The sequence below is a fragment of the Saccopteryx bilineata genome, chromosome 7, assembly GCF_036850765.1.
Source record: "Saccopteryx bilineata isolate mSacBil1 chromosome 7, mSacBil1_pri_phased_curated, whole genome shotgun sequence".
NCBI lineage: Eukaryota > Metazoa > Chordata > Mammalia > Chiroptera > Emballonuridae > Saccopteryx > Saccopteryx bilineata.
In genome coordinates, this window is record NC_089496.1 from 47,058,638 (window position 1) to 47,187,854 (window position 129,217).

At 42.8% G+C, this 129,217-nt stretch overlaps 1 protein-coding gene, 3 long non-coding RNA genes and 1 other non-coding gene across 7 annotated transcripts; 2 read left to right on the forward strand and 3 right to left on the reverse strand.

Moving 5' to 3' along the window:
* Positions 1 to 3,894: 3,894 nt before the first annotated feature.
* LOC136310862 (uncharacterized) lies at positions 3,895 to 30,263 on the forward strand. Of its 3 annotated transcripts, XR_010726627.1 has the most exons (4): positions 3,895 to 4,006; positions 4,101 to 4,299; positions 22,133 to 22,182; positions 30,040 to 30,263. It is a non-coding gene; the product is annotated as an uncharacterized lncRNA (long non-coding RNA). The 3 variants fall into 3 exon arrangements; XR_010726625.1 differs by having other exon boundaries at positions 3,904 to 4,299; XR_010726626.1 differs by lacking the exons at positions 22,133 to 22,182; positions 30,040 to 30,263 and adding exons at positions 8,240 to 8,450; positions 8,560 to 10,723 and having other exon boundaries at positions 3,904 to 4,299.
* TRNAA-UGC (transfer RNA alanine (anticodon UGC)) lies at positions 18,588 to 18,663 on the reverse strand. Its single transcript has one exon. It is a non-coding gene; the product is annotated as a tRNA-Ala (tRNA).
* LOC136310861 (uncharacterized) lies at positions 24,684 to 29,536 on the reverse strand. Its single transcript, XR_010726624.1, has 3 exons — positions 28,127 to 29,536; positions 26,205 to 26,251; positions 24,684 to 25,097 (listed from the first exon to the last, which is right to left on the reverse strand). It is a non-coding gene; the product is annotated as an uncharacterized lncRNA (long non-coding RNA).
* Positions 30,264 to 32,938: 2,675 nt separating the features above from the next.
* On the reverse strand, positions 32,939 to 36,422 carry LOC136311057 (uncharacterized). The gene is made up of 2 exons (XR_010726676.1): positions 36,277 to 36,422; positions 32,939 to 35,062 (listed from the first exon to the last, which is right to left on the reverse strand). It is a non-coding gene; the product is annotated as an uncharacterized lncRNA (long non-coding RNA).
* ZNRF2 (zinc and ring finger 2) lies at positions 35,493 to 113,291 on the forward strand. Its single transcript, XM_066240211.1, is given in 6 exon segments — positions 35,493 to 36,329; positions 36,332 to 36,683; positions 80,523 to 80,618; positions 104,112 to 104,217; positions 107,836 to 107,911; positions 113,155 to 113,291. Coding segments are annotated over 5 exon segments (735 nt in total). The 5' UTR covers positions 35,493 to 36,206; the 3' UTR covers positions 107,894 to 107,911; positions 113,155 to 113,291.
* Positions 113,292 to 129,217: the final 15,926 nt, after the last annotated feature.

The window sequence follows — 129,217 nt, forward strand, 5'->3', positions numbered from 1 at the left end:
TGACCCCTGCCCCTGGCCGGGTGCTAGTCATGGTGTGTCACCACATCCGGAGCCTTGAGGACGATAATGGAGCATCTCTTTAAGAAACGCGGCAAGAGCTGCAGCTCTGATAGGACACAGGCACAGCACCCAGGGACGGTGGCAGGGAGGACACTGTGGAATGGGGCGTGACTCGGGAATGTCAAACTCTGAATGGGAGATTTTAGGAATCCTTGGACCAGTTTATTTTGTTCATTTATTTTTTGATGTGTGAATGTAAAAGTGATAGAAGAAAAATGGCTAAGTAAAAGGGTACTCTTTCAATAAATTCAAACTTTGCCCTGGCTGGGTAGCTCAGTAGGTTGGAGCATCGTCCCGAAACACAGAGGTTGCTGGTTTGAACCCCAGTCAGGGCACATACAGGAACAGATGGGTGTTTCTGTCTGTCTCTCTCTCGCTCCCTTCCTTTCTCATTAAAATCAATCAATCAATCAATAATTAAGATTATCTCTAAAAATAAATGCAAAATTTTTAAAATCTAAAAAAAAAGAAAAAGACTCGCTTTATAGCAAACACGCTTGCTATGCGATTGCATAGCAGGGAGCTCAGAGTGTAGCACAGTCCCTCTTTACAACTGTCCAAAGGGAAGTCGTCCAAGGTCACCTGACACCTTTTCCCTGTGCGCCAAGCTCCAGGCTTTCTGTGGGGAGACACTCCCGGCCAGCTCTGCCGGCAGATGTGGGGGGGGCATTTAGCTGGTTTGGGGTTTCAGTGCACAGACCCCTTCAACCTCCCCCGGGGGGGGCGTTTAGCTGGTTTGGGGTTTCAGTGCACAGACCCCTTCAACCCTCCCCCGGGGGGGGATTAGCTGGTTTGGAGTTTCAGTGCACAGACCCCTTCAGCCCTCCCCCGGGGCCACATTCTCTCATTCTCCTTTATCAGTAATAAACAATGATTCCTGTTGGGCACCATCAGCCACATAGCCTTGACTTATTTCTCAGGGACCCCAGGAGTTAGACATTATGTATCACTAGCCACACGGCAAGGTCCTCACCGCGGCACCCAGGGTCATGCGGACAGTGTCGCATCTCTTCCCAGGATACACGGGATGGTTGCTCACTGACAGGGGTCAAATCAATGGACAGTTCTGTGGTGGGGGCAGGCAGGGGGGGACATGGAGAGCCACAGAGAAGGGGAGTTTGATTTGGGCTTGGGAGGATGAGAAACCGTCAACAGAAAGGTAGAAATAAGCAGTGTAAGGCAAGTGCTGGGATTCGGGCATGTTCTGTGATCATTAGTTCAGTCCTCATCTTCCCATGGCCCGGAATGCTCATCTACAGAATGAGGACAAGAAAACTGACCCTCGCCTTGCTCACAGAGTCCCTGGCAATGTCACATGACATACCGGAGGCAGAAATGTTTGAAACCTATAAAGCGCGGTACAAATCATTACCTAACTCAGCCCCCAGCACGAACATCCCCGTCAGCAGAGAAGTTCGGAACAAATTTCTTTCCAAGTTGATGAATTCTTTTAATCTTCTATAAACTGAACTCTCCCACAGTGGTTTTTCATTAATGTCCAGGCCCACACTCGGAACAGTAAGCCTCTCTCTCTTCTCTTACAAAAATACTGATAAAAAAAACAGTCTGGCTTGCCTTCCTGGATACGTTGAAAATTATATTTTCAGAGAGAGCAGTACAAAAAAAAAAAAAGGTGTCAGTTTGACACTCCCGGGCTAGAGTATTTTCAGGCTGCTGATGTCTCTATGCAAACAATACATTTCAAAACCAAGTGGGTGCCTGATGAATTTCTTTCTTCCCTCCAATTTGTGTGGAGGAGAGGCCAGTAGGAAATGTAGTGGCAATCACATTTCAACGGTGATGAAACAGTGAGGCGTGTTCTGACGGTGGATGGGTGTTTAAATAACCATGAAAGCAGCCGCTGCCTCCTGTCTCTCCTTCGTGCAATTAGGAGCTGTTTTTCCTGCGAGGAATACTCAGAGGCACTCGCACCTGACTCCACGTTTCCAAAGTCTGTCTGAAAGACTGACTTCCCTTCCATTGCCATTTAAAAGAAACAGCACGTTTATTATTTCTCTGTCTCGGGGTGACATCACCTTGGAGGAAGGTGGCTGACTCGGAGCAGAAATCTTACTGCCTCCCCAGGGTGTAGGTGAGAGCCGTTTCTTCTCGGATTGGAGAGGATCGTGCAAGGGGGGGGGGTGTCCCCAGTACGGCCAGACGCTGTCAGCAAACAAAGGCTTTCAGCGGGAAGGGTGGGAGAAAGTGTGGATGAGGGCAAATAGCTACAGAGTTTCCATATGTGAGCAGCTCTGAGAAGAGAGAAGCTCTATAAACAATCCCCTTGCAGACAGTTTAATGCTTTGAAAAATAGGAATGGCCCATGCGCAGAAACACCTGGCCGGGCGGACTGCCGGGCTCACGGCTGGCCAAGGTTCCGGCAGCCTGAGCATCAAGAGGGAGAGGAGGAGGAGGAGGACTTGTAAATACAGCTGAGGCAGGGTTAGGAAGAAGCCAGGGAAATTCCTTGGCAAGTGGAATGGGGAAACTGAGGCAGATGGCCGGTTCACACTGGCCCCCTCCGGCACCCCGACTCACCTGCCTCCCTCTCCCTTGCTCAGTCACTCCCTCCAGCCTCAAGGCCTCGGGACAAAGTGGTTCTGACCCGCCTCCAATAATCTGAGGAACAAAGCATCTGGTCTGTTGACCAGAGTCAGCGTTTTGATCAAACTAGAGGTCATTTCTAGACCTCAGTTGTGTTTCAGCTCCAGGTTCAAAAAAGCAGCCAGACCAGACAAAGCAAGGCCATGGCTGACCTCAGGACCAGATGCAATGACTAACGACCCACCCTTACCTTGGCACCAACCAATCAGGAGCGACCATGACCTGAAAGGACACACCTGGAAAGCTGGTGAATATTCTATTGAGAGCCTCCCCTGAAGCCTCCCCTAAAACTCCCAGCGTTAGAGAACAGCTGACACCCTGGAGGGGCAGACAGACAACACACACGCGTGTGTCTAAGGAAATAATGCCGTCTATTAGAAAATGATAAGCTCTGTGGAAAAAAGAAAATCTAGGGCACGGTGAAAGGAACCAGAAGTGCTTGGAATGGGGGTTAGGGGACAGAACACACATCTGGTGGAGAAGGTGACATTCAAGGACAAACCCTGAAGGAAACGAGGGCCATAAGGGTGACTTTGCATAGGAAACAACAGTCAAGGCAGAGAGAACAAGCATCGCGTGGTGTGTTCACAGAACAGGAAGCAGGCAGCGTGGCCAGAACGGTGGAAAGCAGCAGCGTCACATGTGGGGTCTGGGTCATGGTGGGCCTCCGAGGTCGCCGTACAGACTTTGGCTTTCACTGTGAGTCAGATGGAGACAGAGCCTTGCCAGGCCCTGAGTGGGGGAACAGCCTGTTCTGACTTCTGTGTTTTAAGAACAGTGCTGGCTGGTTTTGTTTTTGAGAATGAACCAGAGAGGGGGTGAGGGTGGAGGCAGGGAGGCCAGTCAGGAGGCCACAGTGCAGCAATCCCAATAACGGATATCGAGCCTGAGATGGTGAGAAGAAGTCAGATTCCTCAGAGTTACCAAATCATTCAATCAAGCAGAACCCAGGTGAAAAGAAGGCTGTTTTTGAAAACAAGGAGAGTTTTTTGTAGGAACTTGTAAACGGTGATTTTTAAACTCTGAGAAACAATGCCAGCTTGGAGTGTACAATACTTACACTGACCCAACAGGAAGCATGGCAGTTGTAAAACTGGAACACATAATAAAGTCTTTGTTTTCATTACTTACATCATTCAATTCAATGTACTCATGCAAATCAGCAAACCTTGCTGGCAAAGCCACATCACGTATGACTGTGTCCTCGTGACTGCTGTGTACACTCCACAACCGGTCTGACAGTAGTTTAGGAACCATTGCTTCTTTGTTTTCCAAGCTGAACTTGGATTATTTTAATCCATTAGGAAATGCTAAGAAAAGGAGAAAGGGAAGCAAAAAGAACGTGTGTATTATTTGATCGTCCCTGATCCCTCTGGCTATGGACACCCTGTGATTACGAAAATTCAAGGAAAGGTGGTGTTCCTCTTTCCTTCCAGATTTCATCACCAGGATACGAAATTGGAAAGCAAAAGTGGCCAGGTGGGTCTGATGAACATCTCTAACTCACGAGAGGAGGATGAGCTGTACCTGCTGAGGAAGGCAGACAGCCTCTGTTTGGTGTTTTTCTCCTCTCGGAATATCGGAGAGGAAGTGTTTGGGTGTTAGGATGGACTGGATCACGATCTTTTATGACAGGTGAGTGTGGCAGGGGGCTGAGTGTCAGTATTTACTGACTGACTCCTGTGTGCCAGCACTCTGCTCTCTTATTCGCCCCTGTACCCAGTTTACAGCCTTTTAATTCAGCCTGCCTAACATTGTTTGTTATTGAGGGACACACCGTCTGTAATGTTCTCAGTGGAAGGACGATCTTGTTTTCCGCTCAGCTACATGCTTAACGGTCTCTTATTAAGGGGACATTATTCTCAGCGGAGCCTGCTCTAAAAAGTGGACTCGGACGGTGAACTCAGTTCTGAGCCTGACAAGTGAGCCTGTAAGATCCATGTGCTCCAGCCCGCCGGGCGGCAAATTGTGCAGCCAGTATCAGACAGCGGGTAGAAAAAGCAAAATGCAAGTCTCCCTGGAGAACAATGCTGTGGATCAGTGCCATAGCTCATTCTCTCCAAAATATGTTTTGACCCTTAAGGCATTCTTATTCATTAGGATCACTGTTTTTTGGAAGTTCTAGCCTCTAAAAGACAAGGAAATGGAATACATAAACAATACTATTGTTATTTGTGGGAATTAATTAGAAATCACAAAGTTTAGTAAGGAGCCACTGCTGCAGGTCACCTGATAGTCTTTGAGAAAGAGCTCAGAGATCACCCCTGCGGGCAGGGCCTCAGACGGCAGCTTGCTCACTAAGGCAAAAGGGACATTAACTCTCTTTTTTTTTTTTTTTTTTTTAGAGAGGAGGGGGGAGGGAGAGAGAAAGAGAGAAGGGGGAAGAGCAGGGAGAAAGAGAGAGAGAGAGAGAGAGAGAGAGAAGGGGGAGGAGCAGGAAGCATCAACTCCCACATGTGCCTTGACCAGGCAAGCCAGGGTTTTGAACTGGCAATCTCAGTGTTTCCAGGTTGACGCTTTATCCACTGCGCCACCACAGGTCAGACGGGACATTAACTCTCACACTGAACTGTGTCTGCACCCCGAGGTGACATCAGAAGAAAAGGAAATGTTTGTGAACCCCACAACTGAAAAAACAAAACAAAACATGGAGGGCTGCAAACTAAGGTTTCCTTATTTTTAACCATCTCAAAAAGAAATCAGACATTCCACACCGAGGATCATGGCTATAAGAACCTTAGATACACAGTCCAATTTCTCACATTTTTTAAATTAATTAATTAATTTATTTATTTTACAGAGACAGAGAGAGAGTCAGAGTGAGGGATAGACAGGGACAGACAGGCAGGAATGGAGGGATGAGAAGCATCAATCCTTAGTTTTTCATTGCGCATTGCGACACCTTAGTTGTTCATTGATTGCTTTCTCATATGTGCCTTGACCATGGGCCTTCAGCAGATCAAGCAACCCCTTGCTTGAGCCAGCGACCTTGGGTCCAAGCTGGTGAATTTTTGCTCAAACCAGATGAGCCCGCGCTCAAGCTGGTGAGCTCAGGGTCTTGAACCTGGGTCTTCCACATCCCAGTCCACCGCTCTATCCACTGTGCCACCACCTGGTCAGGCCAATTTCTCACATTTTTTAAATTTTATTTTTATTTATTCATTTTAGAGTGGGAAGAGAGAGAAAGAGAGAGAGAGAGAGAGAGAGAGGAGCGGAGGAGCAGGAAGCATCAACTCCCATATGTGCCTTGACCAGGCAGGCGTGGGGCTTCGAACCAGCAACCTCAGTGTTCCAGGTCAATGCCTCATCCACTGTGCCACCACGGGTCAGGAGAATTTCTCACATTTTTTTGACCCTCTGATGATTCTTCGTATCCCTCCCTCTCTTACGATAAATACATGCATACACATGTACACACAACACACACACACATACAAATTCATGATACAACCTTGACAAGAGCCTCTGAGTCTGTTCAGAGGAATGATGATGATAAGGTCCAGCCTACCCTACAGCGGGACTTGAGGAACCTCAAGGGAGAAGAAGATGGTAGCAGTACCCGAGGTTGTCGGCGGGCTGGATCTAGGGACCCAGAACTCCATGGCTTCAAAATGTATCTGAAACTCATCTCGGAGGGCACAGACAGGTCCAGCACCTGACAATGGCTGGCGAGGAGATGATAACCTGAGCTTTTGGGGGCCATCTCAAAGAGTATGAGAATAATTTGTCTTTTGGTTTTAAACTCCCTCCCTCGCAGCTTTCAGTACACGGGTCTTTGTAAGTGTGTCTGAATCTAAGAAGGTGGCTTCATGGCAACGCACACGTTTTTTCTCCTGTTGCCATGGAAACAGCACTGTGCTCGTGTGTCAGGAGCTCTCTCTCTTTCACACACACACACATACACATACACATACACACACACATGCATATTGTATATTAACATATTCCCAGGGAAATGCCTTTTATGTCTTCTCCTGATGTTCTTTATACTTCTAAGAAAGACACTCAGAGCCCAAATTTTACCATCTAATTGTTATCTACCGTCTCCTTTGTTGACATTAAAAATTCTGATTTTTGGTTTTTCTTCAACATAATCTCTCCTGGCAGTGAAATAACCTATTATTTGCCCCTTCGCCTACCCCAGCTTTTCTCCCACTCCTGAGAGGAATGTACGGTACATCTCAATCCATTTAGTATATTAATTACAAAAGAAAAACCTTCTTCAGGTGCTACTGAGTTTCTTCGATGGGTATAGTGATACATTTTATATATTTCATCGTCTTAAATATTCCGTATCTGACATATTATTTTTAACTGGCAAAAGCCACTCTTTGGAAGAATGTTGATGAATCACAAGTTCACGTGAATAGGGGACTATCGTTATCTGGTTTAGTTCTCAATCTATGTAAACTTGAAAAGATACTAAGGAAAATCTGAGGCAGAGAAGTCATTTATTTCAACAAGGATTTGGGGGCACCGACGGTCTGGCGGTGTGTGACCCGGTGCCCTCGAGGGCTGATTCTGGTTATGTGGAGGAGCTCATGACCTACCCCAGGCTGGTGGACGTATGTGTGGTACATGCAAGTCAGGAAACGGGCCTCGGAGTTCACCACCAGCTGCGGGCTTTCACTTCAACTGAGTTAGGCTGTCGAATCGTAAGCTCTAAAATGAGCCGCTTGAACCAGACTATCGCCCATCTCCAAGATGACGCTGCTGTAGTTCAGTTTCACACCCAGGCCCAGTGAGAGATGTGGTTGGTTTAGGAGCCTTAGTAAGACCCACAGTCCAGGCAGTGACTCAGTCTGCACTAGGTGAGGTCTGACACCCCACTCCTACTCAATGCCTTGGCCCACAGGGGGGGATGGAGCTCCTACCTGAGTGTCCCCTCCAGACCATACAGCTTCTTTCATTTGTGTCAAATCTGATTGTCCTTGGTCATACATGCCAAGTCATCCAGCGGCTGCATTTGTTACAGTCAAGGTCAACATCCCTGATGATCAATTCTGACTCCTAATTTTTCTGTAGTCATTGTACATAGGCTCCAAGTACTTGTAGCAATCAATTGCAGTGCCCATCAGCCTCATGTAAAGTGCTCCCAACATGCGGACATCCTTGAAGGCTTCATTTTTCATAAACTCAACACTGATATCCTTCGGTTGAATCTGAAGCATCTTCAAGGTCAGGCACAGAAAGGGAGTTGGTTTTATGTTGCCACCATAGATACCAGCTACAAACAAACCTTAGTTCTGTGGCTTTATTGACTACAAGTTCAGCTTTAACTCCAAAGCACTCCCCTTTCCAGTAGTTGGACTCTTAGATTCGAGTCTCAATGATCTTCTCCGCCAGGTCCTGAGAGTTGGGCGGTGGATGCTGTCTGCATCCTTCACCGTGAGGTTCGCCATCCTGGAATGTGTTCCCTTCGACTTCTGTGGGGTCCTTGTGAGTCATATCCAGGTTTTAAAAAAAATACAAAACAGTGAGAAATGGAGACGGGTGGAGGAGGTGCTATTTAAATAGCGCAGATGAGCATCTTGACATTGGAAATGCCGTCTCTAAGGAACTTCCTTTTGCACAGGGAGTCGCGGATAGAATCAATGATGGCTGCTACACGCTGGTGATTTTTAAAAATTGATTTGAGGGAGAAACATTGATTTGTTGTTCCGTTCATTTATGCATTCATTGATTGAGTCTTATATGTGCCCTGAGCTGAGACTGAACCCCCAACCCTGGCAGACTGGAAGAACACTCTTGGGCTACCAGGCCAGAGCCCACTGGTCCCCTCTCAGGTAAGTGGGACCAGAGGAAGGGCTGGCTGGGGACACAACGTGAACACAGCCTGGGGTGGGGTCGTGGCGTTGGCATGAAATTTTCTCTCCACTTTCTGTCCATGCCCAGTGAGGATGCCTGGCTCCAGCATGGACCCTGTGGCCTCAGGAGGAGTCCAGCTGGTGCAGGTGAGAGCAACGGCAGCTCCACGGCTCCTGAGGCGGGGCCGATGGGAAGTGGAGGGCTTGCCTCTTGCTTTGGGAAGCTTCGCTGCCAGTGAGCGGGCATCCCGCGGGCTGGAGGGCCACCTAAGCCAGAGACTGAGGAAGCTGTTCTTTGTAGACCCACTCAGTCATTGATGAATTCAGCAGATATTTACTGAGTGACTGCTCAGTGCCAGGCATCGTTCTAAGCCCATTCTGAGCATCCCTTTCCTGCTTCCTGATGACTCAAATGCAAGCTGCTTCACCAGGGGCTGCGAGTTTGCCCCCAAATTTATAAAGAACTTACACAACTCCAAAAAAAAAAAATCCAATTCAAAAATGGGCAAAGGACCTGAATAGACACTTCTCCGAAGAGAACATACAGATTGATCAATAGATGTGAAAAGATGCTCAACATCACTAATCATCAGAGAAATGCAAATTAAAACCACCATGAGATATCACCTCACACCTGTCAGAATGGCTGTCATCAGTAAATCAACACACAACAAGTGCTGGCGAGGATGCGGAGAAGAGGGAGCCCTCGGGCTCTGTTGGTGGCAATGCAGATTGGTGCAGCCACAGTGGAAAGCAGTATGGAGGTACCGAAAAAAATTAAAAATGGAACTGCCTTATGACCCAGCAATTACCGTATACTTCTGGGAATATATCTGAAGAAACCTGAAACACTTAATTCGAAAGTGTATGCACCCCTATCTTCACTGCCGTGTTATTTAGAACAGCCAAGGTCCGGAAGCAGCCCACGTGCCCATCAGTAGATGAGGGGATAAAAAAGCTGTGGCACGTCTACACAACGGAATACTACTCGGCTATAAAAAAGAAAGAAATATTGCCCTTTATAACAACATCGATGGGCCTGGAAAGCATTATGCTAAGGGAAATAAGCCAGTCAGAGAAAGACAAATACATATGGTTTTACTCGTATGTGGAATCTAATGAACAAAATGAATGGACAGGCAAAATAGAGACGGACTCACAGAGAGTAGGCTGGCAGCTGTTTGGGGGGTCGCTGAGTGAAAGGTGGAGGGATTGAGCAGAAAAGAAAAACTCGTGGCCACAGACAGCAGTGTGGTAATTGCCAGGGGGAGGGCTTGGGGGAGGTGGAGGAGGGTAATGGGGGATAGATGGTGATGGAAGGAGACTTGATTTAGGGGGGTGAGCACAGAACACAGTGTACAGATGATGTGTTATAGAGCTGTACACCTGAAGCCTACATGATTTTATTAACCAATGTCACCCCAATAAATTCAATAAAAAAAAATTTTTTTTTTTAACAGGGACAGAGAGAGAGTCAGAGAGAGGGATAGATAGGGACAGACAGACAGGAACGGAAAGAGATGAGAAGCATCAATCATCAGTTTTTCGTTGCGACACCTTAGTTGTTCATTGATTGCTTTCTCATATGTGCCTTGACTGTGGGCCTTCAGCAGACCGAGTAACCCCTTGCTCGAGCCAGTGACCTTGGGTCCAAGCTGGTGAGCTTTTTGCTCAAACCAGATGAGCCCGCGCTCAAGCTGGCAACCTCAGGGTCTTGAACCTGGGTCCTCTGCATCCCAGTCCGATGCTCTATCCATTGTGCCACCCACTGGTCAGGCCAATAAAAATTTTTAAAAGAATGCAGCTCTTCTGACATCAGTGATGCCCAAACCCCTCTCACATGTTAATGAGAGAGAGAGAGAAAGAGTAGAGAAGTATGGCAGCTATTTAGCCATTTAATTAATGCACATACTGTATAACATTTTTTAGATTTTGTGACATTAGTGATTTTATCAATTTTTAAATTTTTGTTTGTATTTTCTAGATAAATACCCATGTTTATATCTTTAAAAATCAGAGGGAAACTTTTCTTTCAATAATTGGCTCACAGAGGGCACATTTTCTTGGAAATCAAAAAGGGTGTTCATGCTGTTGTTGTCCAGAGGGCTGCAGCAGGCAGACTTCCAGCAGCCTACTTGTTCTAGCTGTCTTCCCCACAGACTGGAGAGGGGGCTGGTGGACTGCCCTCAGACCTTAGAACATCAGCTCCAGCTTTAAAATATGGCTTCTCAGTCTCTTTTCTTTTTTTATTTTATTTTATTTATTTATTTATTTTTTTCATTTTTCTGAAGCTGGAAACAGGGAGAGACAGTCAGACAGACTCCCGCATGCACCCGACCGGGATCCACCTGGCACGCCCACCAGGGGCGGTGCTCTGCCCCCCAGGGGGCGATGCTCTGCCCATCCTGGGCGTCGCCATATTGTGACCAGAGCCACTCTAGCGCCTGAGGCAGAGGCCACAAAGCCATGCCCAGCGCCCGGGCCATCTCTGCTCCAATGGAGCCTTGGCTGCGGGAGGGGAAGAGAGAGACAGAGAGGAAAGCGCGGCGGAGGGGTGGAGAAGCAAATGGGCGCTTCTCCTGTGTGCCCTGGCCGGGAATTGAACCCGGGTCCTCCGCACGCTAGGCTGACGCTCTACCGCTGAGCCAACCGGCCAGGGCTCTCTTTTCATACGCAACCCCTTTGTGGTCTTAGAGCACTGGTTGGCAAACCGCGGCTCGCGAGCCACATGCAGCTCTTTGGCCCCTTGAGTGTAGCTCTTTGGCCAGCTTAGGAGTACCCTAATTAAGTTAATAACAATGTACCTACCTATATACTTTAAGTTTAAAAATATGGCTCTCGAAAGAAATTTCAATCGTTGTCCTGTTGATATTTGGCTCTGCTGACTAATGAGTTTGCCGACCACTGTCTTAGAGTGTTCGTAGGTGGAAAGGAAAGGACGCCCGTCTCTCTCTCTGTCCTGAGGAATGTGGCACAGGCTGTTGGGATGAGTGGCTGTGGCCAGGCTGATTCGATGGAGAGATCTGACCCCAGCGCAGTGCATAGATGCAGGCTGGCCAGGCACCTCTGTGGCTGGGATCTGCGGAAGGTCTCTAGAGTAAGCCACTGAGTCGTGGAGTTCTGTGGCCTGAGTGGACAGATCTGGTGTTACTTCCACAACAGTGGCTCCCCAAAGGGCCGAGTTCAGTCAGGTCTGATCTGTATAACCAATGATGGAAATAAGGGTAAACTATCCTGTTGTGTGTCTGTGTGTGAGTGTGTGAATGTGCATGTTGTCACCAGCTGTTCTCTCCTCTGAGATAATGTCCTATTTTGGGGTGTTACGTTGGTGTTTTAATGTACATATAATGTTCTTCTCTATAAGTGTCCAGAGTCAGCTCGAAAACGCTGAGCTGAAGGACAACCCTGTTATTGTTTCCTAGGTCTTCTGTGACCTGGTTTTGTCAGTCAATGATTAACTTACATCGGCTAGGAGAGATAATGCCCAGCTTTGGAAATTTACCCCTGTTTCGTAACTGAAAGGATACTAACATTTCCTGAGATTAGACTTTGTGCCAGGACGTCCTCATATCCATTATGGCATTAAAGTCTTCTTAGTAGCTCTGCGAGGTTGGAGACATGACGCCCGTTTACGATAAGAGAAATCTAAAGCGTGGAGAAAACACGCCACTTGATCAAGCTCCTGAGCTGTGAAACAGCAAAGCCTGAATCTGAACCGAGTTTGAGGCCAAAGTCCACAGTCTTTTTTTTTTCCCTGTATTTTTCTGAAGCCGGAAACGGGGAGAGACAGTCAGACAGACTCCCGCATGCGCCCGACCGGCATCCACCCGGCACGCCCACCAGGGGGCGACGCTCTGCCCACCAGGGGGCAATCCTCTGCCCCTCTGGGGCGTCGCTCTGTTGCGACCAGAGCCACTCTAGCACCTGGGGCAGAGGCGGAGGAGCCATCCCCAGCGCCCGGGCCATCTTTGCTCCAGTGGAGCTTCGGCTGCGGGAGGGGAAGAGAGAGACAGAGAGGAAGGAGAGGGGGAGGGGTGAAGAAGCAGATGGGCGCTTCTCCTGTGTGCCCTGACCGGGAATCGAACCTGGGACTTCTGCATGCCAGGCCGACGCTCTACCACTGAGCCAACCGGCCAGGGCCAAGTCCACAGTCTTTTAATCTTACTTGCCTATTCCCAAACTAAAGCCACAGGACAACATATTTTCATCTGGGGTGTACTTTTGATGCCAGTGGAGGGCTGTTAGGAGACTGGCTTTCTAATCCCGAGAGCGGAAGAGAAATCATGAGGAGACTCGAGGCATGCAGGGACTCACTGTTCACAGAGACAATCCTGGCTTGACCAGGCCTGGTTTTAACCGTGACACCGGGGCTTCCTCCTGTCTGCAGAGTGTGTGAGAGCACCTGAAGGGGACCCGGTGAGACCAACTGCCCAAGTCACACTGTGGCCTTGAGTGTACTCCAGAGCTAGACATAAAAACATTCCGGACTACCTCTGCTTCAGTGTCATCTATCCTGAGTTCTCCCTCTGTCAGTAGAACAGTTGATGTTGACTGGATTTCCTGACATGGAAACAAACCATTCATTTGCTCCCCAAAGCCAGGAGCAGGAATTGCCCTTGTATATAATATTTAGTGATATGGGAGCCTGTGTTTATGTCTATAGCCACTACCTTATTTGATCTGTGAGTTACCTGAGTAACTTTTACTATGAAGATGACAAAGAAAAGCTCATGTTGTGCATTTTCAAGAGTTTCAGGTTAAGAAATCAGTTCAAGGGAAGTCCAGTCCCTTGGGCAGAATGACCAAAAGTCTCTAAGCCTTAGGTTGGCAAGCATTATTTAAAAATGTAGCGTCCTGACCCTCCTTCCCGATCAGTAGGGCTGGGGTGGGCGCCTGGGATCAGTGTTTTAACAGAGAAGTCAGGGGACTCAGTGAAGGCACACGACCTCAGGAACACACACTGGGAAACAGTTCTAGGATCCATTCATTCAAGGGGGATATCACTATTCACTTGCTAGATGGAGCCTTCTCCTTTATTATTTTTGTTTTCAACTGATAAAATAAAGAACAAGAGTTTTTTGTTTTGTTTTGTTTTGTTTTTTACCCTACTACAGAAAGGGAACTGCACGGGCCCCCAGATAACAACTCTTTTATTTTTTTTAAGATTTTATTTATTCATTTTAGAGAAGAGACAGAGAGAGAGAGACAGACAGACAGAGAGAAAAGGGAGGGAGGAGCAGAAAGCATCAACTCCCATATGTGCCTTGACCAGGGAAGCCCAGGATTTTGAACCAGCGACCTCAGTGTTCCAGGTCGACACTTTTACCCACTGCGTCACTGCAGATCAGGCTAACAACTCTTTTTCTGCGTATGTTTCCATATAAAAAGGGGGGGGAGGCAAAGAGAAGAATCCTTAGCTGTGGAGAATTCCAGAAGGTTGGGGGGGGGGGGGAATGACTAAGGAATGCTGAAGTTCCAAGAGAGGACGCCCTCACACACGGGCTTCGTAAGGACAAGGAATGTGCTGGGCCCGTCAGCACGAAGGCTACAAATCTGGGCTGAGCAGTCACCCTAATTCAAAAGTCCTTTGGAATTTCCAGATGGTTTTCTGTTTTTATCACGCGGACAAGTCAGCCTATCTGGCAAACGCCGCAGGAAAACGCCACGCCCTGGCTGGCCGCCACGCTTCGCCAAGGTAACGCGTGCGGTGGGCAGGGCTGTCCTCACGAGACTCGGGCGCAGGGAGCCCACCTCCTTGGTCAGCACCCGGGCTGAACCCAGTTGTGAAATAGAGTGAATGGCGTCCCTAACTATGCCAGCGCCCTTGGGCAAGCTGTGACCATGGGAGTTCACGACAAGTGACGGGCATGATGGGTTCCCTGAGGAGGGCGCCCAGGAACCCGAGATAAGGTGGCGGGAGGAAGAGCGGGGCATACGGCTAAAGATACTTAATATATTGTCCCTAACTGATTGGGCACACTAGGCCAGGGAGGACACAGTTTCTTTAGGAGCGTCAAGGCGGAAGGACAGGTAATGGCTCCCCGGAGCCCCGAGCTGAAACAGAGTCAGAGATCACAATCTCAGCAGCGGTCATCTGCCATGATTGATTACTGATACCTGTCAAGGGCTCAACAAGGGGGCGGTGTGTGTGTGTGTGTGTGTGTGTGTGTGTGTGTGTGTGCGTGTGTGTGTCTGAGAGAGAGAGAGAGAGAGAGAGAGAGAGATACTCATTAGCTCTGCTGCAGTTGACATTGAGCTACATTTTAAACTCCTTGGCCTTTGCTGATCTTTCTTTTCAAAAAACACATAACAGCTTTTTGTTTCTCCTCATGAATATACATGGCCATCTACATGCTGCTTGAATAAGAGATTTATAGTAGTTTAGGCAGAATCTCTCAGAGGTATCTGGGCTAATGAGCAGTAAATGCCACTCAGCCTATGTCTCTAAAAGCACGAACAGGGAAACCCCTACAAGTTGACTTTGCCTGCAGAGTCACTTACTCCTTTTGCAGCAGATGTCCAATGCAGCGGGTCCGCCCACGCCCCGGGACCAACTGTCACCCTCGGATCCCCTGAAGTGGATCGTGGCTGTGGTTGGATTTACAACATTTGTCCCTGGGCTTTACAAAGAACACATGGTAATTAATATGAGTTATGACTGAAATCTCCAGCACTTTCCATTGTGACTGAGCTCTCTAGAAACATTTGTACCACTCACTGGTGTTGATGTTCCCTTGCGTTCAGCTGAATAAATGGGAAATAGTACAGACTGGGCACTCACCTTGCCGGCTTACTGCTCCTCTGCCTGGCTGGCTTTTGGCCATTTTTAATAAAATCAAATTTCCTTCTATATTAAATCATCCTGTCTTCAGGGACACTCTCCTTTCTAGAAGGTGTGTTTTCATTGGAAAACACTACCAAATTTTCTAACACCGAAGAGTTTGCTTTGTAGTTTGACCTGAAAGTTTTGGGCTTTTTGCTCTTTTTGGGGGTTGGTGTACTTATGGTGCTGGGTTGTTCTAGTCAGGGTTCTCCAGATAAATAGAACAAATAGGATGCTGGGCAAATAAGTTTGTAAAATGTGATTTTTATGTTTGCTCACTCTGTTAAAAAATGGCGCTGCCCACGTGAATGATGCTGCCCAGGTGAAACTGCTAGTTATCTTCCTGTTTGGGAAGGGCCATTGTTATGCTAATGTTTGCTGGAGGAGGTGTCTTTGTGGGCCCAGGTAGTGTTTTAGAAGGAGGAAGAAGGGGAGGAAGAAGGAAGCCTCCGAGATGGCAGGGTGTTGATGGAGAAGCCAGTTTGTGCAGAAAGGAGAAGGGAGAAGTTGTGCAGATGGGGAACCAGAGGTGACTGAGACTGGTGGGGCCTTTGATTCTGGGAAAACCCGAATGAGTCAGTGGCTTTGTGAGCTCTGAATGAGTGGATTTTGGAGTCCTGTGTGTGTTTTTACTCCCCTGCCGGGTGCGAGGCTAGAATAAAGGCATGGCCCACCAGGATTTGGCTCCACAGTTTCTTTACCATCTGCTCGAATCTAATGGGAACCTGCATGTGCACAGCTGTGACGGCCACGGCTACTGGCCATACATAGGATATATTAATATATAGATATATCTTTTCTATCTCTATCTCTATATCTATATCTATCTATCTATCATCTATCTATTTATACGTGTCGAAAAGTCGCACAATCTGCTACCTGAAACTGGACAACCAGGAAAGCTAGTGGTGTCATTCAGTTTGAGTCTGAAGGCTAAAGCACTGCGGGTGATGTCCAAGGGCAGGAGAAGATGATGTCCCAGCTCACGCACAGAGGGAGTCCTCCCTTCCTCCACCTCTTTGCTCTATTCAAGCCCTCAGTGGGCTGGGTGACACTCACCTGCATTGGTGGGGCCATCTCCTTCACTCAGCCTATAGATTCAAATGCTAATCTTTTCCAGATACACACCCTCCACAGACACACCTAGAAATGTTTTACCAGCTGCCTGGGCATCCCTTAGCCCAGTCAAGTGGATACATAAAAATTAGCCATTGCATGAGTTGAGAACATAAAGCCTTAAAAATGGTTAAGATTTAGAGAAATCATGGTATTTTTTTTAGTTTTCAAAAGATTTGATTGGTAGTGCTAATTGTAGGAAAATGTCACCGGGAGATCCTGTGGGGAAACACAGAGGAAACAGCATCAGGATGGGGAGATGATAGTTTGGGGCCATGTGACCTGCTTTCCGATCAGTGAATTGTCAATTCTGCTTCTTGAGTTGTCAGTATAACTTAGAAGTTCAAGAGCCACATCTGACTTCAAACAAATCCTAACACACCACTTATTAGCAGTGTGACCTTGAGCTAATGATTTAATTTCTCTAAGCCTCAGTTTTGTCAGTTGTGAAATGGAAGAAGTAATAGTTTTATGTTTTCAAAGCGTCACCTTTTGTTTTCGTTGATTTCGCTGTTGTTGCAAAAGCATTATACATACGCCAAAATGTTCTAACTGGGCTGTTACCAAGTTACGTCTGAATACAAACCAAGGCATCAGGATTTGAGGCTGGAAAACACACTCTCAACGTAAGTGCTTAAAGCCGCCATCTCTCTGGACAAGGAAAAGCACTTCAAGTCCAGCTCTCAGGGTTGAAAGTGAGACTCGGGGGAGCTGGGGTAAATTCAGATGTTTTCCTGTAATTTTCTGATCACGTTCACACCAGACTTAAACACTACTAGGGCCTGACCTGTGGTAGCTCAGTGGATAAAGTGTCGACCTGGAAATGCTGAGGTCGCCAGTTCAAAACCCTGGGCTTGCCTGGTCAAGGCACATATGGGAGTTGATTCTTCTAGCTCCTCCCCCCTGTCTCTCTCTCCTCTCTCTCTTTCTGTCTCTCTCTCTCCCTCTCTCCTCTCTAAAATGAATAAATAAAATAAAATAAAAAAATGTTAAAAAAACAAACAAAAACAAAAAACAAAAAAACACTACTAGGAGAATGGAGCAGGGAAACCGCCTCCCCAGCCAACTGCTATCACTCTGTCTCCGGCAGCCACTGTTAACCTCTGGGAGAGAGCGGTCTACAGTTGCCTTCAGGTACTCCGTCCTGTGCCGTCTCCCACATGCCGCGAGCCTCCCGGCTTCCGCCGCCACCACTCTAAAAAGAGCAACAATGATGGATGCTCTCCTGTCAGGGATGATGTCAGGGGTCATCGTTCTCTAACCGGGTGAGAGTGCTGAGTGAGTGAACTGATGATCTTCACTCACTGAGCCTTCTCCTCCTCCGCATGTCCTCTCTCCTGGTTGCCCTCCTATCGCTCTGACTTCCTCCAACTTCCCTGGTTCCTCTTCTTCCTTTTAGCATTATTGCCTCTAATGACATCATCTACAGCTCCAATCTCCACCTGTGACTGTCCTGAGCTGTAATGGCCGGCTGGACACTTGACATCGACACCAGTTTCTAGCAAATATCTCCCGCTGGGCGTGCCTCAGGCTGTACAGACTGTTGCCCCGAACCTGCTCCTCTTGTTCTCCTTAGTCCCCCCCACTCCCCCAGCCTAGTATGCTCCGTAGACCAGCAGCTGAGTCAGTCGGTATTCTCTCTCCCTGTCTCCATATTCAACCCATTACACTTCTGACAAAAGCATTCGGAGACATCTCTCCTCTTCCTGGCTGTCTTCCTGACTGTCGGCAACCCTTTCTTTCCAATCCAGCTTGCTACTTGAGTTTTCTCCGTAACACACAGATCTGATCAGCGTCGGGCCTCAGAGGTCTCCCGAAGGGAGGTCCCTGTTAGCCCGCAACAATGCAGGTTTTTTTGTTTTGTTTTGTTTTTGTATTTTTCTGAAGCTGGAAACGGGGAGAGACAGTCAGACAGACTCCCGCATGCGCCCGACCGGGATCCACCCGGCACGCCCACCAGGGGCGACGCTCTGCCCACCAGGGGGCGATGCTCTGCCCCTCCGGGGCGTCGCTCTGCCGCGACCAGAGCCACTCTAGCGCCTGGGGCAGAGGCCAAGGAGCCATCCCCAGCGCCCGGGCCATCTTTGCTCCAATGGAGCCTTGGCTGTGGGAGGGGAAGAGAGAGACAGAGAGGAAGGAGGGGCGGGGTGGAGAAGCAAATGGGCGCTTCTCCTGTGTGCCCTGGCCGGGAATTGAACCCAGGTCCCCCGCACGCAAGGCCGACGCTCTACCACTGAGCCAACCGGCCAGGGCCAACAATGCAGTTTTATGTTGGCTGTTCCGTTATTCCATCTGGTTAGCACATCCTTTTATTCTCAAAAGCCACCTGTTTAGAGGATGGATTATGCAGTCATCCTACCACGGTTAACAAAATGAAATCCAAACCCTTTGATCTGGCTTACCTTCTTCTGGCCCCAGGCTAACTTTCTCTCTCCACCTTCTTCCCCCTGGCCACCCGCCATTCCCCAAACGTACCAAGCTGCTTCCCATCTCCTCCTCCTTGTCTGTGCTGTTCTCTCTTCCCGAACACCTTTACCCCCACCCCCCACTTCCCACTTCTCACCTCTGCCTTCACCTTCACTGCCCAGCCCAGATAGCACCTGGGCCGTGGCACAGCGGGTCCTGCCCCCTCCCCCCTCCCCCCCCCACCCCACCCCTGTCCCCAGGGCCCAGCTGTGATCCCATAGCAAATTGTTCACACCTCTGTTACAGGCCCTGCTTTGAATGTGGCACAACACCTGGCACATGGCAGGCCTTCAAAAGCATTTTGAAAGAGAGGTTTTAAAGAAGCATGAAACCGCGAGTATTTTCTCTGGCTCTGATCAGAATTAAGAGCTTTTATCCTCCATATGGGTCTTGCTTGAGAAAACCCAGCCTGTCAGAGCCAAGTGCATTTCTCCTTCCTCTGTAGAGTAATAAGGAGAATAATGACTGCTGCCCGAATCTCCGATGCGGCCTCGAGAGGGTGATAAAAAGAAGTCCTGCTGTCCAAGTAGAACATGTTGAAATGAAGAGTGAGAGGAGCCTGCCCATCTCCCGTCATCTGTCCCCATAGCCTGGGGCGTGCGGAGGATGGGGGCAGGGGAGTCTGAGATCTGGCAGGTGGTTAAATAGAGAGTGCACCTTCGGGAGGCCAGAATGAATGATCTCAATAGAAATGAAACTAATTACAAGATTAACCATTTTTTTGAACAGGCACATGGGTCATATACTGCGCTAAAATTTTTACATACCACTTCTTTCTGAAAAGCCGATCTCGTAAGATGGACGGACGTTGTGATTTCCCACTTTACATTGGAGGAAACTGAAGCTCAGAGAGGTTGCGTAATTCACCAAGGGCACAAAGCTAGTAAGTGGATGGGGGTACATAATCAGAATACTAATTATGCACACGTATGCTCCAGGGTCTCTATGAAGTAGGCTGCTTGGCCCTTACAACCACCCTATGAGTTAAGATACGGTTACCTCTCTGTTATCAGACGGAGAAGCCTTTAAGTAACCAGTCCAAGGTCACATAGCTAGTAAGAAACTGTGCTAGTCAGCTAATTCCAGAAGCCACATGGCTGGTCATTCCATTACCTTCTCTGTCTTCCAGGTCTGTTTGAGTTGGCTCTCTGAGCTCATTCTCCATAGCTAGCATCCATCAAGTATTCTTCCCTTACTCATCAAAGTGTAGTCTGTGGACCAACAGAGTCGATATCACCTAGAAGGTGTGTTAGGAAGACTCTTGAGCTCTACTCCAGCTCCAGGGAATCAGAATCTGTTTTGTAACAGACCAGGTCCTGGTCTAAACTAGGGGGTCTCAGTCTTGTCTGCAGGTTGCACTTCCCTGGGGAGCTTTAAAGATTCCTGATGTCTGGGCCGCACTGACAGAATTCTACATTAACTGTCTGAGTGCGGTCTGGCTATTGGGCTTTTAAAAGCTTCCCAGGGGATTCTGGTGCGACAGCGGTCCCGAAAACCACTGCTTGAAGCAAAGATAGCCGCTGGTTCCTTCCTTCCTTCACTCATTCCCTCCTTCTGTGCACCTGACCTCGTGGAAGTACAAGCACAGCTTGCTGGAGAGATGGACAAACAAACAATTCTAATATCGTAGAATAAGCAGCGTGAAAATCATTATCCCAAGGACCAGGGAAGATCCAGAGGCAGGCCTGACGTCCGGGTCTGCAGGAAGGACTCAAGGCAGAGTGCTCACAGAAACTCCATTAACCCCAAAGATGAGTAGAAGCTCTCTTGGATTCGTGAGAGGGATGGTGAGCTGGTGCGGGTGAGTTCTGTGTGTACTATGAAAGTGAGATGCATACAATTCTAGGCTGTAACATATGATTGAGATCATTTAATGAATCCACTGGAGTCCTGACTTCTTTGTCTTGCTCCCATTCAGAGAAACATATTTTATGTCAGCCCAGAATAGATAGAAATTTTCATGAGATGCTTACCTTCGCTACATATGATGCACTTGGACTTTTCTAGGCTCTCAATACTCTTTCTTTAGAAAAAAAGAAATCCTGGTCATATTTAACTGACCCACTAACGGATCACAACCCCCGGTTTGAAAGACCTGACTTAATCCCTTCGATGTTCACAGAGGAAACAGTAACCCAGAATAACTAAACTTGGCCTGGAAGAGGAAAGAAAAAATGTGTTCAGATTCCCAGGTGCAGGATTGGGGTTAGAGACAAAGAAAGCCTTTCTATGGTATTGGTTGTTGGATTGTTCAGAAGGATGTGCCCTTCCCGGAAGTCCTACCCACTTTCTAGGTGGCTGAGGCAGAGCTCTATAAAGAAGGCAATGTGGTGAGTTAACAACTGAGGTGTCCAAGTGCTTTCTAGACCCACTGAAATATCCTGGATGGATCAATAATATGGAGCAGGAATTTCCAGGTTAGCTAGGTTTGGGGAGGGCCTACCTGGGACGGAAACCTTTTATACTTTTTTCTAGTATACAGGACTCCCAGCCATTCTGATAGGCACCCTCCCCACTTCAAGGTCAAAATTCCAGCTGACAGTAAGCCCTATTGTTCTGATTATTGGGGGCATATCCTATCACTTCAGACAGGAAAATCAAAGGTGAGAACCACTGATCTCGCTAGCAATAGTTCCCCACCTTTGAGGTTTCGGAGACCAAGGAAAATTCAAAGTGAGTTCAGGAATCAATAGCAGGGTGCCAACATTTTATTGTCCCAAATAACAAAAATTTAAAAACCCCAAATAAACAAAAAAGCAAATCTCCCCAAATCTACTGTCAAAAGAGTAGAAAGGACCTAATCTTAAACTAAAGTCTTATAGATTGAATACATTTAAGAAAATTTTAATTCTGGTAAACATCTATAACATAAAATTTATCCTTTTAACCATTTTTAAAGTTTCAGTAGTTATCATTATATTCAAACATTGTGCAACCAATCTCCAGAACTCTTTGCACCCTGCAAAACACACCATACTCATTAACAACACCCTAGTTCCCTCTTTCCCCAGCCCCTGACAACCACCATTCTACTTCCTGTCTCCATGAATTTCACTTCTCTATGTCCCTCATACAAGTATGATACAATTGTACAGTGTTTGTCTTTTTGTGACTGGCTTATATCACGTAAACTAATGTCTTCAAGATTCATCCGTGTTGTATGTAGCATGTCAGAATTGCCTCGCTTGTAAAGTCTGATGAATATTCCATCATGTGTATAGATCACATTCTGTTTACCCCATTCATCTGTTCACAGACACAGGTTGCTTCCACGTTTTGGCTGTTGTGAATAATGCTGCTATGAACGTGAGTGTACAAATATCTGTTTAAGTCCCTGCTTTTCACTCATTTGGGGTACATACCAGAGGTGGGATTGCTGGATCATGTGGTGGTAACTGTATGCCTACTCTTTTGAGGAACCATCATACTGTTAACATTTAGCTTTCCATAGATATAAGAAAAGCATTGACTTCATTGTCCTAATTTTTCTTATTTCACTGTGAACACTTCATCACAGACTGGTGTTGGTCCATAGATCGGCGCCTGGAATTACTGTTCCAACAGGGTATACGCTTCTTCCTGGGGCTATTCACGCTTCACATGGATTCTTTAGATGTTGCCTAACAAGAAAGATAATTCTTTTAAATCACAAAATATCCATTAAGCAGTTTAGAAAGTTACACAAAAGCCATTAGCTTGATTGTCCTAAATATGAAAAACAAGACAGTTTCTGTTATTCAACTTATCAAGCCAGCGGCCATCCCAGGTTTGGCTATGGGTCACTGTCATTCTAGTATTGTGACTTGAAGGTAACAGACATGATTTCCCCTGCTTACGGAAACCCTAGGGGAGATGGCCTGGCTTCCCAGAATCTCATTTCTCTGAAGTTCCCGTGTATCAGACGAAATGGGGCGCGTTCAGGATGGTATGGCCGTAGACTCCCGTGTATCAAGCTAAGTAAATTTTCTGCTTGGTGGGGCTTAAAGTTTTTTTCTTTTAAGTTCTTTGTGAGCTCCAGAAGAAATTCTTTTGTTTTTTTTTGTTGTTGTTTTTTTGGGTTTTTTTTTTTGTATTTTTCTGAAGCTGGAAACGGGGACAGACAGTCAGACAGACTCCCGCATGCGCCCGACCGGGATCCACCCGGCACGCCCACCAGGGGCGATGCTCTGCCCACCAGGGGCGACGCTCTGCCCACCAGGGGGCGTTGCTCTGCCCCTCCGTGGTGTCGCTCTGCCACGACCAGAGCCACTCTAGCGCCTGGGGCAGAGGCCAAGGAGCCATCCCCAGCGCCCGGGCCATCTTTTGCTCCAATGGAGCCTTGGCTGCAGGAGGGGAAGAGAGAGACAGAGAGGAAGGAGGGGAGGGGGTGGAGAAGCAAATGGGCGCTTCTCCCATGTGCCCTGGCCGGGAATCGAACCCGGGTCCCCCGCACGCCAGGCCGACGCTCTACCACTGAGCCAACCGGCCAGGGCTGAAATTCTTTTGTTATTGAGACTCATGAGCTATTATCAAATAACTTTCATTCAGTAGAAAAAAAAATCCTGCTATATTAAAATGAAATTCTAATTGTAGCTGTCATACTCCTCATTAATACTGGTCTTGACAATATTTTTCACGCCTTTATCCAATTCTTGGTGGAGGTGAAGAGAGCAAACTTATTACTCGTATGCCATCTGTCAAAAGATGTACCGGAAAAACCATATAGACGTTCATCTGAACGTTTAATTGAAATGTTATGTTTTACTGAATTACAGATTTCTTCTGTTTCCTCCCTGGAATCGCCATGAATCACTATTTCAACAGATGATACATTCTAAAAAGTAACAAATTGTCATTACCAAACCTATGAATCTGCTGTTTGCACAGGCCACGTGTGAAGTTCCTTCCTATTTATCCTTTCCTTTTGTGCTCAACTCACAGACGCAACTGAATTCTGGAAATGTTTTTTTTTTTTATCTCTCTCATATTTCTGACATCAAAACCGAGGAAGACATGCCTTATGGAGTGTTTTTTTTTTTTTTCTTACCCTTTCTTAGCTGAATCTGAGTACTTTTAGGGCAGCACATTTTATTTTCCCATCTGTATGATGTGCTTGAAGCTGGGTATTTATTTACGTGTCATAAAAGAAAATGTTGTAAATGCATGGAGAAAAATGCATGGCATTGCACAATCGAATTATTTCATGCTGTCTCGGTTCTGCTGGTCTCAGTGAGAAGGCTGGCTGTAAGAGAGGTTTGGGCATTAGTGTTCTAGAATTTAATATTTAGATATCTGCTCTTCATCGGCACATTTTGCCCAGGGGATCGACATGAAAATGGATCTGCCTCCAATTATTGATACGACCTCTAGAATCTTCTTCCATTCCTACTTCTGCTGCGGGTCAGCCTCTCATTTTTTTATTTTTTATATTATTATTTTTTATTATTATTATTATTATTTTGTATTTCTCTGAAGCCGGAAACGAGGAGAGACAGTCAGACAGACTCCCGCATGCACTCGACCGGGATCCACCCCGCACGCCCACCAGGGGGCGATGCTCTGCCCCTCCGGGGCGTCGCTCTGCCGCGACCAGAGCCACTCTAGCACCTGGGGCAGAGGCCAAGGAGCCATCCCCAGCGCCCGGGTCATCTTTGCTCCAATGGAGCCTCGGCTGCGGGAGGGGAAGAGAGAGACAGAGAGGAAGAAGGGGAGGGGGTAGAGAAGCAAATGGGCGCTTCTCCTATGTGCCCTGGCCGGGAATCGAACCCGGGTCCCCCGCACGCCAGGCCAACGCTCTACCAATGAGCCAACCGGCCGGGGCCTTTATTTTATTTTTTATTGTGGTATAACATACATAACATAAAATTCACTGTTTTAAGAACTGTTACGTGTACAGCTCAGTGGCTTTAAGTACATTCGTATGTTTGCATGGTTGGGCAAACCCTTCAGCAGACAACAGCCTTCAAAGTCCAGCCTTGCTTCTAATTTTGCCCCCATTCGAGAAGGAATTAGAAATCTTCTGTCTGTCCACTTATTTGCACCATATGCAAAGGAGAAAAAAGGAAAAATGGAAGGGGCGCTCTTTGCTGTTTCTTCTGTGCTTTGGGCGTCCTGGCTGGTGAGGATGGACGCAAGTGAGGTTCTAGGGGCACAGAAGGGTGAGGGCCTGCGGCACCTGTTCCGTCCCCGGCGCAGGTCAGTCCTTGCTCAGGACACCGCAGCTACAGTGACCGCTCTGTGAACTAGAAAACATACATGTTCTTAGACTTATTTGTCATTCAAGCGTCTGGCCACCCGGAGCACAGAAAGGGTTTTAGAAGGACGATCTTTCTCTTTAAAGTGCGCATTAATCATCATTTCAAAAAATTAAGAGGCAAGCGTTTTAGATGGTTGGACTTTGCACCAGAACACACAAGCATAAAGATGCCCGACCAGCCAGCCGTGGCTGCACCCGGAACAGCTGAGGTCACCTTGGCTGCACTCCTGAGCCCCCTTGGGAGTGGTGGTTAGGGGCGTTTGGGGGGGGGGAGGGGCATCACAGAGGAGGAGCCCACTGATGCAAACTGCTTCAGGTTCCCAGCCTTTGGCAGTGCGGTTTTGTATCACTAGATGTCAGTGTGGACTTTCCCAACTGCCACCTTGTGTCCTGTGCAGGGGATGTACCAGACATCACCCCGCGGCCCTTCTGCAGGTCCTAGCATAACACGGGGCTATTTCCGGAGACATCATTTCACCAAATAGACAGTAGATATTCTGACTTTCTGGAGTTCTTTTAAAACACGGAAACCCTGAGCCAAAGACTGCTGTTTTTTGAGGATTTTTTTTTTTTATGAAGCTGGAAACGGGGAGAGACAGTCAGACAGACTCCCGCATGCGCCCGACCGGGATCCACCCCGCACGCCCACCAGGGGTGACGCTCTGCCCACCAGGGGGCGATGCTCTGCCCCTCCGGGGCGTCGCTCTGTTGCAACCAAAGCCACTCTAGCGCCTGGGGCAGAGGCCAAGGAGCCATCCCCAGTGCCCGGGCCATCTTTGCTCCAATGGAGCCTTGGCTGTGGGAGGGGAAGAAAGAGACAGAGAGGAAGGAGAGGGGGAGGGGTGGAGAAGCAGATAGGCGCTTCTCCTGTGTGCCCTGGTCGGGAATCGAACCTGGGACTTCTGCACGTCAGGCTGACGCTCTACCACTGAGCCAATCGGCCAGGGCAAGACTGCTGTTTTTAATGTGGTGACATTCTAATCCCAGAGCCTGCACTGGGGAGGCAGCATACAGGCTGTTTGGGGCAGGTCACGGGAAGTCCCAGCTGGCACTTTGGGTCTTTTAAAAGCAGTTTGTTACCTCGGCTACCTACCTGTCATGCCCGCCTTCAGGAAACCATGGTGACCTATGCGTCCATGCCTCCAGGGTGAGCCAAGAAGCCAAGAAAAAAATATGTGTATGGTTAGCAACGTGAGGATTTCATGGCCATGATTACAGTTGCTTTATTTTGTTTTGTTTCTGAGGTAGCTTGTAATCAGGGGACTTCTGCAATCTTAAAGAACAGTCAGTAAATTTGTTTCCTATTGCTGCTATAACTAATTACCACCAACTTAGTTCCTTAAAACAACATAAATTCATTCTCTTAACAGTTCTAGCAGTCAGAAATCTGGAATGGGTTTCCTTGGGCTAAAATGAAGATGTCAGCAGGGCTGTGTTCCTCTCGGAGGCTCTCAGAAATCATCTATTTCCCTGTCTTTCTAGCTTCTAGAAGCTACTGGCATTCTTTGGCTTCCTGGCTTCCTCCTATCTTCAAAGCCAACAATAGCCAATCGACTCCTTCTCGTCCTTCGTCCTTCGCTGCTCTGCCTCTGTCTCTCCTCTTCCCTCTTTCCCTTGTAAAGGAATTTGTAATTACATTGAGCCCGCTCAGATAATCCAGGACAATCTCTTTATGTCAAGACCTTTGATTTACATCTTCAAAGCCCCTCTTGCCTTGTAAGGTAACTTATTCACTCACAAGTTCCAGGCCAGATTTGATGAGGGCATGGCCAGCCTCAGGTGGGCATTTTTCTGCCTAGCACAGTCATAACCATATTTCCCCGTGTATAAGACAATCCCATGTATAAGACGCACCTTAATTTGGGGGCCTGAAATTTGAAAAAAGAGGTGTATTACATAAAGTTATTGAACTCAAGTTTTATTCATCATAAAATTCATACCACTCCTCATCCATGCAAAAAAGCGGGAAATGCAAGTAAATAATCTACAACCACTGTATAAGACGCACCCAGTTTTTAGACCCCAAATTTTTTGAAAAAAGGTGCATCTTATATGTGGAGAAATATGGTATATTTGAAAAATAATATATGATGCAATGTTTGAGGTACTGATCTTTTTAATAGGCTAATTCAGCATAGTAGAAAGCTGCTGTTTTTTTGTTTGTTTGTTTGTTTGTTTGTTTTTATTCATTTTAGAAAGGAGAGAGAGAGAGAGAAGGGGGGAGGAGCAGGAAGCATCAACTCCCATATGTGCCTTGACCAGGCAAGCCCAGGATTTCGAACCGGCGACCTCAGCATTTCCAGGTCGACGCTTTATCCACTTGCCACCACAGGTCAGGCCGAAAGCCTCTGTTTGTACAGTAGACCGTGTTGGAAAATAGCAAGGCCTGAACTTCCTTTGCGCCTGGAATGTTCACAATGAAGAAAAAGAAATGGGCCACACCCGGCATGAGCATTTGGTTGCTCTCCAATGACTGTGCACAGCACTAACGCTGCTGCCCCCTGTGTCTCCCCATTTCAAGATGTCTGTCCTAGGAACAGCACCAACGGACACACATGGAGCAGGAGACATGGTCCCAGTGCTGAGAGGCATTGTGTAGAACGGCAGCCCCTGCTCTGAGAAACCTGGCGAGGGCGACCTGTTCATCCCTCCCTGCAACTCCAACATGGCACTGGATGCGCAGAGCCAACAGGACTGAACCCCACGCCTCACCACACCTAATAGCTGGTTTCGTTCTGTGTTGTAAAGCTGAATTCATCTCCCCGCTTGTGAATCTGCTGTACCTCAGCCCCCCAAGTCTTCTGCTTCACTGTGCTTGCCTACCTCCTATCAGTAAATTCTCCCCTAATTCCTGCCTGGGATCCTTCTAGGCTGTAAATATAGTCATGCGACTTCCTGTTTATGAAAGTGGCTCCCGTCTGCCTCCTGGATTAGTTCCAACCCCGTAAGCCAGAGCACCAGGCCAGCTGGACCCCGCCACACCTGCTTTTCCAGCCTGTCTGCTCTCCTCCTCACCTCGGACCCTTCATTCCAGCTGTCATGAGCCGTGTGCGGCTCTCCTCTCCAGATGCTCAGTGCTCTCTCCTGCTTCCTGCTCCCTCCGCCTGGAATGCTGGTGGCTGCTTTGGCCAACCCTCTCAAGGCTCAGCTCAGTGTCTCTTCTGGGAATGCGTCCTTGTCTGACACCCAACCCCCATCCTTGCCCTCAGCTCCAGCATGCATTTGCTACACTGCATTTGATCATCTTGTTATTTATATCTATGTCCCTGTATAGGCTCTAAGGTTTTTGAAGGCAGGGACCCTGTTTGGTTTAACTGTATCCCCAGAGCTAAGCACAGGGCCTGGCACATTACAACTTCTTAGTCACCTTTTGTTTAAGGAATGAAAACATCTCCAGTGTGCGTCCCAAGGTGTCCTGATGGTTCCACACATTGGAGTTGACCCCGTTCAGGGCTATGTGCCAAGACCCACTGGATTTAAACCCATATTCCTAGTGTGTAGCCAGAATCCAGCTCGTTTCTGGGAAATAGGATGTGGCAACTTGAACAGTAGCTCTGATGGCTCAATCCTCTCTTGTTGAGGCAGATAGTCCTACAACCAGGGGCTAAGCATTTCTAACCTATGCTTCACCTGAGGACAGGTATCAATCAGCAGCAACTGGAAGGGAAGGGAACTGGTCCCCTAAGGGGGACCGTCCCGGCTGCAAAGTGTAGAAGATAGCAAATTTAACACCGAGACAGACTGATTGTGATAATGACAGCCTGGAGGGTCCGTAGTGACTCAGGACAGGTGTTGTCACTGCTGCCCCTCGCAATCCACAGGAGTCACTCGCTGTGTCCCTGGTGCAGATTGTCTCGGGTCTTTAGAAGCAGACACTGTAAAGAGTTAAAAGTAAAACAGAAACAGACTTTCTGTCCCTGCGAGGCTTATGCAATCAAGGCCTAAAATAAGGGCCTGGCCGTCATTGGGGCTTTCCTCCACCTCTGGGGGAAGAGGTGGTCAGGGAAAATGTTTTATAGTACCTTCTAACCGTTCATGTAGAACCACAGTGATTTAAACAAGTGACAGGAGGCAGGGAAGGAGGTGCCTATGCGCTGGAGGGTTGGAGGAGGGACCGCGTGTGTTATACAGCAGGAGCTATTGTTTTCCTCCAAGCTGTTCACTTCCGTAGGCCGAGAACATCCCCATGACACCTTTCCACTAGATTTTATGTCTTTTCAACAGTCTGGCCCTAATACAGATCCGGATTCCTTTATTCCACTGTGTGTGGGGTCTGAGAGATTTCTTCATAAAGAAGGAAAAGCAGGCCCTGGCCAGTTGGCTCAGCGGTACACCGTCGGCCTAGCGTGCGGAGGACCCGGGTTCGATTCCCGGCCAGGGCACACAGGAGAAGCACCCATTTGCTTCTCCACCCCTCCGCCGCGCTTTCCTCTCTGTCTCTCTCTTCCCCTCCCGCGGCCAGGGCTCCATTGGAGCGGAGATGGCCTGGGCGCTGGGGATGGCTTTGTGGCCTCTGCCTCAGGCGCTAGAGGGGCTCTGGTCGCAACATGGCGACGCCCAGGATGGGCAGAGCATCGCCCCCTGGTGGGCAGAGCGTCGCCCCTGGTGGGCGTGCTGGGTGGATCCCGGTCACGCGCATGCGGGAGTCTGTCTGACTGTCTCTCCCTGTTTCCAGCTTCAGAAAAATTAAAAAAAAAAAAAAAAAAAAAAAAAAAAGAAGGAAAAGCATTGGGGTTGTGGTGGTTTTTGTATTAGGGATTTAAAATGAGGGCTGTTAAAGAGATTTGTGTGTGTGTGTGTGTGTGTGTGTGTTATTAAAAATTGTAAGCCAAAGTGGATAGTGAGAATAGAGCATAATATAAATATTTAAGTTCTTATTAATATTCCATACCGTTTTGATAAGCAAGGATTGTTATTTTTGTTAGCAGGTGCTGACATTGTGTCTCGAGTTGTTTTCAGAGAGGAAAATGACGATGGAATCGATGCTTGACAGAGCTCGGGGACCTGGTCACTGATGAACATAAAACGCTCTCACAACACGTTAAATCCTATTCAGGGCCTCGAAGACTCCTTAGTGAAAGTGTAATTTAACTACCCTGTAGAATCAAGAGAAATTTTAAGAAGCTTTAATATTAGAGATTTCAAATCACTAGTCCCTGGTCTCTTAATGACAATTACACGTCATATATATGCATATATACACATATACATACATCTATCCCCTGGTAGAAACGGTAGAAAGATGTGGGTTTGTCATCATGACCTGTCATATTGATTAGTGATGTACATACTTATTAACAAACTACTGCTAAACAGTTATTAACAGTAAATCCTTAATTGTGGATAATGCATTAAATTTACACAAAATGATAAAAATCAATGTCGGTGAGTACCAGTATAGATTATATTAAGCGTCACAATTCACAAACTGCCAGAGGTTGTAATCATTATGCAAATGATTACAACCTGCTGGGGATAATAACATTGAAATGAAAATCCGTGTCTCTATTAACACATTTCAAAGTATTTTCAAACACATACTGGGTCTTTTGAGACTCAACTGCTCTGTGAGACTGGTTTTAAGGTAGTCTGCATTTTACAGAGAAAACAGGCATAGCCAGCCAGGTGAAGTGGCTTGCCCTAAACCCCTCCGCCAGTGCTGGACAGAGCCAGGCCCCACCCCTGGCCAGAGCTCCCCCATTCCATGGTGTGCGTTTCCAGTCCTGTCGTGATCGGCTCCCTCCTCTGGAAGATAGGAATGATTGATTAAAGAATCAATGAGAGTCAAGAAAAGAATTTGACTTACTCGTGACAGAAAAATAAGTGTTCCATACATTATTCAAATTATTGATGTTCTCTGAGAAGTGATCCAACACTGTGTTTTCCTGAGTATTCCTCCACATTAACTTTAGTTTCAGAATTTAAGATACAAGTGTCTGATGACCATGAAAGTCCAAACCAGTGTGTTCTGTAGGATGTATTAAGATAAGCTTTAATGTTTAGATGGTCTGTTTCTTTCTTTAAAAGGTGAACTGTAATAATAGAGAAACGGTCTATTTGAAGATAGGTAATTATACATATAGTCCTATAGTTTAGAAAAGAGACCAGGTAACGTATAGCACTTGACAATAAAATAAAATAAAATAAAATAAAATAAAATAAAATAAAATAAAATAAAATAAAATAAAATAAAAGGCAAAGCCATAGCCATCTTTTAGAGGAAAATTGGGATGGCAGAGACTTTAGAGAAGAGGACAGGGCTGGGCTGGGACGAGGACAGGGCTGGGACAGGCTGTCGGAGGGCTCTGGGTCCGACTGGATGGGAACCGGAGGTCTTCTGCCCCTGCGTGCATCTGCTGTCCCACACATCCAAGGTCTGATCTAGAATAGCTTTTTTTTTTTTCTTCCATTTTTTTTTCTGAAGCTGGAAACAGGGAGAGACAGTCAGACAGACTCCTGCCTGCGCCCGACCAGGATCCACCCCGCACACCCACCAGGGGCGACACTCTGCCCACCAGAGGGCGATGCTCTGCCCATCCTGGGCATCGCCATGTTGCGACCAGAGCCACTCTAGCACCTGAGGCAGAGGCCACAGAGCCATCCCCAGCGCCCGGGCCATCTTTGCTCCAATGGAGCCTTGGCTGCGGGAGGGGAAGAGAGAGACAGAGAGGAAAGCGCAGCGGAGGGGTGGAGAAGCAAATGGGCGCTTCTCCTGTGTGCCCTGGCCGGTAATCGAACCCGGGTCCTCCGCACGCTAGGCGGACGCTCTACCGCTGAGCCAACCTGCCAGGGCCTAGAATAGCTTTTAAAAGAATGGCCAAGAGAGGAAAGAGAAGCACAAAAAAGAATAAATGCCAAAGGGAAGAGACTCACGTCAACTGAAATTCAAACCTGACAATAGCAAACCAATCAGTCAGCTGTTTTTACTGATAAGCCCACAACTAGTTTATCTGTTCCAGTGTGGGTTTTGTCAACATGAAGAGCTTTAACGATATGATCTAATTTTGAACCTCAAAAGTTATTTGTCAAAATATCCTCACTGGACCACGTAAGGAGGAAGAAAAATAAATCATATGAAAAAGCTTCAAATAGGAATTTTAAAGAGCTGGGGCTCTAGTCTCTCGAAGAGTTACTGAGATATCAAAATAGCAGTTCTGATTATGTCCAGGAAAGTGTCTTTCAGACCAGTGTTACTCTTAAGTGTGGCCTGAGGTCTGGAGGCATTGGGTTGCTTGTTAGAATGCAAATTCCCAAGACCCAACACTGATCTCCTGAATGAGAATCATTGAGATGGGGCCCAGCAGTTTGTTTTACAAGGTTTCCATATGATTCTTCTGTGCACTAAAGTTTGCAAAGCACAGAATTGAACCGTCACACTGCAAAAATCAATTCAATAGGCGGTGACCAGCATTTCACTAAAGTGAAATGGAATGGAAGAGGGTGTGCATCCTATGAAGCATGGCCATGATTCATAAAACCTGTTTCAGCGCTCTATGTGTTTAGGGGAGGCAGCACTTTTTTGAAGAACTGATATGGTATATAATAAAGAAGCTACAAATTTTCAATGAAGTCAGAACTGCTTGGTTGGCAATAAAACATATTGACAGCTTAATGTGGATTCCCGTCTGGAGAGAGATTGAGGAGAGAGGAAAAAAGGCCAAAGAAAGAACCTTGCAGGCCAAAATTTTATAACTCCAGAATCCTTGTGGGGAAAAAAAACCCCAAAAGGCCTACCCAGAGAGAAAATGGAAGGGACATCTACCACAGGGGAGATGTCAAGGAGGATAAGGACAAGATCAAGAAACAATTATTTAAGTAGAAATAGTCTTTCACTCACAGATTATTTATTGTACTGTCACAGGTGCCTGTGGTAGCTGCTGGGGTACAGACGTGAGGTCTATCACGGACTAGATTGTTTAGTGACAAGCAAGATCAATAACAACATAATAACATGATCAGTGCAGTAAAGGAAAACATTATTATTAACACAGCACTGACCAGAACACTGAAGCCAGTCTGTGATAACAGGTTGGGAGTGGGATGACAGGACATTGATATGAAAAGGGCATTTAATCGAAGTGATGACCACATCTTAACATGGCACTGTATTTCAAAACCAATCAGTGATTACCTAGACCAGTGGTTCCCAAACATTAGCATGCATCAGAATCTCTTTGAGAGCTTGTCCAAGCACTGCTGACTCAGTGGCTGTGGGATGGAGCCAGAAGATCGGCCTTCTTGACAATTCCTTGGCAAGGCAGATACTGATGATTTCAGGACCATACTTTGAAGATCACTGATCTAAATTTCTGAATTAGGAGTTGTGCTAGATGGTGTTTCTAAAAACATACTTTAAAGCAAATAGAATCTAGCCAATCTACAGCATGTGCACACACACATCAATTATTACATTTTGCTAGCTTAATGACTCACTATACATTTTTCTAACAATTTTTATTGTAAACTGTTTAAGACTTAATACTTAGCTTACGCATTTGACAGACAACAGTTCAAGTGTGTGGCAAAGACATGCTTGGTATGTGCTTGCCAAAACTATTTCCTTTTCTTCCTGGGCACACTGATAAAACCTATTTCCTGTCCCCTTTGCAGTTAAGTTAGATCATGTGACTGATTTCTGTCAACATGAATTTTGGGCAGGAGAGATGCAAACCCTTCCAGGCTTGGCCACATCTTCTTTCAATTATCTGCCTTATTTCTTCGGCAGTCAGGTGTGCATCTACTGTGGTAGATGCTGGGGTACAGATGGGAGACCTATCATGGACCGAATTGTTTAGTGACAAGATCAATAACAATAACATGATCAGTGCGGTAAAGGAATACATCATTATTATTAACACCGCACTGAGCGGGAATACTGAAGCCAGTCTGTGATAATGGCTTGGGAGTATTTGTTCAAATCAGCATTTGTAATTTTTTCTATTAGCAGTAGGTTCTTAGGGTATTGGTAACAGTTTCCTGCTGGGCGAAAGTTTTACATTGAAGGCCTCATTCAATAAAAGGTAAATCAAATCAAATCAAATCAAATCACTAAATCAAGTTCTTAAATGGGAACTCGTCATGCTGGTAACCATGCTGGCCTTTCAAACCTTTCTCTGCTGATTTCATGAAGTTCATACACAGGATGCAAGAATTTTAGATTTGCAATGAATACTTTGTTTCCATTCTCAGATTATATATGTCCCTAGAGTACCTCATATTTATATAATATATACAGACATATAGCAAACCAGAGTTTTTCTTATATTAGTTATTTTCCATACAAACAACTGTAAACCTACACTTGTATATCTATATCTATTTGTATATTCTCCTTGTTTAAAAAATTGATTCTCATATTTCAAAGTGATCATAATCATTACAAATATAAAAAAAAGACAAAGTATTTATTTTGGTAGTTTATACAAAGAAAACACCAGTTGCTATTATTTGCATATACAGAACACTTCAGGCATTTTCAAAACGGGAGGGTGAGACCAGCCTGGCCACTGGACATACAGATCATGCTCTGCTTCAAGACATTACATCACAGGACTGGCCCGAAAGTTTTAATAAATTCCATTTTAAAGAAATTGTTCGGTCTTAAGGCTGCAGGTGCCCTAGGGATTTACTACAAACGTCCCAGGAAGAAACTAAAGTCAAAAAAGGTAAATAATTTGACTACAGTAATTTAGTTTTGGTCCGAGACCTATACCCCAGGTCTCCTCTGTAAATTGGGCGCAGCTTTCTCTGCATCGCAGTTCTTCCCCTGCAACTGAAGGTCAGACTGGATTATCCTGAGGTCTTCCAATTCTGCTCTTCCTCCTGGACAGAGGGATGTTTTGATGGAATTCAAAACATCAGAGGGCTAATTCGGATCAAATTGGTTTCTGCTGCCTTCTTGGTTCTTTTGTTTTCAATATTCTGTCTTTTATCACCAGCACTGTTGAGGTTCTGTTTCAAATAAAAGATACACTCATTTAATAACATTAACAAGGAATTTAACACCCAAACAAACTGATTGGCTCGGGATACAGTACACAGCCATTTCCAGTCTGGAAAAGGTGAAGGAGACACACCGCGTCGGGTGCCCACGTGCAGGAGGTGGAGCGGCCTTCTGGTTGGTGCCAGGAGGGGCTAGTTCCTCCAATCGGCGTGGGGCCCACGAAGGAGGGCGGGGCCAGGGACCTGTCGATCACCGAGTCCGCGGGAGGCAGCACCTACCGTGCTGCGGTACCCCGTCTTGGCAGCACTGGGGAGGGAAGGCCGCGGCTGAGGGAGGCGGGGCCAGGCCTGCGGGAGCCAATCTACCCGGCGGCACGAGGGCGGGGGCGGGGTCACCGCGCGCGACCCAAACACACAGGCCCCTGCTCACCCTCACGCCGCGCTGCTCCCCGCCTTCCGGTGCAAAGGCCGGGCAACCTCCACCCCCACCTCCGAGGGCCCGGCCGCCCCCCGCTGCTCGTCCGCGGGCGCAGCGCGGCGGCGGTTGCGGGAAGCGCGCGCCGCTCTTCCCTCCCCTTGTCTGTGCACTCGTCACGCGCCACCCGTTTTTCCTCTTTCTCCGTTAATAACAGCTGGGCGGCTGGGGGAGGAGGGAAGGTGGCCCCGGCGGAGTCTGGGCGGGCGCCTCCCACTCAGCCGCCGGCCGCCGTGGGAGCTGGAGGATGGCGGCGGTAGCAGCGGCCGCCCGGGAGGAGGCGTTGCCGAGGCCCGGGGCGCAGAGCGCGGCGGCGGCGGCAGAGAGCGGCAGCAGCCCGTCGCGGCGCAGCAGAACCGAAACCAGCGGCAGTCGCACGGCCACCTGAGCTGCCCCGCCCGCCGGAGCCCGCGAGCGGCGCCCGCCGGAGCCCGGACCCTCTTCCTCCCCGCCTCTCCGCTGCGTCTCCCGTGTCCGCCGCCGCCTCGAAGAGGAGCGCGCCGGGCGCTGAGCGCCCCTCGGGGCGCCGGGCGGCGACCCTGGACGTGCGGGCTGCCCCCGGGGCCGGCCGCGGCGCCTTGGCCCTGCCCTCCCGCTCCTGCTCCCGCTCCCGCGCTCGCTCCCGCCCTCCCGGCGCTCTGGGCGCTGCGCGCGGGCCCGGCCCGGGGCAGGGCGGACATGGGCGCCAAGCAGAGCGGCCCGGCCGCCGCTAACGGCCGCGCCCGCGCCTACTCGGGCTCGGATTTACCTTCCAGCAGCAGCAGCGGCGGGGCCAACGGGACCGCGGGCGGCGGTGGCGGCGGCGGCGGCGGCGGGCGCGGGCCGCGGCCGCCGGGAGGTTCCCGGCTCAGGTGTCCGGCGCGCACCAGCCCAGCGCCTCGGGCGGCGCCGCGGCGGCCTCGGCGGCTCCGCGCAGCCGCTCCCTCGGCGGGGCGGTGGGGGCCGCGGCGTCGGCGGCCCGCGGCGCGCAGTCCTCCTTCAGCATCCCCAACAGCGGCGGCGGCCAGTACGGCTCGCAGGACTCGGTGCACAGCAGCCCGGAGGACGGCGGCGGCGGCGGCGGCGGCAGGGACCGGCCGGCGGCCGGGGGCCCGGGCGGGCCGCGCCTGGTCATCGGCTCCTTACCAGCGCACCTCTCGCCGCACTTGTTTGGAGGTACGGCCCCTCCCTCCCCGGCTCGCTCGCGGGCTCCCCGGCGGCCACGCGCGGCACGTGGGCCGCGGCCGCGTTTATTTTTACCCTTCTTTTCTCCTTCAGCCTGAGCGCCCGGGTTTGGCCGCGCTGCCCGGCCCGGTCACCCTCCTGCGAGGAAAGTCGCCACTTAGCCCCAGGGACGCTGCCACGGCCAGACCGTCGTGTTTGTGTTTTAAGTGTGTGCACCCTTACCTCTAAGTGGCTCCCCCGGACAGAACGTCCTGCTTTCCCGGGGAGCAGCCAGGAGCAAGTACTGTTTTAAAACAAACCAACGCAGCAGCCCTGGTGCTTGTGGCTTTTAGTATCAGGAAGTCAGAAGACCCGTTGCTAAATGTAGTTTTATCTTGGGACTCGAGTGGTGAGCAGTTTTTAAAGGCCGAGAGTCCGAGGGTCTCAGGAAACATGAGTATTTGAAAATGGAGGAAGTTATCACCTTTGGACTGATTGTTAATATAATACAAAACTGGAGTTCTTAAGCCTGTGCAGATGGTCCCACCTACTATGCACCCTTTAACTGGATGAATGTGTTAATGGAAAGTATATTTTTAACCCCAGTAAACTGCTACTTTAGGTAATGGCTTATGTGAGTCCTGCTTAATTTGGACAACGTTTAAAAAATTGAAAACAGTTTAAGGAGAGGAACCAGTAATTACGACAACTTTGCCTGCAAGGTGCAGTTGAAAGCCCAGGTGCTTTTGAAAAGCACTGTTGACTTGAGTTCAGGAAAAGTCACTTGTGAAGAATGGAAATTTTTAGTAGCAAAGGATCTGTAGAAAGAGGAGGAAGGGCGCACTTGATTTGAGGAAAAGAAATTGGACCTCTTCAATTATGTTTAGTAGTGAGCTCCTTCACCTCAAAACAGTTATAGGAAATGAATGAAGACACTTCTCTTTTCCCAGTTCATGGAGGGGAGAAATAAAAGTTAAATCTGGTTGGAGATACTGACTGTAGAAGATAAACTCATACCATTAAGTATTCTGATAACATTCATAATTGAGCCCAAACTGTGCACGTGCCATCCTCTCCATTTCTGTGCCTCTGTTACTCCTGTGTTTATAAATACGAGAAATGTGAGTAGGGAGTTGGTCAAGTGGGATGTTCAATAATGTAATTTATCTGTGCTGATATTCTGTACTGTCAGCCTTCACATTAGCATAAATTAAAAATGGGAATGTCATGTTTATTTTTTCCATTTTTAAAATACTGCTTTGCATATTCAATATAGAACAACTCTTTAACTGTCTTATTTTAATTACTTGTTATAAAGTCATCTTAGTGTGTAAATAAGTGTATTAACGTTTCCTAAAATTGAGCCACTTAAAACATTTTTTTGTTTTTGAGAAAAAGAACTAGAGTTTTCCTTCCTGTGATTTGATTATAATGAACACAGTTGAAGGTAGTGTAGTCTCCACATTGAGGAATAACAAAAGACAGATTTTGAGAATGGGAAATTAGTGCAATAATAAAAGGTAAGCTTTTTTTAATAAGCTTTTTTATATATTTATCTTTTTAAAATGAAAATTTGCATTTAGCAGTTATGATCATCAGAAGATGTAATGTTTAAAAGCTTGCTAAAGAAGGGGTAATAGGAAATGGCTTGTCAAATCAATAGTTGTTTCCTTAGTATACTGATTGCTGTCTTTTTTATTTTTACTTATTTAAGGGCTGATTCCCTCTAACAAAAGAGTCGGTGCATTCCAGTGAGAGCAGGGGACAAATAGTTGACAGCCATTACTTCACAGTAAATTAGCAAATGAAAAAGACCTCATTGCGGAAAGTTAGAGGTAAAGCACTTATCTGTTTTCTTATCTAAGTTCCTGGGTTTGTGCACTTAGTTCTTTTAATACTTGTGCAGTTAGGGTAATTGAGGCCTAGTAGCAGACAGTGACACTGAGGAGCTCCTGGCAGTCTTCAGTAACCTTGTTTCTGTAGGGAATTGAGCCCTGGTGGCCAAGGCACCTCTTTTATACAATGAACTTTTTCTCCTATGCGTTTAGGAGGATTCTAGTTATACATCATTCTTGGAAAAATTGATTAGTCTGCCAATGAGGAACCCCAGTTGAGAAAGGCTACCCCAGTTGAGAAAGGCTGGAGGGGGATGAGAGGTAGTGCTTGTTCCTATTATATGTTGGGAATAATCATAGTGCTGGTACCTTAAATCCTAGCTGAGACAGGAATGTAGAGTTCATGTGAAAATGCATCTTGCTAGTGACATTGCTTTAATGCGACTTTCACCTCAAAATCAGTGGGTGGTTTATCAGGGAAACTTAGTAGAATAGAAGCATGCTTCTCATCATCACAAGATTAGGGAGCCAAGTAAAGATTCTCACTATTTTAGAAATTAGACTCGAGTATACTTCATATTGATTTAACGTTTTAGTATGTATTATATTGTTTATTCAGTTACAAATTGTACAGATGTTATGGCATATATCAAGTAACTATATCTGAATAATAAGGAATACTGTATTTCTGGAATGAGTGGAAATTTTTTACTGTAGTTTTGTAAAACTTATTTTAATTGATGTTTGTATTAATAACATCTAATAAGGAAATATGGTACTAATAAGATTCAAAATTATTCTCTTATGGGCTGTCATGTAATTTATAGAAAAGGAAAACCTAAACCAATACCACTTTTTTTTTTTTAATTTAGGCATCTAGCAAGGTGAATTGTTACTCGTTCTATCAAAATTTACTACCAAATTGAATGAGGTTTTCTTTGTTGGTTTGTTTTGCTCTCTCTTGCATATGATTTTGGCTGTGTATACTCATTTAATTCTCTCTAGAGAGGTGCTTAATCCAGGTGTTGTAGTTTACAGAAACTTCCTAGAACTGAGTTGATTATGAGAATATAATTATAATACATACAGGAGTTTCAAGGTGAGGCAGGTTTTTTTGTTTTGTCTATTTTCAGACTACTGAGTTTAATACTATTAAAGTGAACAACAGTGTTCTCTTGTCTGTCATCTTTGTTTTAAAACAGGTCTTAAGGATATAGTCTAATATTTAAAAGTTTAGTGGTATCTCACAGAGGATTTTTTCTTTTTGGCTTTATGTCTACATTTTTCCACTGTCAAGTGGCTAATGTTCATGAAAGTAATTATTATAGGTGGTAATGATCCAGTCTAATGATCTAGCAAGGATGGGGGAGGTAAGTAAATTGGACTATAAAAATATACCAGTGTTTGGAGATTATTTCTAGAGAAATTATATTGCCTTCTCAAAACATCCTTGAGTCAGGGAGTGAAAATGTAAACTGAATTAATCTAGACAATTAACTAGGGGTACTCCCCTGATTGGCTTGTGTGTGTGTGGGTGTGGTGCTCTCCGAGTACTCAGTAGGATGATAGTAATTCAGGTGCCTCCTTAGATGGAAAGAGTGGGGGTTATCTCTTAAAACTGAGTCTTTCTAGGCAGATTTATTTCTCTTAATCTTCAAGGCAGATGTGGGCTTTCAAGGTGTTAGATTTCCATTAATTAACTGTTAGTGAATTGTTCTCATTCATTACTTCCTACCAGTATCTAGTGCCAAAGCACTTGCGTTTTGGATATTGTGATTAATCTACTATTCCCAAATGTTCTTTTCCTCAATTGAAGATTTTTATGAGGTTTAAGGAAGAAAATGACACTTCCAACCACTATCCCCGTCACCCCCAAAAAACAAAAACTCGGGTGTTTGAGTTTCTCACTTGTAATTCCACATACTTTGAACACTGTAGGCGATACCTTGTGTTTTATGCTTTTTGTGCTAGAATGTGGGGTCTGTAGTGGAAGCTGCTGCCTTGGGGCTATTTTGAAAGTTCTCTTTTGACTGTAAGGTGGACGGCGGGCTGGAGGGAGGAGTGGTTTGTGCTGCACAGGGCCCCCGCCGGGTGTGAGAGCGGCCTGACCTGAGTACTTTTGACTGTAAGGTGGATGGCGGGCTGGAGGGAGGAGTGGTTTGTGTTGCACAGGGCCCCCGGGTGTGAGAGCGGCCTGACCTGAGTACTTTTGACTGTAAGGTGGATGGCGGGCTGGAGGGAGGAGTGGTTTGTGCTGCACAGGGCCCCCGTCGGGTGTGAGAGCGGCCTGACCTGAGTACTTCTGATGCTTCCCTGTCTGCAAAGCCGGCAAGAGCTCTGCTCTTTTACCAACAGGTAGTGTCTCCAGCAAAGTCCCCTCCAATTTGATTGTTTTGCCTGGTAACCAGTAAGTAGATTCTTACTTACTTTCTGGTTACCAATACCATCAATTAGACACCAGCCTTTTCATACTTACTATTGCTCTTGTGACTACAGAGGAATTGCCTTCATGTTACACTTATTTCACATACTGGGTATATGTATAATTGCGTCTGTCAGCATATGGGTTAAAAGGAAAGCACAGGAACTGCTTTATGTAACAGTACTTCCTCAATGTTTTGATTTTGCATGTACTTGACTGGTATTCACTAATGAATTAAGTTTGTTTTATGTTTATTTAACTGTTTAGAAATTGGAGGAAACACGCCCTTTGTGTGAACAGAGGTTTCAGAAATACCTTAGATTCTGATTTTGTTAGTTTTCATGCTGCTTATTAACAAATCACTGTAAATTTAGCTGCCTAGACCTGGTGGTACCTGACTGAATGTATTATCTCACAGTTTCTATGGGTTGGGAGTCTGGGTGCAGCTTAACTTGAGTTCTCTGCAAGAATATGATCAAGGTGTTGGCCAGAACTGGGTCGGTACCGGAAGACTGAGGGGATAGGGTCTGCTTCTGAGCTCCCTCCCTCCCTCCGGTTGTTGGTCGAGTTCATGTCCTCATGGTTGTTAAGCTCAGGCAGCTAGCTTCTTCAAAGCCAGCGAAGGAGAGAGCCGGCCAGGATAGGCTGGTGCTGCGCTTTTGTGTAAATATGTGCATGTGATCACATACAGCCTGTTGTCTTGGCGGCATTCCATTGGTTAGAACAAGTCACGGGTCCTGCTCACACTCAAGACACAGGGGTCACTGGGCAGTCTAAAGTTTGTCTGCCCCATTGATTATAGACAAGTTGACCAGCTCTTCTAACTTTAAACTCAGTTTTATTTACTTTGAAAAACTAATATATGTGGTAACTGTGGATTTAGTGAACAGGAATTGCTCCTCTTCTGGGCCTGGGCATGGTGTTTTTTAGGGTACAGACATAAGGCTTCCTGTTCTTGTTCAGCTCTCAGTTGAGACTGTTACATACTGCTAACAAATGCTGTAGTAGGACTGTTAACAATGCTTTGTAGGACACTGTCTAGGGCAAAGAATACTTCACAGAAGAAGGTAACATTTGAACTGTTTTTGAAGTATTTAGAAGTTTTATGCAGGGATAACACTATAGACTCAAAGAAGCACCTGCAAATGCCCAAGATTTTGATGGTGCATACTAAAAAATTAAATGTATCTGGATTGTAGGGTTCAAGGAGGAATAATGAACATGAAGCTCGAGAGCCAGACCAGGCAGTGGCGCAGTGGATAGTGTTGACCTGGGCCGCTGAGGACCCAGGTTTGAAACCCTGAAGTTGCTGGCTTGAGCCACAGGCTCACCAGCTTGAGTGTGAGGTCGCCAGCTTGAATGTGGAATCATAGACGTGACACCACGGTTGCTGGCTTGAAGCCCAAGGTCACTGGCTTGGCTGCCCCCCCCCCCCAAGGCACATGTGAGAAAGCAATCAATGAACAACTAAGATGACACAATAAAGAATTGATGCCTCTCATCTCTCTCCCTGTCTGTCCTTCTCTCTTTCTCTCTACCACTCCCCCTTTCCTCTCTCGCTAGAAAAAAGCAGAACAACAAAAACATGAAGCTAGAAAAGTAGGTTTGGACCAGTTGTTGAAGGATTTTATAGTGTTCTAAGTTGGTTTAACCTAGCCAAGTTTTAAAGCAGGTAGGTATCATGATGGGGCCGGAGGGCCATTATAATCATGGCTTAAGTGGGTGGCATATCCCTTATTGTTTCTTTCTCATTTTGTTTGTTTTTTCTCCTAGCTGCTTAGTTCATTTATTCTTTTAAGTGTGGCTTTAACATTTTAAGGTGGTAAATTTATTTTTTTGTTACATCTAGTGTTAACTAGAATTAATACATTGTGGTCAGAGAATCTTAAGATGTTTTCAGTTGCAAATGATAGAAACACAGCTCAGATAGCATTAAGGGGATAATGTATTGTCTCAAATTATTAGAAAGGATGCAAAGACAGCTCACGGAATTGAAGGAGCATGTGAAGGAACCCGGATCCCTGGAGCTGAAATGAGCAATTGTGTGTGTGCCCCACCCACGGCCTGGTCTCCTTCTGCGGCTTACCTAGCATGGGCCTTCCTTAAGCTGGTGGCCTGCAGGTTTCCTGCTATGTCCCTTCACCTGTGAGTCTGAGAGGCCTGAAGGGAGGATTTTGTTCCACCTCCAACCTCCAGCAGAAGGGCTCTGATTTGCCCAACCTAAGCCATGTGCCTCTCCGTAGATCAGTGAGGAAGCCAAGGAGGTGGAGTGCTGTGTGTGTGTGCAGGCTGCATTCTGATCATGTGAGGGAGAGCTTGGGTCTTTAAGCTGGGCTTCGTGACTTGCGTCCATTCACACTGTGTGACCTTAAGCAAGTTATTTAACCTCTCTATACCTTATAACAAGGGTCAGGAACCTTTTTGGCTGGGAGAGCCATGAACGCCACATATTTTAAAATGTAATTCTGTGAGAGCCTTACAATGACCCGTGTACGTTACTCATTATCCAATAAAAATTTGGTGTTGGTCTGGAGGACAGCTGTGATTGGCTCCAGCCACCCACAACCATGAACCGTGAGCGGTAGGAAATGAATGGATTGTAATAAATCAGAATGTTTTATATTTTTAACATTATTTTTTTTATTAAAGATTTGTCTGCGAGCCAGATGCAGCCATCAAAAGAGCCACATCTGGCTTGTGAGCCATAGGTTCCCAACCCCTGCCTTATACCTTAGTTTTCTCATTTCTAAAATCAGGATAAAATGAATACTTGCTTTGTAGTATTAAGAAGATTAAGGTAATTTACATAAGGTACAGTATACCTGTGTATTTTTAATGAACGTTTGAACCTCTCTATCAAAAATGAAAGCATTCAAGACTCCCCCCCCACACACACCACATCCTACCTCTAGGAGCATCGTGTACTTTCCTCTGCTCAGCTTTGCAGAGTTTGCAAAAAGTATCCAAAATTTTAGTTTTAGTCTTTATTATTGTTTGTATATATGTCTTCTATGCCTAAGAATCTGCCCCGAATATTTGAATTAAATTTTATTGCACATTTACTGTGCTAGTCACGTGGCAAAAAAACTTTGTAAATATTCATTGTTCAAAATATATTTGATAACAAGGTTATTTGTCACCAAATTATTGTGTATTTAAGTCCTATATAAAAACTTACTGCTTCAGAAAGAAGTAATGTTTTATTTGCATAAAGAAAATACATATAAACTGAATTTTGAACCAAAGGAAATAGGCGTAATGTGGATTGTACAAATGGGTACTATTATAAAATTGTCTTAGAAATAAAATTATGTTGTGCTTAATAGCTCTTATAACCCTTTGTGCTACAAGATATTTTTAATCAATCAGAATGTGTTTGTGGGTGGATGGAGATGGTTGGGATGGTTGGTGAGAAATTAAGGCAGGTCAGTCTTTGTTAGGTGTGTGCTACTTCTCCAGGGCAGAATCTGCAAAATTTAGCATTTTTATAGTTACTGAATGATTTGCTGCATCGCAGGCAACCTGGATGATGTGGCATTTGATAAAGCAGTTCACTGCTTCTGCTGGCGCTTTGGCACCCTCCAGTCTGAGAGCTGTGCAGTCTGGATTTGGAGTTCTCCAGATTTCTTAGCCATCGTAGCACTTCTTCAGAAACAGTGCATTTGTCTCCTTGAAATCTCAGTTCCTTACAAACTCCTACTGTTTACTTCTTCCACCATCTTGCCCTATACAGAGTCATTCAGAGAAATGTCATTAATTTCTTTAAAAAAGAACTAAAAAGAATATTTACAGACCACTTTTTGTGTCCATAAATATTAAACTAATACCAGCACTCATATAGTAATTTATGGATTAAGAAAGTGTTTTCATATACATTACGTTAAGTCTCATAAGAAGTGTGTAAGGCTTTTATTTGGAGCTGAGAATCACAAGTTAAATGAAATATATGCTGTTGTATTTTAAGTATTATTTGTTCTATATCTTAGTTTTGAAGTGTATGGAACCTAACTAACTTTATTCTATTAATTTAGCATCCTATGCACACTTGGTTGTTTTTCTTTTCCTGCAGAATTTTGTGAGTTTTTAAAAATTGGTTTAGTGTTATGTGTAGTCCCCAGACCCTCTCACAGATGTATAAATCTCTCATTTTGTTCATAAACTAAATATTCTGTGAATTTCATCTTGTTAAGTCTCTTCTGGGACCTTCTGACCAGCTCCTTTCTGAATTAGTTATCACTTGAGGTCTCTGTTCATTATCATCTGGGGGTCCCACTTGCGTCTTATTCTTTGGAATCATGTCTTTTCTTTCTTTCTTGATGTATTTAATCATTTTTAGTGGAACAGCATTTTTTATATCTTACTGAGAATGTGTTTGAAGTAAAAGACATTAACACTTCAGTGTCTGCAAGAAAATATTTTGTTCCTGTTTTTTCTTCCTTGATATATTTCATTATTTTTAATAGAACACCATTTCCTATATCAGGGGTTGGGAACCTTTTTGGCTGAGAGAGCCATGAACGCCACATATATTAAAATGTAGTTCCATGAGAGCCATACAATGACCCGTGTACCTTACATATTGTCCAATAAAAATTTGGTGTTATCCCAGAGGACACCTGTGATTGGCTCTAGCCACCCACAACCATGAACATGAGCAGTAGGAAATGAATGGATTGTAATACATGAGAATGTTTTATATTTTTAACATTATTATTTTTATTAAAGATTTGTCTGCGAGCCAGATGCAGCCATCAAAAGACCCACATCTGGCTTGTGAGCCATAGGTTCCCGACCCCTGTCCTCTATCTTACTGACAAAGAATGTGTGTGAAGTAAAAAGACATTAAGACTTCAGTGTCTGAAAGAATATATTTTGTTTCTTCCCTCTCTCTTTTTTTTTTTTCATTTTTCCGAAGCTGGAAACGGGGAGGCAGTCAGACAGACTCCCGCATGCGCCCGACCGGGATCCACCTGGCACGCCCACCAGGGGGCGATGTTCTGCCCCTCTGGGGCGTCGCTCTGTTGCATCCAGAGCCACTAGCACCTGAGGCAGAGGCCACAGAGCCATCCCCAGCGCCCGGGCCATCTTTGCTCCAATGGAGCCTCGGCTGCGGGAGGGGAAGAGAGAGACAGAGAGGAAGGAGAGGGGGAGGGGTGGAGAAGCAGATGGGTGCTTCTCCTGTGTGCCCTGGCCGGGAATCGAACCCGGGACTCCTGCACGCCAGGCCGACGCCCTACCGCTGAGCCAACCGGCCAGGGCCTCTTCCCTCTCTTGATTGATAGTTTGGCTTGGTACAGAATTCTAGGTTGGAACTTATTTTCCCTCATCATTTTAAATGTGTTGTCTTGCTTTCTGGCTTCTGGTGTTGCTGTTGAGCACACTGTCGTCATTCTAGTTATTGATCCTTTGTATGAAATGTCTCTTCTTCCCACCCCCCAACCCAAGCTTTTAGGATTTTCTTTACGCTAGGGTTATACAATATCATTATATGTTATATGTCTTGGGTTGTGTTCATCCATTGCACTGCATATTTGAGTTTTTTATTTCCTCGACCAGTTTCTTGTCTCATTATTTCTATGTTGGACACCCGGAGAGAGCCTTTGCTTTATTATTTTCTTTTTTTAATGTCTTTGTTTTTGTTGTGCTAGGGGGATTTTCCCCTCAACTTTTTTATAGCCCTTTAGTTGTTTTTTTTTGTTTGTTTCTATAATAATGATTTTTTTAATCTTCTGAAGCTTTAAAAATAATTTTTGTCATACACTCTTGTTTTTGTTTTGTGGGTTATTTTCTAGGAATATTAATGATACATATATATGTGTAGAATTTGTTTTTCTCCCTTATTACTCAGTTTCTTTCCAGTTGCTTTTTCTCATTGTTTGGTTTCATTGGATAGGTTTTTTTCTTCAAATGTTTGTAGATCATTGGCTGAGTTACACGTACCTTAAATAAAGTAAGGCACTAAAACTGATTAGAAGCTTTTCATGAATGTGGGGTCATCTCTGTGGGACTTTCTTTGGAGTTTTAAATTACTATCTTTCCTCTTGGTTTTGGTTATATCATATATTCCAGAGTGTCTTTTCTTTCTTTCTCTCTCTCTTGTTTATTTATTTTGCCTGGTGGACATACATTTTTATACCAGGGTTCTAGGAGCAGGGTGAGAAGAAAATTGAGTCTTAACACTCAATATGGCCCTTTAATCGTCGTATTCAGGAGGTACCTATGCCTTTCAGTATTTCTGTTGTCCCCAATTGCAGACACTTGACCCTCTCCACAGACTGGAGTCTGATGCCGAGTTGGGGAGGAACAGTTGCCTGTTTGCTTGAAGTCAGGGAGGACAACTGGGCAGCCCTAACTGCTTCTTACACACATGCAGTAAATACTTGTTTTTAGGTCTCTTTGTTCCTGACAGTATTGTGCTTGGTGTTAAATAAGATTGCTTCTTTGCTTTCCTAGTTCCACAAGTAAAGTTACCATTTATTTTTTTTAATAGTTTAGAGGTATTGCTTTTATTTTTGTTTTCTCTATCTTTTAGGCTTATTCCCTTAAAAAATAGTTTTTTTTAATGGTTTTAGGATGTTCTGAGCAGAGAAGGATAAATTTGATCAGGCAGGCAGTCATCTTTAACTGCAAGTCCTTTTTAATTGCAGAAGAAATAGGAATCCATTTCCATGAAATTGAGACAATTCGGGTACAGTGAAAGTCACTTTCATTTCTCCTCTGGTGATTCCATTTTCTCCCCAGATGTCACAATTATCATTTTTATATAAATACACCCAAACATTTTAATAAATTCAGGCACATACTTTTAAGTATGGAGAAAAAGTTTTATTTTGTATGTGATTTTGTGATGGAGGCTGTTACTGTCAAGAATGTGGTCATACTTATTCTTCTGTAGGAGGATATATAAATGTAACAACTAACTGCTTAGTGCTCATTGTACATAAAATGCACATACTGTGGTTTATTGAACACTTGTCTTGGTAAGCATATAGGATGTTTATACTTCCTGTAGGGCAAGTAAGTTTGTAAAATTTGTGTTTGATTTTGCTCACTAATATATTGTTAAAAATGGCTGCTGCCCAGATATGTGATCTGTGAAACTGCTAATTACCTTCCTGCTTGGGAAGGGGCTTTGTTATGCTAATGTGAGCTGGAGGAGGTTTTTTGTGCCAAAAAGTTTTAAGAGAAGAAGGAGGAAGAAGGAGGCCATGTTTTTGCAGAGTTTGTGCAGAGAGGAGAAGGGAGGAGGTGTGCTGATGGGGAACAGAGGTGAGGGCTCTTGTGAGCTCCGCTGAGACTGGTGGGCCTTTGATTCTAGGAAAAACCGGAAAAGATTCTCCTGGTTGTGGAACCAGAGAATGTGTCAGTGGGTTTTGGTGCCCTCTGTTTGTTTTTACTCGCCGGCCTGTTGCGAGGCTAGAACAAAGGCATGGCCCACCAGTTTTTGGCTCTGCTGTTTCTTTACCCTCTGTCTGAACTCTAATGAGAACCTGCATGTGAATGGCCACAATGGCAGCGGCCCCTGGCTTTACACTTTCCAACTTTTCCAGTGTTATAATTACATGAATATGTACAGATATGGAGATCAGAGGAACAAAGTAGGTCTCACTGGATTAAAATCAAGGGTTTGGTAGTCTGCTTCTGGAGGTTGTGAGGGAGGACTGTTTGGGCTCATAATGGCTCTTCCGTCTTCAAAGTGAGCATATTGGCCAGGTCATTCTCAGACTGCCATAGCTCTGGTTTTGACTCTTCTGCCTCCCTCTTCAACGTGTTTTAGGAATACTTGTGATTAAGTTGGGCCTACCCAGATAATCTGGGATAATCTCCCTATTTTAGGATCAGTGATTAGCAGCAGCCTTAGTTCTGTTTTGCCATGTAACCCTCGGGGTTCCAGGGATTAGGTTGTGGACATCTTTGGAGGACCATTATCCTGCCCACCACACCAGGATAACTCTTGAATAGTCTTATTTAATGTAAATGCATATTTTTGGTGATATAATGGGTTATCAATAGGATAGACAAAAATGATTGAGATCAAATTGTAAAATATTTTGAATAAACTTTAATTAGCTATTAGCTCTTATACCTTAAAAAGTTATGAAGAATTCTTTATATAGAAGATGGTTAAGTGAGTATTTTTGAAATCTTGTATGGAACAATAAAAATCAGTGGAGTGGTAGAATGAAAAATATCTGATACACAAAATATTGCAACAGTCATCTTGTGTACTGTCAAATGAGTCAAAGCAGAGTTGTCTGTTATTTTTAGTCATATTAAATTAAATATGAAAATTACATCTAGTGATGGAAGTTCTTCGCATGCAGTTACTAGGTCTCTGAGGAGTTGATGGATAAACCTCAGATGGGAGAGAAGTTTTCCTTCGAAGTCGATACAACTAGCTTTATGCCCTTTGCCTTCATCTTCTCAGGCTTCAGTTTCCAAGATAAGCCAAAGAAGAACGAGGCTTGCTTTTTTTTTTTTTTTTCCTTCATTTTTCTGAAGCTGGAAACAGGGAGAGACAGACAGACTCCCGCATGCGCCCGACCGGGATCCACCCGGCACGCCCACCAGGGGCGATGCTCTACCCATCCTGGGCGTCGCCATGTTGCAACCAGAGCCACTCTAGTGCCTGAGGCAGAGGCCACAGAGCCATCCCCAGCGCCCAGGCCATCTTTGCTCCAATGGAGCCTTGGCTGCGGGAGGGGAAGAGAGAGACAGAGAGGAAAGCGCGGCGGAGGGGTGGAGAAGCAAATGGGCGCTTCTCCTGTGTGCCCTGGCTGGGAATCGAACCCGGGTCCTCCGCACGCTAGGCCGATGCTCTACCGCTGAGCCAACTGGCCAGGGCGAGGCTTGCTTTTTTTTTTTAAGCTGTGTCCATATTTTGTATTTATATACTAGTTTAAACAAATCCCATTCCTAACAAGCTCCAAAAGGTAATTAAATTGACTGTGTAAGAACAAACGATTAGGTCGCAGCCTGGAGACGCATCCTCTGTGGGCTGGTGTGCCGGAGGGAAACAGGGTGACACTTGTGGAGGGCGCATGCTGCTGGTTCAGCGGAGGATGTGGGTGTACTGTTGGGGGCGGGGTGTTATGTTCTACCAATACAAATATTGATCAACTTATGACCTGTCCAACTTATGACCATTCGACTTTACGACCACAATCGCTAGCCACAACTCCGCGTCTGGCAGCGCAAGCGTTGCCCAGCTGGGCCTACAACAGTGTGGACCAGCTTTCGGCAGCACTACCATCTCATCTCCACGTGCACCATTTCAACTGTTATCCCAGACTCAGTACAGCAATTTGTGTTTTGTGTCTTGGATATTTTCATCAGACCCCTCCCAAGATGTCTACCAAGAGGAAATTGTCTTTGCAAATATAAGGTCTACCGGAAAGTTCTGTCCGTTTCTATCACAAGTTTCGACAGGTAAGCACATGTTTATTTGGCACATGTGTGCCTCTCTCTTTTTATCACTTAATGTATACTTACTGATTGTAAGGTATGAAGGAAGAGGGCTTGGAGCCGCAAAGTGTGGAATAATAAACGGCTTTATTGAGTAGAGAGTGTACACCCTGCCCGGCAAGGTTCCCTGGTCCCGAGGAAAGAAAGATGGAGGTCAGGGAAGTTGCACGGATTAAACCGCATGGGAGATATTTAAAGGGTCCCTCTAGGGAAGTGGAGCTACTATGACGTGGTGAAATTTCACTGGCTGGCAGAAGATCCGCTTCTTTCCAAATGGGAAGCTTCCTTTGGCAGGCTTGATTGTGGGCGGTCCTAGCCAAAGTGGGCGGGTCTGAGTTCCCCACATGACTATGCCCCATTATCCACCGACCTTACACTGATGTAGCAAATTAACTAAAACAAAGTTGATTCACGTTAGTCTTATGTGTGAAGCGATAGTGTACCCATGGCTACTGATAAAGTTCATTTACGCCACTGTAATTTTTACGAATTTCAACTAGGAAGAAATGCTACAGAAGCATGTCTGTCTTATCCACCATATTCCCCGGACTTAGCACCCTCCGACTATCACTTGTTTTTGTCCTTACAAAATTTTTTGAAGGGCAAAAAATTCAAAAATGAAGAAGATATCAAACAAGCACTGGTTCAATTTTTCGCATCAAAAGATAAAATATTGGCCCTGGCCGGTTGGCTCAGCGGTAGAGCGTCGGCCTAGCGTGCGGAGGACCCGGGTTCGATTCCCAGCCAGGGCACACAGGAGAAGCGCCCATTTGCTTCTCCACCCCTCCGCCGCGCTTTCCTCTCTGTCTCTCTCTTCCCCTCCCGCAGCCAAGGCTCCATTGGAGCAAAGATGGCCTGGGCGCTGGGGATGGCTCTGTGGCCTCTGCCCCAGGCACTAGAGTGGCTCTGGTTGCAACATGGCGACGCCCAGGATGGGCAGAGCATCGCCCCCTGGTGGGCAGAGCATCGCCCCTGGTGGGCGTGCCAGGTGGATCCCGGTCGGGCGCATGCGGGAGTCTGTCTGACTGTCTCTCCCTGTTTCCAGCTTCAGAAAAATGAAAAAGAAAAAAGAAAAAAAAAAAAAAAGATAAAATATTTTTCAAAAATGGGATATACAAATTGCCCTCACGCTGGCAAGTAATCATTAATAATAATGACAATTATAATATTTAATAAAACTTATTAACGGTAAGACAAATTTGTATTTTGTTTTATTCCAAAAACGGACAGAACTTTCTGTTAGACCTTATATTAAACCAGTTGTACTGGTAATGCAGTGTTTTACTTAAACCTGAAGAATGTAAAAATAAATAAAATGGTGTAGAGATGATACAAACGGCATAAAATGAACAAAGAAAATTATGATATATAACAATAATGAAAGAAAATTATGATAAAATATGACTTAAAGATTTTTATAACGTCATTTCACAGTACTGTACATATAGCCTACTCAACTTACGACCAAATCTTGTTACAACCAGTCTGTCGGAACCAATCATGGTCGTTAAGTCGAGCCCTAGCTGTAGTTTGTCACATTATTTTTCGGTGTTCTGAACGCAGTCTTTCACTGAGAGGCGCTACAGAGGAATTCAAGAAGTTTGCCAAACTTCACAAAAAGTTGAGAGTCGAGTCATCCACCACCCTGTTGACATGATTATTGTTGTTGCTGTGTATTCGCACACTTAGTATCTTGAGACTTTTTCCCCAGAGGAGTGTTCCATGTAACAGGACTGGGAGGAATGTTCCTTGTACAGGAAAATGTGATAGGGATGTTTACCAGCAAAGGCAGCACAGGGAGTAGCTACCCTTTTTCTTTTTTTGCTGGCTTAAAATTGAGCGTGGAGGGAAATTCGAATTGTTCTCATCATTCAGCCTATAGGTCTGATTGTTGTTTGTTGCTTTTCTTATTTACTCAGTCAAAAAACATTTCAATTTCTGCTGTAGTATTTGCAATATAGGTCAGGTAGGCTTTCTGGAACTGGGGGTGCAATAGTGAAAACACTTGGTCCCCAGGATGTCTAGTGGATAGATAGCTTAGAAACAAATGATTTAATATCAGTGTGGTATGGGCTTTGTTTTTGTAATTTTCTTACCGAATTAGTGTGCATGTGTGTACGTAAAGAAAAAAGGTACTGTTCATCTACTCAATATTGGTTATTTCTGGCTAGTAGGAATACGTTTATTTTCTTCTTGTGCATTGCCACCCCTCTTTTGTAATGATACTTGTCTCACTTTATAAACAGAATAATTGGCAGTGCTGTCATTATTGTCGCTCCTCTCCTGTTACTACTCCTGTATATGTGATCATTATTTGTACTTCCAGAGCTCAAATTCACGATCAGGTCTGTCTGAGTCCAGGTGCGTGTGCCCTTAGCCCTCAGGCCCTGAGGAGCAAAATCTACACTGGATGGTGCCCTTGAGAATTTCATCTGGTCCCATAAGGGTCTCCTGAAAGGAAGTACTCTGTAACCAAGGAAGTGTGTAATCTATTAGGTTTGTACGGTAGTCTGGTTAATTCATTTTTTTATTTTATTTTACTTTTATTAATTTTTAGAGAGCAGAGAGAAAGAGAGAGAGAAAGAAGGGGGAGGGAGGAGCAGGAAGCATCAACTCCCATATGTGCCTTGACCAGAGTTTTGAACCGGCGACCTCAGCATTCCAGGTCGACGCTTTATCCACTGTGCCACCACAGGCCAGGCTGGTTAATTCATTTTAATTCAGGATTTTCCAAATTAACTTTACATAACTTGACTCTTTTTTCATTAATCCATTGTTACTGTTCTGTGGCTCTCAAACTGTAGTGGGCACAAGAGTCACCCACCCCCACTGCCACAGTTTTTGATTCAGTAAGGTTGGGATGAGGCCTGATAATTTGCATTTCTGACATGTTAGCAGGTGTTGCTGATGTTGCTGGTCCAAGAACTACACCTTATTATGTGATTGGCAATCTCGTTTCACCTTGAGATATAAACTCATAGAACTCTGATGATAAATTACGATGTTAGTGTTTTTCCGCTAAAAAGGTTATCTTGGAAGTAGGATGTAATTGTGTTTAGCAATGGAAAGACTCCAAAGCGACCTTCATTAACTAAATGACCCAAAGGGCATTATTTCCCTTCAGTCATCAGTATTTTTCTGCTAGCCTGGGAGCTTCAGTTTAGTCATCTTTAGGTGGAAACGATGAAACCATCCACCATCCTCGCGAGGTTGTAGTAGGATGAACTGATACGATGTTTACAAAGCGCTTAGTGTAGGGGCTGGCGCTTTCCAGGAGACTGCAATGCGTGCTGATGGGAGAACTTCAGCAGAGGGTCCTCAGACCCGCTAGGACAGGGGTCCCCAAACTTTTTACACAGGGGGGCCAGTTCACTGTCCCTCAGACCGTTGGAGGGCCGGACTATAAAAAAAAACTATGACATCCCTATGCACACTGCACATATCTTATTTTAAAGTAAAAAACAAAACGGGAACAAATACAATATTTAAAATAAAGAACAAGTAAATTTAAATCAACAAACTGACCAGTATTTCTTTTTTTTTTTTTTTTTTACAGAGGCAGAGATAGACAGGGACAGACAGACAGGAACAGAGAGAGATGAGAAGCATCAATCATCAGTTTCTCGTTGCATGTTGCGACTATTTAGTTGTTCATTGATTGCTTTCTCACATGTGCCTTGACCGTGGGCCTTCAGCAGACCGAGTAACCCCCTGCTGGAGCCAGCGACCTTGGGTCTAAGCTGGTGAGCTCTTTGCTCAAGCCAGATGAGCCCGCGCTCAAGCTGGCGACCTCGGGGTCTCGAACCTGGGTCCTTCCGCATCCCAGTCCGACGCTCTATCCACTGTGCCACCACCTGGTCAGGCAACAAACTGGCCAGTATTTCAATGGGAACTATGCTCCTCTCACTGACCACCAATGAAAGAGGTGCCCCTTCCGGAAGTGCTGCGAGGGCTGGATAAATGGCCTCAGGGCATGTGGCTTGCAGGCCGTTGTTTTTGGGGACCCTTGCGCTAGAAGTTAGGAATTCGGATGCAAAAGCAGCACATTCATATTCTCAGTGGGGGTTTCCCCACCCTCGCCCCTCCCAGTCTCAGGGTTTAGTGCATTTTCTTTGAAGTTGCCTGGCTGGTGGCAGGACAGAGAAGAGTTATTTCTAATTTATCGTGATAGTGAAATTATAGCCGATGGAGGGCATCCTCGCTCAAGGCAAAAGTCTGCTCTGTTCACTCTGTGCTTTGGGTTTCCAGCCTTCTTCCATTTTCTGGCCTAAGAATGTAGCTTTCTTGCCAGCTCATTTTTTTTTAAGATTTCTTTTTTTAATCCTGGATTTTGAGTTATTTTTATTAGGAGGGCTGGTCTGAGTACCTGTTCGTTCCGCTGTGCTCCTGGGACAGCAGTTCTCCATTACTGACCTGGGTCAGTGTTGCCAGATTGCCTTGTGGGGAAGTGCCAGCCGAGCTGCAATGCGATAGCGCTTTATGCGTGTCAGGCGGGCGGGAAGTAAGGTAATAACAGACCACTGCCGCTGATAGGGCTTGTAAGTGATACTGGTGTAAATGGAAATTGTTCCGCTCTTTTTAGGAAACTTAAAAACAGTGCGTGTCAGGCAGAAACTGTCATGTCAGAGGAACAGGTTTGGGGAAGTATGTTTGCAGCCAGTGCAGGAGGCCGTTGCTTTCATTTTTCTATGGTGAGAACCGGAGAAAACTGAATGAATGTTACCAGTCTCTCATGTTTAGGGGCATTGGGGGGGGGTGGCCTTGCTTAACTGAAGCGCAAGAATAGGAGGACTTAAGGGACGTTCACATAGGCTCAGAGGAAATAATTGAGAGAGCTGACGGATGAAAATATTCCAGCGTTCTTCCTTGCTGAGCCAGCAGAAGGTGGAGGGAGAAACGGAGGGCAGTCAAGGACGGGGTGCAGAGAACCGGTGCAGCGCTGTGCCCAAGGACGGGGTGCAGAGAGCCGGCGCAGCGCTGTGCCCAAGGACGGGGTGCAGAAAACCGGCGCAGCGCTGTGCCCAAGGACGGGGTGCAGAGAGCCGGCGCAGCGCTGTGCCCAAGAACGGGGTGCAGAAAACCGGCGCAGCGCTGTGCCCAAGGACGGGGTGCAGAGAGCCGGCGCAGCGCTGTGCCCAAGAACGGGGTGCAGAAAACCGGCGCAGCGCTGTGCCCAGGGACGGGGTGCAGAGAGCCGGCGCAGCGCTGTGCCCAGGGACGGGGTACAGAGAGCCGGCGCAGCGCTGTGCCCAGGGACGGGGTGCAGAGAGCCGGCGCAGCGCTGTGCCCAAGGACGGGGTGCAGAGAGCCGGCGCAGCGCTGTGCCCAGGGACGGGGTGCAGAGAGCCGGCGCAGCGCTGTGCCCAAGGACGGGGTGCAGAGAGCCGGCGCAGCGCTGTGCTCAAGGACGGGGTGCAGAGAGCCGGCGCAGCGCTGTGCCGGACCCAGCTCTTCTCGGGCAGCGGGTGGTTCAAGGCAGGGTTTCGGCAACCATTGTTAAAATTCAGCTATGTAAACTTACAATTAAGTAAATTACATATATTCAGAACAAAGGTAATACTCAAAGCTACCACTGTATAGTTATTTTATCACATCTTCCTGTTATCTGTGTTCTTGTGGTTATTGCCGTCTCCTGTGTCTGTGTGGTGGGAACGCCATGTAATGATGTGTGGCCGCTCACGCCTTCCCGACTCTGTTCAGGGAGCTTCAGGTGGGACACAGGCGGTTAATAGCATGGAACCCTCAGCAAATATTGCAAAGTCAGGGTTTCCCCCTCTGGAGAGCAGTTCTTCAGTATCTACCAGGGCACCCCGGGTATAACGTTTTGCTGTGTGAGGTGCTGATTGCCTTTCATCTGCTCAGTGTACTTATTTTCTGGAGTTTGGGGCCTCTAATCTTATGTACAAAGCTTTCATTGTTCTTAAGGAAATGGGGAGGTACTAGTTTTACCCAGATGTTTTTGAAACTGTCTGAAGCTTAAAAGAAGATATGCCTTTTATTTAGCTTTCCTTCATATGTAGTCTGTATTTTTGCAGATGTTTTCTTAGTTCTTTAAAACATTGTTATTTAAAAGTATCCTTGAAAAATCTTTGTAACAAATAACCAGACAGAATTTATCTTTTTGTAAGCCATTATAAGAAGGAATATAGAAATACACTTTTCTGGGTTTTTTTAATGTGGACCTGTGTGTTTGTGTGTGTGTTTGTGATTGATTCTTACAACAGTGGTATAGATGAGGTAGACCATTTAACACTAAGAAACATTACTTTGTAAGTATTTTTTCTTCTGATTAGAATTTGATTTTTTGTAAGATTAAAGTGTTGTTTTATATTTGGTGTCTTTGTTTTACTACTTTAGAAAACCAGAGAGTTGGGAAATTTTCCTGAAGCCTTGTGACTTTTGTTAAATTTATCTATCATGTATGTATTCAACACTTAAAAGAATAAGAAAACAAGATTGACACATTATAAAATACTATTCTAAGTTGCTTATTTATTACTATCTGTATAATATCATGGTTTAAATTTTGGAATCTATGCTTGGGTCTTTGTGACTTAAGCCAGATCATTTAAACTCTGCACCTCTATTGTCTCAAAGTTAAAGTGGTGGTGATAGTGGTACCTGCCTCATAGAGAGGCTTTGAAGATTTTATGAGATAATGTAGCATGCAGCAAATTGCTTGGCTTATAGTAAAGTATTCTGCAAATGTGAGCTTGCATCCTTATTATCAAAATAAGAAGTTCTCCTAAACATACATTGCCTTAAATGGTGGGTATGAAAGCTTGTAGTAAGTAAAAGATTACATGTAATACTTCAAATAATAAAAGCCATTGAAACAAAGTCATGAAGAATAAACTCCAGTCTCTGATAATATGTATATATTTAGGTACATGTGAGCTGGTGATTCTAAGTGTTGTCACCTTATATTTGTTCAGGATAATAGTTCAGGATACCAACCATATCAGAAAATAATAAAACCATCTGTTGTATTCACTGAAATGTTAAATGGCTGCTTTACTTGTATAAATATATTTTAGATAAAAATGGATGATTTTCCTGAGATAGAGGATTGGCCAGTGGCTAAAGAATAGAATTTAAGAAAAGGATTCTTGGTTCCCTTCATAATTTGAGGTGCATAGTGATTGTTGTCTATTATAAACATTACAGACTTTCTCTTCTGCCCTCCCAAGTCTGCTTTTTGTTAAGAAGCTCTATGTCCAAATAATAAACAAAACAGGAATAAGAGGCAGAAGGGAAGGGGTGTTGATAGCACACCTCTCTAGACTGTTAGAAAGTTGGCTGCCTAACCTCATATTTTGAATTATTTGCTATTTTATTCTGGTGCCTAGAGTTGATATTGTGTTGCCACTTTTTATTCGTAGTATTGATTGGGTTTTCCCTCTTTTTTCTACTCTGCTACCCCTATTCCTCCTGGACCCAGTAGTTTAATGGTAAGTATTTAAATAAAATTTACAAAGTTTTTGGCCCAGTGAGGTATTTTTCGACCCTCACCTCCCCCGGTGAAAACTTTGTAGACGTCAGCTGGCCTCTGTGGTTTCTCAGGCTCTCCTCATTGCCTTGTGTGTGTAGAGGAGGAACGCTAGTTCTGGGCTCCTGTCCTGCATGCTGTGTCACGTGACATCCATCGTCTGTGTGTTTCATGGTGATGTTCTTCTTGGAGCTTGCACTCTCCTTTCCCCCTCTTTCTGCTGGTGTTCTTTTGGGAGGGGGTCTTAATGGGGTGGGAAGGAGAAAAATCTTTCTCACACCTGCATTTTTATTTTTTCTACTGTATTTGTGATCTTTCCAAATTTAGCCAGTTAGTATGAGGTGTTCTATAATGTTAAAAACAATTACTATTCTCTTTGGGCAGAATTATAGATTGGATTCACATTCATTAATGACACTTTTCATCCATTCACTTGTAACTGCTATATTTTCTGTCAAATTCTGTGTTTCATTTCTCATTTCAAATTTCAAGATAACTTGAACCTTTTAAGTGTTTTTAAAAGGTAGATAATATGTTTTTTAGGCTTTATCATAGTAATATCTGTTTGTTATAACCGTTCCCTCAAAATTTTGTACTTCATTTTAATGAAATCTGCATTTACCACCACACCTAATATTTAATTTTTTGAACTTAGATTATGAAATAAAATTTAATTGATTAAAAGGATGAGGCTATACTTAAAGCGCTAAGATTCAACTAGTAAACTTTGATGATAGAATTTTATGAAAATTACTTCCCAAAGAAAATATACATAAGAAAAATGCATCAAACAGAATGTACTTTTTGTTTTCTTGTATATTTCTGAAGTGAGAGGTGGGGAGGCAGAGAGACAGACTCCCGCATGAGTCCAATGGGAGCCACCAGGGGGTGATGCTCTGCCCATCTGGGCCGTTGCTCCTTTGCAACCAGAGCCATTCTAGTGCCTGAGGTGGAGGCCATGGAGCCATCCTCAGTGCCTGGGCCAATTCTGCTCCAGTGGAGCTTTGGCTGTGGGAGGGGAAGAGAGAGACAGAGAGAAAGGTGAGCAGAAAGGGTAGAGAAGTAGATGGGCCCTTCTGTGTGCCCTGGCTGGGAATCGAATCCGGGACTTCCACACACCGGGCCGATGCTCTACCGCTGAGCCATCTGGCCAGGGCCAACAGAATGTACTTTTACAAAATCAATACCATTGCCACCGTTACCTGTGTCTAGAAGTAGATAGAACATTGCCACTGCCTTGGAAACCCTTCCCTATGTCTTCCTGATTATAAAACCTTTTTTGTTGTAGAATGTTCTTAATATTTTATAATCGTTTCCTTGTTTTTCTTTGTTTGACCGTTTGCATTTATCATTTATAGACTCCTGTAATAAAGGACAGATTAACAAGAGAGAAACAAATAGTTTATTAAAGTTGCATACTGCTATATACATGGGAGATAACCAGTAAAAAATGAATTACTCTCCAAGATGGCCCAGAGTTCAGGCTTAAGTACCATCTTAATAGGAAAAAGGGAGAGGGGAAGTAGGTCTCTTAAGGGAGAGGAAATGGTTTTTAGGAAAGATGCATGGGCCCTTGCAGGAACAGATGGAAGGGAGGTATGATAGTTTGTGACCAAGTTTGTCCCCGTGTAGTGTCAACTCTCTAGTCTCCTCTCCAGTGATTCAGTCTTCCTGGCTAATGAAACCCCAGGGAGCAATCACATTTATGATAATTGAGTTCCTTTTGAAGAATATGTTTTTAGGAAGATCAGGGGATTTTAGAGAAAGCTTCTCAGAGCATTTGTTTTGTAAGTGCCTTACAGCTCAGAATAATGTCCCAAAGATGCCCATTTTGGTGTGGCATATTCTGCCCATCTGTAGCTGCAGGTAGTTTTTATCATTCCACTAACACACCATGATTTATTTAAGCATGCCACTGTTAGATACCTGTTTTCATTTCACTATTAAGAACATTGCTGATGTGAATATTTTGTTAACATTTATTCTGATGCACATGAACTCACTGTGGTCCTCTGACCAGCAGCATCAGTGGTGTCACCTAGGAGCCACAGAGTTAGAAATGCTCAGTCACGGGTCCCTCCCTCACCTCTGAGTCAGAGCCTGGGCTCCCGGGAACTGAAGCAAGCTCTCCAGATGAAGCTTACGCGCCTGGCAGCTGGAGAGCACGGCCTGGGATCTGGACCTGGAAGTGGGGCTGCCGACCTCTAGGTTCTACATGCCTTGGGCGTTCTTTTCAAGGTGGTCCAGCGGGGCTGGCTCCGCTCTCGCTGGTGGCTCCGCTCTCGGCTGGTGGCGTTGGGAGGCCATTGTTGCTCAGCCTCTTCTCTAACAGTGCTGTGAAAGTTTGCTTTTTTAAGTTAGAATTGCAGTATTTTCCAAATTCACTTTTCATTGTAGTTGGATTTTGCCTTTTCAGACTTAATGGGGAAAAATTGACTTCTTAGTTACTGAAGCCTTTAAAAAATATTATTAGGGAAGTTTTTAAATATACTCAGAAGTAGAGAGGAATAGTAGAGTGACTAACGAACTTCATGTGCTCTTCACCCACATTTACCGCTTAATTATACTTTGCCATACTAGCTTCAGCTGTCTGCTCTCGAAAGTAGTTTAAGCCATTTACCTGTCATTTCACCCGTGTACTAAAATGAACGTATCTGAAATACATATTATTTTCTCTACGTGGCGAGTCTTGTTACAAAATGCTTTTGTATTTTAAAAAGAGCAACATATTAAAAATGTAAAAATTTTAAAACAAGGCACAGTTTATAAACAATTATTACCATTTGGGATATTGTGAGTGAGATTTTGAATGAACTTACAGCGTTTTAGCATTCTCTGCTCTCTTCCAGTGTATTCAGTGAGATAATCATACTGAATGGTTTGTATTTCACAGAGTAAAAGATTTAGGTTTCATAAACAGATTGATTAACCTGTGTTTTACATTTAGCGATAAAATATTTTGAGTGTTTAGAGATTTACTCTCTGAATAAAGTCAATTTGTGTAATGATGTCCCAGTTGATCATTGGGATAGATCATTAAAAGGGACTTTATTCTGACTCTTTATTTCTAGAAGCAACCCTCTCAAAGTCCAGGCACACAGTCTTTCACATCTGCCACTGGTTTGCTGTTGAGTTTGCTGAGTTCAGTACCCGAATCATCACGTCCCACTGTAAATAAACTCTCAGCAGAATTAAGAACTCAGTCTACACTGAAAGTTACTTACACTTTCACAGGTATCCAACAGTGACCAGTACAACGGATGCTCAAAATTACTCACTGCCTGATTCATTATAAAACGTTAACTGAGATAAGAAGGCAAAAATTAAATATTCCAACATTGCATGTAGTTACACAGCACAAAAGGTGCCCAGTAATTTCTGCATTATAGTAATGCAGTTAAATACTAACCCATGGTAATCAGGAAGCTGTAGATATGTAGCATGGCCTATATATATATATATATATATATATATAAATATATATATATATTTTAATGTCAATTGGTGGTTGGAAGAGAGGAGGCTACATGGAGGTGAGAGGGAACAGATAATGCAAGGTTTTAGATAATGAATAAAAAGTATGTGTGTGTGTGAGTGTGTATTAAGCAAAGAGTGACATAATCAGAGTTGTGTTTTGAAGATGGCCTATAAAAACAGTTTTGGGAGTGGTAGGCTACATACAACACGTGTATAGAGGTAACTAACTGCAGGTCCAAGAAGAAAATACAGTAGCTAGATACAGAGTGGTGAGGGCTGTCTAGAAGTGGGGGAGTGTGAGAGGAATTTGATAGGTACCTGGGAGGTGCAATGTCTCCCGTTGGGAATGCATTCAGAATGACCAGGGTGGCTGCAGGGAAGCAGTGCTCATATTAATACTGGCCTTGCTAAAACTTCATCCTGATTCCTCAGCTCTTTCATAGACTCCATTTTTAAATTAAGTTCGTTGGCTGCTTACAGTGTTTTTGTCATAACCAAATTTTTTCAAAGGAGTTTTCCTATTTTCCCCTTTTAAAACAAATGTTCAGACATTTTGAACAATTTTTAATGACTCCAGGGATCAGCAAACTTCCAGTAAAGGGCCTGATAGTAAATACTTTAGGCTTTGCAGGCCATTTGATCTGTTATCTCTTTTGCAGTCTGCAGCCAGCTATAGAAAACCTGTAAATGCACGCATGTAGCTGTGTTCCAATAAAACTTTGTTAGTGGACAGTGAAAGTTGAGTTTCATCGAATTTTCATGTGTTATAAAATATTGTTTGGGTTTCTTTTTTTCTACCTCTATTTAAAAATGTAAAACTGTACTTGACTCAGGGCTATACAGAAGCAGGTAGTGGTCTGCATTTAGCCCACAGGCCATACTTTGCCAGAGTTACTTTAAGTACAGTTTATTTATAAGAAACTTTCAAGGTAAATAGCAAATTGGCTTTTATTTCTGAGGGATAATAAATCATTAAGTCTATAATGCTGTTATTTGATCCTTGCATTTGTGAGTTTGGGGAGACCCAAGAGACAGGAATACACATAAAAACAAGGAACTATCAGCAAGCTCAATATAGCTAGGGAAATATTTAATGTAGAGTGAATTCCCGGAAGAACTGTATCTTTAGGAAGGTAATTAACACCATACCAATGAGAAGTAGTTTCCTGAGGTCAGCCCCTATGGGGAAGGAAGTTAATAACTTTTATCATACTGAATACATGTCTGTTAAAAAAGTAGAGTTGGGTCATAGTGTAGCAGTTGGTAACTTGCTTTGTACGTGATAGTCGGCATCTCTTTTAGTTCTTGTAATATATATATTAGTGATTGTACATCTTCTACTAAACTTAAAAACTCTGACAGAACCAGGCCTTTAATTCAACATTAAATTTGACATGGTGAGTCATAAGTCATTAAATTACGTATGTGTGGTATTGGGAATTACTGGCAACATTGGGTCTGATTATTTGAGTACAGACATGGTGAGCAGAGTTTTATCTGTTTAAAAGCAATACTTATTACAGTCAGATGCACAATGCCTACAATGAACATTATTTTGATTATGATACTAAGCTGTTAATATATGTTGTCTTCATAATTACCTCTTCATTTGTCATGGTGGATGTAAAAAAAATTAAATTATTAACAGTAACAGAAAATACTACTAGCTAAATATTTAAGATTTTAAAGCCCCAGTTGCTAAAAGAGCATTTTAAAAATCCTATCAAATTTTGTTATGTACATTTTGCATTTGATTAGATCTCTGAAAACAGTTATTTGGTAAAAGATGAAGTATTTATGAAAAATATGTTAAATACACACACTTGTGAATGAATGTAAAGAATCTTTGCAAAATCAAAGCCCTATTACTTTTAATGGAAAACAAATATTTAAGGGATACTATTTGTTTAACCTGGTATTGTTTTTAAACTAATTTTTTATTTTTCAATTGCCGTTTACATGTAATATATTAGTTTCTCAAGTGTATAGCATAATGATCAAACAGTTGTATAACTTACGAAATGATCACCCTAAGTCCTAGTACTCATCTGATGTTTATACATAGTTATAATATTGATTATATTTACTATACTGTACTTTACATCCCTGTAACTGATTTATAACTGGCAATTTGCACATCTTAATCCCTTCCCCCTTTTCACCTGTTCCCCTAGTCCCCCTCCCACTTGGCAACCATCTAAATGTTCTCTGTATCTATGAGCTTGTTTCTATTTTGTTTTGATTTTAGATTTCACATATAAGTGAGATCATATGGTATTTGTCTTTCTCTGTCTTATTTCACTTAGCATGATACCCTCTGGGTCCATCCATGTTGTTGCAAATGGCAAGATTTCATTCTTTTATTGTGGCTAAGTATTTTTCATTGTATGTGTATCATTTTACTAAGTATTTTTCATTGTATGTGTATCATTTTTTTAATCTATCTGTTGATGGACACTTAGATGAATCAGAGAATTGAATTAGCAATTTGGAAAACAAGATAGCAGAAAACACCCAATCAGGACAGCGAAAAGAAAAAAATTAAAAAAAAATGAGAATAGTTTAAGGGGCCCTTGAGATAATAACATCAAGCATACCAATATTCCTATCATAGGATTACCAGAATGAGAAGAGAGAAAGCAAGGAATTGAAAACCTATTTGAAGAAATAATAATGGAAAACTTTCTTAACCTGGAAAATGAAGTAGATATACAAGTCCAGCAAGCGCAGAGAGCCCCAAACAAGATGAACCCTAAGAGGCCCACACCAAAACATAATTATTATATAATGCCAAAGGTCAGGGACAAAGAAGGGATCTTAAAAGCAGCAAAGAAAAGCAGTCACTTAGAAGGGAGCTCCCATAACACTGTCAACTGACTTCTCAACATAAACTTTGCAGATCCGGAGAGATTGGCACAAAATATTCAAAGTGATGAAAAGCAAAGACCTAAAATCAAGACGAATCTACCCAGCAAAGCTATCATTTAAAACTGAAGAACAGAAAGAGCTTCCCAGATATGAAAAAGCGAAAGGAGTTTATACCAAGCCAGTATAACAAGAAATGTTAAATGAACTTCTTTAAGAACAAAGATATCTTCTATATAAATAAAAATGTAAATGTTCGTTTGTTCAAAATCTTTAATATCTGAAAATTCTTCACCAATTGCTTTGAAATTTTGACACGACGTTGCATTTGAATACACGCGTTTTTATGATTTTATATAGCTACTATTATGTAGATGTCACACCTGTGACAGGTAAAAACATGCTTTTTTTGAAAAACAGCACCATCTGTTGGATGTAAAAGCAACACACACTATACTAAATATTTTAAGATTCCATTTCAATGTTATGGGAGAAATATAGATCGCCCATGGCTGAAGATATTTCCATCGAATACGCAAGGAAAATTCAAATATGAACATGGATTTCACAGCAGAAATCTACAACGAAGCAAACAAAGTTCTCAATCAATTGGGAATGCCATCACTAAATCGATCTGCTGCTGCTTCGTTCGATGTAGAATTGCGTCGTGAACAAAATTACAACATGGGTGATCTTTTGTCATATGTGCAATCAAATATTCCCAAGCTAACGCTTGAGCAAAAAGGCATTTATGATCAAATAATACAAACTGTCAACGGGGTTGGAGAAATCTTCTTAGATGTGCCAAGAGGAACTGGTAAAATGTTCCTAATTAGATTGATTCTGGCAGCAATTCGATCCCAAAATGACATAACCTTAGCTCTTGCGTCGTCTGGAATAGCGACATTGCTACCAGGTGAAAGAACTGCTCATTCTGCTTTGAAATTGCCATTGAACATGCAATTCATTGAAACTCTCGTGTGCAACATTTCCAAAGCATCTGGCATGGGAAAAGTATTGCAGAAATGCAAACTTATTGTTTGGGATGAATGCACAATGGCGCACAAAAAATTGCTTGAGGCTCTTGATTGATCATTGCAAGATTTGCGTGGAAAAATCAGACCATTTTGGAACGCATTAATATTGCTTGCAGGAGATTTCAGGCAAACATTACCTGTAATTCCTCGATCAACACCAGCAGATGAAATAAATGCTTGCCTGAAATACTCTACTTTGTGGCGACACGTCAAGACATTAAAATTAACTACAAATATGCATGTCCAGCTGCAAAACCATCGATCAGCTGAGATATTCTCACATCAATTGCTGGAAATTGGGAACGGAAAGGTGCTGGTTGATCTGACCTCAGGACGAATTTTGTTGCCTCATAACTTCCGCAATTTAGTCTTCAAAAAAAAAATTGGTTGAAAAAGTATTTCCCAATATTCAAACCAATTATAAGAATCACGATTGGCTGAGCGAACGAGCTATTCTTGTGGCCAAGAACAAAGACGTCTATGAACTTAACAATAATATTATTCAGTCTAACATTCAAAGCCAGGCAGTCACAAGTCCGTTTACACTGTTATGGAAGCAGATGAAGCGGTTAATTAGCCAACAGAATTTTTGAATTCACTCGATCTGCCAGGGATGCCATGGCACGTACTGCAATTGAAAATTGGTGTGCCAGTTATCATGTTGCGAAATATCAACCAGCCAAAGCTTTGCAGCAGCACGCAGTTTGCAGTAAAAAAATTAATAAGCAACATCGTAGAAGCAACAATCTCGACAGGACCTTTCAAAGGTGAAGATGTCCTCATTCCTCGCATTCCTGTGATTCCAATGGATATGCCATTTCAATTTAAGAGATGGCAGTTCCCAATTTGATTGGTGTTTGCAATCACCATCAATCAACAAAGCTCAGGGCCAATCTTTAGAATTGTGCGGTTTAGATCTAGACACGGATTGCTTCTCACGTGGACAAATTATATGTTGCGTGTTCTAGAGTTGGCAAACCAGATAATCTCTATATCTGCACAGACAATAGAACAGCAAAAAATATTATATACCCACAAGCATTGTAAAATTAAACATATCAGAAACGTGCGCTTTCTCTTCTTTCTTTTCCATTTAACCAGACTGAGCCACAGCAACGCGTGGCCGGGTACAGCTAGTGAATAATAAAATGGCAGTAACTATATAGCTATCAACAATTACTTCAAATGCAAATGGATTAAATGCCCCAATCAAAAGACAGATACTGCCTACAAGAGGCCCACTTCAGAGTAAAAGACGTACAAAAACAAAGTAAAGGATGGGGAAAAAATATTTCATGCAAATGGAAATGAAAAAACGCTGGAGATAACAATACTTACATCAAATAAAATGGACTTTAAAACAGAGGCTGTAACAAGAGACAAAGAAGGACCCAGCAATCCCACTTAGCTAAAGATACCCAAAACACTAATTCAACAAAATAGATGCATCCTTACATTCATTGCAACATTATTTACAGGAGCCAAGCTACGGAAGCAACCTAATTGTTACTTTAAAAATATCTGGTTAGAGGACAATCTGACTTTGGGTGGTGGGTATGCAACATAATTGAACGACAAGATAACCTGGACTTGTTATCTTTGAATATATGTATCCTGATTTATTGATGTCACCCCATTAAAAAAATAAAATTATTATAAATAAAAAAGAAATAGATTTAATCCATTCTAGCCCTGTGAAACGTACCCAAACCATCCTAAATTATGAAAAAGACATGTTTTTAATTAAGAAAAACACATGTATACTTTACCAATGCATAACAAAATATATGAAATCAAAGAAAAAAAAATATCTGGCTATTTAAAGTGTATTTTTTTTTGTTTTAATTATTATTTTTGTCTCCTCACATTTCCCATTAGTACATGGGCAAAGGTAGGTTAACTCATATAAATGTAAGATACAAGTAGCATGGCACAAAATACATTTATATTTTAAATCTAATTCTAAAGCTACATTTAGATGTTTTGCCTACCTTGTCCCTGTACATTATCTGTGGCCCAGTATTCTTTCAACATTTCTTATGTCTCCAAATAAAATACATTTTCATTTTGGATAGTACAGAGTACAATGAGAAAGGAAACACAACTGTAGAAAAGAGGATATACTATTTTTACTCTTTGCTTTGTCCTGTTTTCCCACCCATCCTCCTATAGCTCTGCTTTAGCCTGACTTCAGGTCCTTGTGTGTACTTTCTCTTGCTCTTCCAGCTCTGCCAGTTAGATACTAACCTCTTCTTTCACTTCTTTGTTCTAAGTGCCTATTCTTGGGGAGATTCTATTTAGTCTTTAATTCCATGTGAGTGGATGAGATCTATAAAGATTTTAAGATTTAGTTGATCAGGATGAGTAATAAAAGATTATCTCCTTTAGAAACAAAGCACCCATAAAAAATTTTAGGATTTTATTAAAAAGTAAGCCCTCTAAGAATGTGATATATATTTTTTCCTGTTCTTCAAAAGCCATATTTTTAGGGTCTGTTAGGGAGTGTATGGCCAGTAGTCGTGGCTGTTGTGGCCATGCACATGCTGCTTCTCTAAATTCGGACAGCTGGTAAAGAAACAGTGGAGCCAAAAAACGATCTTGCACCGGGCCTGACCAAGTGGTGGCGCAACGGATAGAGCATTGGACTGAGATGCGGAGTACCCAGGTTCCAGACCCCGAGGTTGCCAGCTTGAGCGCGGGCTCATCTGGTTTGAGCAAAGCTCACCAGCTTGGACTCAAGGTGGCTGGCTCGAGCAAGGGGTTACTCGGTCTGCTGAAGGCCCCCAGTCAAGGCACATGTGAGAAGGCAATCAATGAACTACTAAGGTGTCGCAACGAAAAACTGATGATTGATGCTTCTCATCTTTCTCCGTTCCTGTCTGTCCCTATCTATCCTTCTCTCTGTCTCTGGGAAAAAAAAAGTCTCACACTGGCTAACAAGCAAACACACAGGGAAAACACTTCTATTTCACTCAGGGCTCCCAAAGCCCTCACACATTCTCCAGTTCCTCCTAGCATCAAAGGCCACTCCAGTCTCAGTGGCGCTCGCAAAGGCCCTCAACTCTGGTTCCCCATCTGCACACCTTCTCTTTCCCTGCCAACATGGCTTCTCCTTCAGCACTCTGCATTCTCTGCAAATGTGGCTTCTTTCTCTGCCTCTTCTTTTCAGAATGTTCTGGTGCAAAAACCTCTCCAGCAAACAGCGAAACAGTGGCCCTTCCTAAGCAGGAAGGTAATTTGCAATTTCACAGACCTCATATACCTGGCGCTGCCCAACTCTCAATGCAAACTATTAGCGAGCAAATATGAAAATCATATTTTACAAACTTATTTGACCAACAGGGAGAATTTATACTATGATTGTCAGAAGAAGATGTGCCTAATTATGTTGGCTTCTCATACTTCTGTAGCTGAATGGAACGTTAAATCAACTAAAGATAAGTTTTACCTGAAACAGGAACAGAAATAACTAGTCCAGATTTACATGAAGAAAGTTAAAATGTTGAAATTTCTGCCTTTTCAACCCTGTGGTCTGTACCCCATCATCTACTTGCTAGAGAATGATTTTATATATTTTGTTGTCTTTGATTTAGATTTCATTCTGTTAACAGCCTAGTAAAATCTCCCTGCGACACGTGAGTGTTCATGTACCCGTGCATGGGGGTGGGGGGGAGAAACACAATGAGCTGTGCTTGGAAACTCATTTCTCCAGCTGTTCTGAGCTGCCCTTGTGAGTCTGAGCACTAGGGAGAGAATTGTGGAGAGAACTCCACACTTCATCTTCGGATTTGGGCGAGAGACACAATGTTAGAGGGAAGATGGAGTTGGTCATTCAGTGAATATTCTTTGTTAATCACTCTGCTTTCACATGGTACTGCGAAATTGGTAAATATCTTGATATGAAACATGGAGAAGATATGTTTTAAAATCATTCCTTATGTTTTTGAGTTCAGTGGAATATATTTTTCAGTGGAATATTTTTATTTGAAAGTTCTAAAGACATTTGACACTCTCAATAAGACTAACTGCTTGTACTTGAATAAATTTTAAGTTTAATGAAATCTGGTAACGAATTAAAAGCAGTAATTTTGTTTTTGTTTACATTAAAAAGAGACAGTTTTAGTAAAATTCACTGAACTTTTAGTAAGTAGTTCTTAGAATAGCTAAAACATGGTAAGACAACAAGTAAAAAATATGTTAGGAGCAATATGTATATCTTACAGAAACAAGTGACAAACAATTATAAGCATATAGACTCTACCCAAGTTTATACTGTGTCTAAAGCTAGTTATCAAACTTTGGTCATAAGTTTTCTGCAACTGAAGGGAATTGGAAACATAAATAAGCGAACTCTTTGGGGCCATCAAGCTTATTGAGAATTTTAGTTATGGCCTGTACAGGTTTTTCTGTTTTGCTTTAAGCCAAGGAATGTAAACAGTTAACTAACTATAGTGGTTAGAGTTTATTGTAGTAATTATTTTGAAATTTATAGTATGACTCTTTTTGCTCTTCATCTGACTTCTGTGTTAATCTAGGGCCCTGGAGGCTAGTGGGCCTGTACAGCTGTGCACCATGAAGAATGCTGCTGTGAACGTGGGGACGCTTTGTCTTTGCATACAAGTGTTTTTGACTGTTCGGGATGGCTACCTAGTAGAGGGATTGCTAGGTCGTATGGTAACTCTGTTCTTAAGTTTTTTGAGGAACCGCCACACTGAATTCCATAAAGGCTGTTCCAGTTTACATTCCCACCAGCAGTGAATGAGGATTCCTTTTTCTCCACAGCCTCTCCGACATTTGTTACCTGTCTTGTTCATAACAGCCAGCCTAGCAGGTGTGAAGTGCTATGTCACTGTAGTTTGGATTTGCGTATCTCTAATAGCTAGCGAAGGTGAGCAACTTTTCATCTATGTATTTGTTGTTTGCATATCTTCATGAGAAGTGTCTGTTCATGTCCTCCCCGTTTTTTAATTGGATGTTTGTTGAGCTTTGTAAGTTATTTCTATATTCTGGATATTAACCCCTTGTCAGAGCTGCTGTGTGTGAATACTGTATCATCTCCCATTTAGTTTGCTCTCTTGTTGTTTTGTCAGTTTCTTTGGCTGTGCAGAAGCTTTTTAGTTTAATATAGTCCCATTCATTAATTCTCTTTACTTCTTACTATTGCCTTTACTTCTCTTGCCTTTGAGGTCAAATTCATAAAATACTCTCTATAGCCAAAGTCCATAAGTTTAGTACCCATGCTTGCTTATGTGTAATTTATTGTTTCAAATCTTACATTTAGATCTTTGATCTATTTTGAATTGATTTTTGTGCATGGGGACAGACTAGTCAAGTTTCATTCTTCCACATATGGCTTTCCAATTTTCATAGCACCATTTATTGAAGAGGCTTTTTTTCCCCATTGTGTGTTTTTGGCTCCTTTGTCAAAAATTATTTGCTCATATACACATGGGCTTTTTCTGGGCTTTCTGTTCTGTTCATTGGTATATGTTTTTCTGCCCAATACAATGCTGTTTTGATTATTGTGGCTCTGTAATATAATTTGAAGTCAGGTATTGTGATACCTCCAGCTTCGTTTTTGGATTGCTTTGGCTACTTGGGTTGTTTTGTGGTTCCATGCCAATCTGATTATTTTTTGTTCTATTTCTTTAAGAAATTACATTAGGATTTTAATGGGATTACATTAAATCTGTATATTGCTTTGGGTAATACAGCCAATCAACTACACTGATTCTTCCAATTTACGAACATGGAATATTTTTTCATTTTATTGTATCTTTTCCAATTTCTTTTAATAATACTTTGTGGTTTTCAGTATATAGGCCTGTCACATTCTTTCTTAATTTATTTCTAGGTATTTTATGTTTTATGTTGCAATTGTAAAAGGAATTTTTTTTTAATTCAATTTCTGATGTTTTATTGTTGGCATGTAGAAAAGCAGTAGAGTTTTGTATATTGACTTTGTATCCTGTGACTTTACTGTATTTGTTTATTGTTTCTAATAGTTTTTTGGTGGAGTGTAGTGAACTTTTCTATCTACAGAATCACATCATCTACAAAAAGGGATACCTTTATTTCTTTCCCAAAATGGATGCCTTTCAGTTCTTTATCTTGCCGGATTGCTTTGGCTAGGGATTCCAGAACTATGTTCAATAAGAGTGGAGAGAGTGGGCATCCCTGTCTTATTCCTGATATTAGAGGGAAAGTCTTCTGATTTTTACAACTGAGTATGATATTGGCTGAGGCTTTGTCATATATGGCCTTTATTATGTTGAGGTACTTTCCTTCTGTACCCATTTTATTGAATGTTTTAATCATAAATGGATGTTATATCTTATTGAATGCGTTTTCTACATCTATTGATAGGATCATATCTTTGTCCTTTGTTTTTGTTAATGTGATATATTATCTATTGATTTACATATGTTGGACCATCCTTGTGCTCCTGGAATAAATCCACTTGATTGTTATTTATTATTTTTTTATTGTATTGAGTGTCTTTTTAAATGCTGATTTGTTTAAACTGATACTCGATGTTTATGAATTCTGAATTATTTTTCTTTTGATGTGTTTGTCTCATAGTAATTGCCTAGTCCTTTATGCTTACTTAATGGTCTATTTTCCTATCAGTTCTTTTCAAACTTGCCAACGTATTATAAAACTGTCTGAATACAATAGTGTTTTACCCATGATTAAATATAGTGATATCTTGAGATACAAATTTAATTTGTTCTGTAACCGAGCTCGTAAGTCAGTCAACTCGTACATCAAACTGCCGATACTGGACCTGTGTGCCAATGCCCCAACTATCAGCAGCTTTCCAAATCACGCCTCGTATCTCGGAATTTTGCTCAGATCTTGAACAAAAATACAGACCGAGTAGCAGCTCGTACCTTAAAAATTCGTAAGTTGATCTGTTCGTATCTCAAGGTACCACTGTATATTAAGAAACTTGGGGAGGGGGCAGGGAGCGGGAGCTGCCGCCACCGCTGCCAGAGCTCACCACGGGGACCGAGATGCAGGTGGGACCGGAACCGGAACCCCCCTCTTCAAGTCCTTCTTCCCTCTCCGCGACCCGGTCGAGGCGCCTCCGAGGAACCCTGGGTGGGAGCAGGCGTGGGGGGAGGGGAGGCAGAGGCAGGAGGGGCGCTCGGCCTGGAATAGTGCAGCAGACAGGGCTGGTCCCCAGGAGACTGCGGCCCCGGGGAATGGGTGGGTATAGGGTGTCCAGGGAGTAGGGTCGGGTCAGAGCGGACTGCACTCGGCCCGGAGGGTCCGAGCCAGGAGCGAGGCCTGCACCCTGCACCACCCTTCCTTCGGGAAATACCAAGGTGAGTCAAGAGGCAGGTGCACGGGGAAGAACGTGTCCAAGTCCTGCTTGACAGAAGAGAAACTGAGTCACCAGCTCAGGACCCGCGTGGTCAGCGGGCCTGAAGGGGGCTGGGTCTGCCTGTGGTGTAGAGGATTGGGTGGGCCTGTGTGAGTCCAGGCGGCCTCTGCCTGGAGATGGGTTTCTGTTCTGGTCCGCACCTCTTGGCTCAGTTCCCTTGTGCTCTGTGACTCTCGCATCTTCTGGCTTTTCGTTGGTTTGGAATTGTCCCTATGAGTGGAGCCATCTCAGTGTGTAGGGCCTAGGCCAGGGAGGAACAGGTAGGGTTGCTGACTGGGGGGTCTGAACAGGAGTTTGAGGTTCTGGGTAGACTTTTCTGAGCTGTCCTGATCCTAGTCCTGGTGCCAGTCATCCCCCAGTATACTATGGGGGAGGAACACTAACAGAAGAGCCATGGGTTGTAAATTCCGTGCCCAGCTCTGCCATTTGCTAGTTGTAAGACCTTGGAATGTCTCTTTCTTTCCTTTCTCTTTTAGAAGATTGGGACCCATAAAGATAGTAATGATGATAGTTGTTGATTACGTGCTTACTTTGTGTCAAGCACTGACATGTTCCATTTAATTCTGGGGTTAGGGATCATTAGTCTGTTTCATAGATACAAAAACTAAAGCTCAGAAAGGACATATAATTTGTTCAAGATATCACAGTTGATAGGTGTCAGAGCCTGGATTTCATCCCAAGTCTGACTCCATGACCCAGGACCTTAACTATTAGGCTACCCAGCCTTTAGGGCACACCCCCCCGACCCCCATGAGAGAATAGGGAGGTGAAAAGTCCTAGGACCCCAGCTCCCTGTTATGTTTTATTTACTTTGTGGCCAGCAAAGACTTGCCCTGACCCAATTCATAGTCTTTCCTCACCTGGTGCTGCTGCCTCTGAGCCCCAAACACAAGGGGCACTGAAGAAGTGGGCTGTGACCACCCCAAGCCTTCCCCACGCAGTGCTCGGGTGCTGGGCCCTGGGGTCAGCTTTCCAGACAGTTGCAGTTTCAATCCATCCTCCATCTGTCCTCAATGAGCACTCTCCCTCCTTAGAGCTGGACCTCAGGATGCGTGAGACAGGGTCTCTAAGCTCTGCAGGCCTCGCTCCTCGGAGAGCTGGGGCATTGAGGGGGCTATGACTGAGGCTGGTCCAGTGAGTAGTCCCTGGGGACAAGAACTATGCAGTGGGAAAAACAGTAGACTTGAAAGTCTGCAACTTTTCTGAGCTTCGGTTTCCTCATCTGTTATAGAGGTTATTCAAACCTCTCCCAGGGAAAGGTAAGAACAGAAAAAAAAAAAAAAAGAAACTTGATCAGTTCACTTCGTTTTCTTTCTACCTCTCCCCTCCCCTCCCTCCTCTTCCGAGTCCTCCCCTCCCCTCCTCTGCCTCCCAGTCCAAACTCATACCTTCTTAGACGCTGCCCAGTTATCCAAGGACTTCCCAGTAGCACTGTCTCCTATATGAGATCTGGTTTCCTTGAACTTGGTGTCTTTCTCCTTGTTTTTCTCTCTTCTGTTTGCTCCCTTGTTTTAGTGGAGTACATGTTTCAGAAGTTTCTCAGGGTGTGTCCAAGAAGGAAGTTCTTGATGCTTTACCTATTGGGGAAAATGTATTAATCATTAAGTGTGAATATGTAATAGTCTACATGAAATAATTTTCTTTCATAATTTTGAAATTACTGCTTCACTTGTCTTCTTTCAGATGTTACTGATCAGAAGACTAATGCTACTCTGATTCTGAAAAATAATTGGACTCCAAAAATATTAATATCATGAAAGACAAAATATTTAAAAAGTCTGAGAAACTGTTCTAGATATTTTATATCGATCATTTTTCTTTTTAAAACACTAGACTTGGCTCTTTGTCTCTGAAGCTTTGTTACTTCATAGTAGTGTGCCTTGGTGTGGCTATTTTCATTTGTTGTTTTGGTACATTCTCTTAGCCTGTGTACTGTTGATGTGAGACATTTCCTGTAGAGAATTTTTATGTTTATTTGAGCCAAACGACAATGTCAGGAAACATGATTTCAAATGCTGTGGAGAATAACAGTTTTGCAGTTTCTTTTATACATTTGAATTGCGGAAAAGTAAGGAAGGTTACATGAAGTGGGAGAAACCATAGTGGGGGTTGGATTACAGATAGGTAAGATTATGTGCTCTCTTGAGGGTGGTTATGCTTCAGGGGTCTGATAAAGAGGATTACTTGGGCATCTCAAAGGTGTGTTAACCTAGATGTGCACAGTGAACAAGGCTTGCTCAAGGCAAAGATAAACCTTTTACTAAAGAAGTTACAGACCTGAGGTGTGACTGCCCAGTTAGGAATTTATGATCAGGTCAATTACTTAACTGGATTTGTCATTTTATTATAGAACCCCTTTTGTGTCCACAATACTCATTAACTCTAGTTTGGGAAGTTATATCTTTGATAGTTTCTTCCTCTTAAGTCTCTTTGTAGTTGGTTGGATGTTAAACCACCTGGATTGAGGCCCGGGCTGATTTGCTCAGTGGTAGAGCGTCAGTTCTGTGTTTGGATGTCTGGGGCTTGATTCTTGGTCAGGACACACAAGAGAAGTGACCAACTGCTTTTCTACCGCCCCCCTCCCCTTTCCCTTTCCCTCTCCCTCTCTCTTCCTCTCCCACAGCCATGGCTCAATTGGTTTGAGCACATCAGCCCCGGGTGCTGAGGATGGCTCTGTGGAGCTTCCTTCTCAGGTGCTAAAAATAGCTCACTGGGGAGCATGGCCCAAGATGGGCAGAGCATCAGTCCCAGACGGGAGTTGCTGGGTGGGTCCCGGTCAGGGAGCCTGTGGGAGTCTGTCTCTCTCTGTCCCCTCCTCTTACTTGGGGGAAAAAATGAAAATTAAACCACCTGGATTGATCTTGTGATTTCATTATTTACTCTCTTATTTGGCTGTTGGTTCTACTTCCTGGGAGGTTAAAAAAGATGTGTATAGGACTTTGGCTCTGGGGCTGGAAGGTCTGTTTGAATTCTGGCATTGCCAATCTCTAGCTATGTGACTGTATAGATTACTTACCCTTTCTGTTTTTCATCTAAATTAGGGTTCTTGTTAGTACACAACTCAAAGGATGTGGGGATAAATGAGTAAATTCAGCCAATTGCTTAGATAATTTCCTGTTATACAGTAAATGTTAATTATTATTTTCATTTGGTATCATTATTACCTCAAGTTAATATTCTGTCTATTTGAATTTTTAATGTCTATCAGAAGTTTAATTATCGAGAGCTTTGGTTGCTTCTCTGGCCTACCGTTCTTTTTCTATGGGGGCAGTATCATTTTGAATTGTTGGGACAATTGAGGAAATTTGGAAAAAACTTTCAACATATGAGATAAACACCAAAACAAATAGAAACAAACCAAAAAAAAAAAAAGAAAAATATACATGATTATGTATATATTGATTATGTATATAAGATATATTGAAAAATATCTTATAATTAATCATAAGATTTTGGGGGGTTGGCAATGCTGAAGTTTTCTTGTTAACTGCATTGACTGTTTTATCATGTACCTTTTTCTATTAATTTGTTTTGGTGCATAAATTATATGTTGGAGGCTGTTAAAAAATTCCCTCCTAATTAGGCTCAAAATATATTTTACAGAAATATAAGTATCATGTCATCAGTGAATTACATAGGGGAGACATGTTATCTTGCCCTTTTGTTGGTGATACTAAGTTTGAAATTTGTTTAAGGTGTTATCAGCCAATTTCTCCATTTTAAAAGTACCTTTCTTTGTTAATTAAGTGATATTGGCTTGATTCTTTGAGAATGTGTTATTATTATGTACTTTTGCTTTCTTCTTAAATTTAAAATACTATAGTCCAGGAGTCGGGAACCTATGGCTCGTGCAGATGTGGCTCTTTTGATGGCTGCATCTGGCTCGCAGACAAATCTTTAATAAAAAAATAATGTTAAAAATATAAAACATTCTCATGTATCACAATCCATTCATTTCCTACCGCTCATGTTCATGGTTGCAGGTGGCTGGAGCCAATCACAGTTGTCCTCTGGGACAACACCAAATTTTTATTGGATAATGTGTCATGTACATGGGTCGTTGTATGGCTCTCACAGAAATACATTTTAAAATATGTGGCGTTCATGGCTCTCTCAGCCAAAAAGGTTCCTGACCCCTGCTGTAGTCTATCATGTTATTATCCTTTTGATTCTCAGGTTATCCCAATTTGACAAGAAGCCCCTTTCAAGCTGGCTCTTGTGCCTTTTTATGTGTTCACATCAGTGCTTGAGCATGTCCTTAGTCTGGCACACCACGACATTCTAGGCTCATCTAGTATTTCCCCTGCCCCAGACCTGGAGCCAGGCCGTTCTCCAGGGAGCCTTGGCTTCTTTTCATAGCAGAATAATATTTACAAAACCCAAGATCTGGGGGCTGGGTCTGTTTTTGCTATTGAGGTGTTGTTGCTTTTAGTCTCTTTTACTGGACTGAGCTGTGTCTGTGTCTATTTTTCTTTTTTTTCTTTAAAGATTTTACTTGTTAACTTTATAGAGAGGGTGGGAGGAGTGAGAACTTTCAACTCATAGTGGCTTCACTTTAGTTGTTCAGTGCTTGCTTGTCGTATGTGCCTTGACAGAGCAAGCCCAGGGTTTTGAACCAGCAACCTCAGCATTCCATCCAGGTTGACGCTCTGTCCACAGCGGTGCCACCACAGGCCAGGTGTGTGTGTGTGTGTCTTTGTTTCTATTTGGTATATAGTTTGGTTCATTTGTTTCCATTTAATTTTAATAGGGATTTTCTCCTAATCCTTCTCTATTTCTTATTTTTGAATTCTTATATCATTAACATTATTCAAAAGTCAAAAACTGTATTATACTCCTTCCCTGTTTTTCACCACATTCTCAACACCTGTGGGTAACATGTATGTAAATCTTAGTTTTGAAGTTTACCTTTCCTTCTTTTTCTTTTTGCAGATATACACATATACATGTGTTCTCATTTACTGTTCTTTTTTTCACGATAGGTAGCATAATGTACATTCTTTTTCATATTGCTTTTTTCACTTAATAAAGCCTGAATACCTCTCTCTATCAGTTTATAGAGACCTTCCTAATTTATAACTGCATAGTACTCCATTGTGTAGATGAATAATGCTCTATTCACTAGATCTGTGATGTGTTTCTGATCTTGGGCTATTTTGCAGTGCCCCAGTAAATTACTGTGTATGACTTAATTAAACAATCTCTAAATGTTCTAGGAGTAGATGGGGATCAATTGGTAGGGTCTGGGGTTCTCACTTGGAGACTCGTAAGCAGTTGTAGATGAAAGTTGGGACTGAAGTCTTTTCAGCCAGGGTGGGAGGAGTTTCAAACAGTGGAAGGTGGTCCAGCAGCCGCGACTGCCCTTCTCTTTGTGCCTCCGGGGCCAGAAGCCGCCGTCAGCTGTCAGGGCGCAGGTTCCCTGTATTTGAAGGACACAGCCTTCCTGCGCACCGTGGCTTCTGTAAGTGGTGTGCACGCCGCTCCAGGAACGAGCGCCTCGCTGCCCGTCACGTGGCTGGGGTGCAGAGGGAAGCTGCTCCTGTGCTGAGAGCTAAAATTAACCACAGTACCATATTTTTTGCTCCATAAGATGCACTTTTTTCCCCAAAAAGTGGAGGGGAAAGTGCCCGTGTATCTTATGGAGCAAAAAATATGAATCCTAGGTGTGTCATATGGTCAGGCGCGTCTTCTGGAGCGAAAAATACGGTATACTGTTCAAGTCTTCCCCTGAGCATTCCTAGCCTTCCATAGACTCTAAAGTTCCAAAATAGCAACATCAGCTAGATGCTGCCAGCACAGTGGTCATCTGGGTGTGGAGAGAGTCCTCCAGTGCTCCCTGCTCCGCCACCTTCCCACAGTCCTCTCTGTGCACGTGTCATTTAGGATTGTTGGAAACACACCTTCAGGATGAGATCCTAGTAATGGTGTTGCTAAGATAAATACATATGTAATGTATTTAGAAATTGCCACATTACTTTCTGTGGAGTTGTACAATTTTGTATTCTCACTGGCAGTGGATAGAAAGTGTATGTTTCCGCATAGCTTCACCAACAATGCATTGTCAAACTTTTGAGTTTTTGCCAGTCTGGGCTGAATAATGATATTTTTTTTTTAGAGGAATGGAGAGAAAGACATCAATTTATTCCATTTATTTATGGATTTTCTGGTTGATTCTTGTATGTGCCCTGATCAGGGATTGAACCCACAACCTTGGCATATAAGGACGATGCTCTAATTGAGCTGTCCATCCAGGGCCATAATAATATCTTAATGTAGAGCTAAAGTAAAACCTAAGGAGAGAAAAGAAAATACACAAAGAACCACCTGAATTTTTAGTTTCTTTAAATGCTTTGAATATACTGTGGAAAACTGTTCAAAACCACCTATTTCTTCAGGATGTTGAGTTCCTGGATGAAGTGCCCATGATGCTGAAACCTCTCCCTGCTTGTATCAGGCTCGGCCTGCGGTGTGTGCGCGCCTGGGGAGGGGCCGGAGTGTGTGCAGCGAGGGGGGGGGGAGCTGGCTCCTGACCGGTGCTCCACCTGCGGTGTGCGCGCGCCTGGGGAGGGGCCAGCTCCTGACCGGTGCTCTGCGCGACCCCTCCGCACATCTGCCCCACCGTCTCCAGTCACCGTTTTCCTCTGTTTGCCGCCAGTTTCTGTGCTCCTGTCAGTTGAGCCAGGACGGGCACTTCAGTCTCTATAAACCTGCATGTGACGGCCTCGCTTCAGCCTTAACAGCTGACCAGTGTCCTCTTCTACTGTTTTTCAGTCACATTTCTAAGGAAAACATTGACCCAGACCAGCTCTTTGTGTCACTTCTGGTTGTTCTTCAAGTGAACTGGGAAGAGGCTTTCTTGGGTCAGGTGTTAAGTGCGGTAGGGGGTCCGTGGAGGGAGCTGGAGAGAGCAGGGAAACGGCGAGCACCGCAGGGAAGGGCCAGTCCCCGCAGGGGGCGGGGCAGGCCTAGCTGAATGGATATGCCAGCTGATGTTTAATAGAGCTACGCTGGAGTATTGTAGGAAACGAGCTAGTATGTAGGTGTCAAGATTGGCTGAGGATCTGCCCTGTTGGTGCTGTGTTTCCTGTTTGCATTGTGAGTTAAGTAGCATGTTGTGGCAAAAGGCCACTGTCCTAGAAGTCAGCAGCCTTAGCTTCTAGACCTGATTTTGCTGTTCTGAAAGGGTTCACTTTCTTCATATACAGTTTTTAAAGATCAGTGCAGTGGAGGTTTCTAAGGTACTGTTTATAGCTACAAAACGTGTGACTCAGATGGTACTACACCAGCCCAGGAAGGGGGATTTGCACAGAACGGTCAGAATACAATGCTATAACAATCATAAGTCCAGATCAATGTAAAAAAATCAGAAATGAGAATGATTGGACCTATGCATTAGAAAAAGATAGGGGAGTTTTGTAGTGAACCAGATTCTCCTCATTTGAACCTATTTTATTAGAAATGGGATGACTTTCATTAACTTATTTAAATAAAGTCAAATATCACAGTCACAAACTTTTTTCCAAACTTTAAGTTGCATGTAGGTAGTATATTATTATTATAAGTATAATATTGAAGTTTGAAGTGTTCTTTATTTTCCAGTTTTTAAAAAAATCATAGTCGGCCCTGGCTGGGTAGTTGAATTGGTTAGCATCGTCGCGATAAACCAAGATTGCAAGTCCGGCCCTTGGTCAGGGCCACATACGAGACTCAACCAGTGAATGCATAAATAAGTGGAACAACAGACTGATGTTTTTCTCTCCTCCCTCCCTTCTTTCCCCTTCTCTCACATCAACAAATAAAAATAAAAAATAAAAAACTTATAGTTGGATATTCAGAATAGTTAAGTAACATGGTTTTCTTTTACTCTTTAGGTTTTAAGTGCCCTGTATGCTCAAAATTTGTACCCTCAGATGAAATGGATTTACATCTTGTGATGTGTTTAACAAAGCCAAGAATAACCTATAATGGTAAGTCCTGTGCTTTAAAATAATATTTTAAATTAGAATTACCTTAGATCTTTATGAATTTCATGCTTCGGGTCAACTGTGAAAGGCCAGGAAGGACCGTCTCTGACCCTGGAGGCCCCTGGTCTTTCAGTTACGGCCGGTGCTCTGCCGCCGTTGTTTCCTGACCACGAGCCCTAGATGGTCAAACCTCTAGGAGGGTTTTCAGTGTAGTTTTGGTACATTTTGAAATATACTTGGGGAAAAAAATCAAATAGTTTACTTCGAGCTTTAAATCAGTGCACTAAAGTAAAGGAAAAAGGAGAGCTCTTTTCAAAGTTTCATGAATAGAAGTCACAAACGACAAAAGCATATGAGAAATTTCATATTTCTCAAATGTAAATTTTGGTTTGAAATAGAATATATAGGAAGAGTACCAGTAAACAGTGAAGCCCATTGAAAGATGGACTTCATTCAACAGCTGTCTCTTGAGTACCTCTCAGTATGAAGAACTAGGGTGAAGAACTTGTGAAACAGTGACGCAGACAGAGATGCCCTCTGCAGCCTGGGACCTTCCCGGGTCAGCCAGGGCAGTGGCACTTCCTGTCAGCCTGAGGCTTCTCTTCAGATTCAGAGCACTGTTGGGAGAGGTAGGATTTAACGTGGAGACGAGCATGTTACTTTGGCCTTTATAGAAACTGACTTATGACTCTTGCTTCCTCTGATGAGGCAGTACTTTGGCCACACTTTTATGGTGGTGACAGGAGATTACTTTTTCCCATTCATTTTCCAGTGAGTGAGTACAAGTAGCTTTGAGTAAATGTACCTGTTGATTATATCCAAACCCTTTTGTGTTATGAAATTGACTTGGCTACTTTGCATAATCTAGTTGAAATTCAGTTACTTAAGAAATAAAAAGCATTTGTATTTTCTCTCAAATTTGAGGTAAAAGTAATTGGGCTGGTTTCTTATACTTACCTCATTATCTTATCATTGCCCTCTATAATAATTTTGTTTATTACAGGGGTCTTTAAGATAAATATTCTTAGATATCAATAATCTGGCCTTGAACTATAGAAGCACAGTGTTATTTTCTTTGACCATGTAATGTAGTCGCATACCATCTTAGTAGTCTGTGCCTGTACTTTTTGTGTGATGTATCTAGACTAGAAAATAGACTGTGTGTGTGTCGATGTTGGGCACTTTCTAATATCCTGATTTAACTGTGCTAAAGTCATTGAAGTTTTCTCCTACACCACTTATTTGGTGGTATACTTACTTTAAGGTAGGTAGTCTGAAAATTTTAATTTGTTAAATGTAAACTCTAAACATTCAAAAGAAACAAAAACAGCTTCTTCACAAACATCTTATGTGGTTCTGGAAGTTGTAAAACTCGGACAGTGGCCAACTGGGGGTGAAAGGAGGAGGAGCGCTGGCTCAGGGCAGAGGGGTGGCTGCTGGTCCTGTGCTTCCCGTGACAGGGACATGCCGGCGGGAATTCCCACCCACCCTGTGTTCAAGGGAGAGCGTTGTAGGGAAGAGAAAAGTAATTCCTATGCCTTTTTCTGTCTTGGCTGAGACCCCTGTAATAAAAGTTGGGATTAATGAGAAAAAAAAACAAAAGTGTATTAACACATATATCCGCTCTATATATGTGAGGTAACCGGGGGAAAGTGAGCAGATATCCGAGGGAGTTTAGAATGTGGGCTTAAGTATCATCTTCAACTAAAGACAAGAAAATGAGGGTAGGGAGGCCAGTTATGGGAGGTTACCATAGAAATTGTAGTAAGCAGGGGTGTGTGTTGATTTTAGTTACCTGCTCTTTTGAGTAAGGTTCTACATTCTGTTGTGAGTTACCCTTCTCTTCTGGAGCAGAGAGGGAGATGCCCTTACAAACGATTTCCTTTATACATTTCCCTTAGAGAAGGTTAATTCCTGTTTTCGGAGCCTCTCTTGTGTCTGCACTTTCTGAATCATCTTAAAATAATCCCTCATTGCCAGAGATACGTGTTTTGGGGTAGCACATTCTGCTTTCCTTGAGCCCCCAAATGCCGTCTCTTACCATGGGTGAGTCTGTGTGAGAATTGCTCTCTGTAATGTCTAGTCGAGGCATCTAGGATTATTACGAAGTTCAGAACCAGGTGAGTCAGAGTTTTTGAAATACTCTTTTTAGTCACCTGGTCTCCTCAAACTTCATATTTGAATTCCTAGAAGTTGATTACATCAAGAGATATGCATTTTACTTATTTTATTTTATTTATTCATTTTAGAAAGGAGAGAGAGAGAGAGAAAAGAGAGACAGAGAGAGAGAGAAGGGGGGAGGAGCAGGAAGCATCAACTCCCATATGTGCCTTGACCAGGCAAGCCCAGGGTTTTGAACTGGCAACCTCAGCATTCCAGGTCGATGCTTTATCCACTGCGCCATCACAGGTCAGGCCTACATTTTACTTGTTAAACAAAATGCAGCTGAATAACTTTGAAGATCTGATTGATTTTATCAGTGATTCAGGAATTAGGCGGCAGCATCCCATCTGGCAGAGGCAAGGGCTGTATAAGATGAAAGGCCTTCATAGTAAAAGGGGGCTGGCAGGGAGTTACCAAAGAGCGAATGGGGTCAGGCAAGGTCGTCTTCCTTTTAGGAAGGCAGGGGTCTGTCTGGCGGATTCCCTCACTAGTGTTGATCAGCTAATTTCACATTGGCTGGTTATATTCCTGGGAGAGGCTGAAATTGTAATTAGGCTAAGTATTAAGCCTTGGTTCGCTGACTTGAGGCTTAACAAGGGTGACTATTTTTGATCTTTTTAATGACTTAATAAGAGAATTTTATCCAGCATAGTGATTATTAATTTATACCTTTTGCAGGTATATCTCAGTAGCTACATCTGAAATTTTGAATTTTATTTATTAAATGTATATTTTAACACTCTGTCAATTAGCAAGGAGAAGTAGACTTGTTTTTTGGGCTGGAAGTATTTATAGTCAAATTTCAGAAGAGGATGAATTGCAGAAATTTGGATATAAGTTGGTAATTTGGAGTTTCATATGCAGACTCACAGAGATGACATTTTAAATGTTGGCTTGGTTTCCAGACTAACCCACCCAACTTTCTTGTTTTAAAAATCTTTATTATCAATATATCCAAATACCCAAGTTGTAGTAACTGATGAAGACAATTGACTGACCAGGTGGAGCTCTCAGCAGAGTTCAGGTAGGAGGCCAAAAGTGATCAGTGGTCAGTGGCAGGCAGTGGTCAGTGTCCTGAATGCTTGGCCGCTGCAGGTATAATTTTGCAGGATGGGAAAAAAATTCAGAATGCCACAATGAATGTTCATCTATTTAGATTACCCTTAAGTCAGGGCCTGCCTACTTCATATACTTTTTCCTCTTTCATGTACTTCATCGTTTAATTTGTGGACCTAGTAATTTGTTGTGTAGTCTAGGAACATGATAAAACTTTATGAGCATAATTTTCCTTCATTTCCTTCATTCTTGTCTCCTAAAATGTTTCAGCACGAACCAACAAATGAGATAAATATTGTTAGCAAATTTTTAGTCTTGATTTTGTTGGTTTTTAAACTTTACTGGTTCATAGCATATTTTGCATTACGTAGGGTTCAGTTTTCAACTTCAGTGATTGCGAACAGTAAGATCTGCATTTAAGGTATCTTTATTTAGAGTTGGTACTGTTTTGTGTGTGTGTACAGGTACTGGGGAGGAGGTGTCATTTGAAGTCAGTTTATCTTCTGAGAATTCGTTGTAAACTCAGATAGGGAGTCAAAGCAGAAGCTTTTCAAAGTCATCAGAGAGAAGTAGCCTCTGGGCAGAGTGAGCTCGGACTCTGTTCATGAACATATCTGAAGAAACGCAAGGGTGGGCAGAAATAGGTTTACAGCTGTGAGGATGCGAAACAGTGCTTATTCTTGTATTCTTATTTATTAATTAGTATATATTGGGCAAATAAGTTTGTAAACTGACTTTTATGCTCACTTTGTTAAAAATGACCGCTGCCCACGTGAATGGTGCTGCCAGGTGAAACTGCTAATTACCTTCCTGCTTGGGAAGGGGTTTTGTTATGCTAATGTGAATTGGAGGGTTTTCCTGCCAAAAAGTTTTAAAAGAAGAGGGAGGCCATTTTGTAGAGAAAGGAGCCAAGATGGCGAGTGCTGAAGGAGAAGCCAGTTTATACAGAGTTTGTGCAGAGAGAAGGAGATGGGAACCAGAGGTGACTGAGCAGGTGGGGGCCTTTGATTCTAGGAAAACCCGGAAGAGATTCCCCTGGTTGTGGAGCCGGAGAACATGCATGGGTTTTGGTGCCCATGTGTGTGTTTTTACTCAACAGCCGGTTGCGAGGCTAGAATAAAGGCATGGCCCACCGGTTTTTGGCCCTGCAGTTTCTTTACTATCTGTCTGAATCTGATGGGAACCTGAACCTGCACGTGCATGGCTGTGATGGTGGCAACTACTGCCCATACATTTGGCATAGTTTGCAGCAGGATTCGGATCAGATTGGTGTGAGCCACCACCACCCTTGAGGGGTGGGGTAGAGGCCTGGCTGTTGTTATGGTTCCCCATGGCTGTCTTTCTGGGGACCGTGGGCTGGCTGATTTTTACATCCCTGCAAAAGGAAACCGAGAGCGCTGTGAAGAGGCTGCTCGAGGCCTGCAAACTGCGCAGCGGAAGGAGTCGGAATGGCCGTGGGAGAAAGAGCTGCAGATCCTGGAACTGGAGCAAGCACTGGAAGAAGGAGGCCATGTTTTTGCAGAGTTTGTGCAGAGAGGTGAAGGGAGGAGGTGTGCCGATGGGGAACAGAGGTGAGGGCTCTTGTGAGCTCTGCTGAGACTGGTGGGGCTTTTGATTCTAGGAAAAACCAGAAAAGATTCTCCTGGTTGTGGAACCGGAGAATGTGTCAGTGGGTTTTGGAGTCCTGTGTGTGTTTTTACTTGCCGGCCTGATGCGAGGCTAGAATAAAGGCATGGCCCACCAGTTTTTGGCTCTGCTGTTTCTTTACCGTCTCTGAATCTGATGGGAACCTGCACATGCATGGCTGTGACAGTGGTGACTACTGGCCATACATTGTAGTATTTTCCTTACAAACAATTGTAACCCTACTTTTGCCCACCTCTGTATTAAGTCAGTTGAAAGGGAGTTAAAAGGATCCCAGGTTGTGTGCTGCCCGGGGGAGTGTGTGTTACACGCTCACTGGAACGATGGCAGACCGCGGCCAGCATCAGCGCTCTCTCCCCAGCATCAGCGCTCTCTCCCGGCGTGTGTGTGCAGCCTCTGGGGACCCACTCTCCTGGGCACACTGCAGGGAGGAGCCTGCTTTCTCCCTCTGTAGAGACTGCCTGGCTTTTCAGCCAGTTGTGGTTTTCATTTTAAGTTATAAACTTGCTTTCTCCCTTACATACTACATTTTCTTGGTTTTAAGATCTACCCCCAACACACACATTTTAATGGCACCTCTCATAATTGAGGTAAAAAAACAAAACAAAAACAAGTTGCTCACAGCCACTAAGCAGAATTTTAAATAAGGAAGTAATTATCATATCCTGAGTTTCTGTGAACTTGCCCTTCTGTGGAGGACTTTCCTTATCTGACTTGGTGTCTTTGTTTATTTATTTGCATTGGTGATTTCTGGGTTGAGTTTTAATTAAAATGTGATTCCTGGTTGTAGTTTTAAATGACCTCATAAAGGTGACAGCCGTTATGGAGCAGCACTGAAGTGAAGTTAGGTTTCAGTGCTTTAAATTGGTTGTCATGCCGTGCAGTGAAAAATTAGTGCAGCAGAAAGTGTCAAACCCCTTATACTATCCTATGGAAATTTCCAAAGAGATGATGTCCCAGAAGAGGTTGGCAAAACAAAAGAAGAACTATTCTACAACCCACATGGGATTTCTATAGAAAAATAGTTACCTTTTATTAAAAGGGAACTTGTGATGAAAAATTAAAAATAGGTGTGATAGTCAGCAGATGTGATTAGAATTAGCACCCTAAGAACTTTAAAACTATAAATATGTTTATTTTCTTTTTTTCTCCCAAGTGAGAGGAAGGGAGATAGACAGACTCCCACATGCGCCCAGACTGGGATCCTCCTGGCAACTCCTGTCTGGAGCTGATGCTCTACCCATCTGGGTCCATGCTCCCAACTGAGCTGGTTTTAGTGCCTGAGGCAGAGGCTCCGTGGAGCCTCCCTCAGTGCCCAGGCTGATATACTGGAACGAATCGAGCTATGGCTGTGGGAGCAGAAGAGAGAGATAGGAGGGGGAGGATTGGAGAAGCAGATGGGCGCTTCTCCTGTGTGCCCTGACCAGGAATTGAACCTGGGATTACCACACGCTGGGCTGATACCACTAGGCAAAGCTGCCAGGGCCTGTTTATTTTCAAATTACTAAAATCATAAAAGGATGAATAAGAAAAAAAAACTCTGTTTTTTATAGAGGTAATCAGAAATGGACATAACAAGAAACTTTACTATTGTTAGTCTTATTCATTAATCTTATCTACAGTTACCAGAATTACATACTTATGACACTAAAATCAATTTTGCTGCTTCTGTTAATATAGCTACTCAAAGACCAATCTGCATTTAAAGTGTTATAAAGAACAACAATACTTTGTACAAAATATGAACTTGGAATTTAGCTTGCTGGGTTCAAATGTCTATTCTGTCACTTAAAGGCTATGTAATCTTGGTCTTGGTTTTCTCTCCTATAAACTTAGGGTTAGAAATAATGCCTGTCTTCTAGGGGAGTTATTGTGAGAATCAAATGAGAAATTATGCATAGGTAGTGAGTGCTAAGTAACAAACTCTATTGTAACTATTAAGAAATGTTACCTTTGACTTTGAGAGGTAAACATATAGTAGGTACCATGTTTAATATGCTAACAAATCTAAAAAAAAATTTTTTTTTTGAGGAGGAGAGATAGACTCCCACATGCAACCCAAATGGGATCCACCCAGCAACCCTGTATGGGGCCAATGCTCGAATCAACCAAGTTATTTTTAGCACTTGAGGCTTACACTGGGACCAGCCGAGCTATATTTAGCACCCAGGGCCAATACTTGAACCCATTGAGCCACTGGCTACAGGAGGGGAGAAGAAGGGGGAGAAGCAGATGGTCATATCCATGTGTGCCTGACTAGGAGTTGAACCTGGGATGTCCATATGCTAGGCTGATGCTCTGTCCACTGGGCCAAATGGCCAGGGCCCTTAAAAATTTTTTTGATATTTTATTTTGAAAACCCATAGTTTAATTCCAAATTAGATGTCCCAAAGTCTTACACAGCAGTAATAGTTCTGTAAAATATAGGAAGATGGGAGATGGGAGGATAATATGATAATTTCAGGCTGCAGTTTAATTTAAAAAATGTCCTACTTTTTATAAGCAACACAGTGACTTACCTACACAGCTGAAATCTGAAGTCTAAATATGATGATAGACAGATTGCTTAATCTTTATAGAAGCATAGATCCTTTCATATTCTGTACAGAAATAGAAATACTGTAAAAAGCTAACTATACATAGATAAATGTTTATCTTGAGATAGTTTTTCCTGTGGCTTATTATAAAAGAAGATACATAGAATAGAAATTGAAATTTAGAGGGAAGTTCCGATCGATCTCTAAAACATTAAGTAGGTTTCAGATTTCATTAAAAGATTTAAGGAGAAAGATGACTTCTTTTTTCTTTTAGATTTTATTTATTGATTTTAGAGAGAAGAAGGGAGAGAGAGAGAAAGAAACATCTGTTTTTTATTTCACTTATTTATGCATTCATTGGTTGATTCTTGTATGTGCCCTGACCAGGGATTGAACCTGCAGCCTTGGTGAGAATGATGCTCGAACCAACTAAGCTACCTGGCCAGGGCTGACATCTTTTTTTCTTTATTTAATGATTCTTAAGTTGTTTCATCATTTCATAGTTTTTACTTTTTTGTGTTCTCCTTAAGAAATAATAAGAAATAATACAGAGACCTTAAAGAGACTTTTGGAGTGCAAGAAATTAAGTGAACTATTTTTGCTATCCTCAAAGGGAAAAGGATTCCCCCCCTTACAGTTCTTAGTTTGGTTAGGAGATGGTATGGACTAACTCATTTTAAAGAAATTCTACTATAGATATTAATAAAATGCATTTTTAAATTTATCTCATTTGTATGGTTTCTCTATGTAAGAAAGCTGGGACAGCCCACATCTGTCAACAGTTTTGCCCGTTCACAAAGTCTATTGTAAAAAATAAATTAGTTTTTTCAGACATTTAGTCTAGACCTTGAAAGGATTAATAACATTGGGAGAGAAATGCAGGATGTGTTTAGAAATAACAATGAGGCAAGTATAATTTGGGTAAGGGAGAATGATAAAAGAATTGAAGGTGAAAAGGTAAATTAGGTATAGAGAAGGTTTTTAATAAATTATTTGGGACTTGGATTCATCTTGCACTTGCATGCAGAAATGTTTGTAAGGGAAAGGATTTCTTTGCAGGCCAGCTAGGAGACCAGTATGGTATTTGAAGTGGGAAGTGGTTCCGTGATGTGCTGGGAGGAGAAAGACACATCACACAGAGGCTTAGGAAGAACTGGCTAGTGACTGCTGGAATCGGGGAGGGTGACCTGAGGGTTGGCAGTAGGGTGGCTCACTTTATGGTAAAGGGAGTGTATGAGAGCACCTACCTGCTCTAAACAGTATGCCGGCGATGTTGATCTTTGCAGATAGGAAAATATGCAATGTGATTTTTTAAGGGATTTTTCCCAAAGAGATTTTGCAAAGAACCACTGAATATTGTATTGAGTTCAATAAAGATTTAGAAAGGAATTAAAAAAAAATTGCTTGTGAATGTTTTTTCAGTGACCATTTATTACCTGTAAAACTTTTGTTTAAATGCCTTTTCCACCCCTCTGGAAGTCGCTTCAGCTGTGATCATTCAGAGCTGTCCTGGATTTGCCTCAGAGAACGCCTTCGGAAGTGTGTTCCCAGCCACTGAGGCGTTTGGTTTCAGGGTGGGCTCTGCCTCTTGGGGACTTGTATTTAACTCCTAACATTTAACAGGAGTTCTCTGTGTTCTTCTGATGTCACTCTTGTTCACTCTCCTCTCGCCACTCCCCTCTGCCTCTGTCTGCAGCTCTTGGATATTCCAAAGTCTATTGGACCTAACATTTTACGTTATAAAGCTTGCACGGGCATTATATTGCTTTTCTTTCAAAATCCGTAGTTTTTTTACAGTCTCAACACAGTATTATCTATTTAGCTTTAAATTTCACTTATACATGTACTGCTCACTGCTATTTTTTATCTTTCTGTATGTTGAGATTTTTCTTTTAGTTTCCTTTTATTGGATGTTATACTTAATGAGCTATTGGATACTCAAAGGCTTTTGTTTGTTTTCATGAATAAATATTATCTTGGCTGAACATAGAGGACATTTGTATTTCAGTTACTTTTTTCCCCTATAAGTCTGTAAAACTGTTCTACTCTCTAACTCCCATTGTTGTAGATGAGAAGTCTTGACCGGATCTCATTCATTCAATCATTCATTTAAAGTTACCTGTTTTTTCCATTTGGAAGCTTATAGGTTGATTCCTTTTTTTTTTTTTTTAATATTTATTCATTTTTAGAGAGGGGGAGAGAGAGAGAAAGAGAGAGAGAGAAGGGGAAGGAGCAGGAAGCACCAACTGCCATATGTGCCTTGACCAGGCAAGCCCAGGGTTTTGAACCAGCGACCTCAGCATTTTGGGTCGCCGCTTTATCCTCTGCACCACCACAGGTCAGGCTGATTCCTTTTTTGAAGATTAGAAATTCTATTTTTTCTCAGTATATCTATTTACATGTTTATCCACCCTATTCCCATCTCTTATTAGTCTTGCTTGAGACTTCATGAATCCTTTCAGTGTAAAACTCGAAATCTTTAGTTGGTTCAGGGATTATTTTCTTCTAATATTTTTTCCCCTTTTTGTGAGCGAGAGTCAGAAGGGTGAGAGATGAGAAACATCAGCTTGTAGGTGTGTCGCTTTACTTGTTCATTGGTTGCCTCTCATACGTGCCTTGACCAGGGGGCTCAAGCCAACCAGTGACCCCTTGCTCAAGCCAGTGACCATGGTGTCAAACAGTTGACCATGTCTATGATCCTTTGCTCAAGCCAGTGACCTTGGGATTTTGAACCTAGGACATCAGCATCCCAGGTCGACACTCGAGCCACTGTGCCACACTGGTCAGGTTCTTCTAGTATTTCTTTAATTATTATTTCTCTGTTCCTTTTTCTCTTTTTGCACCTCCTGTAGTTTTAATGTTGGAGCTCCTGGGTTTGTACTTTGTGTCTTATGGTGTCTTACAGTTTGGGTTTTTTAAAATTACTTATATGACATTTATTCTAGATTACTAATTTAGTTCTCTGCAATGGCCTTTCATTTTACCTTTCTCTGAAAAATTGAAAATGATACATTTTGATTCTAGGAACTTTTACTTACAGTCATTGCTTCCTCCCTCCCATTCATTGTAACATCATAGTAGATGTCTGTTTTAGTTTTTCAGCTTGGTTTACTTTCCTTCAGACTGCTGTGTGTACTTAGCTTATGACCTTTCTCTGTTACATGTTAGCAGTTGTTGAATCTCTCAACATATTATACATGCAGATCATACTGTGATTTTTTCCTCAAATAGAAGATGGAATGCAAGATTATTTCTTACGAGCCCCAGCGGTCATTAGCTTGGCACAAACTCAGGATTTTTGGGACACAGGGGCGGTATGAGGAAGAAAGTCTCCCTGTTCTGGGGCGCAGGGAGGGTTCTGTCCTCAGCCCTAGTCGGAAGCTTCTGTCCTGGACTTTCCATGTTGGAGCAGCCTCTTCCTGGGGGGTTCCCTCTGGTCCTCCCGAGTTCCAGGCCACTCAGGGGTATGGAGACTTTGAGCAAGCCCGTTTGAAAGAAAGAAACCTCTTTCCAAATTACTCTGTTTTTCTTCTCCTTACAGTTATAGTAAAAAAAAGACCCATTTCCCACTTGCACTTTCTTGATTTTCATGTGGTTTTGTTAGATGGGATTTCAGATGAATCTGAATTCAGAGTCTCCAGGATACAGCTGTTAGTGATGGTAATTTTAGTAATTTAGTAGCAGGATCAGAGTATGAAGAAAGATGTCGTGGTTGTTAATGTTACTGTAGGGTGGTGGGCAATGAGGGACAGTCACGTGGGGAGCCCAGACCCGGGAATTTTGGCTAGAGCCACCCACAACCAAGCGCGCCAAAAGAAACTTCCCAGAGGTCCTTGGGAAAAGAGCGACTGTCGGTCAGCCAGTGAGATTTCACCTGTCATATTAGCTCACCCACCCTAGAGGACCCCTTTAAATATCCCTCATGTGGTTTAATCCGTGCAACTCCTCTGGCCTCTGTCCCCGGGACCAGAGGACCTCGTCGGGTGGGATGCGCTGTACTAAATAAAGAGCTTGCTATTTCACACTTCGTGGCTACAGCCCCTTCCTTCTTGGCGGGGAAAAATACCTTACAGTTACATGACTTAATGTCGGAGCTACTGTCTCAGGTTCTTGATTGTTTCCAGATAAACCTGAGTTTCACACTTTGCTTTATTATCTCAGCAGTGGCCATCGTAAATATCTTTCCTGTGCATATATACTTTCAATATTTTATCCACACATACTAATCAGCCTATAATAATTTGTTAGAAACTTGGCATGTATTCAGAGCTCTCTGGTTGATTGGCTGATGGGAAGCTGCTGGATGAAGACTTAATACACTAATACCCTAGCTGAGTCAGCGGACTGCAAACAAAAGGCCAAATCACTGAAGCAGCTTTTGGGCGTTTTCTGTGTCCTTTGGCTCTTCATTTGTTGTTTCGTATTTTCTCTAGTCTCCTGAGACCTTTTGTTGTAAAGTAGCATACTTTAATTCCACAGGTTATGTAGAAACATTAAGGCAGGATACAGAAGTATTTTAAGAGGAGATTTATTAATAAGCCAGCTGCATATGACTTACATGGGGTATAGCTGACTGAAATCATGTGTGTCCAAAATAGCCCTGAAGCTAGTTATATAGACTTGATTACATATAGGTTGGGGGAAAAGGAGGGGAACATGACACAATAATCAGTCATTAACAAGCTTATAACATTTGTCTGTTGGATCTATAAAAAACATTCCTACATATTAAAACTTACAAGGTAACACAATAGTGGTGTCATTTTACACATCAAAGACATTCACAAATCTTTTAGTGTCTACCTCCCATTCTTTTGTCTAGAGGTATATGTTACTCTCAGGATTCCAGGAAGGGAGGAAGAGTTAAATTCAGTGTAGGATATGTAAATATTGTCTCTTACTGAAAGGGAAAGAAAGTTCTTCAGATAACCTTTAGTCTTTTAATGCCTGACTTTTCCTCTTTAAAATTGCATTGCCACTACTAAGTTTTATAGTTCTTTGGTACTTTACCACACTTTTGCTTCATTAGCTGTTCAAAAAATATTTATTGAGCACTACCTGTGTGTAAAACACTGTGCTACTGTCTGGAATAAGAAAAACCTACTAGCTTCCCTGACCTCTTAGAATCTACTGTTGTTTCTTTAATACAGAGGTTGCAAAATATTGGCAACATTTGGCTCACAGACACATTTTTGTTTGACTTACACAGTATCAAAAATGTTTTAGAGTAGGCCCTGGCCGGTTGGCTCAGCGGTAGAGCGTCGGCCTGGCGTGCGGGGGACCCAGGTTCGATTCCCGGCCAGGGCACATAGGAGAAGTGCCCATTTGCTTCTCCACCCCCACGCCCCCTCCTTCCTCTCTGTCTCTCTCTTCCCCTCCCGCAGCCAAGGCTCCATTGGAGCAAGGATGGCCCGGGCGCTGGGGATGGCTCCTTGGCCTCTGCCCCAGGCACTAGAGTGGCTCTGGTTGTGGCAGAGTGATGCCCCAAAGGGGCAGAGCATCACCCTCTGGTGGGCAGAGCGTCGCCCCTGGTGGGCGTGCCGGGTGGATCCTGGTCGGGCGCATGCGGGAGTCTGTCTGACTGTCTCTTCCTGTTTCCAGCTTCAGAAAAATACAAAAAAAAAATGTTTTAGAGTCAATGTTTTGGAAGTGAGAAATTTCACCTAAAAACCTAACTTTGCAGCTAGCTCCTTTAAATATTTAATCCCCCTTTAATAAGACTGCGTGTACAGCCTGACCAGGTGGTGGCGCAGTGGATAGAGCATCGGACTGGGATGTGGAGGGACCCAGGTTTGAGACCCCAAGGTTGCTGGCTCGGGCAAGGGGTTACTCGGTCTGCTGTAGCCCCACGGTCAAGGCACATATGAGAAAGCAATCAATGAACAACTAAGGTGTCTGTCTGTCCCTATCTATTTCTCTCTCTGTCTCTCTCTCTGTCTCCGTAAAAAAAAAAAAAAAAAAGACTGCATGTACCAATTTGCCACGGTTGCATATTAATCCCTATAACTAAGACCAGACTTGGTTGACATGTAAGGCCACTGCTGTGCTGTTGTCAGTGAGACAGTTTTTCAGGGATGAGCTACTTCTTGAATGTTTTCTGGCAGTCCCTTTGTTCAGGCAGTTGAGTTTGTGCCCCATGAACAATATTTGTCCTTAAGCCTGTCAACTTCCTTATGGACCAGGTGGAAGCAGAGGGGAAGACCTTGCACTTAAGCCTCATTCAACAAAAGCAATAGACATACACATTGCAGTGCTCCTCAGATTTATTCTACTAAATGATAGAATCCTGGTTCACAAATCTGATGGTTGTTCTGATATAACATGGTGTGCATTGTGGCAATTTTCAGTTCACTTCAGTAATGCAATAGGTAAGTTTTTTTATATTCACCTAACAGAACCTTTTAAGTATTCTCACATTCATTGGCTCTTTTATTTTAATCACCAATATTATAGACCAAGTCATGTGTAGGTATTAGGGCAGGCAATTTATTTGAAGAAAATGAGGCTCCAAGAGGTTTGTGCAAAATTCAAGCCTGTTAAGACTGCCTTTCATTTGCATTATCTTATTGCATGTTCACAGCCATCTTGCAGGGCAGGTGGAGCCTGCAGGTTTTGTCATTTGTTTAGATTGGAGAAAGCAAACTCAGAAGGCGAGTTCTTTCTTGCCAGTGATCACATAATTAGTCTTCAGAATAAACCTCCTTGCTGGGTACAGTGCCCAACATGGAACAGCGGTCATTCATTCTGCCCACTGCCATACGAGGTGGTTCTTGTTATCCCCATTATATTCTTAAAGAAGGTGGAAAGTTGGAATTTCAATCTGGAACGATTTAGAAGGAACATGTTTTCTTTCTTTTCCTTTCCCTTCCACTTCCGTTGTCCAGATTGCTTGGTTCCTTTTATATTGCCATTAAGAGCCTACGTTCAGTTTTTTTGGTTTTTTTTGTTTGTTTGTTTGTTTTTTTATATTTCTGAAGCTGGAAACAGGGAGAGACAGTCAGACAGACTCCTGCATGCGCCCGACCGGGATCCACCCGGCACGCCCACCATGGGGCGACGCTCTGCCCATCCTGGGCGTCGCCATGTTGCGACCAGAGCCACTCTAGCGCCTGGGGCGGAGGCCACAGAGCCATCCCCAGCGCCCGGGCCATCTTTGCTCCAATGGAGCCTTGGCTGCGGGAGGGGAAGAGAGAGACAGAGAGGAAGGCGCGGCGGAGGGGTGGAGAAGCAAATGGGCGCTTCTCCTGTGTGCCCTGGCTGGGAATCGAACCCGGGTCCTCCACACGCTAGGCCGACGCTCTACCGCTGAGCCAACCGGCCAGGGCAGTTTTTTTGTTTTTAACTGCTGTTTTTCTCTGCAGGGATCCAAAAAAATTGACCTGAAACTTTAGTTTAAAGTATATTTTATTTTTATTTTGTGTCTATTCAGCAGTTTCAAAATATTTTTTTTTCCTTTTTAATGTGGACAACTCATTAAGAAAATACTTGTGTAGGGTTTGGCTCATCAGGGTATGCAGTTGGTTTTAAATTTTGGTTTATTAGTGATTTGTGACAAAGATGGCATGTGGGAAAGTTCATTTGATTTGATGATTAGGGAGTTATTTGGTAATGTCATCATTTCTTAGGTGATTTGTATGACATTTTGCAGCTTGTTAGGTACCTAATTTTGTAAGATAATCTGGAGCTAGCTCCTTAGGTAAGTTAGGAAAGCTAAATATATAAGTAAGTATAGGGGGTCCTCAGGTTATGACACAGTTTTTTTCCTGCAACAGGGATATAACCCAAATGTTGGTGTAAGTTGAAACACTCCCTAGCCCAGTGGTTCTCAAACTTTTTGAAGTTGGGGCACATTTAAAATCCTACAAATAATTGTAGGTGCACTATATACAAATTTCTGAGAAATGTTATAATAAGTCAAATATTAAAGAAGAGAATATAAAGTCCAAGCGTGCTTTTATGGTAATTAAAAAAATAAATATGACAAGATTAAATTTATTCTGACATTAAAAACATTTTTATGTTACATTTTTTGAGTTATACTTTTTAGAATTTGTAAAATGGGTTAAAAAATAAAAATTAATAAAAAAGTTATTTTTATATATATATGTAGATACATTCTTAGTAAAATTTAGCAAATTCGGCAGGTCCTGGCACAAATGTGTTAAGTTTTTTCATTCTTGTGTTTATGAGAACCATGAGTGCAGAAAACCCCCACTATACATATCATCTTAACTTTATACCAGGGATTCCCAAACTTTTTACACAGGGGGCCAATTCACTGTCCCTCAGACCATTGGAGGGCCAGACTATAAAAAAAAACTATGAACAAATTCCTATGCACACTGCACATATCTTATTTTAAAGTAAAAAAACAAAACGGGAACAAATACAATATTTAAAATAAAGAACAAGTAAATTTGAATCAACAAACTGACCAATATTTCAATGGGAACTATGCTCCTTTCACTGACCACCAATGAAAGAGGTGCCCCTTCCAGAAGGGCGGCGGGGGCCAGATAAATGGCCTAAGGGGGTCGCATGTGGCCCGCGGGCCGTAGTTTGGGGACCCCCGCTTTATACCAAACAAAGGATAGAAGAAACTTGCCTCCAGTCTTTTGGGGAATATGGGGGGTAGTGTGACAATCCAGCACCACAGCTTAACAGCCTTTTGCAACCTAATCAGGCAAGTGAGGTGGGGGGTTGGGCAGACTGTCAGTTTACAGCCAATTCCCCACACCTTTGTCCCCCAAAAATCTAAACTCCAAAAACCCTGTTGGTTTTTTGGTCCCCAACAGGGACATATTTCTCTGGAATACCATAGGGCGCACCTGGAAAGCTTCTAGGGCACTCCAGAGCTCCCTGGCGCACACTTTGAGAACCACTGCCCTAGCCTAACAAACGAAACACTTGAATTTTTAACAGTCCAAAATGGTGAAGGTGAGCATCCTGGGGGAACCGACTCCCTCTCTCAGGGGCCGCGTTACTGCGTGTTCTTCCACTGCATGCAACCAAACTAGTTCACCCACGTAGTCCATAAGTACAGTGCTAATGGCGTGAGCCGAAACTCTCATGTCTCAATTTTTTTTAAGTTTTTATGGTAGTGAGTGTTGTAAACTTGAAACATCATTATGCTGAGACTGTCATAACCCAAGGACCCCCTGTATGAAGTGTTCCTTTTGTATATTTAACCTTTAGTTTGGATTTCATTTTATTTTACTTACATTTTTCTTGAAGAAGGTACCAACTGTCAATTTTCAAAATATTCCCAAGAGTACACATATTTTCTTAAAAGTAGTCAGAAGAGTCACAAGTTCTAGCGGGTTTTGAGGACTTAGTCTTGCAGTTTCTAACAGTGCAGGTGAGAGTGGCGGTTTGGTCAGTTCTCAGTCCCATGGGAATAGAGAGGCGCGGAGGCCCCGGTGCCCGCGGCCTAACAGTGCAGGTGAGAGTGGCGGTTTGGTCAGTTCTCCGTCCCGTGGGAATAGAGGCGCGGAGGCACCGGTGCCATGGTTTGGTCCATTCTCGGTCCCATGGGAATAGAGGCGCGGAGGCACCGGTGCCCGCGGCACCCGGGCAGGAGAGGCTGGCACGCTCCTGGAACCAGAACAAGTTTCTTAAAGAGTTATAAAAGCTGACGCTGACTAGGAGCTCTGAGTTTTAGACAGTTTAATAAAAGCTGTTCCCATGTTCTTACTGATACATTTGTCTTGCAGTAAAAATGGCAACTTCCCTTTGTTAAAATATTTCTCATTCTTCTGAGTGTATTTGAGTACAGAAGTAGCTCATGGGTCTATAATCTAGGATAATAATGTTAACTTTTTAAAGTCCATTAGAGAAAGTATTCAGTAATAACCCTTGTGAGTCCCGATTTTTCATACTTTGAGTAATTGCTTCTTACTAATGTTGTGAATTTTTTTAATTCTTGATTTTTCTAGGGATTATTTCACATTTCAGCTGCTTTTGTTTTCTACTGCTATCATTGAGGGTTCAAGAACAAAAAATAAGTCTTCAGGTAAAATGCCTGACCCATAACAGTGCTTGGCATTGTATTTTGCTGAAAAGATCATATACTTGTTTGGATGCTTGATCTGAAAATAGAGTTATGATGATTATGACATTTGCGCATGGAGTTTTCTTGGCTGCCTCTAACAAATTTGTTTTTTTGTTTTGTTTTTCTTTTTTTCCCAAAAGGATTTTGGCTGTCTGCTTTTTTTCCATGTGTCTTGATCTGCAGTAACTATATGAATATGTGCTTGTACTTGCTAAATATTTTAATTTTGCATATTTGGCTGCTTGACTTTTAAGTAATTTTTTGGGGCAATGCAAATTAAGAGCTTGAGGCTACAAGTGAAATTGAGGCTATCAATTTACAGAAGTTTTTAATTAGTTTATAAATGTATGTTCCTTATCTACTATATATTTTAAGGTTTTGTAATTTACTAAAATTAAGTTGAATTTAAAATGTAGTTCCTCAGTTGCACTGGCCACATTTCAGGTGCTCCTTTGGGGCCGTGTGTGGCTTGTAGCTGCTATTCTGGGCAGCATAGATGAAAGACTGTTTCTGTCATCGTGCAGAGTTTTGTTGAGCAGGGCTGTTTTCCTGTCCAGTGGAAATTAGCAGAAGCATGGAAGCTTGTCTCTGATACCTGTTTTTGTAACAGTTTCTAAGAGCTCCTGAACAGGAAGCAGAGAACCCAGTCTTGAGCTGCTTCCTCTAGCTAGGATAGCCGTCCCCATCTTGAGTATTTCAAACTCAAAGTTGCTTCAATATTTATGCAGTTTCAGAGTGAAATTATTTCTTAAAGCGAAATTCAAGAAGTAGTAAAAAGGCCAGCCAACCACTTAGCCTAAATTTGAATTCTGACCCCAGTACTTAACTAGTTTCATAACTTCTGGTAAGTTACTTTTAATTCTTTGAGCCTCAATTTGCTTATCTGTAATATGGCAGTGACATTAGTTACCTCATAACATTTAAAAAATTTAAACGACTTAAAGACCTAAAAGCATGCAACAGTGTGGACATTTATAATATCATACTTTTAAATACAGAATGAAACCAAAACATTTAAATTAATTAGGCAGTGTCATTTGATTGTAGCTGTTCCCAGCTTGATGATTATAATAGGTCTCTAGAAATGGCTAGGTCAGGAATATTCTGTAGAAGTTTCTGCTGTCTAAGGGATTATTTAGGATATTAAGTAAAGTTGAAACAACTAGAATACCAGAATGAGAGGAAATAGAAAAATGATCAACTTTGTTTTTGGAGAAGTCAATTAAGTACTTTCTGATAATAAAAAATAATATTATGTATAGTGTTTTTATAACAAAGTTTTTCACATAATTCTTTAAAATTTTATCTTCATAATATTTGAGTGCCTTTATTATACTTATTTTTAAAGAAGAGTAAAAGGAAACTCAAGGTTGACCAACATTTTGGGGTTGCCTAGCTAATCAACAGTGAGAATGGAAATTTATATTCATTTCAATTGTAAGTTTTATGCTCTTTCTACTCTTCTATGCTGTTCCCTTGGCAGTTGTATTTCTCAGACAGGTGTCTATTTGAGAGTGTCTAGGGAGACACCCTGCCATATGTAATTTGTTTTCCCTATGTTGAGACAGTGCATACCCAAATGATTCTGGTGCCCACCTCTGGCTAAAAATTATTCTCTCTTCCAGGTTAACTTTCTTTTCCTGTTTCAGTACATCTAAATTAATGCATAGACCATGTGAATAAGACTAAGAATGAGGTTGATAAGTGATACACTGATTCAACTTTTATTGTTCCAGAAATTTAGGCAGATCATCAACACTTTTGAAAAAAGCAGTGCAGCGTAGTGTCCGTTCACAGCCTTGAGTGTGTCTCCGTTTGATCAGTGCTGGTGGGGAGGGAGACCCGGACTAGCCCGCTCTGGTAGTTACCTCTGGTAGTGTGCCCCTTTCCGCTTTCCCGGTACCAGTTGTGGCTGGTTAGTAGTCTCTCAATTGTATCCAGTCCTGAATCGTTGACTTCTTATTGCCTGTAGGTAATGTCTTCATGAATGTTTTCAGTAGATTGCCTGAAGATTTCTAATAATCTCTCCTCAGCTGTGTTGAGGATGCGTCAGTGTCTGGGTTTAGTGTTATTTCCAGACCATGTTCAACTCTGAATGTATCACAGTACTAAGCTCAAAACTGAGGAACAAGACAGTGTCATGGTGGGGTTGGAGAGGGGCAGACTCCAGTAAGCCCTCAGGCAGGTAGCAATCACACTGCATAGTGAAATTTCAAAAATGAAAAATATTTTCAAAGATACAGACATTCTGTTGGAAAGAAGACTATTTTCCCCTTAAGTGAGAAGAGGGGAGGCAGAGAGACAGACTCCTGCATGCACCCCACCCGCAGGGATTCACCCTCCCTACAGGGCAATGCTCTGCCCATCTGGGCGTTGCTCCATTGCTTGGCAACCAAGCTGTTTTAGCACCTGAAGTGAGGCATGGAGCTATCCATCCTCAGTGCCCAAGGCCAGCTTGCTCCAATGGAGCCATAGCTGCAAGAAGGGAAGAGAGAGTTAGAGAGAGAGAAGGGACAGGAGGAAGGGTGGAGAAGCAGATGGGCGCTTCTCCTGTGTGCCCTGACCCGGAATCAAACCTGGGACACCCACATGCCAGGCCAACGCTCTATCACTAAGCCACCGGTCAGAAGACTCAGTTTTGAAAAATTAAGCCTTTTCTCTTTGAGGCAGTAACTGTGAGGTTTTGCAGTGAACGTGAACTATCATTTAACTCATAGTTACTTATCAAAGTGCAGTGGAGTGGGGACAATATACTGTTAACATTGGCTTTTTATTTTCTGAGCAGATATCATTTCACTGGAAACTATTTACAGTGGATATTGGGCTACTTCTGTGTTGAAACTAATGTGTTTGGTAGGTTCTTGTATATATTTGTACCGTAACATAGAAAATACAGTTCTGATTATTTTTCATTACTAAGATTTAGGAAGCTTATGATTAGTATGACTGACTTTAATATGGCATTCTAGATTAAACTAAAAAGATTTTTTTAATTTAGTACTTAGGAAGTAAAACATCACATTCTTTTATTTTCAGAATTTACTGTTAAAGTCGATATCATTGTTAATTATATGCAGATTGGATTTATCTTTGTTGTACTGTAAATAAATTTTCCTAATAAACAAAACAAAACCTTTTAAGCCATTAAAGTTTTCCCAACTTAAAAAATTTTAAAAGCTTATTGCAATAAAGGAATGAGACTTGATAGTCATAAGTCAACGTAAAACTATCGCAAGACAGTTATTTTTCTGTGAACAGTGAGTTCAGAAGCTTGTGCTTATATTTTTGCTTATATTCATTCGCTGTTGAGAAGCTATTACATAGACTTATATGGCAAAAGCTGATCCATCTCGTTTTAAAATTTATGATGTTTGAGATTTTATCTTTCATTTGAGACTTAAATCTAGATGTTAATGTGTATCCAAATGTAGAAAACGTGAAACCCTATTCTGTTAATCCTAAGACATGCTTTCTCATACTTTGAAAAATGAGATGCATTTTATAATTGATTTTGCATCATAGTTTAATGGAGGCTTTTTTTTCTTAACTTGGTGATGTATAAAACTAATGGATAATAATCACTGATGTTTTAGGCTTATAAATAGTGATTTTTAAAAAAGTTTATAATGTATATCTTTGTGGGGAAAAAATATCTTAAGTGCTGAGAATACGCCATATTTTTTGGAATTACAGACATTTAGCATTTCCTTCAGATTCTTTTCTTTTTGTTCTCCCTACTATCATCCTAGTGTCAAATCGAAACTAGTTAGTAATGAGTTTGATGTTCTTTATTCACCGGAAACAAGTCCAGGGATTAGGGGTGTACGTAGCCTAACTAGCACTTCCTGAAGGATTTTGGGCAAAGTGACTTTTATAAAGTATTAGAAGAGACAGTAAGAAATGGCATGATTAGCTAGGAAGTCAGCTAGCTGGTATTGTTTTCTAGAATAAGGTAAACTTCTAAAACTGAGTTGAAGGACTGTGATTGATGTTAGGTTTCCTTGACAGCGAGGTGTTCCCCATCTGTGCAGGGTGATTTAGTTTTAGATTTGTGACATGGGCAGGTCCCCTAGTGTGGCCTCCATTTTGTGGATCCCATCTACCAATCAACTTAACCACTAGTCAGGTACTTTATATTCCCACTATCTGTGGAAAGCTGTCAAGAATTAAAGAAAGAGAAATGGAGATCAAGAGGAGGAGGCAAGACTTGGGATTGGGGGTGGGGCCTCCAGGGTTAGTGAAGAGACAAGTGGGGGAAGACACTTGAGGGGGACATTAATAAGCAGCATATTTTCTTTACCCAGCTATACTTACCTAGAAATCTTTTCCTGCTTAAGTCTGTGGTTGTGGCAGATTAGCTTGTGAGCTACTCAGTAAACTAAAATCACCGCAGCCCTATTCTAGCTTTCCAAAAGCACAAACCCTCCTTGCCAAGGGCTCTTGTTCTCTTTGGAAGTGGCTGTCACCCTCCAGCCTGCCAAGTAAGTCATCCGCTGGTGCCTCCGTGTTTCCTCTTCATGTGCTGTCTCGAAGTGAGTAACTTGACGAGGAACTACTTATAGGGTGTGTTTTTTTTTACAAGGAATTTTTATAGTTATGCCCAATTAAGTTTGTTGGGTTTTTGTAGTACAAATACTTACTTTCCGGAAACTTTCTTACCTTACTCTGTCTTCAGCATTTAGGTAGAGATTAGTGCAGTCTTTCCCCTTCAGCTTATTTGATTTTTATTCCCCAAACAGTAATTTATTTATTTATGGTGTAGAATCATATTGCATGTTCCCGCCTTAGCCTTCTGTAAGCTCACTGAGAGAGTGCGCTCAGTTTCTGTCTGCAGTCATGGCGTGGCTAACTCCCCCCGGGGGAAGTCCACAGAGCCTGCCGGGCTGCTGTGCTCGGTTTTAGATAAGAGCCCTTTACAAACTAAACATTACCATTAACAAACATTAAACTAAAATTTCAGTATAAAACATAAATCGAAAGAATCTTTCCCTTTTCTTTCTTTCTTTTTTTTTTTTAAGGAATTGTTGCCTTATAAATGAGTTTTAGGCATTAGGGTATTTTGTTAGGGCCCTCTAGAAGCCATTGTCGTTGCTGCCTGGAGTGGACGCATTGTCCTGGAAGAGAAGGAAGAAGAGTAGTTGCACCCAGTGTCAGAAATCCTCCTATGTTTAAAAAAAACTTATTTATTTACTTTCTGTGACAGAGAAAGGGACAGATAGGGACAGACAGGCAGGGAGAGAGATGAGAAGCATCAATTCTTCGTTGCAGCACCTTAGTTTTTTATTGATTGCTTTCTTATATGTGCCTTGACGGGGGGGGGGGCGGCTCCAGCAGAGTGAGTGACCCCTTGCTCAAGCCGGTGACATTAGGCTCAAGCCAGCAACCCTGTACTCAAGTGGTGAACCCATGCTCAAGCTGGTGACCTCAGGGTTTCGAACCTGGGTCCTCTGTGTCCCAGACCAATGCTCTATCCACTGCGCCACTGCCCGGTCTGGCCGAAATCCTCATGTTTTTGAAGTCCTTTAGAGAATCTACACAAAAGCTTTGATCTAGCTATCTTTGCATTTTCTTGGGTTAAACAGGCTTTTTTTTAAAGCCCTATATTCGGGATGATTTCTCTATGATTTATCTAATTTTGTTATTTTAGAGTTTTAAAAATTGTAAGAGTATTTTCATGCCTTTTCGGCCACATTGCACTCTAAACCTCTTAACTGTCTTGAGCACCAAATTAATATTGATTAATAGGAGAAGAAAAATGAATTCCAAATGACACATAACTGACTTATGCTCAGGTTGTATAGTAAAAAGTCCTTTGCAAGTTGGAGGACCCTGCACTACTCCTGCTTAGTGTTCACCTCAATGAGATGGAAACAGAGACAGTGTCTGTAAGGAAAGGTTAATGTATTCACTGATTGATGATCAGTATTTCAAATACGGGTGCTGAGTTTTACATATTCTGACAAAGTAACACCAGTCCCTGCTCTTTAAAGTAGCGTTCACGTAATCGTTTTCGTTCTGTCCTGAATTCGTTTTGCTTCCCCCCAGAGGATGTCCTGAGTAAAGACGCCGGGGAGTGTGCAATATGCCTGGAGGACCTGCAGCAGGGGGACACGATCGCACGCCTGCCGTGCCTGTGCATCTACCACAAAGGGTGAGTCTGTCCCGCTGACCCAGGGGGTTGGAGTGAAGGTCTTCCTCAGAGTGTCAGTGTAATTAAAACCCCGAAAAACTGAAAAGTTGATCAATTTGACTATATTAAAATTTAAAACTTTCTATTGATTGATTGATTGCATTCACATAGATTCTAGTGTCTCCCTGAATAAATTTAAAACTTCCTTGTGTTACAATATTGTGCAAAAGTAAAGAACTAGACTTCAGACTAAGAATTTTTTTCAATACACACGCAGCAGAGGTTTGGTACCTGAAACAATACTCTTTTTCAGTGACTTTCTATGCAGCTAGCTGATTGCAGTTGGTAGATGGGAGGATGGTGACAGTGTCACGAATGACGTGGTCTTCCTGGCTCGTCCACAGTATTTCTGAGCACATGAGTGTTTTGCCCCATCAGATGGAAGCATGTGTGGAAGACCCTGAAGACCCCATTCTCTGAGCGGTCTTGGCTCTGCTCAGTGAGCCCCTGGGCTGTGTTCTGGAACTGCTTGCTTGCTTCATAGTTCTCACGTTCTGTGCCGTGGCTCGTGTCCACATCCGCCAGCAGTATCCGTCCTTCCTCAGTTCTCTTCCTGTCAGGTTAACTGCACCCTTCTTACAGATCCTATATGTACATGGTATTTTATTTGTTTGGAACACACATCTTTGTTCTAGTTACAAGGTTGCATTGTTTTGGTTGTCTGCTTTTATCCTGTGTTTTTCCTGTAAATCCTGTTTTATTACATGATTTTGTAGAAAGCAAGTGCCATCAGAAATGTGTGTATCATATTAGAGTTGAAATATCTGGATAACTTCCTACAGATTTTTTTTTTAAGACAAATCAAAATTAAAAATTTGGCAAAAATTCTTAACAGGTCAGAGAAAGGGAACCCCAAATGGCCAGGAAACATACAACTATAAGTTGGTAGCCTTGGCAGATTGCTCTCTAATAGCTGGATTCTGTACATATCCTGTCCTACACCTCAGTGATTCCAGGCTAAGGGTCTGCCCAGGGGGACTCCTGCTTCAGTGCTCTAGGACCGGGGTACTCCTCAGTGTGTGCAGGTCCAGGGGGAGGGCGGAGCTTCTGCCAGAACATAAATCAGTATAATGCTGTCTTCACTGAGGAAGTCATCCGATGATTTTTTTTTTTAATTTTTAATTAAAACTGGGTGTTTAGTGGCAAAATAAGCCTCTTGTCTCCCTGAGGACTAGCAATAAACAGCTTGTAGATTAGCACTGTGTCTGTGGACAACACTGCACTGAGCCATGTCATCTTGGAAAGTGTCTGTCAGTAAAAGAATGGATACATAAATTGTAGTGTGCTTATATAGTGGAGTACTGTCTGCAATGAAGATGTAAAAACCAGAGCCCTACTCATTAACAGTTGCAAATCTCAAATTGATTTTACAAAGCAGAAGAAATGTACTTTATGGTAGCATTTATATAAAATTTAAGACCTGGAAACAGTACTATATGTTGTTTTGAAATATGCACATACATAATTACAGAATAAGAAAACTACCTAAGAATGAAAAGCACCAAATTCAGGACAGTGATTTTTTTGGCTGGTGTTAGGAGAAGCGAATATAATGTTTAAAGAATGTGGGTTGATAGCAATTTATGTTAGAAGAAGCTGTAGTTTTTAGTGATTACTTTCTCAAGATGAGGCAAAATTACATGGTTGTAAAATAAGTTCCCACTTTCCAAATCGTAGAAGTACGGAGAACTGTTAACACATCTAGAGGGTTTTGTTCAGTTCTCAGTACTTGGTTTTCAGAGATGCTCTGGTAGACCAGGGACCTCGAGACCCAAGTGAGGAGGGCAGAGAGCAGCCTGAACAATGTCATAGCTGTTAGATCAGGCACGTTTGTTTAGACAACAAAAGTGTCCTAAGTATTTCAAAGATTACCATGTGGCTGAGATACTTGATCTTTGTTCCTTTTAATTTCATCCAGCGTTTTAGCTGCTCTATCAGCCTGTTAGGACACGAGAATGATAAGTACTAATTTTGCCCTTCCGCGTATTAGCCAAGCTGTCTTGCTCTGTGGCTCCTGCAAACCTGACGTGTGTCAACAAGGAAAATGTTAAACAGTTTGAATCCTGCTTGGGTAACATCCTAACTGTTGGGCAAGGCCTGGAGTTTCTCATCAGCCACAGAGAAGTGGAGCTTTCTGCAGTAATGGGCGTGTTCTGTATCCCTCCTGTCCAGGAGAGGAGCCACTAGCCGTGGGGCTGCTGAGCACTGAAATGTGGCTAATGTGACTGAGGAGCTGCAGTTTTCGTTCATTAAACCTTAATGAATTTAAGTTTAAACAGCCACATGTGGCATGTGCCTGCTATGTGGAACAGTGCAGGTCTACATGAGCGTAATTATGTACACTTCTAATAAAATCATGAAACATTTCATAAATGCGAGTGGGTGGTAATACACTCATTTGTGTATACATGTGTATTGCAGGGTGGAGAAGAATTAAAATCAGTATTTAATACATATAAATATGGTATTTTAAAATGTGCTGTGGTATTGGATATGAACAGGTTGATATCTGCATAAATGCATAACTATTTTGAAGAGAGGTAGCTTTCCAGATTTGTCATTTGATTCGAATACGTCTTGGTAAATTGGCTGTTCTTTAGGTAATCTTTCTATAATGGTTGTCATTTAAACTTGAAAGCACTTTATAAGATATTTTGCAAAGATTATTTTGTTAACTTGCTTAGAATAATCAAAATGTAATAAACACATCATTATCTTTTACTTATATATATACCAAATGCAATAATTTAAAATACTTAATTTTTCGCCTAACCGGGCGGTGGCGCAATGGATCGAGTGTCAGACTGGGATGCGGAGGGCCCAGGTTCGAGACCCCGAGGTTGCCAGCTTGAGTGCGGGCTCATCTGGTTTGAGCAAAGCTCAACAGCTTGGACCCAAGGTCGCTGGCTCGAGCAAGGGGTTACTCCAGGGGTAGTTAACCTTTTTATACCTACTGCCCACTTTTGTATCTCTGTTAGTAGTAAAATTTTCTAACCACCCACTAGTTCCACAGTAATGGTGATTTATAAAGTAGGGAAGTAACTTTACTTTATAAAATTTATAAGGCAGAGTTTACAGCAAGTTAAAGCATATAATAATAACTACTTACCAAGTACTTTATGTCGGATTTTCACTAAGTTTGGCAGAATAAATCTTTATAAAACAACTTACTATAGTTAAATCTATCTTTTTATTTATACTTTGGTTGCTCTGCTACCGCCCACCATGAAAGCTGGAACGCCCACTAGTGGGCGGTAGGGACCAGGTTGACTACCACTGGTCGGTCTGCTGAAGGCCCGCGGTCAAGGCACATATGAGAAAGCAATCAATGAACAACTAAGGTGTCACAGCGAAAAATTGATGACTGATGCTTCTCATCTCTCTTCATTCCTGTCTGTCCCTATCTATCCCTCTCTCTGACTCTCTCTCTGTCTCTGTAAAAATAAATAAATAAATAAAATACTTAATTTTTCTTTTGCAAAAATATATTCAAGTTAAGAAGTAAGCATTTTATTGTGGCTGTATGATGTAAATAATTAAACATAAGTGTCTCACTTGTCTGGTTTTATTCTTTTCTAGCTGCATAGATGAATGGTTTGAAGTAAATAGATCTTGCCCTGAGCACCCTTCAGATTAAGCATCAGCTTCCTGTTTTGTAGGTAATTCTTTCTCTTTCTGTTTTATTTCTTTTAAACGTGTTATCTAAATTATACATTCTTAGCTACCATTTTCATTCAGTCATTCATTCATAGAGAGAGAGAGAGAGAGAGAGAGTGTGTGTGTGTGTGTGTATGTGTGTGTTCATTCGTTCCAAACATTGTGTTAGACTACTCTGTGGGAAACTAATGTTAAAAGGTACATAAAAAGTAACTTTATTGAGTAATTTTTACATTCTTGCTACTTTTAATACACATTAGCATATTTAATTTTTTATTTAATACTTTATAAAAGAAAACATGGAGTGCATATCATGACTCCATTTTACCAGTGAGAAATCTGAGGGTGAAAGGTCCCAGGACTTTAAGGAGCAGGTTGCACCAGCAGTCCAAGGTCATGCAGTAAACAGTCAGCTTTTACACTGTCACTCGTGGCTTCCCAGGTGTGTTCTTAGGTAATGTAATATTACCATTCTAATCATTATAGTTAGTATTTATATTGCATTCTTATGCAGGCCTTGTTGAAGCATTTTACATCTATTAATAACCGTATCTGGTTGTTATAACAACACTTTGAGCTCAATACTCCTAATTATTCTCATTATGCAGAGGAGGAAATTAAAAAACTTAACTTTAAGAAATTAAGAAACTACACAGAAGTTAAGAAACTTAACTTTTCAGGGTCACATAGCCAGTTCCTGGTAGAGCTCGAATTTGAATCCAGGCATTCTGGTTCCAAAGATTGGGGTCTTAGCTGTTTTGCTGTTAGTAGGTAGGAGCATTTTCTTCAAAAAGTTGCGTCATAGATTTATTAGTTTAATTTTATCTTCCACCTTTGCATCCTCAGCTTATAATATAGTACCCACCTATATAGTAGGCAAAAAAAAAAATTTTTTTTTTTAAGAATTGCATTTAAACCAAGTACAAGTTTGTTTTGCTCTGCTGATTTAGTGGATTTATGACTGCATTATCTGAAAATATTTCAGGAATTAAATAACCTCACCTAACTATTGCCTTCTTTCATACTCCATGAAGTGAATTCATTGGCATCATTTCACTTTGAAAAAATAGTTAATTGCTATCTTATATATAGGAAAAGCTTTTTTGACAAGACTTACAGAAATGAAATAAAGTACTGGTTAGCCAGCCTGGAACTGTCTCAGAAGTTGTTGAAATCTCTGTGTTCCGAGACTGAAGACGTCAGTGACAGCAGTCTTTTCTGAGTGTCTAGGCCTGAAGGCCGGGAGCTAGAGGAGACAGGATCCTGAGGTCTGATTCTGTGTCCCTCCCATTTCCTTTTGTTTCAGTAATTCCTGGTATTGAATTTGAGGTTTTGAATTAATAAATATATTCAAGGAGTTCTGTTGCTCTCATGAGGGTAATGTAACAGCAGCAGATTAGAGTGTTGACCAGGGAGGCCTGAGGGGTAGGCGTGCTCTGGGGACATGGTAGGCTTTGTTTCAGACCCTGCAGTCAAGTGAGTGTCACAGTAAAGGGGGTCACACACATTTTTTGGTTTCCCAGTGTATATGTTAAGTTTATATCGCACTGTAGTCTATTAAGTGTGCAGTAACTTATATTCTTAAAAAAACCAAACACACATCCTTAATAATACTTTATTGCCAAAAATTGCTAGCCATCACCTGAGCTTTCAGCGAGGGCTTTTGCTGGTGGAGTGTCTTGCATCTATGATAAGGGAGCTAACTCATTGCGGTGGCAGCTGCAGTTCCTTAAAAATAAGGCAGCCAGTAAAGTTTGCTGTGTCCACTGACTGTTCGTGATCAGTCCCTCAGCAGTCTGCAACACTGTTTGATAGCATTTCACTCACAATAGAACTTCTTTCAAAATTGGAATCATCAGTCCTCTCACACCCTGCCCATGTTATCAACTAAATTTCTGTAATCTTTGAAGTCCTTTGCTGCCGTTTCAACAGCCCTCACATGTCTCCCCAGGAGTAGTTTTCATCTCAGGAAACTGCTTTCTTTGCTCATCCATCGGAAGTAATTCCTCACCTGTTAAAGATTTATCGTGAAATTACAACTCAGTCTCATCCTCAAGCTTTGCGTCTAATTCTGGTTCCCTCGCTGTTTTCCCCCTGCAGCCACTTCCTCCCCTGAACCCCTGAACCCTCAGAACCCTCCCTGACAGTTGGAATCAGCTTCTTCCAAACTCCTGTCAGTATTGCTATTTTGCCTTCCCATGAAGCAGTGATGTTCTTAACGGCATCTATAGTGGTGAATAAGGATTCACCAGAAGGGTTTCAATTCACTTTGCCCAAATCCATCAGATTCGGAAGGACTGGCAGATGGAGCCTTATGACATGTATTTCTTGAGTAAGACTTGAAAGTCAAAATTAGTCTTGATCCCTGAGCTGCAGAATGGATGCTGTGTTAATAGCATGAAAAACAACATTAATCTTATTGTCCATCTCCATTAGCTGTCTTGGGTGACCAGGGGCACTGTCAGTGAGTAGTACTGTTTTGAAAGGAATCTTTATTTCTGAGCAGTAAGTCTCAACGGTGGGCTTAAAATATGCTATAAACAGATGTGCTGTCATCCAGACCTAGTTGTTCCATTGATGGAGCAGGGGCAGAATAGATTTAGCATAATTCTTAAGGGTCCTAGGATTTTCAGGATGGTCAGTGAGCATGAGCCCCTCACAAGAGAGTCAGCTTGTCCTTTGAAGCTTTGAAGCCAGGCATTAACTTTCTTCTCTAGCTATGAAACTCCTAGATGGTATCTATAAGGCTGTTTCTTCACTGCAGCTCTGTTGGAGAGGGAGCCACCTTCTCTAATCATCTCGCGGGAGCCTCTGAGAACCTGCTGGGGCTTCTCCATCAGCACCTGCTGCTGTGCCTTGCACTTGGCTGTCATGGAGACGGCGTCTTCCCTCCAACCTCAGGAACCTCTGATGGCTTCCACCTCGGCAGCTTCCTCCCCTCTCTCAGCCTTCATGGAGTGGGAGAGAGTCAGGGCCTTGCTCTGACTAGGGCTTGGCTCGGGAGTGTGGCTGGCTTGATATTCTCTCCGGACCACTAGCACTTTGTCCAGACTGGCAGGAAGGCAGTTCCGTGCTCTTATCATCTGCGTTCTCTGGAGGGAGCAGCACTTGGTTTCCTTCGGGAGCTTTTCCTTTGCGCTCCCGGCTGGGCTGACTGGTGCGGGCTTCCTCGCGGCCTGTCTCAGCCTTCTCCGGGCCTTCCTCACTGATCCTTTCTGGCTTCTGCATTAGTGAGAGCTGTGACTCGCCCTTTTACCTGAGCGCCCTGAGGCACTGTAGGGTTATTAATTGGCTAAATTGCAATATTGTTGTGTCTTGGAGAATAGGGAGGTCTGAGGTCAGGGAGCGAGACTGGGGAAGAGGCAGTGGCTGGAGCAGTCAGAACACACAACATCTGTCAGGCTCATTGTCTTACATGGGTGTGGTTTGTGGCGTCCCAAAACAGTTACCATAGTCACATCAAAGATCACTGGTCCCAGGTCATCATAACAAATGCAGTAATAAAGAGAAAGTTTGAAATACTGCGAGAATTACCAAAATGCAACACAGAGACATGAAGTGAACAGATGCTGCTGGAAAAATGGTTCCAGCAGACTTGTTGACACAGGTTGCTGTGGACCTTCAGTTTTTAAAAGCAGTTTCTGTAGCACAGTAAAGTGCAGTGTGCTTGTAACTGAATAGCAGCTGCAGCAAGTGAAATAAGAAATGCAACATTAAATGAGACCTCTGTTGCCTTGGCCAGATAGCTCAGTTGATTGGAGCATTGTCCCAATATGCAGAGGTCGGGGGTTCGATCCTGGGTCAGGGCACGTACAGGAACAGATCGATGATTCTGTCTCACCTCCTTTCCTCTCTCGCTAAAATCAATGTTTTAAAAGATAAACGGGACTTCTGTTTTAATAACAGTAAGGCTCTGATGTGAAGTGTGAAGGCCTCGGTAGACGGTGGGTACTCTACGACTGTCAGCTTTGAGCCTTTTCCTGTGAGCTGGTTCAGCTCCTGCCGTGGCACGTTGCAGTCTGGGGTGGGGTCAGTGTGCGATGCGGGACAAGTGTCTGAGAGCGGTGTTTTGATTAGATGTGTACACAGTTTTTTATTTCACTGTGACAGGGTTTTTTGAAGGAGAGAATGTTTTGGAATATCTTCAGTGTCACCTTACGTCTGGGCCAATAAATTAAAGCTGTGGCTAAAATTATATAAGCATTTTAAGAGAAGTACTATAAACCAATGCTAATAAAATGAAGTTTTTATCTTAGGATTTTACATGCCAGGATAATATGTCAAAGTCCTTCACCTGTAGATGAAATTTTGTCCTTTAGAGTCAATAAACTTTTATATAAGATGGAAATCATGGTATAAAATTTTTAATTTCATGGTCTGATCAATTAAATTCTTCCTTTCACATCACAGTGAGCTGAGTGGGGTGTGGGACGTGCACTCCTCGCAGGCAGTGCCCGCCTGCTGGTCTCAGACAGCATTCCGTGGCCCCTACCATACATGTCAGAGGCTGCTTTTTCTTTCTCTGCTTTGTACACAGACCTGAGAGTGTGGCAGCTGCTCTCAGAAGTGTGAATCGACGTAGTCAGTCTGTAAGGTTCTCCAAGTGCCATTTTCAGAACCTATAGGCATAAAAATCTTGACGATTTCACGTGTTTGCTTCTGCTCTGCCGTTATGTGTCATATGATAAACTCCTCTTTGTCTCTGTTGCTGTTCCAGATTAATAGTGTATGGGTTTAAAGAGGAGTCAGTGTTGTTAAAACATTTTTTTAAAGGCAACATTTAAAAAAAATTAAATAATAATAATAGATAAAAAAGGCAACATGTAGCAACAAATGCAGCATTTCTGGTAGTCTTCAGGATAAGAATGTCATAACCCAAAATAGAGATACATGAATATCTAAGGGGTTGATTAGTTATGAAATTGTTTACTATTTTTAATTTGAGATGTTTAGTTATTTGGGAAGAAGTTAGTAAGTTGGGGGGGTGTATTTTCTGTATTCTGGTATAACTATTATATAGTAATGATTTTTTTTTTATGTTTTAAGCTTTGATTTGTCTTTCTGTGTCCTTGGTCTTTTCTTTTGCAGAACACTAATTTTATGAGTTTTTAGACTAGTAAGCACGTGTATGAAAATTTACGGTAACTAAAGCAATGTTCATGGGGAAATGAATGTTGTGTTCTGATTTTTATTAACTAGATGGACCACTGCTTAAACTAAAATGTATCTGCTTTTACACAGGTTTTCTTCCCTTCTCAAGATGCTTGAAAAACCAACAGGTTATGAGGATCTGTCTCTGGAAAAACAGAAAACGCAGGCATACTCAGCAGAAATCTCAGTTCTGTGCAACCTAGTCAAGCAGAGACGGACAATCATAGGGGAAGCCCGCTGTGGAGAGGACATTTGCCACAGAACTCAGTGTACCAAACAGGACAGAGGGACTTACAGGGATTTTGAAAATGCTGCACATCCCTTAATAGTCATCCACATAGGTAATACTGAGAAACGTTTTGTATTCAGACGCCAAAGTTAACTGATTTAAAAGTTGATTTACTTTTTATTAAGTTCTTTAGAGCTGCACAGCCAGCGTTTTGATTTGTTGTGTTTTTTAGTTTGGGGGTCTGTTTATTTTCCCCAACACGATGTTTCTGCATTCATCTGTTCTTCAATTGAAGACTGCATAATTTACTTCCTATAAATTTAAATCTTAAATGTGAAACCAAGAAATGTAATCAAGCAGTAAACATTTTGAGTGTAGACCACAATCTCAAGTTCTTCTGTTATTTTCCCCCAAGGGTGGAAAGTATACTTCTACATAGGAAAGCTAAAATATGTTAACATTTTAAATTAAAAGCTTAACATTACCAGAATGCAGTCCAAAGAGTAAATCAGGTTACATAATTACATTTTAATTAATTAAATCTCAGATTGTCTACTGAATTACAGTTTATTAAGTGTGTTATTTCCTCTTGAATAAAACTGCTCGACAGCTAATCAGCAATGAACCATCTTGCAGCTATGCAACTTCAAGAAAAATACAGATTACCAGTTTTAAGTGCTACCAGCTATAATAACTTTGTTTTAACGGGTATTTTTGTTTGTTCTTTTCATGTAATTATTTTATTGTGCTTTGTATCTCCAGGCAGTTTTCCCACATTTGGGTAAAATGTTTTAGCAGGTTGTAAGCTTAATAACTTAGGAAAAGGGTAAAATAAAAATCTTCTGGAGTGGAATTTGGAATGATTTGAGGAACTTTTATATACTTTTAAAAATCAGAATTCAATTGGGATGCCAGATTTATAGCAATTTGCATCTTTAATTTTCCAGATAATCTGGAGTTTAGTGTTTGATAAATGATTTTTTAAAGCAAATATGAAGATTTTGTTAATTTATAATTTATTATTGTGTTATTACTGTAATTGAAAATGTTATAGAACTTTTAAATTTAGTCTTGTTTAGGAAGGAGTGTATTAAGCAAAATCATGTGAATAGATATTCCCACAAAATACATCTGAATGGTTAAAAAATACTGGAAAAGAGCTATTAGGGCTACAATACTGAATGTTCTCTTTTTTTTAATGTCAAAAATACCGATAAACAGGTTCCTGTTGCAACGTGGGAAACTGTTGTCAGTGAGCATTAAGCAGCGCGCGTCCTCGCTGCACCGGGAAGGCGCACCTGCTGTCCTTGTTCTAAGCCTTCTCTAGTGGGTCTCAGTATTTGGTTCTCTATTTCATGCTGCTACTCCTAATTCTCTCAAATTTTTCTCTATTGCTTCTGTTTCATTTTTTTTTAAGGGCATGTACAGGAGCAACTGTTGCTACCCAGAAAGATTTGTGTATTACAAACAATTAGAAGGGTTTTTAATTGCTTCCTGTGTGATTCTAGACGAGATAACATTTTCCGTGAAGTGATGCTGTGAAATCCCTTTTGTTATGCTGCATTTGATAAAAGGATCCCAAACCTCCATTTTGACAGCTGATGGCACAATTTCATAGGTGCTTTTTTAACCAGTTTTCCCTCAAGAAAAATATTCTTTCTTTAAATTTTTTTCTGTTATGAAATATACTGCTCACAAAAATTAGAGGATATTCAAAATGAATATGAAGCTATAAAATATCCCCCAGTTTTTGTGAGCAGTGTATTAATATGAATCTTTAAGTTCACTTTCCATCAATCTTGTCGCGCACTCAGCCCTGTTCCGCTGATCAGGGTTCCCAACTCCCGCGGCTGCTGCTACGGCAAGGCACTCGGAGCCTGCGGCTTAAGGCGAGCTCAGTGTTTGTCACCGGCACTCGGAGCCAGTGGGTTAAGGCGGGCTCAGTGTTTGTCACCGGCACTCGGAACCCCCAGGTTAAGGCGGGCTCAGTGTTTGTTGCTGGCACTCGGAGCCCCCGGTTAAGGCGGGCTCAGTGTTTGTCACCGGCGCTCGGAGCCCTCAGAGCCCGCTGGTTAAGGCGGGCTCAGTGTTTGTCGGTGTCCAGTACAAATGGATTATTCTACTTGTCTAGAACAGTATTTACTTAAATCTGTTTATAGCAATCCCTTTCTTATTAAAACTTACAGAAGTTAGCATTTTTTACTTTAAATTCAGTCTCCATTAATGACTTCCTAAAAAGAACTGAGAAATTGAAATGGAAATGTTTTTTAAAAGCCCAGATGCTCCAGTTTTTATTCAAAGTCACTATTTAGGAAAATGTTATAAGTTATAATATTTGTAAATCTGTATGTGGACACTGGATAGTTTAAGTAGGACATAAAGTCATAACTAGATATTTAAATATGTAGCTGAAACTACTGACAGCTGAATATTATGGACACAAAGATTGAAAGCCTAGGTCATCAAATTGGTCATAGCTTTCTAGAATCTGTGTAAATACTTGTTTTCAAATAAGATCACACTTGTGAATATAGAAAGCAATATGTTCTAAAATTTAACTGTAGAGCTCCTCTTTTCTTCATAACAGATTTATTGCCAGTTTTGACTCCTCCTCTTTCTTTGATCTGCCCCTCCCACTGAATGTATGAGATAGCAAAATTAATGTTTTACTTTTGGCTTTTTGCCAGATAAATAGACTAAGTAAGAAAATTAATTCATGTGTTTCAGATCTGGTTATAAATCAGATATAGATTGTGTTTTAAGAGCATGGTTTATGATTGAAATATAAATAATGGTTTTCATAACTGGTTTTTTTGTGATAGCTGAAACAACATTTTAAAACACTTGGTCTTAACTATTACATACTAATAGGTGTTAATTTCTTTTAAATGTTACACAATTACTTCACCCACTAAATATTATTGCGACATAGCCCCAAAATGCCTGAGGGGCACCCTCACCCTATTTGTAGTATGTGTTTCAAAAAGATTTCAATTCAATGAATTATTGAAAATGACAGATTCTTTTTCAAAGCTTATTTTACTTTCTAGAGTTGAGTACAGTGACGTGTAAGAGCAATCATTTAAATAAACGTAATTATACCAAGACATAGGGGTATTTATTTAAATGAAAAAAATGTAAATTCAGTGTAAATATTGCCCAATTATCTTTATTAATGTGGAGAGTGGAAGAAGGGAAATTTCCAAACTATAAACTACATTCAAACAAAGCATGAAACTCTTTTAAAACTCAAGAGTAATTGACTTTACCATCTGATTGACATCCACATTATGCATTGATAATAGTATCAAAATCATCTTACTTATACGCAAAGGAGGTTGCCATATAAATTTGATAATGGGAACTTTGTAAAACGACACAAAGGTAAATGTTGCTTATTAAATATGAGTACTCTTTGTTACTTGCAGGAAGTCTTCTAGTTCATTTGGCTATTTTCTTGCAATTGGATTTCTCCTGTGGTGAACTTGGTACATATTAACAATGGGTGGTTAAATGTGAAGTGTCCCTTGTTCTTGTACAGATAATTTCTAAGTAAAAAAAGTTTTGGCATGCCAGTATTTTGTCTTTGGCCCATTCTACTTTTTTTCTGATAATTCTTAATGTTTTCTTTGCTGTATTGGGAATAACAGTAGTTAAATTAAATGTTTTACTATCTACTTTTCATCTCAAATGAGATCATTCATTCTGAAACTAAATTGTCACTTGGTTTTCTTCAGAGGAAGTTGCTAGTTGGTATACTCTGGGTAGTTTTTATTCAGGAAGAGCTAGTGAATTTTTTTTTTTTTTTGTAATGAGCTACCCAGATAATACTTTGAGTTCCTACCATGTCCTGTGAATTCTGCGCTTAAGGTAGGGAACTGTGTGTTCTTTTTAAATCACAGAATTGCTGTGTTGAATGGGAAATACCTGGTATTTCAAGTCAGGTGATTCTCTGTGGAAAGTAAAAGGCATTAAAGAAAACCAGATATGTTAGTATTTATGAAAATTCAGTATTACTATACTTAGAGGAGTTGGCATATTTTCAGATGTTTAAGCTATCATTAGTTTTAGACCAATGGCTAAGATAGACTCTTGGCTACTTGTTTATGAAGATGCAAAGAGCAGCATGGCATAAACTCACATCCCAGAATAAATGAAAAACAAAAACAAAAGTGGTCTTATACTCTCTATTAACTGACATTGTACTTCTTTGCTCCGCCCTGGACTGCGGGGCACCTGTCAGGACCCCAGTCTCATAATAGAGTGACTGATGTCTTCAAGTGCTAGATTCTCACGCTTGCTTTTTTGATTGGACGTGTTGAAGTTGTTAGGTACTGATGATTTATGTTTTTAAACTTATATTTCTGCTCCTGCCTTATGTAGGCATCTTGAAAAGGTTTCATTATTAGTCAGTAGCATTTGAGCATCTGTATGTGAACGACACAGCCAGCAGGCATGTTAGAGGGATGCAAAAGAGATTTCGGAATTGTATTATGATATTGATCTTTATTACTGCAGAAGTTCATTACATTTTATTTCTTTGCAATGACTATATGAGTTTATTTACTTGAAAATCAAGGTAATAATATTTACCTCTATTGCTTTGTTCATGGTTTCCCGAACTCTTCTGTAATACCTTTTAATTTTCTCGATTAAAAAGGATTTTTCTGTTAAATAAGTTAACAAAAACATCAATCATAAGAAATACAGAAAATGTACTAGGAACAACTTGTATTGGTATGTTCTTAACTAAAATGGAGCAATTCGTTATTGATATTTTTAATAAATGAAGCTTCTAAATAATCTTTCCAACTTCTCCTGTTATTTAGAAGTAGAATATGAGAGAAGAATGTTTTCAAGGATATTTGTCCTTTCTGCCCTTATGTCTAGAAGTTGACAGTATGTTACAGTAGAACTGAGAATTACCTAAATGCCGAAAGGTTACCATGAATTAACTAATGTCACAGTTTCTCTGTTTTTGTATACATGTTATCACAAAATTGAATACAAAGTGTTAGTTAAAATTTCCTAATAGCTTAAGAAACAACTTTGTGGTGGCAATGCATAAAAAGCTCTTTCTTCATTACCTTACCAGTATGTAAAGGTATACTTTGAAATTTCTGTTGTAAAACCTATTTGTACATTTTGTAACTGAAATGTGATTGGAGAACTATTAAGTTTTGTGGAGAGAAGGTCTGTCAGTATATCATCATGATTTTTAAAATTCAGATTATATTTAGTAACATTCCATTATGTTTCAAAAAGTAATCAATCTTTATGTTTATGATGTAACAAATACTGAGTTTGCAGCTTGTGGTTAAGAATATGGATTCTGCCTGGAGCCAGACTGCCTGGTTTTGCCATTTCTGCGCCATTGGGTGAGATACTTAATTTCTCTGTGCCTCGCCTTTGCCTATAACAAGAGGTAATACTACTGCCTACCTCAAGGTTGTTGTGAGGATTAAATGGGAAAGTACACGTATGTATGCACCAGACACATAGTAAGCATCTAAAATGTTAGTGTTGTTACAAACAATAAAAGTATTTGTGCCCATCTATGAATAACTAATCTTTGTTATTCTCTCCAGTCAGGAGGTGTAGGACTGGACCTTGATTTCGGCTTCTCCAGCAGGTACTGCTGGTGTGACCAGCTTCCCCCCAGGGAGCAATACTCTGTCCTTAAGACCTAACCCTTCAAGGCCCTGGCCGGTTGCTCAGTGGTAGAGCATCGGCCTGGCGTGCAGAGGTCCCGGGTTCGATTCCCGTCCAGGGCACACAGGAGAAGCGCCCATCTGCTTCTCCACCCCTCCCCCTCTCCTTCCTCTCTGATTCTCTCTTCCCCTCCTGCAGCCGAGGCTCCATTGGAGCAAAGATGGCCCGGGCGCTGGGATGGCTCCTTGGCCACTGCCCCAGGCGCTAGAGTGGCTCTGGTCGCGACAGAGCGAGGCCCCGGAGGGACAGAGCATCGCCCCCTGGTGGGCGTGCTGGGTGGATCCTGGTCGGGCGCATGCGGGAGTCTGTCTGACTGTCTCTCCCCGTTTCCAGCTTCAGAAAAATACAAAAGAAAAAAAAACCAAAACAACAAAAAAAGACCTAACCCTTCAAGATGTGACCCAAGTGTCCCTGGGAGTTGTCCTGATATGCCTGATATGTCTGAAATGAAGATCTAGGGCCTAGAGCCTAGACCTTACCTGATGTGTTTAAGAAACCTACATATAATAGATGACATTGTGAGTTCTGATCTCCCCTCTTGCTAACATCTAGAGATTTATTATTCTGGCAGTTGTACATTAAGCACTACTTGGTTCTGTGGACTGTTATGGACTGAGAAGATTGAAGTCAAAGATAGCTGCCCTCTAGGAGCTAATCTTTAATGGGTGAAGCACACGGGCCAGCAAGCCTATAATAACACTCAGTGCTGTGGCAGACATGTGCACAGAGTGTGGTGGAGGCAGTAAGTCGGCCATTAAATCCAGACTTGGCAAGAGAATGATTAAGTCTCGAGGAACAAACAGATCGTAGCTCTGGGGGATGTGGATGAAAGGACTTGAGTGGGAAGTTTGGGAAGGGTATTCCCAAGACAGAAAGCATTCCGTGAACAAGCGTGGCTCTCAGAGAGCTGTGTCTGGAGAGGTAAACAGGTGGCAAAGCCTGTGGGAAGTGGGTACCAAACTACGACTGAAGGATTTTTAAGCAGGAAAAAGACAATGCGATTTGCCCTTAGGAGTAGAGAGGGACGAGGCCAGAGGCAGAGATGCTTGTTAGAAAGTTTATAGTAATTTAGGCAAGACGTAGGGCCATGCGAAAGCAGGGACGCGGGGAGAGCAGGGCGGAAGGACCCGGAGGTCCAGAGCAGAATGAGCTCCTCTTTGGTGGTCTAGGTGTCAGGCAGTAGAGGCATATCAGGACGACTCCCAGGGACACTTGGGTCACATCTTGAAGGGTTAGGTCCAGGGGTCCCCAAACTTTTTACACAGGGGGGGCCAGTTCACTGTCCCTCAGACCATTGGAGGGCCGGACTATAAAAAAAAAACTATGAACAAATCCCTATGCACACTGCACATATCTTATTTTTAAATAAAAAAACAAAATGGGAACAAATACAGTATTTAAAATGAACAAGTAAATTTAAATCAACAAACTGACCAGTATTTCAATGGGAACTGTGCTCGTCTCACTGACCACCGATGAAAGAGGTGCCCCTTCCGAAAGTGGGGGCTGGATAAATGGCCTCAGGGGGCCGCATGCGGCCCGCGGGCTGTAGTTTGGGGACCCCTGGTTAGGTCTTAAGGACAGAGTATTCCTCCCTGGGGGAAGCTGGTCACATTGGCAGTACCTGCTGGAGAAGCTGAAATGAAGAATGCCAGTTCTGACGGGAAGGGATTGGGTCTTAAATGGGAGGCAGAGCCTTGAGAGAAGCCAGATGGGAATACTGGGCAAGTTGTGTGTGTGTGTGAGAGAGAGAGAGGGAGGGGCTGTTGGGGTTTAGGGGGTATAGAGGCCCAGTTGTTGCCAGTAGAAGAGTTGGTGAGTGCGTGGTAAGTGCACTGAGCTCGCGTGTCCAGGTTGGCTGAGTTGGGACTTGCCCAGCACCCTCTCCTCCCCCTTAGCCTCAGGCCTGTGGGAGCCGGGCCATGCTCTCCCAGGTTCGCTTCGTGCAGTGGGGGACACGCTCCAAAGCTTCCCCGGGTTTTCTCGCAGCTTCCTTAGTTCGTAGCTTTCCATCATCCGAGCGGTTCTGGTTCGCAGCAGAAGACAGCTGCTGTTGGAAGCAGTCTCTGGACAAGGACAGAGACCAGATGAGCCCTGCTGTTGGGATGGGTGGGTCCGGTCAGGCAAGGGAAGACCAAAAAAGGTTGATGAGTTCCTGGAAGAATATGGGTTCATTATTTTGTGAGATTTTAAAAGTACGTGACCAAAAATATCTTCCCAACGACGTCAGTTTGAGACTTCAGCACTTCCTGATTGGTTTGATATTTTAGTAGCTGAGTAACTGAAAACTGTACGGTGTTTGCAGTGTAAATTAATATTTCGGAAAATATCAAATATTGTAATTGTATGTCAGGAACCTTTCAGAGTAGCTATTAATAATTGAAATGTCATTAAATCTGTAAATGTTAAAGAGTATTCATTACACAAATACTCAGAGAATATCCATCAAAGAAGTCAAACAGAATACAGTTCCATCCAATCCATTATTGGAACTCAGATATTGCCAAGACAATAGGCCTTCTTAAAGTATTTAAATATCCAGACTATTATTATTTTAGCATGTGATCAGTATGAAAATTATCAATGAAATAATTTACATTCTTTTTTTTTTTCCAGTCTTGGAAGTTTGGTGTGTTTTCTGTTCACAGCACATTTGTATTTGGAACTAGCACGTTGCAGGTGCTGTTGGACTCAGGCCTGGGTGACTGCGGGAGGTTCGTTTTCCTCTCCTAGCTCTCTTTTTACTGGGATGTCTTTGAAGGTCTTATTCCAACTTTGTGAAGACCTGTGTCTCTCAAAGTTAGTTTAGCTGCTGCGCATAAGCAGATCTGGTCCTGTGTTACTAAACGGAGGCAGTTTCCTGATTTTTTCAATGAAAGGGGCTGGAAATACCTTGAAGAGTTGATAGTACAATGAATCCTTTTCATGTGCTTTCACAGGTTCCACTGGCTTTTGCTGTGTTGGCAGTTTTTTGGTAAGCCCCCACACACAGGCTCTGAGTACCTGGTCAGGGAGGAGTTGGTGTGTCTGTGAGGTTTTAGTCTGGGACCAGTAGAAACTGTCAGCAGTGCTGATGAACAGCTCTGTTCTGAGCCGTCCCTGTGTTGAGCTCAGTGGGGGCAGTTTCATGAGTTTCAGGCCTTCCACTAGTAGTTTATTTTATAACCATATTCGTGCTTAAACTGCCAAACTTGTCCACCAGACCCTCATTCACAAAACTGAGAGTCTTCAAACCCAGCTGGAGAGTCGCCGGTCTCCAGGCCTGAGCTGTCAGAAGATGCTCTTGCTGTGTGGGAGTTCTCTGCTCAGGTATCCCTTTGAAGGAGTCGGGGTGGGGATACCAGGGAGTGTGTCACAAGGACCGGCCATGCCATGGGAGGACAGAGCTTACATTTCTGCTTGGGGGCCCTCGAAAGCCAGAGATTCTCAGCACTTGTATAAAATTAGTCCAACTCAGCAGGTAGGAAGGGAAGGGCAGAGACAGCTTTTTTTAAGATTTCAGGGCCTTGCCTGGCCCACGGTGGCTCAGTGGATAAAGGGTCGACCTGGAATGCTGAGGTCACCAGTTTGAAACCCCAGGCTTGCCTGGTCCAGGCAAATATGAGAAGCAACTACATTGTGTCCGTAAAGTCATGGTGCACTTTTGACCAGTCACAGGAAAGCAACAAAATACGATAGAAATGTGAAATCTGCACCAAATAAAAGGAAAACCCTCCCAGTTTCTGTAGGATGATGTGGCAGCATGTGCACATGCGCAGATGATGATGTAACACCACGTATACAGCGGAGCAGCCCACGGCCATGCCAGTCCAGATGTGCACAGTACAGAGGAAAGTTCAGTGTGTTCTGTGGCTCGCTAAATTTGAAGCCGTGACCAAAGTGCAACGTGAATTTCGGCGCGTTTATAACGAAGCGCCACCACATAGGAATAACATTACTTGGTGGGATAAGCAGTTGAAGGAAACCGGCAGTTTGGTGGAGAAACCCCATTCTGGTAGGCCATCAGTCAGTGACGAGTCTGTAGAGGCTATACGGGATGGCTCCCTAAGGAGCCCTAAAAAATCTGTGCGTGAGCCCACATCGAACTGCACTGAATAGGTATGAAACTGGGAGAGTTTTCCTTTTATTTGGTGCAGATTTCCTGTGACCGGACAAAAGTGCACATGACTTTACGGACACCCTGTACTACAAATTGATGCCTCCTGTTCCCCCGCCCCCCCCAACTTTATCCTCTCTCTAAAATCAGTAGATAAAATCTTTTTTAAAAAAGATGTTATGGCCTTGTCCCCACCCCAGAGATTCTGAAGTCATTGTTCTGGTGAGATCTGGACCTGTAAGCAGGTGTTCAGCCTTTCTGGGGTCCCCGCACACCCTGCGGACAGGGTGTTAGCTCCCGAGGGGTGCCCAGCGGCCTCAAGCCTACGGACTGAGCTCTGGCTGTGTCTCGCCGCCTCTTCACCAGTCGAACTCCTGGCTCCTTGGGAATGAGAAAAGTGTATCATGCGTTCTTCCGGCTATGGAATGAACTACCGGATTCAGCACAGCTAAGTTGATAGATTCCTAAAGAAAGCCTTTTCTGCCTCCAGAATGTGGCTGAGAAACCACAAACCCTTTGGTTTTCAGACTGTTGGGTCTTCTTCTGGTTTTAAAAAACTCAACTTTGACACTCAAAGATGAGCAATGGCTTTGTTTTTATCCTTAATGTCTCTCCCTGCTGAAGTGGCAGGTGCCCGTGTAGTCACTGAGCAAGTTGCCATTAGCAACCAGAATGCCAGGAATGGAAGATGTAGCAGTGTAGTCAGAACAGCGTCTGTCACACTTCACATCAGTCACTCGGCAGCCACTGTGGGCAGCGGTCTGCTCTTCGTTCTGAGCGTCACTTTGGTAATCTTCAGAAGGTTTCTCCCCAAAGAAGAAGAAGAAGGTGCGGGAGTTACTTGAACTAGAACACGGGATGAATTAAAGTGTGGGTTCATTCATTTAGCACGTTTATTGAACATTTGATAGGTGTACCATGTGAGATCCTGCGTGTTCAGTTAGACAAAAGGACTTCCTGCCCTTCGGAGCATACGGGTTGGTATTCCAGCGCACAGTTGACGAGGAGGTACAGCACAACAAATACATGAACGGCATGGGTGTGCGAAACCGAGTTCTTGAAGAAGCATTTGTGTCAGACCTTCCCAGGCATCCGATGAGTCAAGTCACTGGAGACTGCTTTGTCTGACTGGTCTGTGTGGGCGCTGCTAAAGCCCGGGAGAACAGACGGAAGTACCACAAGCATTAGGACTGCAGTAGACAGCTAGACCCAGACTTGTGAGCTCCGCTTCGTGCTTAGCGGGCTGCTGACTCAAGAACACTGTTCTATTTCTAACCAAAGTTATTCTTCCCAGCTTTTTAAAGGTACCTCGAAGAAGTTGAATTTACATACAACAAAAACATCCATTGTAAGGGTACAATGCGGTGAATTTGGACACACCTGTACACCTCTGCGGCCATCCCTGCCACTGCGGTCGGAAGCATTTACGTCACCCCTCAAAAGTTACCTCGAGCCCCTTTCCAGGCAGGGCCCACCCATCCACCCTCAGTTCCAGGCAGCCTCTGACCGCTCTGTGTCACTGTAGATTGGACAGAAACATGCAGTGTGTCTTGTGTGCAGGGTTTGTTCCGCTCGGCATATCTGATAGGAATCAGTGTTGTTGCTTGAATTCGTTCTTTTTTTTTTTTTTTTTAATTGCTGAGTAGTATTCCATTGTATGAATATACTAGTTTACCCATTCTCCCATTGGTGGACACCTGGGCTATTTCTAATGTGGGTCTATTATGAATAAAATGTTTGAACATTTATATATAAATCCTACATGAACATGTGATTTCATTTCTCTTGAATAAATATGTGGTAATGGAATTAACTGAGTTGTATGGCAAATATTTTTTAGCTTTATAAAAATGCTGCTAGACTGCTTTCAATAGTAGCTGTGTTATACATTCCACCAATTTTGCAGGATGGTTTCTCATTTTTATCGTGGCCATTTTAGTGGGTATGTATCTTGTGGTTTAGTTTGAATTTACCTAACCACTAATAATATTAAGCATCTTTTAATGTGCTTAGTGGCCATTCCTATATCTTCTTTGGTAAAAGGTCTGTTCAAATATTTATCCCATTACTTTTAACAGTTTTGTTGCAGTATAGTTTTACATACCATAAAACCCAACCATTTAACGTATACAGTTTCATGGCTTTTAGTATATTTATAAAGTTACACAGTCCTCAGCATAATCTAATTTTGGAGTATTTTCATCACCATAAGGAGACTTCAGCCCTGGCCAGATAGCTGGGTTGGTTAGAGCGTTGTCTTGATACACAAAGGTTGCGGGTTCAATCCCCAGTCACATCCAGGAACAGATCGATGTTTCTCTCTCTCAAAAAAAAACACTTTTTTAAAGAAACTTTATACCCATTGGCAATCACTCCCCAATTCCTCTCCTCCAGCCTTAGGCAACCACTAATCCATATTCTGTCTCCATATTTTCCCATCTGTGGATATTTCGTATAAATGGAATCATACAAAATACAGCTTTTGCATCTTGCTTTTTTAATCTACTAGTATGATATTTCTAAGCAGGTTTACCCGTGCTTAGCATGTACTAGTAATTTTTATTTTTGCTGAATAGTATTTTATTGCATGGATATACCACATTTGTTTGGCAGCTGATGGGAACTTGTATTTCCAATTTGGGGGCTGTTAGAAATAATGCTGCTGTGAACATTTGCCTCCAGGTCTTTGTGTGGACACACGTCTCTCGTTTGTCTCGGGTGAGTTCCTAGAAGTAGAACGGCTGGCCTGTGTGCATGAGCCTTCCATCCCGTCCCGGCCTGGGAGACGTTGTAGGCTCAGCCAGTGTCTCATCCCCAGGTCGCTGTGTTCAGTTTCTGCTGTCCTGCCCAGCTGTCGCTGGCCACGCCAGTGTCTCAGCCTCAGGCTCGCTACATGATGGTCTTCCCTGATTGCTGCCAAGACCGACATTGTTTCCAGAAGTATCTGTGTGTTTGTCCCACATTTTGCTCCAGATTGCTTCAGTCCCCTCCAACAGGGAGGCTTAGAGCCTCAGAGCCTGCCCCCCTGGTGGGACAGCAGTGCCACAGAGCTTGGGAGTGGTGTGTGTGAGGGGTTAGGTGGTGAGGTGGGAGCTGCTCCAGGCTGAAACGCCAGGTGCCACTGTTTACACCAAGGCTCAGTGGGTTTCTTGGAGTAAATGTTGCTGTTTGTTGTGTACCTGTGGTCAGTCTCCAAAGTTCTGAAGTGATTGTTTTGACAGTTTTTTCATATCCTGTCATTACTTTTGGGGGAGAAAATTTGCAGTACTCCTTATCCCGTTATACCTGAAGTTTCATGAGGCTGCTCATTTTTAAACTGTGTTGTGCATCATATTGTTGACTTGTAAGAGTTCTCTGTATGCTCTGCATCCAGGCCTTTTACCGGGTAAATGATTTGCCGGTGGACTCAGTCTATAGCTTGCCTTTCACTTTTTTTTATTTTTTTATTTTTATTTTTACAGAGACAGAGAGTCAGAGAGAGGGATAGGGACAGACAGACAGGAACGGAGAGATGAGAAGCATAAATCATTAGTTTCTCGTTGTGCATTGCGACACCTTAGTTGTTCATTGATTGCTTTCTCATATGTGCCTTGACCGCGGGCCTTCAGCAGACCAAGTGACCCCTTGCTCGAGCCAGTGACCTTGGGTCCAAGCTGGTGAGCTTTGCTCAAACCAAATGAGCCCGCACTCGAGCTGGCGACCTCGGAGTCTCGAACCTGGGTCCTCAGCATCCCAGTCCAACGCTCTATCCTCTGCGCCACCGCCTGGTCAGGCGCCTTTCACTTTTTAAGTCTTTGAAAGCAAGAGTTGAATTTTTACGCAGTCCAGTTTATTTATATTTTTCTTGTTCATGCTTTTTATGTTCTAAGAAATTCTTGCCTATACAAAGTCACAAAGATTTTCTCTGTAGCACTTACATTTAGATCTGTCACACAATTCAAGTTAGTTTTTATATCTGTGTGAAGGTAAGTATCATTTATCTGTATGACAACTCAGTTTATTCCAGATCATTTGTTGAAATGATTATCTTTTCTCTATTAAATTAACTTAGCAATTTTTTTGAAAATCAAATAACTTTCTGTGTCAGTCTGTCTCTAGGCTCCTTTCTGTTGCATTGACATATATGTCTATACTTAAACTCCAGTATTATACTGTTTTGATTACTATAGCTTTGTGTTTTGTAGAAACTCTTAAAATTAGGTAGTGTGAGTTCTCTAACATTTTCCTTTTACTTTTTTTCAAAATATTTTTGTTTTTCTACTTCCTTTGGTCTTCCATATAAATTTTAGAGTCAGCCTGTCAATTGCAACAAATACTCTTGCGGGTACTTAGATTGAGATGGCATTGAATCGCCTGACCAGGTGGTGGTGCAGTGGATAGAGCATCAGCCTGGGATGCAGAGGACCCAGGTTCGAGACCCCGAGGTCACCAGCTTGAGCGCGGGCTCATCTGGCTTGAGCAAAAAGCTCAGCAGCTTGGACCCAAGGTCGCTGGCTCGAGCAAGGGGTTGCTCACAGTCAAGGCACATATGAGAGAGCAATCAATGAACAACTAAGGTGTCGCAAGGAAAAACTGATGATTGATACTTCTCATCTCTCTCTGTTCCTGTCTGTCTGTCCCTATCTATCCCTCTTTCCAGCTCACTCTCTGTCTCTGTAAAAAAAAAAAGAGAGAGAGAGAGATGACATTGAATCTACAGGTCAGTTGTTTTAGTCCTGACAATATTAACTCTTTCAACCCTTGAGCACAGTATACCTCTATTTATTTTTTGAAAATGTCTTCAGTATTTGGATCTTGATAGCTTTATACCAAAGTATTGCATGCTTGATAGTGGTATTGGCTATTACATAAAAAGAATTGGATTTTGTACATTGATTTTGTATCCAATGATCTTTTTAAAAATTAAAAAAAAAATCTATTCATTTTAGAGAGGAGAAAGAGAGAGAGAAGGGAGAGAGGAGTAGGAAGCATCAATTCCAATATGTGCCTTGACCGGGCAGGCCCAGGGTTTCGAACCAGCGACCTCAGTGTTTCAGGTCAGTGCTCTATCCACTGCGCCACCACAGACCAGGCCCCTATGATCTTCTTAAACTCACTTATTCTAGTAGCTTTTCTTACAGATTCTTTAGAATTTTCTGCATAGACAATCATACTGTCCACAAATGATTTTTTTTCTTTCTAATCGGTGTGCCTTTTATTCCTGTTTTCTTTATTTTTAGCTCCTCTCTCTCTTCCTCCTTCTCTCTGTTTGCTTCCCCCTTCTCTCTTTCCCCTCTCTCCTCCCCTCGTTTTCCCGCCCTTCCTTCCTTGCCTCCTTCCCTTCTCTTAATACATTGACCAGGATCTCCATTCTAATGTGAATGGAAGGACTAGAAGTCGGGAACCTTGCTTGTTCTTGATTTTGCAGAAAAACTTCAGTCTTTCACTAGTACACTTATGTTCGCAGTAGGGTTTTTATAGATGTCCCCTATGAAATTGAGTAAGTTGCTTTCTGTTTCTTTTTCCTAAGAGGATTTGTCATCAATAAATGTTGAATTGTGTCAGATGCTGCCTTACTCTACTGAAATGATCATACAGGTTTTCCTCTTTTAATCTGCTGATAGGATGAGTTTTGTTAATTTTTAAATGTTGAACCAACCTTATCTATTCTGGATTTAGTTTGCTAATATTTAGTTAAGGTTTCTTTCTTTCGTTTTATTTCTTATTTTTTGCATCTGTGTCCATGAGGGCTATCGGTCTGTAGGTTTTTTTGCAGTATCTTTGGTTTTGGTATCTGGGTAATGGAGGGCTCATTCAAAGGGTTGCAAAGGGTTGGAAAGTGTTCGCCTTCTATTTTCTGAATTTGTGCAGAATGCTATAAAGTTTCCTCTATGCCCTTCTTTAGCTATATCCCACAAATCATGCCATGTTGGTTGAAAAGAAAAACAAAAACAAGGTGTTTGAAAACAAGAATGGAGTAGACTATATTGGGAGTGTAAATAACACTTATTACATATCAGACATGAGCCAGCCACTTGTCCCTTGAGCAGGTAGATTCCCTGAGGGAAGGTGAAGAATTCTACATCACTTATACTAGAAAATAGTTGGTGTAATATTTCTGATCTCCCTTTACTCAG